Source organism: Oncorhynchus mykiss, chromosome 7, assembly GCF_013265735.2.
Source record: "Oncorhynchus mykiss isolate Arlee chromosome 7, USDA_OmykA_1.1, whole genome shotgun sequence".
NCBI lineage: Eukaryota > Metazoa > Chordata > Actinopteri > Salmoniformes > Salmonidae > Oncorhynchus > Oncorhynchus mykiss.
In genome coordinates, this window is record NC_048571.1 from 64,037,031 (window position 1) to 64,181,209 (window position 144,179).

At 41.7% G+C, this 144,179-nt stretch overlaps 5 protein-coding genes across 8 annotated transcripts; 4 read left to right on the top strand and 1 right to left on the bottom strand.

The window, feature by feature from the left end:
* Nucleotides 1-2,167: 2,167 nt before the first annotated feature.
* Nucleotides 2,168-13,482, top strand: LOC110528218 (tetraspanin-31). Its single transcript, XM_021610081.2, has 6 exons — nt 2,168-2,403; nt 4,352-4,519; nt 4,785-4,865; nt 8,071-8,211; nt 8,543-8,653; nt 10,183-13,482. Exons 1-6 carry the CDS (start codon nt 2,341-2,343, stop codon nt 10,255-10,257), a joined length of 639 nt encoding a protein of 212 aa, XP_021465756.2. The 5' UTR covers nt 2,168-2,340; the 3' UTR covers nt 10,258-13,482.
* Nucleotides 13,483-13,633: 151 nt separating this feature from the next.
* LOC110528217 (cyclin-dependent kinase 4) lies at nt 13,634-46,328 on the bottom strand. 3 transcript variants are annotated; one of them, XM_036983811.1, is made up of 8 exons: nt 46,307-46,328; nt 26,333-26,557; nt 23,825-23,960; nt 17,840-18,007; nt 16,847-16,956; nt 14,784-14,834; nt 14,474-14,609; nt 13,634-14,184 (listed from the first exon to the last, which is right to left on the bottom strand). In XM_036983811.1, exons 2-8 carry the CDS (start codon nt 26,548-26,550, stop codon nt 14,086-14,088), a joined length of 918 nt encoding a protein of 305 aa, XP_036839706.1. In that variant the 5' UTR covers nt 26,551-26,557; nt 46,307-46,328; the 3' UTR covers nt 13,634-14,085. The 3 variants fall into 3 exon arrangements, with proteins under 3 accessions (XP_036839706.1, XP_036839705.1, XP_036839704.1); XM_036983810.1 differs by lacking the exon at nt 46,307-46,328 and adding an exon at nt 28,624-28,759; XM_036983809.1 differs by lacking the exon at nt 46,307-46,328 and adding an exon at nt 28,160-28,432.
* Nucleotides 37,670-69,300, top strand: LOC110528219 (E3 ubiquitin-protein ligase MARCHF9). Its single transcript, XM_021610082.2, has 4 exons — nt 37,670-39,411; nt 66,942-67,097; nt 67,483-67,675; nt 68,377-69,300. Exons 1-4 carry the CDS (start codon nt 39,067-39,069, stop codon nt 68,712-68,714), a joined length of 1,032 nt encoding a protein of 343 aa, XP_021465757.1. The 5' UTR covers nt 37,670-39,066; the 3' UTR covers nt 68,715-69,300.
* A 7,226-nt stretch (nt 69,301-76,526) lies between these two features.
* On the top strand, nt 76,527-91,683 carry mettl1 (methyltransferase like 1). Of its 2 annotated transcripts, XM_021610083.2 has the most exons (6): nt 76,528-76,720; nt 77,507-77,634; nt 81,215-81,399; nt 83,292-83,405; nt 88,999-89,100; nt 90,083-91,683. In XM_021610083.2, the coding sequence occupies exons 1-6, from the start codon at nt 76,587-76,589 to the stop codon at nt 90,197-90,199; spliced, it is 780 nt and encodes a 259-aa protein (XP_021465758.1). In that variant the 5' UTR covers nt 76,528-76,586; the 3' UTR covers nt 90,200-91,683. The 2 variants fall into 2 exon arrangements, with proteins under 2 accessions (XP_021465759.1, XP_021465758.1); XM_021610084.2 differs by lacking the exon at nt 83,292-83,405 and having other exon boundaries at nt 76,527-76,720.
* A 43,071-nt stretch (nt 91,684-134,754) lies between these two features.
* Nucleotides 134,755-142,938, top strand: LOC110528221 (25-hydroxyvitamin D-1 alpha hydroxylase, mitochondrial). The gene is made up of 9 exons (XM_021610085.2): nt 134,755-135,061; nt 136,002-136,192; nt 137,024-137,220; nt 137,466-137,666; nt 138,206-138,369; nt 138,673-138,839; nt 139,790-139,871; nt 140,031-140,228; nt 140,760-142,938. Exons 1-9 carry the CDS (start codon nt 134,834-134,836, stop codon nt 140,877-140,879), a joined length of 1,548 nt encoding a protein of 515 aa, XP_021465760.1. The 5' UTR covers nt 134,755-134,833; the 3' UTR covers nt 140,880-142,938.
* Nucleotides 142,939-144,179: the final 1,241 nt, after the last annotated feature.

A 144,179-nucleotide genomic window follows, 5' to 3' on the forward strand; every position in this document is an offset into this window, starting at 1 on the left:
CTCCGAATACAACAGGTGTAGTAGACCTTACGTGAAATGCTTACTTATACAAGCCCTTAACCAACAATGCAATTCAAAAAATTGAGTTAGGAAAATATTTACAAAATAAGATGAAGTAAAAAATCTAATTAAAAGTAACCCCACTCACCATCAATTCTCGTTGCTGCGACTTGCTTGCTAGTTGAGATTTCACTAGTAATGTCAAGGGCGGGTGTTCGGCAACGCCATTGCGGACCCAAGCCAAATATTTTCAGACTCCTGAGGGGGAAAATGTGTTGTCTTGGTGTGTTTGGACCATGATAGTTTGTTGGTGATGTGGACACCAAGGAACTTGAAACTCTCGACCCGCTCCATTACAGCCCTGACGATGTTAATGGGGGCCTGTTCAGCACTCTTTTTTCTATAGTTCACGATCAGCTCCTCTTGTCTTACTCACATTGAGGGAGAGGTTGTTGTCCTGGCAGTGACCTCATCTCTATAGACTGTCCCATCATTGTCGGTGATCAGGCTTACTTACCACTGTTGTGTCGTCAGCAAACTTAATGAGGGTGTTGGATTCGTGCTTGGTCACCCAGGTGTGGGTGAACAGGGAGTACAGGAGGGAACCAAGCACGCACCCCTGATGTGTTGTTGCATACCCTTACCACCTGGGGTGCCCCGTCATGAATTCCATGATCCAGTTGCAGAGGGAGGTGTTTAGTCCCAGGGTCCTTAGTGCCCACAAAGCTGATCAATAAGCTATGTTGTTGAACGCTGAGCTGTAGTCAATGAACAGCATTCTCACATAGGTGTTCGTTTTGTCCAGGTGGGAAAGGGCAGTGTGGAGTGCGATTGAGATTGCGTCATCTGTGGATCTGTTGGGGCAGTATGCGAATTGGAGTGGGTCTAGGGTTTCCAGTATGATGGTGTTGATGTGAGCCATGACCAGCCTTTCAAAGCACTTCATGGCTACCGACTTAAGTGCTACGGGGCGGTAATGATTTAGGCAGGTTACCTTTGCTTTCTTGGTCACGCGGACTATGCTTGAAACATGCAGGTATTACAGACTCGATCAGGGAGAGGTTGAAAACGTCAGTGAAGACACTTGCCAGTTGGTCCGTGCATGCTTTGAGCACACGTCCTGGTAATCCGAATGGCCCGCGACTTTGACCTATTTTAAGGTCTTGCTCACATCAGCTACGGAGAGCGTGATCACACAGTCGTCCAGGAACAGCTGGTGCTCTCGTGCATGCTTCACTGTTGCTTGCCTCGAAGCGAGCATAAAAGGCTTGTCTGGTAGGCTCTCATCACTGGGCAGCTCACGGCTGGGTTTCCCATTGTAGTCCATAATAGTTTGCAAGCCCTGCCACATCCGACGAGCGTCAGAGCCGGTGTAATAGGATTCAATCTTAGTCCTGTATTGACACTTTGCCTGTTTGATGGTTCGTCTGAGGGCAATGTGCAGGGATCCTTGAGTCAGTTATCGCATGGTTGACCTGTGTAAATCGACTCGAGCTTCGCAACAATATTAGCTGTCATAAGTGTACAGCCGGATAATAATTTACAATAATTCCAAATATGGTTAGGAAAAAAAGACGTTGCGCAGTGGTCTAAGGTAGCTGTAGCTGTGTTCGAGTCCAGACTCTGTCGCAGCCGGCCGCGACCGGAAGACACATGGGGCAGCGCACAATCCGGTTAGGGGAGGGTTTGGCCGGCAGGGATGTCCTTGTCCCATTGCGCACTAGCGACTCCTGTTGCGGGCCGGGCGCAGTGCACGCTGCCATGGTTGCCAGGTGCACAGTGTTTCCTCCAACACATTGGTGCGACTGGCTTCCGGGTTAAGTGGGCATCGTGTCAAGAAGCAGTGCGGCTTGGTTGGGTTGTGTTTCGGAGGACGCATGGCTCTCGACCATCGCCTCTCCCGAGTCTGTACGGGAGTTGCAGCAATGAGACAAGACCGTAACAACAAATTGGATACCACAAAATTGGGGTGAAAAAGGGGTAAAAGTTAAAAGAAATGTAAAATACAAACAATTATAATTATAAATCCCAAAGCATATGTGTTGACATATGCATGGATATATTTGCAATATTTGATCATTTATTTGTAGTACATGGTCTCGACCATGATGATTGGTTGAAATATATAATTGTTGATATATCTAAACCAATGACAGACAAGTGAGAGCCTCTCTCACCACGCCCACTGTTATTGACAGAGACAGGATAGAGGGTTGTATTGTTGAAAGAGTGAGCGGTGCTTCCTCAAGCTTCGGTTTCGTGAAAGTAGACAAAATAGTGAACAACGACCAGAGGGAAATATTCCTTGTAGTTGGCAAAGTTAGATAGAATATCTTCAAGATGGTTTGTGGGGGATTTACGTGTTCTAAAAATGCTCTTTGTTCTCTCAACGTGGTGTACATGGTAAGTGTCGCTAACTGGCTGTTGCTAATGTTTCCAGCTAACGTTAGCAAAAGAACGATGATGCTAACAGTGGTAGCAGCAGTACTAGCACAGAGCTAACTAGGATCAATGTCCACTATTGTTTCACTGAGATTTAGCTAGAAGCAAACAATGGACTCCAATTTACTGTCATCTGCAAATGTTGTCACTATCAACAAGTTAGCTACTAACATTTATCTATGATTTCTGTAGGAGTAACGTTAACCAGCTAACGCTAGCTATGATATGATTTCACAAGATATTGAAAATGATTACACAAGGATGTGTGGCGCTCACAACAGGCAGAACGTGACAAATCATTTCTGATGATTGACTTGATTACCCGTTAGAGGTTGAATTGTATTTGTGTCGGGTATAAACATGATGGAAGGGTAGCTAGCTACTGTACGCTAATTAACATTTGATTGTATTTGTACCCATTCAGAGGGCATCAGATATGCTCTAGCTAACTCTATACTTTACGTTTGTCAGATGACATAGCTGATTCTGTTGACAAGTGACGGGTAGCTAGCTATGTCACAGACCTCGTGATAGTAAACATAGACAACAGCATTATCTCTGTAATGTCAACCACAGCCATAACTAGAAATTATCTGTATGTACGAGTCATTTGAGGGTTGAAACTCCAGTCATCATACATAGCTAACTGTTATTGTCCCCTTTAATGACCATAGCCATAATAATACGTTTCATTGCATTGCTACTGCACAGGGAACACATTGATATAAGATTAATTATATTGCTGCACATCTTGACAAGTGTTCAATCAGATATCCTGTGTTGGAAAATCTAAATGGTTTACATAGTCAATTTACACATAGCACTGACACACTTACCTCCCCAGACATGCCACCAGGGATATTTTCAAAGGCCACAGGTCCAGAACAAATTCAAATAAACATACAATATTATACAGAGCCAAGATTGCATGGAACTTCCTTCCATCTCATATACCGCAAGTGAACAGCAAACCTGGTTTCAAAAACCAAATAAAGCAACACCTCACAATGCTTCTCCCCCATGTGACATACCTTTTGTGTGTTTGTACTGACATGTATGTGTAACTGATAGATGCACATGGACACTATATGTTAATGTTTTTAAATGTATGTAAATTGTAAAGTATTTTGTCTGTAATGTCTTTTTCATCATGCGTCAATCCTAGTAAGGCTAGCTTTCGCCATTGGTATCAGCTAATTGGGATCCTAATAACATTAACAACAAAATCTCATGTATCAAATCTGTTGCATACGACTTGACACAATTAGATCATAGACATGTGAAGGTCTTGTGGAAAAAATAAATGTTAGCCAAGCACACATTCACAATAAGGTCTTGTCTCGTACCTAGAAGGTATATACCCCCTGACTGTTTTGCGGACAACCATTTTAAAATAGCAACCAATAGTCTCTGTGTTCAAGGTGCATATTAGATTAGCTAGGCCAATTTTCTTTTTTTTCTGGTATAGCCTGGTTGTCACTAATAAAGGTTTACTTGTAGTTCATAGACACCAAGATGGACAAAAGTGTGCGTGCGTACGGGCAATAGTCAGTGTCCGTTTCTTTGCTCATGATTGTATGTATTAGGGATTCATATTTCCCCGAAAATCAACCAAATTACAATCTCCGGGAATAATTCATATTTATCCTATGGGTCCTGGGAAATACTGAAAAGATTATAAGTGCCCATTTTAAAGCGTTTGAAAGCTAGATATGGTCACTATGCCAGGGTTCTCCTCAAATAATGGGTGCTGCACTGCCTTGTCGGCTTGGCTGCACCACTATGTAAAGATTGTAAGTGTTCCCGGGACAGTCCCGGGATCCCGGTTACTCATGTTATTCTCTAGTGTGTAATGTGTCAGTGTTTGTCTCATTCTCCCCTCACTTAGTTTCTCTTTCTTTAACCCCAGTTGGTTGGTCTGTTGCTGATTGGCGTGGCAGCGTGGGGGAAAGGCTTCGGCATCGTGTCCAGCATCCACATCATCGGCGGGGTCATCGCTGTGGGCGTCTTCCTACTGCTTATCTCCATCGTGGGTCTCATTGGAGCCCTCAACCACCACCAAGTCATGCTCTTCTTTGTATCCTTTATATAAAGGGCGTTTACAATCGCAACACACTTTACAATAAAACAATACAATTAAGGAGATCTTCACTGTTGGCCCTATTTATACCAGTATGGGCAGGCAGAGTTGGTCTATAATGTTCCAACAGTCTTTGGTATGGGTCACTGTGCGAGTTTCGTTTTACTTGACTGAATATGGGTCAGTAGTAAAAATGTATTCTCTCAGTCTGTGTGTGCAGCCTTTGAATGTTGGTCTGGTTCCTTGACTGCTTCTCTCTCAGTACATGGTCATTCTATTCCTGGTGTTTCTTTTCCAGTTTGGTGTGTCCTGCTCCTGCCTGGCTATTAACAAGGGACAGCAGGTGTGTGTGTGTGCGTGCGTGTGATCTCTTCCAGCTCCTGTTTTCTATCTTATGTCCCATCGCTCTCTGTCTTTCTTATTGCACACTGCTCTCTATATATGAACGTGTGGTTGTCCCTTGCCTACTTCCGGCGCGTTCCTAGGAAACTATGTATTTTTTATGTGTTATTTCTTACATTGTTACCCCAGGTAATCTTAGGTTTTATTACATACAGTCGGGTGGAACACTTGGATATAAGAGCAACGTCAACTCACCAACATTACGACCAGGAATACGACTTTCCCGAAGCGGATCCTCTGTTTGGCCTACCACCCAGGACAATGGATCGGATCCCAGCCAGCAACCCAAAACAACGGCGCCGTAGAAGGGGCAGACGGAGCGGTCTTCTGGTCAGGCTCCGTATACGGGCACATCGCGCTCCTGAGCATACTACTCGCCAATGTCCAGTCTCTTGACAACAAGGTAGACGAAATCCGAACCAGGGTAGCATTCCAGAGAGACATCCGAGACTAACATTCTTTGTTTCACGGAAACATGGCTCACTCGAGACACGCTATCTGAGTCGATACAGCCATCTGGTTTCTTCACGCATCGCGCATCTCTCTGGTAAGAAGAAGGGCGGGGGTGTATGCCTAATGATTAACGAGACGTGGTGTGATCATAACAACATACAGGAACTCAAGTCCTTTTGTTCACCTGACTTAGAATTACTCACAATCAAATGCAGACCGCATTATCTACCAAGAGAATTCTCTTCGATCATAATCACAGTTGTGTATATTCCACGCTTCAAGGTTGCTTCGAACACGTGGACTGGGATATGTTCCGCATTGCGGCGAACAACAACATTGACGAATACGCTGATTCGGTGTGCGAGTTTATTAACAAGTGCATCAGTGATGTTGTACCCACAGCGTCTATTAAAACATTCCCAAACTAGAAACTGTGGATTAAACTGAACGCGCAAACCACTGCTTTTAATCGGGGCAAGGTGACCGGAATCATGACCGAATACAAACAGTGTAGATATTCCCGCCGCAAGGCAATCAAACAAGCTAAGCGTCAGTACAGAGACAGTGGAGTCGCAATTCAACAGCTCAGACACGTGAGATGTGGCAGGGTCGACAATCAATCACGGACTACAAAAGAAAAACCAGCCTCGTCGCGGATCACGATGCCTTGCTCCCAGACAGACTAAACAACCTTTTTTCTCGCTTTGAGGACAACACAGTGCCCCTGACACGGCCCGCTACCAAAACCTGCGGGCTCTCTTTCACTGTAGCCAACGTGAGTAAAACATTTAAACGTGATAACCCTCGCAGGCCCAGACGGCATCCCCGGCCGCGTCCTCAGAGCATGCGCAGAACAGCTGGCTGGTGTGTTTACAGACATATTCAATCAATCCTTATCTCAGTCTGCTGTCCCCACATGCTTCAAGAGGGCCACCATTGTTCCTGTTCCCAAGAAAGCTAAGGTAACTGAGCTACATGACTACCGCCCTGTAGCACTCACTTCCGTCATCATGAAGTGCTTTGAGAGACTAGTCAAGGACCATATCACCCCCACCCTACCTGACACCCTAGACCCACTCCAATTTGCTTACCGCCCCAATAGGTCCACAGATGACGCAATCGCCATCACACTGCACAATGCCCTAACCCATCTGGTCAAGAGAAATACCTATGTAAGAATGCTGTTCATCGATTACAGCTCAGCATTTAACACCATAGTAAACTCCAAAGTCGTCATTTAGCTTGAGACCCTGTGTCTCGACCCCGCCCTGTGCAACTGGGTCCTGGACTTCCTGACGGGCCGCCCCCAGATGGTGAGGATAGGTAACATCTCCACCCCGCTGATCCTCAACACTGGGTCCCCACAATGGTGCGTTCTCAGCCCTCTCCTGTACTCCCTGTTCACCCACAACTGCGTGGCCATGCACGCCTCCAACTCAATCATCAAGGTTGCAGACGACACTACAGTGGTAGGCTTGATTACCAACAACGACGAGACGGCTTACAGGGAGGAGGTGAGGGCCCTCGGAGTGTGGTGTCAGGAAAACAACCTCTCACTCAACGTCAACAAAACAAAGGAGATGATCGTGGACTTTAGGAAACAGCAGAGGGAGCAGCCCCCTATCTACATTGATGGGACAGTAGTGGAGAGGCTGGAGAGTTTTAAGTTTCTCGGCGTACACATTACGGACAAACTGAAATGGTCCACCCACACAGACTTCAGGAGGCTGAAGAAATTTGGCTTGTCGCCAAAAACACTCACAAACTTTTACAGATGCACAATCGAGAGCATCCTGTCGGGCTATATCACCGCCTGGTACAGCAGCAGCTCCGCCCACAACCGTAAGGCTCTCTAGAGGGTAGTGAGGTCTGCACAATGCATCACTGGGAGTAAACTACCTGCCCTCCAGGACACCTACACCACCCGATGTCACAGGAAGGCCAAAAAGATAATCAAGGACAACAACCACCCGAGCCACTGCCTCTTTACCCTGCTATCATCCAGAAGGCGAGGTCTGTACAGGTGCATCAAAGCTGGGACCGAGAGACTGAAAAACAGCTTCTATCTCAAGGCCATCAGACTGTTAAACAGCCATCACTAACATTGAGTGGCTGCTGCCAACATACTGACTCAACTCCAGCCATTTTAATAATGGATGTATGTAATCAATTTATCACTAGCCACTTTATATAATGTTTACATACCCCACATTACTAATCTCATATGTATATACTGTACGCTATACCATCTACTGCATCTTGCCATCTTGATGTAATGTATCACTAGCCACTTTAAACAATGCCACTTCATATAATGTTTTCATACTCTACATTACTCATCTCATATGTTTATACTGTACTCTATACCATCTACTGCATCTTGCCTATGCTGTTCGGCCATCACTCATTTATATATTTGTATGTACATATTCGTATTCATTCCTTTACACTTGTGTGTGTGTGTGTGTGTGTGTATAAGGTAGTTGTTGTGAAATTGTTAGGTCATATTACTTGTTAAATATTACTGCATGGTCGGAACTAGAAGCACAAGCGTTTCACTACACTTGCATTAACATCTGCTAACCATGTGTATATGACAAATACATTTGATTTGCCTTGTGTGTTACAGTCTTTGCCATTCCGCAGCACTCCTGTCACTGTCCTCACCTGTGTGTGTTTGGTCTCCAACCCAGGTGAAGCTGTTGAGTGCTACCTGGGCATTGATGAGCAACGACACACGGCTGGGCGTGGAGAACAAGTTGAACTGCTGTGGGCTGCTGAACAACAACCAGAGCAAAGAGCAGTTCAACGAGGACGTGAAACTCTGCAATGCGGTGAGGGAGACACACCAGTTTGCTCTCTGCGCTCAGCCTTTAAGGCCTTTCTCTCTGGATGTGGTTCTCTGCATGTGGTTTAAGCCACTCTGGTTACTCTCTGCCCTCAACAGCTTTCCCAACCTGTCTTAACCATTACAGATCAAAAACAAAACCAGCACTGGACTGCCTATTATAGGTAGAAAGAAATAAAAAAAAAACAGGATCGCAGTAGACCGTAATCTTATGGTTGGCCTTTTACTCTTTATGCAGATGCAGTCGTATGTTTGGACTTCCTCTCTTTATGTGATTGTTGTCTCATTGAAGGCTTTCTCGCTCCCTCTCTGTGTAGCCCTGTAAACATGGCGGGGAATGTTTCAACTGTGGGGACTTGATGCTGCAGCACGCTGCAGAGGCTCTGAAAATACTGGGTGCAGTAGGACTCTTCTTCAGCTTCACAGAGGTCAGGAAACCGCTCCTGACTATACCTATAAGAGCTAAAATACACACATCACAACACTCGCACTCATCCCTAAATGCACAAAGGGGGGAATTCCGACCTGAGTTAAGCACATGTAAATGGTTTGTAATTCTCTTTTTTATGCACTTTTCTCTCCATGCGTATTCTGACCTTGAACTTAAGCACGAGAATAGCATACTATTCATTTGGGTGGAGATTTAAGAAATGACGATGTCACACCGAATTCTGACCTTGACTTAATTCCCCTCATAATTCCACCACCTTTACGCGCGATTACTAAGGTTGAGCAACACCATCTTTATTTTTTCCCGGAAGAACTAACACCATACTCCATGCACTGTAATTTACAAATTGATAAAAGCTAGGTAAATGAGTAAGCCATTTGGATAAGGGGATTGTAAATATAAATTACAATTGTTTGAGATCTATTTTATCTTATGATCACTGGAGACATGTGAAACCAGATATATGGCAGCAAACTGAATCATATCAACATATTTCCTTTTCCACAGTGAAGTTATGAAATGTTGGTTTTATACAGTAACTTGGGATGAAATTTGGAGGCTCAAGCAAAAGGCCTCTGTAGCCATGCGCAAATGACAGTATAGCGCCAAACCTATAGAGTTGATTTATGATTTCTACAATGTTTTAATTATAAGGCCAGACTTTTCAGAATTATTTTTTATGTTATTATTATTATTATAATATCTTTTTTTGTATTGTGTTAGCTGCTTTCGGTAGCCACCATCAGTTATACCCAGTCTATTTGAGTCATTATGGAACTCAGACCACACGTAGCAGGTTAAACCTGGAGCCTGGCGCACTGTTCACAATGACTGGATTTTGTCACCATAGTTGCATGATTATTAGGGTCGATATATAGGACTACTGTTCAACCCCTATTGTACACTTTTTTCACCTTCCAATATTTCATGGATCGAACGATTTGAATATGTAAACTTTCAGGATGAATCAAACCACTATTTGATTCACAAATGTATTTTGTGCGTGAAGGCTCTCTAAACCAGCTTTTTATTATTCATAAATACTATCCTAACGCTAAATTGTATACAAGATCAGAGCTTCTTTTTTTTTTGCCCAATTGGTGCTGAAAAGGAGACGCGTGTATATTTACATGGCTTTCTTTCATTGAGCCCTAATATTCTGAATTGTTCTCCATTTATTTTAGTGAATCTGTCAAATTCTAATTTAAAGGTAATCCATATTTAAAGGGATGGCTTTAGATAAATGTACTGAAAACTCCATCTGTTGGCCAGCAAGTGGGAGGGTTTTCAGCGGTTTAATTAAATATATTCAGCAGGCGCAAGGGCCCACGCCTGTAAAGCCCATTACACCGCTGCATAAGGTAAATCTGAATACAAACTACGGAGAAGTGTGTGAGAAAGGCGTACATTTCCTTGGTCTGAATCGGGGCCCATACAGTACAGGTGAACACTATCACCATATACAGACACACATACACACTTCTCATGAATGTTGTTCTGTTTCAGATCTTGGGTGTGTGGCTGGCTGCACGTTACAGGAACCAGAAGGATCCAAGAGCCAACCCCAGTGCGTTCCTATAAGAGCAGAGCGTGAAGAGGTCCACAAGTTACGCACCATGATATAGACATACACCAGGGTACCAAACATGCACACACACAAAATACAACATTGGAGATACACAGATGTGCCAATATGAAAAGAACAACACACACTCGCAGCCTGATGCCAATTGACAAGCCACTAAGTACCTTCTGGTTCTCACATGTGCATACACCCGCACTGGGGAAGAAAAGGCCATGTTGGTCTGTACAGTTTCTTCTCATGTATGATAGGATTGTTCAACAGCTTTTTTTTGTATAACTTCTGTATGTCAGTGTTTCTCAACCTCTGGTCTGTGGACCTGCACTGCTCTTTGGGATAATGGGGACCACTCCCTCAGATGCTAATACTTATTTACTTTGTTCTTAATTAGAAGTTTTAAACAACACAGTTCTCCAGAGGTATATCTGGTTCATGTTCATTAGAAACCAAACAGAAGAACATGTACAGAAACAAGGAGGGACCTGCACTTTTCCAATAAGAAAGTTTTTATTTTCCTTTCTACGTTTTGCTACGGTGTGCTCTAATGAATATGAGCCTGTGCTCACTAGTCCCTGGGACCAAACCAGTTGAACGACCCCATTCAGAGACCACTCTCCCTGTCTGTCCATGATGTGGTTAGACTACACAGACGCAGCACCCTGTGCACCAACTACCAGCATAGCACTGTGTGTGATGGCATACACAGAATTGATCTTATTTTAACCAAGAAAAATCATTTATAATTTAAGGGTTTTGTCTATGCCACAAAATGTTGCAATTGTGACAATTTTACATAGTGGGCTTCTATTCATTTTTAACAAGATGTCATTATGTGCGGTGTGGCCATCAATATTTCTTGACAAAGAGAGGTGCCATATAGATCATGTCATGTTAGTGCCTCGGGTGGGAATTAGATTTTGTGCCAAACTATTGATTAAGAGGGGTTACTGAATTGGATAGTCTATAGCTACATTTCTCTTCCTTTGGAGCTAAAACATAACACTTTAATGGAGTTAAGAATGATGAGACAGTTCAGACAAATGTGGGTGTAATTCAGTTAACCCCCCCCATCCATTCACATAACACTTTAATGGAGTTAAGAATGATGAGACAGTTCAGACAAATGTGGGTGTAATTCAGTTACCCCCCCCCATCCATTCACATAACACTTTAATGGAGTTAAGAATGATGAGACAGTTCAGACAAATGTGGGTGTAATTCAGTTAACCCCCCCCATCCATTCACATAACACTTTAATGGAGTTAAGAATGATGAGACAGTTCAGACATGTGGGTGTAATTCAGTTAACCCCCCCATCCATTCACATAACACTTTAATGGAGTTAAGAATTATGAGACAGTTCAGACAAATGTGGGTGTAATTCAGTTAACCCCCCCCATCCATTCACATAACACTTTAATGGAGTTAAGAATGATGAGACAGTTCAGACAAATGTGGGTGTAATTCAGTTAACCCCCCCCATCCATTCACATAACACTTTAATGGAGTTAAGAATGATGAGACAGTTCAGACAAATGTGGGTGTAATTCAGTTAACCCCCCCATCCATTCACATAACACTTTAATGGAGTTAAGAATGATGAGACAGTTCAGACAAATGTGGGTGTAATTCAGTTAACCCCCCCCCCATCCATTCACATAACACTTTAATGGAGTTAAGAATGATGAGACAGTTCAGACAAATGTGGGTGTAATTCAGTTAACCCCCCCCATCCATTCACATAACACTTTAATGGAGTTAAGAATGATGAGACAGTTCAGACAAATGTGGGTGTAATTCAGTTAACCCCCCCATCCATTCACATAACACTTTAATGGAGTTAAGAATGATGAGACAGTTCAGACAAATGTGGGTGTAATTCAGTTAACCCCCCCCCCATCCATTCACATAACACTTTAATGGAGTTAAGAATGATGAGACAGTTCAGACAAATGTGGGTGTAATTCAGTTAACCCCCCCCATCCATTCACATAACACTTTAATGGAGTTAAGAATGATGAGACAGTTCAGACAAATGTGGGTGTAATTCAGTTAACCCCCCCCATCCATTCACATAACACTTTAATGGAGTTAAGAATGATGAGACAGTTCAGACAAATGTGGGTGTAATTCAGTTAACACTTTATTCAACATGCATTTGCTCCTGTATAATATTACATTTGTTTTGTTTGTGGTACTATGGACACTAGAGGGCGTTTGAACCTGAGTAAAAGTTGTCATTAAACAATTCATCTGGACCACCAGAGTTAATTGTGGAGATGCTATGGGAAATGCAACATGTTTTTCTCACATCTCTCCTTGGCCTGTCCTGATATGCACCACCATCAAGTGCAGCCAGTTTCAAAAGTTGAGACAAACTGTAGTCTGGAGATTGTAACACTTTGATTAGGAATATACAATGAAGGGAAATGTAGAACTACAGCACAAAGCAATGGGCAGCACAGTTTTTGGATGATCTAGCTTAAGTGGTGTTCCACTACCAGTCTTCATATATTGACACTGAACCATTTCAACCATCTGATCCTTTTCTGTGCATATTTGTTTCCACTTGATCTATTTTCTAATTAACCTGAAAGTGTTTTCCTAGTGGCACTTTGCCTGATTTTATTTATTTGCCTGTCATTGGAGGAAATCATTTTCTATGGCCTAATTGTTGCGATCTTGGAGGAAGTTTAAAACTAGGGATGTGCCTGTAGCTTTTAACCACCTGCCTAAATACTTAGCATACCAGTGACTGTTCACAACAATTGTCAATTTACAGTGTCTTAAAACTGAGAAGAGTTGAGGAATGAGTTTTATTAAGTATTGCCCTTAATGGTAACCCTGCTAAAAGCCTTTGGTTGCACAGTGCCTCTGCACAGCAATGGGTTGTCAGAGTTAGTATGTTAGTCCCGTGGCACTTCCAAAGGCTGTGAGACTGCCACTATACGTCCTGACTCAAGGTTTTAGTTCCCCTAAAGTTTGTCCATGATTGACAGAATGACTCATGCTCAGTGATTATGACAATGACTCAGCTTCCTGTTGCTTTTCACCCAAATGGCACCCTATTCCCTATATAGTGGACTGCTTTAAAGTAGGGCACTATATACGGAACAGGATGCCATTTGGGACTCAAACGTTCCTACTGTGGACTTGATTGCCTGCTTAACCTTAAGGTTTCTTTTTTGTGCAACACGTTTTTCCTATTAAATGTCATGATTCAGGAGCCTGGCTTGTTCAGTCATTTCATTCACTTCTCTGAATTTATAAATCTGAAGTCATTTCAGATTAAAGAAGCAAACAAGACATTAATTAACACACTTTGAATTAACCTAGAAATTGAAAAGGGATATAAAATGTACAGTTAAATGCCTGTTAGTTGATTGGAGCAGCTTTATTAGTCTTTGCAACACTGATACATTGGGATGCTTGGTACAGAAAAACACATTTGGCCTGTAAACCTGTTCAACAAATGCCACTTAGCTACTGTGTTCATGTGTGAATTTACAAAAATACATTAAGCTTTAATATTAATGACAGTTATTCCGTGTTGTGTATGGGTGCACATTTCACTTGGGGAATGAACGAGTCAATCCCTCTTCAGGTTCATATCCATATGGTCCTAAAACCCCACTTCTCACCTTACATTCTCCAGGTGGTCCACTGGGTGTGACTAGCTTGTGTAGTAAGAGTTTTTTTTTTTTTTTTTTTTTTTTTAAGGACCCACAACAGGAACCTGGCCTGAAATGCACTGAATGACAATTACACAAATGGAGTCAGGGTTACCATTCCTCATGGTACCGTCCTTCCATGTCATTAACTGCATTTCAATCATTTGTCACTTCCTCCTCATTCTCCTGGAAGTAAGGATGTTCTAGAGCATTCAGGGCAGAGATTCTTCTTAGAGGGTCAAAAGTTAGCATTTTCTGTGGGAAAAACAGAACACTTGAGTTTAAAAATGTGAATCAAGTAAGACAATTACAAGTAGGGTTTGTCCTATCTTGTATAGGCCATAACTTTATTTCGTTAATCATAGCTTTTACAAGCATTGGTCTGGATAATAAAATAATACTCTTTTGGCCAGGATTCACACTAACCCAAGTGGATGCTGGACCGGTTTATACAATTCTACCATTTTGCATTTCAATGCTACCAAAAAGTTTATTTTCAAACCGAATACCTTCCACAGCTGGTTAGAAAACCAAGAAGTCTCACCAGCAGCAACTCTGTCCCCTGTTTATTGATCTCTGGTGCGTAGTCGGTGATTGGGCCGGGGCTAATAGGACTGAAGTTGTGTCGTGAGAGGGTGACATCAGCAGGCCACTCCTCCTCAGGTGGCAGGCCAATCACACTGTGGAATGGCAGACAGGAAGGTTCAAGCCAGCCAGTCAGACAAGCATTGAATTGACAGAAGACTGATCCAAAGTGACAAGATGGTTACGTCCCAAATGGCACTTGTCAAAAGAAGTGCACTATATAGGGTGCCATTTGGGATACAAACAAAGAGATTCCAGCCCATACTCACTTGAATATCTTTCCCAGTTGGTCCACTTCAGAGTCTCCACAGAACAATGGTCTACATGAGAGAGTTTGGATTTGGGTTAAAGTGCTGTTGGCCAATTTCCCCAGCTGTGAAACGAGCAGTACCGTCTGTCTATTATATGCCCCCAAATGTCCCCATTTTATTGTACCGACCTATGGCCATGTCTGTGGGAGATTACAGTGGCCTGGCTGACCATTCTGTGTAGATTGGTGTGGCCTGGTCGTTAGTGTGGGACCATAATGATAAGAGAAGAATCCCTGAGTGCCACAGCAGTAGTCTGCTATACTGCCATTTGACTACATGGTGGCAGCATAATCACAGAAATGAGTGCTCGGTCACACTACAGCCAGAAACAAATTGGGTTTGTCTTGCTCCATATGTGACTCGTTCCAGGAAACTAGGCATATGTCGCTACTTCACAGGAGAGCCATTTGAACAAACATTTATTTTTTTAAATCAAAATGTGTTTTTTGGCAGAAATGCCTTCTGAAACACGTGAACTTTCATGTGCCTTAATAACAAATGTGTATGCCATCTGTAAATACGAATACAATTGTTAAATTACAAGCCTATCTGGTAAAGCCACAAAAAAAGTGAACAACCTTCTCACTAACCATGATTGGCTGGGATTATGAGTGGGCTGGACATGCCGAGAGGAGTTCAGATTGGTCTGCCATACAGAAGGTTTCTGTCTAATTGAGCTGATAAGTCTGTTGGTAATCCTGTCCTTCTACACATTTCTGCCATCATATGCTATCTGGGGGCCCCGGGGCATGTACCCTGGGTGCCTGTTTGATAATCTGGCCATGAGTGTTAACTTTGCCGTGTGGAATATTATCGATAAATCCAATGGGAATCATGTTAGAATGTCAGATTAAGGGCCTCCCGAGTGGCGAGGTGGTCAAAGGCACTGCATCGCACCTTGCACCTTTATTCCACACACAGAGACGTGTACAAAGTTCTCCCCCCATTTGGCAAATCTGACCATAATTCTATCCTCTGGATTTCTGCTGTCAAGCAAAAACTAAACAGTGACTCGGTCAATAAGAAAGTGGTCAGATGAAGCAGATTCTAAACTACAGGACTGTTTTGCTAGCACAGACTGGAATATGTTCTGGAATTCTTCTGATGGATTTGAGGAGTACACCACAACAGTCACTGGCTTCATCAATAAGTGCATCTGACGTCATCCTCACAGTGACCCTAAATTCATACCCCAACCAGAAGCCATGGATTACAGGCAACATCCGCACTGAGCTAAAGGCTAGAGCTGCCGCTTTCAGTGAGCGGGACTCTAACCCGGAAGCCTATAAGAAATCACGCTATGACCTCCGACGAACAACAAAAAACAGGCAAAGCGCCAATACAGGACTAAGATCGAATCGTATTACACCGGCTCTAGTTCTCGTGCCCAAGAAAGCGAAGGTAACCTGCCTAAATGACTACCGACCCGTAGCACTCACGTCTGTAGCCATGAAGTGCTTTGAAAGACTGGTCATGCTCACATCAACACCATTATCTCAGAAACTCTAGACCCACTCCAATTTGTATACCGCCCCAACGGATCCACAGATGATGTAATCCCTATTGAACTCAACACTGCCCTTTCCCACCTGGACAAAAGGGCGGCAGGGGTGGTGGGTACCCTAGTGGTTAGAGCGTTGGGACAGTAACCGTACATTGACTCTGTATCGGTACCCTCTTTATATAGCCTCGCTTGTTATAATTAAACAGCAGCAGTAAAATGTTACTTGTATTTTCTATTTTTTACTTAACCAAGCATTGTTGGACATCCAGCCAATTTTATATAATTGGGACGCATTGGAGTCAACATGGGCCAGCATCCCTGTGGAACGCTTTCGACACGCTCCATGCTCTGACCAATTGAGGCTGTTCTGAGGTCAGGGGGGTGGGGGGGATGCAACTCAATATTGGGAAGGTGTTCTTAATGTTTTGAACACTCATTGTACATTACGAGTCTCAAAAGATAAATACAGGTATTTCCCAGTACATCAAATAAGCCTTCACAAGCCCTGACCACTCACTTGCGTCGGAACATCTCAGCAAAGATGCAGCCCGTGCTCCAGATGTCCACAGGTGTTGCGTAGGTGGACTGGAGCAGGACCTCAGGAGGCCTGTACCACAGAGTCACCACCTGAGAGTCATGGAGGAGAGAGTTGGTAGTATTATGAATGCATATTAATTTTAATGCATGAAAACTGAAATCTGCCATACCGAATTTATACCAGCATGTCACCTGTGCAATTAGACGCAAAAATAAAAAACACTCTAGATCACCTTTACTCCACACAGAGACACATACAAAGCCCTCCCACATCATCCATTTGGCAAATCTGACCAGAAGTCTATCCTCCTGATTCCTGCTTAAAAGCAAAAACTCAAACAGGAAGTACCTTTGACGAGCTCAATACGGAAGTGGTGCTATGAAACGGATGCTAAGCTACAGGACTGTTTCTCTAGCAAAGACTGGAATTTGTTCAGGGATTCATCCTGTTTGTCTATGCTGATTGCCTAGTCACTTTTACCCCTACCTACATGTACAGATTACCACAACTACCACCCCTGCACATTGAATCAGTACTTATACTCTTTGTATATAGCCTCGTAATTTTTTTGTGCTACTATATCCTTTTATTTTTTGCACACACAAAAATACTGTCTGCATTGTTGGGAAAGGGCTCATAAGTAAGCATTTCACCATAAAGTCTACCCTGTTGTATTCGGCACATGACAAATAATTTTTTTTCATTGAATATTTAAAACATACAATATACTTGCAGTGAAGCCGCTCAACAACTACATCACATTAGTGATGCAACCAGGGTCAACGTCCTGCTCAAGAGCACGTCGACAGATCTCCCACAAGGTCAAAAACGGGGACCTGAACCAGCGATCCCTCAACCCAAGCTCCCAAACGCCAGCCCTCCAAGACCCCCCCAAGTGTAAAGCATAAGTAAGCATTATGGTGAATGCACAGAGACCCCTTCAATGCTCAACCATAGTGTGTGTCTTCCTACCACAGGAGTGAGGGCCATGTGGTAGCTGTAGATCCTTGCCAGTCCAAAGTCGGCCAGCTTCACCTGACCACGGCTGGTGACCAGGATGTTCTCTGGCTTCAGGTCCCGGTGCACCACGCGGTTCGAGTGGAGGAATGCCAGGCCACACAGCAACTGACGCATCAGGTCCTAACACACACAGGGGGACACATTTAACCTGCGTACCATGCTCAACCCACTCAACAGTCTTCCATCACAACCAGCCAGGTAGAATGAGAGGGAAACCTATACTGACTGTACAGCTGGTCCTGTGTGTAAACAGGCCTGGATAGGGCTGTGGTGGTCATGAAATTCTGTCAGCCGGTGATTGTCAACTGCCGGTCTCACGGTAACTGACAGTTAAATAACAAACACATTTAGCAACTCCTAGCTTCCACGCATAGCGTACCAGCCATTGATGCAGACCTTTGGAACATATACATTTTAAAAAGTCTAATAAATCCATGTAATATAACCTACACTATCACAATAAATCCATTACATATTTTAGACGGGTCTAAAGAAACATGATATGAAGAAAATGTCATCTACTTCAGAAGAACAGAATAGCATACTCTGAGTTGTCCTTATGTTAGGCCCTGATCTGGCTATGCCATTTTTTTTTATTTAACTAGGCAAGCCAGTTAAGAACAAATTCTTATTTACAATGACGGCCTAAACCGGCCAAACCCTGAAGACGCTGGGCCAATTGTGCGCCACCCTATACTCCCAATCATGGAGTATAGGGTGAAACAGGTCCCTCTATATGCTTAATTTAAGTTATTTATGCAACTTTTGTTGGCTGCATGATGCGACTAATGTTCTGCTTTGTTTCCTGCACAGGCTGTGCACACTTCATCAGTCTCTCATTCACAATTTGAAAAGCACTTGACAATGCCTCGAATTTCCTGGCGGCATCCCCCTAGTGTGGCCGTAATGACCCCTAAAAAAATCCATGCTTTTTGCGACCAGTGGCTGTTGTGCCCTTGGGCTGAATATAATCATTTTTATTCCCTTCTCCCGGCTGAGTGTTTCGAAGCACCTCTCACTCAAAAAAATGGCTCTCTCAGATATCGCAATTCTAATTAGCCAATGCCCGTCACGTGATCGGGTTCTTCTCACAGGCATCTATCTCAGCTCCGAAGTAGGCAAGTGAAGACATACATCTGGGTTGCAAGTGCACGCTTCCTTCTTATCAAATTCTGAGATGTTAGAAGAACTGTCCACATTTCCCTTGTCGTCAGCCAACAAGACGAGTCGGCCTAACGAACAACAAAACCACTAGCCTATGTCAATCTACTAACCCCCATAGTACAAAAGTTGACCTATTCTATTCATCAGTGGATTAATGTGCTTAATTTTAAAAGTAGTTATTTGGCCACTTTAGTTGTCAAATCAAAATCAAATCAAATTGTGATACAGTTGTGATACAAACCTTATTAAAACATACAGGCCGATGGGCTAGGCTACATGAAGTGTGGGACTATGATTTGAAAAGGTCGCAAAAAAAGGCATGCCCCATTTTCTGCCTTACTGCACACAAGCTGGGCATCATTCACAAGTGATAGGCTAATATTGTCACTCAACAGACTATTGTTGATTAAATATTGTCTTTACAAATACTAAATAATATATGTGTGAAATTTGTTTTGATTTAGAATGGACCATTATCATGCACCTGTCTCGGAACAGGGGCCCAAAAAAAACAACATGTAATCTATACACTTAAATAGTGAATGGAGGACGCTTTTCCTGTGGTTAATTTTCATGCCAGTCAGGTAGGCTATACTCATGTTGTAAAGCGAAGCAATGTGCTTAATATTAGGAAAGTTGAGAAATAAATATAGTAGGCCGAGCCTATAGAGAGCTGATGGGATCCTCCTAATTTTAATTAAGGCCATCAAAACTCGTTTCACACGCATTTCCATAGCCTATAGAAACGTTGCGCAATATGAGCTCATGGGCTCTCAAAGAGTTTGATTAGATTTTTGATTACATTGATGTCAGAGTGATTAGAGGGACAATAGAGTGCTGAGTACCAGGCAGTTAGCAAGTTTGGTAGGCTACTAATGACCATCAGCAGCATTAGAGCTTGGAGAAGCCTAGTTAACGTGACTAAACGGTCACGTGGAATTTGACTGCGGTCATGACTCGTGACTGTCGGTAAAATGGTCACTGTAACAGCCCTAGGCCTGGTTCCATTTCAGTCCCTGGCCCCTAGACCTTACCGCTTCGTTAGCAATGTGGCAGAAGTTCTACTTCAACTATTGGAGGTATAGTACTGCTATCCAAACGCTTCTGATTACCAAACAATGCAGGTGTGTGGAGCCAAAGAGCAGGGACAGTCTTGGTCAACTGACAACAGCCAAAGTAGGTGGAAGATCATGCAAGTGTATAGTGTTGGGTGGACTACCTCTTTAACATGGTTTACATGCAGACGACACCATTCTGTATACTACTGGCCCTTCCTTGGACACTGTGCTATCTAACCTCCAAACGAGCTTCAATGCCATACAACACTCCTTCCGTGGCCTCCAACTGCTCTTAAACGATAGTAAAACCAAATGCATGCTTTTCAACCGTTCACTGCCTGCACCCGCACGCCCGACTAGCATCACCACCCTGGATGGTTCCAACCTAGAATATGTGGACATCTATAAGTACCTAGGTGTCTGGCTAATCAAATCTAGAGTCGGCTTTCTATTCCGCAACAAAGCCTCCTTCACTCACGCCGCCAAACTTACCCTAGTAAAACTGACTATCCTACCGATCCTCGACTTCGGCGATGTCATCTGCAAAATAGCTTCCAATACTCTACTCAGCAAACTGGATGCAGTTTATCACAGTGCCATCCGTTTTGTTACTAAAGCACCTTATACCACCCACCACTGCGACCTGTATGCTCTAGTCGGCTGATCCTCGGTACATATTCGTCGCCAGACCCACTGGCTCCAGGTCATCTACAAGTCCATGCTAGGTAAAGCTCCGCCTTATCTCAGTTCACTGGTCACGATTGCAACACCCACCCGTAGCACGTGCTCCAGCAGGTGTATCTCACTGATCATCCCTAAAGCCAACACCTCATTTGGCCGCAATTCCTTCCAGTTCTCTGCGGCCTGTGACTGGAACGAATTGCAAAAATCGCTGAAGTTGGAGACTTTTATCTCCCTCACCAACTTTAAACATCTGCTATCTGAGCAGCTAACCGATCGCTGCAGCAGTACATAGTCCATCTGTAAATAGCCCACCCAATCTACCTACCTCATCCCCATACTTTTTTTATTACTTTTCTGCTCTTTTGCACACCAGTATCTCTACCTGCACATGACCATCTGATAATTTATCACTCCGGTGTTAATCTGCTAAATTGTAATTATTCGCCTACCTCCTCATGCCTTTTGCACACAATGTACAGTGCCTTGCGAAAGTATTCGGCCCCCTTGAACTTTGCGACCTTTTGCCACATTTCAGGCTTCAAACATAAAGATATAAAACTGTATTTTTTTGTGAAGAATCAACAACAAGTGGGACACAATCATGAAGTGGAATGACATTTATTGGATATTTCAAACTTTTTTAACAAATCAAAAACTGAAAAATTGGGCGTGCAAAATTATTCAGCCCCTTTACTTTCAGTGCAGCAAACTCTCTCCAGAAGTTCAGTGAGGATCTCTGAATGATCCAATGTTGACCTAAATGACTAATGATGATAAATACAATCCACCTGTGTGTAATCAAGTCTCCGTATAAATGCACCTGCACTGTGATAGTCTCAGAGGTCCGTTAAAGCGCAGAGAGCATCATGAAGAACAAGGAACACACCAGGCAGGTCCGAGATACTGTTCTGAAGAAGTTTAAAGCCGGATTTGGATACAAAAAGATTTCCCAAGCTTTAAACATCCCAAGGAGCACTGTGCAAGCGATAATATTGAAATGGAAGGAGTATCAGACCACTGCAAATATACCAAGACCTGGCCGTCCCTCTAAACTTTCAGCTCATACAAGGAGAAGACTGATCAGAGATGCAGCCAAGAGGCCCATGATCACTCTGGATGAACTGCAGAGATCTACAGCTGAGGTGGGAGACTCTGTCCATAGGACAACATATATTGCACAAATCTGGCCTTTATGGAAGAGTGGCAAGAAGAAAGCCATTTCTTAAAGATATCCATAAAAAGTGTTGTTTAAAGTTTGCCACAAGCCACCTGGGAGACACACCAAACATGTGGAAGAAGGTGCTCTGGTCAGATGAAACCAAAATTGAACTTTTTGGCAACAATGCAAAACGTTATGTTTGGCGTAAAAGCAACACAGCTGAACACACCATCCCCACTGTCAAACATGGTGGTGGCAGCATCATGGTTTGGGCCTGCTTTTCTTCAGCAGGGACAGGGAAGATGGTTAAAATTGATGGGAAGATGGATGGAGCCAAATACAGGACCATTCTGGAAGAAAACCTGATGGAGTCTGCAAAAGACCTGAGCCTGGGACAGAGATTTGTCTTCCAACAAGACAATGATCCAAAACATAAAGCAAAATATACAATGGAATGGTTCAAAAATAAACATATCCAGGTGTTAGAATGGCCAAGTCAAAGTCCAGACCTGAATCCAATCGAGAATCTGTGGAAAGAACTGAAAACTGCTGTTCAAATGCTCTCCATCCAACCTCACTGAGCTCGAGCTGTTTTGCAAGGAGGAATGGGAAAAAAATGCAGTCTCTCAATGTGCAAAACTGATAGACATACCCCAAGCGACTTACAGCTGTAATCGCAGCAAAAGGTGGCGCTACAAAGTATTAACTTAAGGGGGCTGAATAATTTTGCACGCCCAATTTTTCAGTTTTTGATTTGTTAAAAAAGTTTGAAATATCCAATAAATGTCGTTCCACTTTATGATTGTGTCCCACTTGTTGTTGATTCTTCACATAAAAATACAGTTTTATATCTTTATGTTTGAAGCCTGAAATGTGGCAAAAGGTCGCAAAGTTCAAGGGGGCCGAATACTTTCGCAAGGCACTGTATAAACATTGGCAGTACAATGGCCTTACTGAAAAGCTCAGTGACTTTCAACTTGGCGTCATCATAGAATGCCACCTTTCCAACAAGTCAGTTCGTCAAATTTCTGCCCAGGTCAACTGTAAGTGCTGTTATTGTAAAGTGGAAACGTTTAGGAGCAACAACGGCTCAGCCGCAAAGTGGAAGGCCACACAAGCTCACCGAACGGGACCGGTGAGTGATTAAGTGCGTAGCGCGTAAAAAAAACATATCCTTGGTTGCAACACTTCCTACCGAGTTCCAATCCAAACTGCCTCTGGAAGCAACGTCAGTACAATAAATGTTAGTCTAGAGCTGCATGAAATGGGTTTCCATGGCCAAGCAGCCGCACACAAGTCTAACATCACCATGCGCAATGCCAAGCGTTGGCTGGACTGGTGTAAAGCTCGCCGCCATTGGACTCTGGAGCAGTTGAAACGCATTCTCTGGAGTGATGAATCACGCTTAACCATCTGGCAGTCCGACGGACGAATCTGGGTTTGGCGGATGCCAGGAGAACGCTACCTGCCCGAATGCATAGAGCCAAATGTAAAGTTTGTTGGAGGAGGAATAATGTTCTGGGGCTGTTTTTCATGGGTCGGGCCCCTTAGTTCCAGTAAAGGTAAATCTTAACGCTACAGCATACAATGACATTCTAGACGATTCTGTGCTTCCAACTTTCTAGTTTGGGGAAGGCCCTTTCCTTTTGGTCATGTAGTGTATTTATTAACATGGTTTACGGGGACCTAATAGGTTATATTTAACATGGTTTACGGGGACCTAATAGGTTATATTTAACATGGTTTACGGGGACCTAATAGGTTATATTTAACATGGTTTACGGGGACCTAATAGGTTATATTTAACATGGTTTACGGGGACCTAATAGGTTATATTTTACATGGCTAACGGGGAACTGGGGGGCTTCTTACTTGGATGCGGCTGGGAGGCAGTCCTGGGGCGGGGGCCTTCTCTAGGTAGGTCTTAAGGTCCTGGTCCACGTGCTCAAACACCAGGGTGACTTTAGTCTCCTGATCCGTCCTCAGGGTAGCACACACGTCCATGAGCCTGACGTACACACAAACACAGAACACACACGCCCATGAGCCTGATGTACACACAAACACAGAACACACACGCCCATGAGCCTGATGTACACACAAACACAGAACACACACGCCCATGAGCCTGATGTACACACAAACACAGAACACACACGCCCATGAGCCTGATGTACACACAAACACAGAACACACACGCCCATGAGCCTGATGTACACACAAACACAGAACACACACGCCCATGAGCCTGATGTACACACAAACACAGAACACACACGCCCATGAGCCTGATGTACACACAAACACAGAACACACACGCCCATGAGCCTGATGTACACACAAACACAGAACACACACGCCCATGAGCCTGAAGTACACACAAACACAGAACACACACGCCCATGAGCCTGATGTACACACAAACACAGAATACACACGCCCATGAGCCTGACGTACACACAAACACAGAACACACACACCCATGAGCCTGACGTACACACAAACACAGAACACACACGCCCATGAGCCTGACGTACACATACAGAGTGTGTGAGTGATATGCACACATCCCTAACTTTCACACTAGTGCTGGGCCATCCACAACCCTAGATAGAGAGCAAGCCCATTGTGTGTGCTGCTCTCAAGGGATTTAATTTAACCTGCACTACAGTTCAGGTAACATTTCAGCTGCCATGCCTTCTCAGAGATTAGTCATTATTGTGGTGCAGGTTAAAATCCAATCACCTGACAGCAGCACACATACCATGTGTGGGATCGCTCTTAATACACAGTCAAACAGACAAGTTTATGGTAATTCATCATTATCTGAATGAGAGGCATGCCATGGTGAGTCCGTCGCTAGCTAATAACCTTTATAGAACCTACTTATCAAAACATACCAGTCAGTCTTTAAGCATTACCCAGTTCTGTGGCTATGTGGGCGGAGGGTTGTAGAGATACAGGTGATCAGGTCAAAACTGAAGTCTCAGGCTACAAGTCACAACAAAACCAACACCGACTGTGTGATTGAGAGCGTTTGTGACTGTGTTAATGTGTTTGTGCATGTTTATGCAGCTCAAAGGCGCTATTGGTAGAGAGGAACAATTTACGTGTATGGGTGTGTTGATTACTTTATGGCATTCATTCCTTTTTTAAAGTACTTTTTTTTCTTTCCCTTTTTCATGATATCCAATTTGTAGTTACAGTATTGTCCCATGGCTGCAACTCCCGTACAGACTCTGGAGAGGCAAAGGTTGAGAGCCATGCGTCCTCCGGAAAATGACCCTGCCAAGCAACACTGCTTCTTGACACACTGCTCGCTTAACCCAGAAGCCAGTTGCACCAATGTGTCGGAGGAAACACCGTAACGCTTGCAACCGTGTCAGCGTGCATACGCCCGGCCCCCCATGAGTCGCTGGAGCGTGATGGGACAAGGACATCCTGGCCGGTCATACAAGCAAACCACACAGTCCAAATGTGCACTTCACATTTCCATATCTGAAAACTCATGTAATTTACAGCATCAACATTTATGATCGCTTTACAGTATCAACAATTCCAAGAATGACTTGTCATACCCTGGGTCGTTCTGACATTAATTAACCTGTTTGTCGTATTGTGAAGAAAATTTGCCTCGGGAACCCACACTTGAATGCACTCATGACTCCATTCCATACGCACCAAATTACAATTTGTTTGTCTGGAGTGCCTTGTGAAACACTATGATCGTATTTTATTACTTAGCTAGTCATTTTGGCAAGAAGTTTTCAAATGATGCCCAGCTGACCCAGATTGCAAATTATAATAAAACGATTTTGGATTGCGTAAACAGTAATTGTGTGATGGTGGGGATGCAGGACTGTGTTCCAAACAAATATTGTGCTTGCCTCAGTTCCTTCATGGCAGAGCTAGGAGAGCTAAAAAAAAAACACCTTATAGTTGAAGGCTCTTTCCTTGAGTCATAAAAGTGCATTGAAATGACTTAGGAACTGTGCACAGTTTGGAGAGGTGTGGCCACTTGGAGACACCAGTTAGACCTTTTTTCCCTCAAACCCTTGAATTGTTCTTTCTTATGTTGCACCTACCCCAAAATGTACATGAATCTACTGGCATTTGAAAGCAAGAGTATGTAACCAGTATGTGTGTTTATCGGTCATCAAAGGCCTAGGTGTAGGTGTGTTGGTTTTCAGACCTCGAAAGAAGTCTCTTTACATTCCAAATGGGGTTGAGGCTTATACCGAGATCTACATACAAGTTGCATGGAACGTGAACTCATCTGAAAACTAGACCCCTTTCCTGGCCTGAAAACATTTGACAATCTTTGATTTTGGTGTGAACTATCACTTTAAATAAAGGTTCAATGAATGAATGTGTTCTAACTTGACCACGTTGGGATGGTCAAACTGCTCCAGTCTCTTCAGCAGGGCCACCTCTCTGACTGTGGAGATAGGGAGGCCATCTTGGTCCGTCTGGACGCGAACGCTCTTCAGAGCTACAAACTGGCCGCTCTCCAGGTCCCGAGCTTTGTACACCGTCCCGTATGCACCGCCTCCGATCTCTGCCACCGGCTCGTACTGGACCTCACTGCCCTGGGCCATGGCCTGGCTGGCAGACAGAAAGAGAAAAATAGGTACGGTGTGACTACAATGTCCTTCTACAGTAAGACACTGTCCCCTCCCTGCCACGTGCTTTCCAAAATAGAGGTCCACCTGTCTTAGGTCCAGCTCATTACCCCTCCAACAACCTTTCACCTTCTAGAGCACTGGACCTCATTAGCTGGGGTAACCTCTGCATTCCAGAGTGGAAGAAGCTGTCAGAAAGATTGTGTATGTGTTAGTGATGCGCGGGTTGACTCATAACTCATGGACGGTTTAGGGTCACTACTGTGTGGCTGAAGGGCGGGTGGGTGGTGAGTTGTATAAAGAGAAACAATACCTTAAACCCACAAATGTATAATTCTTGTGCAATTCATATAGGCTACATTGAAGTTTTTCTGTCATTATTTTAGGCTATCTGGTATTAGTGCATAAGCCTAAACGTTATGGCTTAATTGTAAACACACCAAATTGCCTACACCAAATAATGCTTTTGGGAACGGGCAGAAAAAGTTAATATAATTCCACAGAGGCAAAAAGGTCATTTTCGAAGTTTAACTCAATGAGACAAAAGCTGCAAAAGGAGAGTTGAAAATAAAGAAAAGGGAGAGCCAGAAAAGTAATGTTTGGAAAATATTTGGTGAAGTGGTTAAAGAGGATGATAGCAGTGCTGGCTGGCTATGTTATGTTTGATGATTGTGAGGCGCTATACAAATTCGACAGTCACAAGACGGGACTTGAAATAGGCCTATGGCATGTCAAAGGAACTGTAGCCTACTGTTTAGATGGGTTAAATGGAAACTGAAATCTAAAACACTATTTCAATAGAGATTCACCATATATAATGTCTAGGCTTAATCTGGGTCTGGGAAACCAGTCCTTAATGTTTTTACCAAATTGCCATCCTTAGCTACTCCTAGAGCCAGCAAGTATACAATGGGTAGTCAGTCTCCTGGTTGACAACCAGGCCAGGAAGGGACATATAACAAATTGGTATTTTTTCTATATTTAAAATGGTCCAAACAATGGTACATCAAATACATCTGAAATATTTCCTAATTCCTAATATTCTACCCAAGAAAACAAAAGGTTGGACAACTTTCATTGTTAATTTACCTATGTCCATATACAATGGTAATAACCATCATGTAATATGTAGTTGTCCTAGTATTTTATCACCAGAATAAACTTCTAAGCAAGCAAAATTAGGTAACGCTAGCAAAATATTGGACAGAACTTGTGGCATAAGGCAGGAAAACGAAAGCCCCCGCCCCCCCGAAACGTGTGATTCCTCCATAACTCTTTTTTTGTTAATTAAATCAGTAAACACAGAATCGATATGCCACAATAACTCTAAAACGCAGTTTAAGACGTGCCAAAAAATATTTAATCATGGTTCCACACTTCTCTTTGGCATGGCAAACATTTGTAGAGGCAATAGGAAATCCATGCACCAAGTTGTGCAGAACTTGTGTGGTCAGGCCTATGATCTGACACTAGTGCCCCCAAACTAGCAGAAATACATTGCAACTAGCGACATCTGGTTTTTAAACATATTTACAAGATGATGTGAACAGTGTTTTAACTAAATTGGATCTAATAAGCTACTTACCACGTTTCTTGATGTTTTCGTTAACGTTAACTGGCTATACTGCTACATTTAGTGCATGAACGAAAACATGTTTTTCACTTGGTTCTTTAGTATCAAACTACATTCGAGATAGGTCGCACATAGATTTCACACTAAACTTGCGGATGTCTTCGATCAAATCCTTCGATTTAACTTCGGCCTTACTTCACTTTTCTTAAAACAGGCAAATCACTTGGTAGTGGAGGCGCTTCCTGTCGCCTTACAAGGCGGAGCCAAACATCTATTTACCCCCCCCCCCAAAATAATCATGACAGCTTTAACATATAACTTAGCCACCCACTAAGTAGTTCTGTTGTATGATACATCTGCCAATTAGCCTACATGTTCAAATGTTTATAAACGTTATGAGTGAGTGAATCTTTAATAAATAATTAATTCTATGACATGCTAATTATTGAACTTTTTTTTCTCATGTAAAACATTACCTGGTTTATTTCCTTTATAGACAATTTACACTAGAAACATTGAAGAAGAGTTTGTGACTCAGGTCTGCCCCGGCGCGCGCAGAGCTCCGCGAGTGATGAATGAGGACCGCGCACCAAACCCCTCCCAGCTCTTCATCGCGCTGCTATTGGCGGATAACTGCTGTTGCTAGGCTCATCTACTACTCTGGTTTGCTGTGAGAGCCCAAACCCCCATGCATTCCAAAGGAAGTATTCAGAATGAGTTATTCAACTGAAATGATTCTGTATATTCATTTGGTTAGTGCTCTCCGTGATCTTGGGATGTCCATACCCTAACCCTATCTGTTTATTTTATTTTATTTGGATAACCATTAGCTTTTGCAGAAGCATCCGCTACTCTTCCTAGGGTCCACAAAAAAACACAAAACATGACAAGTAACAGAACACGGATAGACAAGGACAGTCATTTAAATGTAAAATACGATATACAAACAATACAACAACAAAAAAGAATACAAACAATACAACAACAACAAAAAATACAAACAATACAACAACAAAAATGATGTGTGTGTTAGACTGTGTGTGCCTGTGTTTGTGTGTCCTGCCGTTCCATGAGGTGTTATTTAATCCGTTTTTAAAGGTAATTTTGCTGTTTGCTTGAGTAATTGGAGATGGAAGGGAGTTCCATGCAATTATGGCTCTGTATAATACTGTGCGTTGCCGTGAATTTGTTTGGACTTGGGGACTGTGAAGAGAGACCCCTGGTGGCATGTCTTGTGGGGTATGTATGGGTGTCTGAGTTGAATGTTATTTGATTATGCAGACAATCTGGAATTGTCATCACAATAATATTTCTAATAAAAACTAGAAGAGAAGCAGTTAATCTCTCGTCGACCTGACTGGTATGCATGTTGTTGATTTCAGTTCTTTATGTGCAGTTAAGGGCAAGGCATGCTGCTCTGTTTTGAGCCAGCTGCAGCTTTGGTAGGTCTTTCTTTGCTGCACTTGACCATATTACAGGGCAGTAATCAAGATGGGAGAAGACCAGAGCCGGAACAACTAGTACAGGTGATTTCTGTCGAAATCACAGAACATATTTTTATAACAGACATACCCCTCTCCATCTTCACAACAACTGTGTCAATATAACTTGCCCATGATAATTGATCATCCAATGTTATACCTAGGAGTTTATCTTCCTCAACTTGCTCAATGGTCACACACTTTATTCACAGCTCCAGTTGAGGTTTAGGTCTTAGAGAATGTTTTGAACCAAATACAATGCTTTTAGTTTTAGATCTGTACATAAGACCAGTTTATTACCATTCTGATACTGATTGTAACCAGTAGTGGAAAAAATACTCAATTTTTTTTAAATACTTTTGATACCTAAGTACATTTTAGCAACTATACCTAGACAAGATCCCACAAAGCACAAAGGGGAAATGGCTGCCTAAATATGATCCCCAATCAGAGACAACGATAAACAGCTGCCTCTGATTGGGAACCATACCAGGCCAACATAGAAATATAATCACCTAGATGACCCACCCTAATCACACCCCGACCTAACCAACATTAGAGAATAAAAAACTCTCTATGGTCAGGGCGTGACATTCCAACTGGTTTGAAATTGGGAATGTCCTCAAATTGTTCAGAGAACATTAAGAAACAACGTTCTTCTTTGAGAATTTCAGTACTTCAGCATAATGTTTCCTTCAGGTTTCCTTATGGTTCTATTTAAAGTCATGTTCTCACATTGTTCCAAGAACATTAAGAAAATATCCCATAAAAACCACAAGAAAACTTTAGTAACGGTCAGAAAACGTTATACGAATTTTATTTAAAAACATATACAGTGCTTTCAGAAAGTATTCATACCCCTTGACTTATTTCAGATTTGTTGTGTTACAGCCTGAATTAAAAATGGATTAAATATACTGAACAAAAGTACAAGCACTACATGTAAAGTGTTCAGTCATATGTTTCATGAGCTGAAATAAAAGATCACAGAAATGTTCCATACGCACCAAAAGCTAATTTCTCTCTAATTTTGTACACAAATTTGTTTACATCCCTGTTACTGAGCATTTCTCCTTTGCCATGATAATCCCTCCATCTGACAGGTGTGGCATATCAAGAAGCTGATTAAACAGCATGATCATTACACAGGTGCACCTTGTGCTGGGGACAATAAAATGGCACTCTAAAATGTGCAGTTTTGTCACACAACACAATGCCACAGATGTCTCAAGTTTTGAGGGAGTGTACAATTGGCATGCTGATTGCAGGAATGTCCACCAGACATGTTGCGAGATAATGCAATGTTAATTTCTCTACCAACGTCGTTTTAGAGAATTTGGCAGTACGTCCAACCAGCCTCACAACCGCAGATCATGTGTAACCACGCCAGTCTAGTATGGCATCGTGTGGGCGAGCGGTTTGCTGTTGTCAATGTTGTGAACAGAGTGCAGTGGTGGTGGGGTTATGGTATGACCAGACATAAGCTACGGACAATGAACACAATTGCATTTTATCGATGGCAATTTGAATGCACAGAGATACCGTGACAAGATCCTGAGGCCCATTGTCGTGCCATTCATCCGCCGCCATCACCTAATGTTTCAGCATGGTAATGCACGGTCCCATGTCGCAAGGATCAGTACACAATTCCTGAAAGCAGAACATGTCCCAGTTCTTCCATGGCCTGCATACTCACCAGACATGTCACCCATTGAGCATGTTTGGGATGCTCTGAATCAACAGCGTATTTCAGTTCTCACCAATATCCAGCAGCTTCGCACAGCCATTGAAGAGGAGTGGGACAACATTCCACAGGCCAGAAACAACAGCCTGATCAACTCTATGCGAAGGAAATGTGTCGCACTGCATGAGGCAAATGGTGGTCACACCAGATACTGACTGATTGTCTGATCCAGACGCCCCTAATTTTTTTAAAGGTTTCTGTGACCAACAGATGCCTATCTGTAATATATTTCAATTGACTGATTTCCTTATATGAACTATAACTCAGTAAAATCTTTGAAATTGTTGCACATTGCGTTTTATATTTTTGTTCACTGTATATTTTTTCTCTCGCCCATCTACACACAATACCCCATAATGACAAAGTGAAAACATGCTTTTATGAAAATTAAATACAGAAATGTGTCATTAACATCCGGATCCACACCCTTGAGCCAATACATGTTAGAATCACCTTTGGCACCGATTACAGCTGGAAGTATTTCTAGGTGAGTCTCGAAGAGCTTTGCACACCTGGATTATACAATATTTCAACATTATTATTTTGAAATTCTTCAATCTCTGTCAAGTTGGTTGTTGATCATTGCTAGACAGCCATTTTCGTCTGGTGAAGGAGAAGAGGACCAAGGTGCAGCGTGGTAAATGTTCATTTTAATAAACTGAACACTGAAATGAAAAAATTAATAAAGAGTGAGAATGAAAACGAAACAGTTCTGTAAGGAATACGCACAAAACAGAAAACAATCACCCACAACCAAAATGGGGAAAACAGGCTACCTAAGTATGATTCTCAGAGAGACGGAGAGACAGCCTGGTGCATGGGACTGCCACCGGAGGCCTGGTGCGTGGAGGAGGCACGGGATGGACCGGACCGTGGAGGCGCACTGGAGGTCTCGAGCACCGAGCCTGCTCAACCTGTCCTGGCTGGATACTCCCCGTAGCCCGGCAAGTTCGGCGGGGTGGAACAGACCGAACTGGGCTGTGCTGGCAAACCGGGGACACCGTGCGTAGGGCTGGTGCCATATACCCCGGGCCGGTGCCATATACCCCGGGCCGAGGAGACGCACTGGAGACCAGATGCGCTGAGCCGGCCTCATTTCTCCTGGCTCGATGCCCACTCTAGCCCGGCCGATACGAGGCGCTGCGATGTAGCGCACCGGGCTATGCCTGTGCACTGGGGACACTGTGCGCCTCGCAGCATAACACGGTGCCTTCCCGGTCCACCTCTCTCCACGGTAAGCACGGGGAGTTGGCTCAGGTCTCCTGCCTGACTTAGCCACACCCAAGGTCAGGACGTGACACAGTGTCTGTTCAAAAGCAGACTGAACCAGGTTTTCCTCTAGGATTTGACCTGTGCTTAGCTCTATTCCATGTATTTTTTTCCTAAAAAACTCCCTAGTCCTTGCCGATGACAAGCATACCGATAACATGATGCAGCCACCACCATACACATACTCAGTGATGTGTTGTGTTGGATTTGCCCCAAACATAACACTTTGTAGTCAGGACAGTTAATTTCTTAGCCACATTTTTTGCAGTTCTACTACTAGTGCCTTATTGCAAACAGGATGCATGTTTTGGAATATTTTATTCTGAACAGTCTTCCTTTTTTCACTATGTAATTTAGATTAGTATTATGGAGTAACTACAATGTTGTTGATCCATCCTCAAAGTTCTCCTATCACAGTCATTATACTTTGTAACTGTTTTAAAGTCACCATTTGCCTCATGGTGAAATCCCTGAGCTGTTTCCTTCCTCTTCATCAACTGAGTTAGGAAGGACGCATCTATCTTTGTAGTGACTGGGTGTATTGATACACCATACAAATTGTCATTAATAACTTCACCATGCTCAAGGGGATACTCTATGTCTCTTTGTTTGTTTTTGCCCGTCTACCAATAGGTGCCCTTCTTTGCGAGGCATTGGAAAACATCCCTAATCTTTGTGGTTGAATCTGTGTTGAAATGACCTTACAGGTAATTGTATGTGTGGGGTATAGAGATGAGGAAGTCATTCAAAAATAATGTTAAACACCTATTATTGCACACGAAGTGAGTCCATGCAACTTACTATGTGACTTGTTAAGCAAAGGGGTTGAATACTTCTTAACTCAAGACATTTCAGCTTTTCATTTTTTATTAATTTGTAAAAATGTCCAAAACCATAATTCAACTTTAACATTATGTGGTATTGTGTGTAGGCCAGTGACACAAAATCTCAATTTAATCCATTTTAAATTCAGGCTGTAACACAACAACATTTGGAAAAAGTCAAGGGGTGTGATTCACCGTGTGAATACTTTGTGAAGACACTGTACGTTCCGTTCTCTGCATCAACAAAACTCTCTCTATCCTCTATATTGTTAAGAGTGTTCAGGTGTGTTGGCCATGGCCACTAATTAACTACACCGGATCTTAATGAGTGCTCGTTTCCTTTTAAATGGGGTATGTTTGAGTAGACTGAAATGAACAGCTTTGTTTGAGTTTTAAAAAAACATGGCATACTAGATCCTTCCTGGTGGCTCAGTGGACTAATTCCATGGATTGAGAACAGAAGATCATAGGTTTACCTCTCACTGATGCCGTGCCACAATAAAAAATAAATGTGTTTGCATGATTAATGCTTAGGGAAATAAATGTCTTTCTGTGCTTGGAGTTCAAAACAGTTAAGCTAGCAGTGTTGTTAAAAGTCTTATTGAAACATGTTCTCAGAACGTTATTTAATTATCTTCAAATAAACTAGAATTTCCACTCTCAAAACATTATTAAAACCCCAGGAAAACATTCAGGGAACCATAGTAAAACATTCTGAGAACCTCATTAGCAACTTAAAAATGTATGTTCCCAGAACAGGAAAAATATTCACTTCCATTCTCAGAACGTTTAAAAAACGTTTGCGTTTTAACATTTAGGAAACATATGGCTTTGTTCCCAGAACCAATGGGAAACCAAAAGCCTACGTTCCCACAACTCCCAAGGAACTAAATGTGCTAGCTTGGCACAAAAACATTTCTCTAATACCTTCAATGCTGTTCTATTTGTACTTAAGTTAACCGGGCTTCTTAATGATCCTATTATATACTTCATCATGACCCAGTTGGGTCTGAACACCTATAACGATAACATTCTGAAGGAGGGAAGCTCTTGTCTTAGTAAGTTGCCAACACCATGGTGAAGTTGGATGCTCTCAGGCAAACGAGCACAGGGCCCTATCCTGTCTGCTGGGCCTCCAGTGGGCCCTCTGCCAGGACCCTCCCCACCATGCTGTCCCATATGCCAGGGTATATTTCACTCAGAGTGGCTGGCTGCAATAACAGTTGCGGTAGCACCACTGAGTTGGGATGACCATCTGTCCACCAGAGAGCTAACAGGGCCTGGGCAGCCTGCAGCCTGTAAACTACTAGACCAGAGAGTAGAACGATCTCCAGTCAGTTTGTTTGAGGGACCAAGATTATCCAGTAATGCCTACTTTTAAGTACTCTTCTAAGTCATTCTGTATCCTATTTTGTATCATTTTCACTTTTAGAGTTTATTATTCCACTCTATTTGTTTGTTTCTGATGGTAATATATCTAAACCACAGCAAATGACAAAGAGTAGTCAGGCTGATCATTGATTTATAAGGACCCACAATAATGGGAAGAGGATAATTGGGTGAGAAGTTCAGGGCCAGGGAAGATAAGTCTTGGTGAATGTAGTATTTCTGGTAAACAAGCTAGACAGCTGAACTGAGAGAGTTTTCTTTGTACTTTGAACACGCTGCCTTGCCAGTACAATCTGTGTGCATTTCGTGTGGGTGACGTGGCTGAGTGTAGACAGACTGTACTCAGCCAGGGCGGTGTGTGTGTGTGTGTGTGTGTGTGTGTGTGTGTGTGTGTCTGTCTGTGTCTGAGTCTGTGTGTGTCTGTGTGTGTTGGTTTGAGTGTCTAAGTGTCTGTTTTGTGTACCTGTGTCTGTATCTTGTCAGTGTTTTTTTGTGAGTGTCTGTAGTCTTCTAGTGTGCTGGTGTGTGTTATTATTCAGACTGATGGTCACAAAGCTGCTCAGCCCTTTGCAGATAACCTATGAGACATAATGGTGTTGCTTTGTTCTTGACCAATAGCCAATATTACTAATGTCTCTATGACATAACCACCACCCTCTTTCACCCTCTCTCTTTGTCCATCTGTTCCTTTAAATTTTACACTATCTTTGTTAATCTCTTCCTTTGAATTTTACACTATCATCTTTCTTCCTTTTGTTGTTTCTGCTTTCTCCCACGGTAGTTATCTCCCAATTACTTAGCTAACATTGTGTGCTGTAGTGGTGTCTCTCCCACTGACAGAATCTCAGAGTTAGCCTGCCTGGACAATCCACTGGCCTTTTCAAAGGACATTACATTTGACATTTATATTTAGCAGACGCTCTTATCCACAGTCAGTGCATTGATGTTGTAGTCAACAGTTAGCCTGTTGATGTCAACTGACTGAGCTTATTTAAACTTCATGTTCTTAAATAGATAGTATGAAATGTGATGTAGGCCTACCTATCGGTTGTTGATTTTTTTTAACACTCATACAGACAGTGGTTGTCAATTTTCCATTGTAGACTCTAAACCTAAATCTATTTTTCTCTCTACTTCTGGGTCTCCCTGTCCTCTCTTGGCTCTTGTCCTCCACACAAATGATCTAATTTCAGCACTAATATGTCTGCATATAATGAACTGTACTGGTTACAATTATCTTTAACACTCTTGTTTCATCTGTTTAATTGATTAATACATTTAGTGGATGGGAGAGTGTGAAAATACTTGAAGTCACTGAAAAGTTTGTGTTATATTGTAACGCTGAGTATAAAGCTGAGTTATTGAAGTTTAAAAAGTAGGCACATTAGTGATCATGACACACAATGTTTTGAAGCTGGGTGCATCCATATACTGGAGAGATCCATTTTAATGTTGGCCTCCACACAGTTTGCCCTTTATCATGAGTTTGATTAAGAACCCATTCTGTTTTACAACAATGACGACCTGTCGACTGTTGCAGTGGGAAGATGAGGATTAAAAATGACGTAGTTTAAAACTGCCAGCAGGTTGATTTGATAGCAATCAAAACCAGTATCAGAGGCCAGGTAAGACATTGGGTCAGGACACAGGGGTAGCCTACTCCTCTATCCAATTGGTTTTAGTATTACATGTTTTGTTTATTTTGGTTGCGTTTTCCTATTGGTAAAGGGGAATGTTTTTTGTACAGTTTTGTCAACTTTGGTCCCTCAGGCCCAGGAGGGACCTTGCTACCGAATGTTAGAATTTAATGGTCTTCATTTCAGAACCAAGGACAGCGTCCGTTAACCGGATGCCCCCAGGTGGACTAGGAGCTTCTAAAAGCACTGGGTGAATAAATGGAAGAGGAAATACACAAAATGGCCTAACAAAAATCTCTGATGGATAATTGTTTGATTCCCTAAACATATCTTTTGCTAAGCAAAATTGTTTTTCTTGTCACGTGACCATGGAAATGCTTGCATATTTTATATGAATTATTATTTTAATTTTCTTAAAATAAAATAATGTGCTTAAATACTTGTTTGTTTTTTTCCTGTTTCCGTAGGCGAGTTTGGTAGTTTTGTGCCTTACAGAGGAATCACTAAACTGCTTTATTTTTCTGCTAATTTATTATTGAGTTTAAATCTGTGTACACGTGGGTTCGGTTCCATATAGGCTGCTGCATGTGGAGCCGACAGAGAGCATCCGCCCCCTTGAGAGTTCGATCCGGGGTGCCTCTCGGCGGGGGTCCGGCCCCGAATGAGAGCGCTCACAATACACAGAGGCTTTACCCTCCTCACATCCTTGCTTTCATATCTCTGTGACTAATGTTTTCATATCCCTGTGATTCAACTCTAATCTAGTTATGGCATGGTTAATCTATTCAGTCGTTGGATGCTGCTTGGCCAAGTTCTTTGAAATTCGTTCATCATTTTCTTTGTGTCATTAAATAACACATGGCTGAACTTCATGAAAGAACACAACAGTGGTTGGGTAGCCAGTGAAGCAATGTGTATTATTACAACATTCATGTAAGCCAAGAGCCTAGTATCTGTTTAGATGATAGGCCTAGACTTGTTTGAGAGAACGTTGAATAAACTATGCACAGGCATATGTAACAAGAGAGAGACATTTGAGAGAAGGTTCACCCCATGGAAGTGGCAGACTACTAATATCAGTCCCTGTCCTTTGACATTACATACACCGTTTAGATTTCCCGGGATACACTGACTAGCACGTGGCCGCAACGTCACATGAAAATCAGAACCTCGGATAGCGGCTTCTGCCAATGCGCAGCCATACGGCAGATATTTTTTTCCTTCGCGGATAGACTGAGGAAGGAATAATCATAGGAAAACGAGGTGACAACAACGATACAAAAAAACACATATGTGTTTCAATTAGGCTAGCATGCATTTTTATGGCAGGATCCTCTGTTTGTCCGCCCACCAAATCAATTTCGATGGAGGCACTGCTGACAGAAGCGAGTATGTATACAATGCCACGTAAAATAGCGTTTTATTGTTGTTGAATGAACGTAATTAGTTATTGGTAGTAAACGAACCCGTTATTTGGTGGCAAAGTTGATCTGGCATGGCGATGTAATCGGTTTGCTTCGTTCCCATACTCTGGGGAGTTATTCCCTGGCATCTCTGTTCTTCCTGGTGTGTGTTTTGCAGGAGTCGCTGCAGGAAGAACAAAAAACAGCATGGAATTTCAATGGCAAAGGGATGTGTGTTCTTCTACAGGTTTTTGGTGTCTCGTCCTATCCTGTTTAAAATGCGAACACGTTGGATAGTGAAGTGGCTCTCGGACTTATGTGGAGAGGGAACCGTGTGGGACATATTCTCTATCTATCAGCCAGAAAAAAAACAGTGAGGAAACAGGGGAAGAGAAAAATACGGTGTTCTGAAGTCTAGCATGCCATTGAGGGACAAACAAAAGAGATGGTTGTCAACTGGCCTTTTTTGTACGGACTAAACAGATGAAAGCAACACCCAAAAATGACTCAGTGGAATTACTGATGACATAGCGACATCTGTTTTTTAATAACATTGTATATTATCCCTGAGCCTTCAACGCTACCCGCTCCACTCTATCTTGCTCCCTCTCAGCTTGCGATATAATTTTCTTTCAGAACCTTGGACAGCTCCCGTTAAACGCAAGCTTTGCCATTGTGCCGTAAGTGACTGGATCGAAAATGTTCATGAGGGGATTCAGTTTGATCCTATTGCTGTTTGGTTGTGCTCATCGCTCACACTGAAAGCTATCGGGAATTGTTGTATCGGCATCCGTTGAATCCCAAAAGAAACTGCCCATCCATGAAAAACTTCCGCATTGTCTATCGGCTACACATGGTAACAGAGAAAATGTAACAAGGAGTGATACAATCTATTTACATTGTAATATTTTGATTTCCGTTGACCAATATATTTTGGTCGGCAGTCATGCTTTTTATAGAAACCTCTGATATTTTTGTTTTGATAGTATAGCCCATAGCTAGAGAAGGCGATTTGAACCAAATAGGTTTGCACTTTGTAATAATAATAGGCTACTTACAAAGCCCATTTTGGCTCTCAAATCGTGCATAAGAAATGCCTGATTTATACAACTCAATTTATTGATACCTTCTATTTCACCCTACAGCCCCATTTTGCCTATGTGGGCTAGTTCATGATGTTAAAGTACCGGATCCGTATGTTTTTCAATGAACTGAAAGTGCTGGTTTTGATGCGGTCTGGCTTAAGACGGGGGACCGATTCTGACACAAACCCAGACAGGCGAACAAGCAGCATGCGAGGGCTCGGGGTAGGAGGCTGCGGGTGGCCACCCTTCGACTGCTCTACCCGGGACGACGAAGAAGAATACTATGGCACCAATCCCCGGCCGCGGAGCCTGGCATTCGAGGAGAAGAATGCGAAGCTCCAAGCGAGCCTGGACACTGTATCGCTCACAAGCAGCTTGGACAGTGGCATGCGCTCACCGCAGTGCCGAATCTGCTTCCAGGGCCCCGAACAGGTAGGCTTTCCTGTCCTTCACCTATCTATCCACGTCTAGGCTACAGTTCCCTAGGCCCCTGTTGGTTACCTATCGTCTCCCCATTGTTTCCAGGGATATGCCTGTAAGTCCCTTCAAGGCTTCAAAGTTGGTTCTTCACATGTATTTCAGGTCTATACATAAGCCCATACTGCAGGGAAGCTCAGGTATCACCGTATGGGCTAAGGAAAACAAGCATGTCTTTGATCAGGGCAAATACCAAACTTTTCTACAATAGATAAAGTCAACCTTTGTCTCCAAAGACCCCATAAGAGATACATTGGCTCCATGCAGACTGTTACGTTCTCCTGGAATCCAGAATAACCAATGCTGATACAAAGCTTTTAACTAAAATTTTGTTGACATGTTTCTGCATCCTCATGTTCCCGCTGCAGCCCAAACAGACAGTGATACAGCTTCCTCCCATTGAGGAGCATAAGCAGGGTTTTCCTTCAGTGACTAACAGCTCCAGTTAAATTTAAGCTCTGCAATTGTGACCCCATTAGGGTGCCACAAGTTTGGTTTCATGAAGCAACTCATGAAACATCAAATCTGGAAATGTCTCCAATGGGTCAAACTTTCACAAAGTGTTATAGAGAATTTACATCATGGATGGCTATCAGTGCTGTGCCAATATTAAACATTATTGTATTGTTATCCTGTTTGAGGGACAGTTTTCAATAGACAGCACATTTTTTTTCAAAATAGTTGTTCGTATTTGGTTCCATACATTGTTCCATACACATATTGTTCCATACATGCAGTACATGCAGTACCTGTCAAAGGTTTGTACACACTTACTCTTTCCAGGGTTCTTATTTATTTTTATTATTTTCTACATTGTAGAATAATGTTGAAGACATCACAACTATGAAATAACACATATAAAATCATGTAGTAACCAAAAAAGTGTTAACCAAATCTAAATATATTTTATATTTTAAATTCTTCAAAGTAGCCACCCTTTGCCTTGATGGCAGATTTGCACACTCTTGGCATTCTCTCAACTAGCTTAATGAGGTAGTCACCTGGAATGCATTTAAATTAACAGCTGTGCCTTGTTAAAAGATCATTTGTGGAATTTATTTGCTTCTTAATACATTTCAGACAATAATTTGTGTTGTGACAAGGTAAGGGTGGTATACAGAAGATAGCCCTATTTGGTAAACAACAAAGTCCATATTATGGCAAGAACAGATCAAATAAGCAAAGAGAAATGACAGTCCATCATTACCTTAAGATTTGAAACTCACTCAATCCGGAAAATGTCAAGACCTTTGAAAGTTTCTTCAAGTGCAGTCTCAAAAACCATCAAGCTCTATGATGAAACTGGCTCTCATGAGGACCGCCACAGGAAAGGAAGACCCAGAGTTACCTCTGTTGCAGAGGATAAATTCATCAGAGTTACCAGCCTCAGAAATTGCAGCCCAAATAAATGCTTCACAGTGTTCAACTAACAGACACATCTCAATATTAACTGTTCAGAGGAGACTGCGTGAATCAGGCCTTCATGGTCGAAATGCTGAAAAGAAACCACTACTAAAGGACACCAATACGAAGAAAATACTTGCTTGGGCCAAGAAACATGAGCAATGGACATTAGATTAGTGGAAATCTGTCCTTTGGTCTAATGAGTCCAAATTTGAGATTTTTGGTTCCAACCGTTGTGTCTTTGTGAGACGGATGATCTCCGCATGCGTAATTCCCACCATGAAGCATGGAGGAGGAGGTGTGATGGTGTGGGGGTGCTTTGCTGGTGACACTGTCAGTGATTTATTTATAATTCAAGGCCCACTTTACCAGCATGGCTACCACAGCATTCTACAGCGGTATGCCATCCCATCTGGTTTGGGCTTAGTGGGACTATCATTTGTTTTTCAACAGGACAATGACCCAACACACCTCCAGGCTGTGTAAGGGCTATTTAACCAAGAAAGAGAGTGATGGAGTGCTGCATCAGATGACCTGGCCTCCACAATCACCTGACCTCAACCCAATTGAGATGGTTTGGGATGAGTTGGAACGCATGAAGTGAAGGAAAATCAGCCACCAAGTGCTCAGCATATGTGGAAACTCCTTCAGGACTGTTGGGAAAGCATTCCAGGTGAAGCTGGTTGAGAGAATACCAAGAGTGTGCAAAGCTGTCATCACGACAAAGAGTGGCTACTTTGAAGAATCTCAAAAATAAAATATATTTTGATTTGTTTAACACTTTTTTGGTTAGTACATGATTCCATATGTGTTATTTCATAATGTTGATGTCTTCACTATTATTCTACAATTTAGAAAATAGTTTTAAAAATTTAAAAAACCCTTGAATGAGTCCAAACTTTTGACTGGTACTGTAAATACATACATACTGTACATAAATACATACATGTTGTTTTATATATTGTGCCAATGCAGATCTTTTCAGGTTAAAACAGGCAGTGGTTCCACCACCAAGAAGCAGATAAAGATTAATACTGTAGCTATATAACAAGTAGTGTAAGACACTATGAAGAAAACAATTGCTTTAATATTTATTGCTCAGAATTTTAAACAAGGAACAATAACCTGTAGGCCTAAGTGTACAAACATAGATTTTTTTTACATAGTTTGCATAAATAGCACAGGAGGTTGTTGGCACCTTAATTGGTGAGGACGGGCTCGTTGTAATGGCTGGAGCGGAATTAGTGGAATGGTATCAAATACATCAAACACATGGTCCTCCTCTCAGCAGCCTCCACTGATAAATAGAGATGGATAATGCTAGCTAACTCCTGTGCATACCTCCTGTGCATACCCGGATATCTCAGAGGCCTTTTCGTGTGTCATGTTGCAGATAACATGGGTAGAGCAGAAGTGCTTTCAATAATAATCTGATTGTTATGATTTGATTCACTGTCAGTCTGAACCTGACACTACTGTGTGTCAGCTAACCCACTGGGCACAGACATCATTTCATTGTCTAGTTTTGTGTTACATTTGGTTTAGTTATCAACAAACATGAATTTACATGAAATCAACAAAAAATGTCACCATGTCATTGGATTTAGGTTAAAAGTTAGTTGATTTTTTAAAAACTTCTCTTACCCAGTGGGAAGATCCTGTGACTTCATCACAGGCAGAAAGGAAAACACAAATAACGTCAAAAGAAGTGTGAAGGACCAACGATGACAATAGGACATCCATCAGATTGAATACAGTAGGACATACAGTAGATACATTGAAATACAGTAGTAAAGTGCATCATGGGGTAATGCATTTAATGACATTTGCCCATTTATCATGACATCGAATCACAACTAATCAACAAAGATTCTTGTCTGTGCAAAATATTTGAAACATTGGCAAGAAACACATGCAAAAACAACCCTTAAAAGTCTATTAGTGATTGTGGAAAATGTATTTTTCTCAACCAAATACTTTTCTTGTATACTTGAGTGAATGAAATTAAAATATGTTTTGTTAGAATTATTTGACTATTTGTTTGTTTAAAAGCAACAAAAAAAAAAGCCTGAGCTACGTCTCCCAGTAAGCGAGCCTTGGGCTGTAATATTATAGATAGAAACAGTCTCTGTTGCAGCACCATGTCCCATGATATAAGCATCCACTGAGGGAATCAAATGAGACAGAACCCCTGAATACTTTTAATTAGCCTTGGTGGTGTCCTTTGAAAGGAGGCACGTGGATCCATTGATAGAACGGAAATGACAACATTGTGTGGAGTTGATTTATAGGAGTGTCGTGATGGGGACTTACTGTGCAGGAGAATAAGAGAGATGAAGAGAGGACTGTGGAGTCTGCAGAAACCCTGTAGCTAGGGGTATAGTGCCCTAACCTTATCACAAATCTACATACAGTGTATTATTCCACCGCTGCACTGGGGAATGATAATCCTTTCAAACTTCTAACTGTACATGTATATTAAATGGGTAAAATGTTCTCATTAGTTGAAAGACTGCAGATAAAGAAAAGCTTAGGAAGGGGGTTTCAAATGGGAGGTCGAGGAGTCTCTTATCCTAGATGAGAACATGTTTTGAAAGTGTAGCAAGTATAGTTGTAAGAACATCCTTGAAACAGCTGGCTATAGCTCTATGTTATTTGCAGTGAAGTGGTGGTGGTGGTGCACGTGTATGGACCCAGGCTCTGCTGGTTGGAAAGGGCTGATGTGTAAGGCATTGGACTGCAGGCAGAGTCTGACATTCATCCAACATCACTGGAGAGACATGCTCATGGAACCTATAGTGCCCACAGTGGATTGTCAAGATGGACAACTCCCACATGCAATCCCATGGTTTTAGCTGAAGCTCATACCATGAAGATTGTACTCACTCCACCCTTTGTCTTCCTACACATTATTCTATATACCTGTGTATTAGTTCTCTAAATAGAAACGATACAGAAAGTGGTCATTATCATATGGGTGGAAGAATCTGATCACCTTGTGCATGAATAAATATATGCTGTTTTTTTTCACACTGGTCTAGTCAGAGAGGAATGGTGTAAATCATGTCCCCGTCTGGTGTTTCTGGAGCAGTAGTAACTCTGGAATTATGCACATGTCAAAATATGTGTGTGTACGTGTGTGTTTGTGTGCGAGTGTGTGCCAGTGTGTGAATGCATGCGTGAGAGTGTGTGTGTGTGCGTCTCATTTATATGGTACATCCCAAATTATATGGACCAGGGCGAGAGCAAGATCATAAAGTAGAGATGATAAGAGATGGAGAAAGAGAATGGGGGAGGGGAGGGGAAATATACAAAAGGGCTTCAGAGAAAAGGGGGGAGAGAGATGGACAGTAAGGTAGAAGAATAGTACCGTGGGGAAAGAACAATAGAATGGGGAAAAAGGTGATGAAAATAAAATGAATATTTTAGGCATTCTCTTATCTCTTTAAACCACATGGTTAATTGAGAACCTACATTTTTTACATTTGCCTTTGCAGCTTTTGTCATGATGATTCTGTGTAAGCTATTCACAAAGACTACTCTTTGGCTTTGATATTGTTACAGTATGACATTTCCATGCATCAGCCCATTCTATAGCTAGGTTATATTCAACTTGATAAACACTTGAATGCCAGTTATTTTTTCAATTCAGGAAGTAAACTAGAATTCCAATTCCATTTCCAAATGTTTCTCATTGAAAGCCATTGAGGGAACAAGCAGAGTATTTGGAAGCGCACAACATTAATCACATACAATACCACTACAACAACTATATCACTCCTCTATAAGAGTTTCTCTAGTACAGTCCCAGAAAAAAAGAGTGATATGTAGCACCATTTGTCCCTGCAGGAGAACCCTGTGAAAATAGGCTCCAGATAGAACCCTTTTCAGGTCAGATAGAAGCCTTTTGAGTTCCAAATTGAACCTGGGTTCCAAATACAGATGTAGGATCTTATTTTGAGGCAGTTGGCCACAGCAGGGAAACACCCTGCAGCAACAGGAAATGTAGTATATGGATTATAATTAATGGATATTTTTGTAGTGTTTGATACATTTTTTTGTTAGGGCAAATCAAGTGTGACATTTCAAAAGTGGAAATTGCAAACTTTAGAAGCCTAAACCAAAAGTTTGCATTTCTCAGCAACACAAGAGTGACATCTGTAGAGCCTGTTAAAGGGTGCTATTTAGAACCATAAATAGTTCTATCTGATCTTAAATTATTCTGTAGGGGAATCTTTTTGTAAAGGGCTCCTCTATAGCAGGGGTGGGCAGCTCCAGTCCTCGAGGGCCTGATTGATGTCACACTTTTTCTCCATCCCTAGCAAACACAGCTGATTAATGAAATTACATTCTGAACTGAAGATCATGATTAGGTGATTATTGGAGTCAGGTGTGTTAGCTGGGGCAAAACTGTGACACCAATCAGGCCCTCGAGGACTGGAATTGCCCACCCGTGCCTTATAGGGACAAATGGTGCCATATAGAACTATTTTTTTTCTGAGAATGTAGTCTATTCTCTCCTCTGTCTCCTCATCGATTTCTCAGGTTAAGTGTCTCAACAGATGATGGCCCAGCCTCTCTGGCGTTTGCCATTTACCTTCGACAAACACAACTAGCCACCTCATCAGGTGGTATCAAATATTCATGCTCATTAGCAGGCCACCCTCCAGTGATGGGGGTGACTCCCTGTTGACACTGTCAACCTGAGACGGAGAGATGGACATGCTGTGTCACTGTGCATCAACCTGGCCTGGGCCTGTATTCACAAAGTGTCTCAGAGTAGGATTGCTGATCTAGGATCAGGTCTACCCTGTCCACATAATCTTATTCATTATGATCATAAAGGAAAACTCCCTCCCGCTGTTGTGTGCTATTATACCTGGCCTATAAGTACATTTCCTTGGTTACTAAAAATATGTTGTTGGCATGAAGGGTATGTCATGCCTTGGTCCATCAATAACCTTTGATTAATGATAATATTATCACCTAGGGCCATATGTATCAAGCGTCTCAGAGTAGGAGTGCTGATTCAGGTAAATGTTTTCCTTTTTTATCACAATGAATAGGATTACATGGACAGCGAGAACCTGATCCTAGATGAGCACTCCTACTCTGAGACACTATATAGACATGGCCCCTTATCTGCCTATCTATAGCTTCCAAATTATAAAGACATCCTCCGCATTTCATAGTCATGAGATTATCACTCCAGCTCACAACATTGCATCAGGCTTATATCAATATCAACAGGCGACACCATTGAATTCATGAAGACATCACTGTTACACCGATCTCCTGGTATCTTTCAATCATAATGTCATCATTGGTCCACCTGTCTCTCCATAACATCACATTAACAAAGACCATTGGTTCACCTAGCTGTCCACTTTATTTGATTCATTAAGGCATTATGCCCAAGGAGCAGATTCACGTACCCTTGACTTACCCCGTTTAATGTTGCTGGTGCTTTTTTGCCCCAGTCCCTTCCGTCCTTGCCAGCTGAACCATCAACTCGCGTGGATATTTACATGCCCTGAAACAAATCATATTTATATAACGTTGTTGTGATGGGCACTCTGTGCGTGATTTGAGATGGGAATCAAGTTTGGTCCCAGCCATGCCCCACACCCTCCCATCCCCCACACGCACCCAAGCCCCACACGGCCACTCCCTTCCCTAAACCCATATTCTTTATCCGCCAAAACATCATAGGGACAGAAAGGCAAAGATACATACTGTCACGTTCTGACCTTAGTTCTTTTGTTATGTCTTTGTTTTAGTATGGTCAGGGCGTGAGTTGGGTGGGTTGTCTATGTTCTTTTTTCTTTGATTTGGGATTTCTGTGTTTGGCCTGGTATGGTTCTCAATTAGAGGCAGCTGTCAATCGTTGTCCCTGATTGAGAACCATACTTAGGTAGCCTGGTTTGACCTTTGAGTTGTGGGTGCTTATTTCCTGTTTAGTGTGTTTGTCTTTCATGTAACGGTTCATTTGTTATTATTGTTTTGTTCAGTGCTCTAGTACGTCATTAAAAGCTATGAACATTTACCACGCTGCGCATTGGTCCTCCTCTCTTTCTCCCAATGATGAACGTTACACATACAGTACAATCCAGCTAACAATTGTTGGTTCTCAGAATGTTCATAGGTATTTCTATAATAGATTTGTATCTGCGTATTCAAGGAATGATCATGCCAGATACATTCCATGAATAGGTCAGAAACGTTTTCATAACTCTGTGGAGACATTCTTTGAAAATGTCATTAGCATATGAAGAGAATGTTTTCTATTGACCATGTCTGTGAGCATCAGATGCTTGCTGAGACTATTCCTTGATTGACGATGAATTCACTGTTGCTCAATTACTACACCCAGACATCTTACTTTATTCTTACTGAACCCCAAGACTGCGATACACTTGCTTTCAGGTTTGAAATACAATAACATTTTCACAGAATGAACAACAAGGAGACCAATAACACTATTCAATGCAGAGAACAAAATATGTGAAATAGGGGTGAGAGAAATTAGTCATACTATTTTGGATTACTTAGAGGATTGATCACAGTGGAAAAAACTCCCTCTGTGATGTCACTACTATTGAATGAAGGCGCTGACCAGCACTGACAGACTGATTACTCCACATAAAATACGGCCATGAAAAATTTACCATATTAAAGCTCAAGTGTGTTTTGCAAGTGTGCGTGATGGTAGGGTTTTCATGGCACAAGCCATTGGCTTTCAGGATGGCCATGCCACGCTGACAAACAGGCAGTGAGCTGACTCACCGTCCACCCCTTCCTCCATCCCCCTCCCTCCCTTCATCCTTCCTCCCCTCCGCCTCTCTCTCCTCTCTTCTCCTCTCCCTCTCTACAGCAGCCCTGTGGCTATCTGGAACACACAGAGAGAGAGTGAGAGAGCGAGTGAGAGAGAGAGAGAGAGAGAGAGAGAGAAAGAGACTGCAAAGACAGAGCTTTAACTAAACTCACAATAACATGGGCTTGCCAGAGAGAGGAGAGGAGACATAAGAAGTGAGAGATGGAGAGAGGGGGAGAACAAGAGAGAGAGAGAGAAAGGTAGCGGGAGAAAGGGAAACAATGAGAGAGGGAAACAGGAAAGCGAAAGGAGAGAAAGAGAGTGAGGGGGGAGAAGGAAAGGGGGATGGGAAGATAAAGCTGTTTGCACTTTAGGCATTTAGAAAAGAGCAGGAAAACGAATGGGAATCATTATCGCTGTGGTAATGAGAGCATTTACAAAAACATACAGGCTTATTCCAACACACTCCTCTGGTAGCCACTGTCTTTTCATTCATTATGCCTGTTACATTTAGCTGTAATCCTCACAGCCAGCCCTTACCATTACACTCCATCTCCGTTTTTCTTTATCCCTCTCCTGCCCCATGTCTGCTTTCTCAAACCCAGACAAATGACAACAGCAACAACAACAACAACGATTGTACACAGTATGATGATCAGAATTGTGCTCCAAACCTATCTAGACTTTCACTGCTACTAATACTGATTTTATTTTTGAAGATATATTCTGTGAGTCTGTTTTTAGGAATGGTGTCAATGATTTTCATTTAATATAACGTTAGGGTAGTTCGGCGGGAATCTGGATTAGCAGCAATGCCATTCTCTCTCAAATCATGTTCCACGAGTACACATTCTTTAAATCAATACATTCTTGGCATTCTTATTTACATTTTTGAAAATATTTTCTGGAATGGTGCCAATCATTTCCAATTAATGTGGGGGCTATATCTGGATTAGCAATGTCATCCTCTCCCAAATCATGTAAAACTATACATTCTCTCCCATGAACATCCTTGATTATCAATCATGAGCTAAGATCATTCTCAGCATTTAACAATTTCCTTTCATGTTCTGTGCTTGTGTACAGTAACCATAATGCAAACTTCAATGCCCCCGTCACTTATCCACTGACATTTATATGCCTCTTACTGTATACACCTGCTTCCATCACACAACATGGCACTTAACCTTTATGTACAATTACTGTACTCAATTTTGTAATGTGTTGTAGTGGGCTATCCTGGCGAATGTATACCATCTTATTACCATGGAAATGCTTGTCCTCTTCCATCCTCCATCCTTCCTCTACCACAGTGAATAATGTCCGGCACTTGATGGCAGGACATAATGGAATGGAATCAATTATCTGACCCTGACCTCTCACCTCAGCCAGTTGCTATATGACATCACAATTTTAGAAAGCGATCCAGGGATATTGCTAGATATCAAGTTGTAGGTGTACTCATGTGTGTCTCAGATGACAGATGGATTGGCAGAGGCTGTACAAACAACACCCTTATTCAGTGGGACAAATAAAGAGAAAACCCTGTGTACAGCAGTGCGTCTAGAAGTCCAGGTGCTGGTTTTGGCAGGAACAACTAGTATTCCAAAACAAGTGTAAAAATCCCACATGTTTTAGAACATCCGTGTCAGCTTCACCAACCATTCAGTGCTTACCCAGCTAAAAACGAACATTCCCACAACTTTAGAGAACGTTCCCTTTAGGTTTCATTAGGTCATTAACTAACGTTTTCAGAGGAATGTTCCTGTGATGTGCAAGGAATGTTTCCAAGAGACCATTCCCTTAATGTCAAATAGAACTTACCCAAAACGTGGTTACAATTTCTCAGAACTTAAGATATTAATGTTATAAACACGTTTCATAGGAAGATTGTAAGAACATTCATGTGTCCAGTTTTCTGTGGGTTAGGAGAATATTCCCCTAACGTCCCACCTGTCACGTTCTGACCTGTATTTCCTTTGTTTTGTATTTATTTAGTATGGTCAGGGCGTGAGTTGGGTGGGCAGTCTATGTTTGTTTTTCTATGTTTTGGGGTATTTCTATGTTTCGGCCTAGTATGGTTCTCAATCAGAGGCAGGTGTCATTAGTTGTCTCTGATTGAGAATCATACTTAGGTAGCCAGGGTTTCACTGTGTGTTTGTGGGTGATTGTTCCTGTCTCTGTGTTTTGCACCAGACAGGGCTGTTTTTGGTTTTCCACGTTTGTTGTTTTTGTAGTGTTCGTGTTTATCCTTTTTGTTATTAAACATGAATCAATATGATCACGCTGCTTTTTGGTCCGCCTCTACTTCACCACAAGAAAACCCTTACACCACCAAATATACACAGAACATGGTTGGCATGTTATCAGAATATAAAATAAGGTTTTAGAAACATTTCAAATCAAATGTTATTGGTCACATACACATGGTTAGCAGATGTTAATGCGAGTGTAGCGAAATGCTTGTGCTTCTAGTTCCGACCATGCAGTAATATCTAACAAGTAATTTAACAATTCCCCAACAACTACCTAATACACACAAATCTAAAGGGATGGACAAAGAATATGCACATATAAATATATGGATGAGCGATGCCCGAGTGGCATAGGCAAAGTGCAATAGATGGTATATGGTACAGTATATACATACAGTGGGGCAAAAAAGTATTTAGTCAGCCACCAATTGTGCAAGTTCTCCCACTTAAGATGAGAGAGGCCTGTAATTTTCATCATAGGTACACTTCAACTTGCTATGCACATAAATAACACGCTGTACTCAACTACCTAGTGTTATTTTTTATGGCTGCAGACCACAGACATTTCTTGTAAATGCCTACAGACAGCTGTCAGCGGGGCTTTCCATGGTACCGTTACGCGCTCGCTCTAGTCTTCTCATTAAACTAGTGAATGGTCTTCTCTCTATAAGACTGTGGGTACCTTTTTATGCATTCCTCACCTTGATTTTCTTTTTACACAGATTCATTTAAATTGATTTACTGAAATCAGTTGCCGTCCCTCAATTGTTCGTGGATGATGTGACTCCTCCTGGGCAGATCACAGTAAGAGTCTGGTCTGGACGGGTCCTCGTCCTCTTTTGGTCAGACAGGAATTTCCTCCATGCTTCATAAAATGTGCCACCAGTTTTCCTCGCAGACCCCCACTGGAAAGCTCCGCAGGCAGAATCAATCATGCTGTTCGTTGACGCCAAATTGTTGTGGAAAAATTACACAGGGACACTCAATGTCAATTTTTCTCTTTATATTTATTTCTTAGCTTGAAAAAGTGGTAGAATTTGCTAAATAATTTACCCTACAATGACTCTTGATGGCTATTTCTCAAAAGTTTCCGACAGCATGCCAAGCAGAACTACTAAGAACTAGACCAAAACCATTGCTGATCCAGGCACAATGGATCTAGTGATCCAAAAGATGACTGATAACATTACTAAAGTGATCGATGTCAAGATAGGAATGGGCTTAGAAGCAATAACAGGCCATTCAGCCAAACTACAGAAGGTTGATGAAGGAAGAATTGCTACTGTGGAAACTTCAACTACACCAATGGACACTAAGATAAAGACACTTGAGAAACAGGTGCATGAAATGGCGGAGCACATTGATGACCTGGATAATTGAGGATATCCGTGTGGTGGGTTTCCTGGAAGCTCAGTTAAATTCTTTGAGGAAAGGATTCCTTGGTGCTGAATCTGATGATATTCAGCACACCAGCACATTCTTCAAAGACTACTCCACGGCGGTTGTACGAAGGCGTCAGATTATGGTCAACAAGCTGAATTTGACCACTTTTTTTCTCCCCAATTTCCGTGGTATCCAATTGTTGTAGTAGCTACTATCTTGTCTCATTGCTACAACTCCCGTACGGGCTCGGGAGAGACGAAGGCTGAATGTCATGCGTCCTCCGATACACAACCCAACCAGCCTCTGCTTCTTAACACAGCCATCCAATGTCCAATGTGTCGGAGGCTACACCGTGCACCTGGCAACCTTGGCTAGCGCGCACTGCGCCCGGCCCGCCACAGGAGTCGCTGGTGCGCGATGAGACAAGGAGATCCCTACCGACCAATCCCTCCCTAACCCGGACGACGCTAAACGACGACCTCCCGGTCGCGGCCGTTTACGACAGAGCCTGGGCGCGAACCCAGGGACTCTGAAGCCACAGCTGGCGCTGCAGTACAGCGCCCTTAACCACTGCGCCACCCGGGAGGCCCCTAGAAGCTTTACACACCGGAAAAGGCTGCTGCGTTTATTGACTCTCTCGGGTAAATAACTTTACGCTGCGGCTTTGCAGCATTGGATAACTTCACTCAAGTCTGGTCATGAAGCAGTGATGTGAGTTCTCAAGTGCTCTTGTTCAGTAACATTATTTGTATTATTTTTATTGCTACAGTAACTGCCATCATAGCTCAGACTGAGATCTGTGAGATCTGTGCCTTCAGAAAGTATTCCGACCCCTTGACTTTTTCTACATTTTGTTACGTTACAGCCTTATTCTAAAATGGATTAAATAAATCTTCAGCAATCTACACAGAATAACCCATAATGACAAAGGGAAAACACGTTTTTAGAAATGTTTACAAATTCATAAAATAAAAAAATGAAATGCCTTATTTACATAAGTATTCAGACCCTTTGCTAGGAGACTTGAAATTGACCTTAGGGGCATCCTGTTTCCCATTGATCATCCTTGAGATGTTTCTACAACTTGATTGGAGTCCACCCGTGGTAAATTCAATTGATTGGACATGATTTGGAAAGGCACACACCTGTCTATATAAAGTCCCACAGTTGACAGTGCATGTCAGAGCAAAATCCAAGCCATGAGGTCGAAGGAATTATACGAAGAGCTCAGAGACAGGATTGTGTCGAGGCACCGATCTGGGGAAGGGCAACAAAAATTGTCTGCAGCATTGAAGATCCCCAAGAACACAGTGGTCTCCATCATTCTTAAATTAAAGAAGTTTGGAACCACCAAGACTCTTCCTAGAGCTGGCCACCCAGGCAAACTGAGCAATCGGGGGAGAAAGGCCTTGGTCAGGGAGGTGACTAAGAACCTGATCGTCACTCTGACAGAGCTCCAGAGTTCCTCTGTGGAGATGGGAGAACCTTCATAAAGGACAACCATCTCTGACGCACTCCACCAATCAGGTCTTTATGGTAGAGTGGCCAGACGGAAGCCACTCCTCAGTAAATTAAAACCTGCTCCAGAGTGCTAAGGACCTCAGACTGGGGCTTAGATTCACCTTCCAATAGGACAACGACCCTAAGCACACGGCCAAGACAACACAGGAGTGCTTTGGGAATAAGTCTCTGAATGTCCTTGAGTGGGCCAGCCAGAGCCTGGACTTGAACCCAGTCGAACATCTTTGAAGAGACCTGAAATAACTGTGCAGCAACGCTCCCCATCCAACCTGACAGAGCTTGATGATGGAACAAAAAAAAAGAGACAAAAACACGTTTTTTTATTTGTATTATCTTTTGCCAGATCTAATTCGTCTCCAACATTAATTTCACATTTCCACAAACTTCAAAGTGTTTCCTTCAAATGGTATCAATAATATGCATATCCTTGCTTAAGGTCCTGAGCTACAGGCAGTTAGATTTGGGTATGTCATTTTAGGCGAAAATTGAATAAAATGGTCAGATCCTTAAGTTAAGAAATTATTTTTTGAAATATGAGTTTGGTAAGTCTGTGGCCCCAGACTCATGCGATGGTGCCTGGAGAGCAGGCCAGCAGCGGAGAATATCCTCTCCACACTTGCAGAGCCACTGGGGATGCTTAACACCCGTTTGGCCCTCTTGCTAGGCTGGGCAGAGATGCATAGTTCTTTAAAAAAAAAATCTATAGGTAGGCCTAAATGTTTTTAGGCAAAATAACCCAATCAAAATGGAAAGCTCCTTGAACGTAGGAATATCAATCAATCAAATTTATTTTATATAGCCCTTCGTACATCAGCTGATATCTCAAAGTGCTGTACAGAAACCCAGCATAAAACCCCAAACAGCAAGCAATGCAGGTGTAGAAGCACGGTGGCTAGGAAAAACTCCCTAGAAAGGCCAAAACCTAGGAAGAAACCTAGAGAGGAACCAGGCTATGTGGGGTGGCCAGTCCTCTTCTGGCTGTGCCGGGTGGAGATTATAACAAAACATGGTCAAGATGTTCAAATGTTCATAAATGACCAGCATGGTCGAATAATAATAAGGCAGAATAGTTGAAACTGGAGCAGCAGCACAGTCAGGTGGACTGGGGACAGCAAGGAGTCATCATGTCAGGTATTCCTGGGGCATGGTCCTAGGGCTCAGGTCCTCCGAGAGAGAGAAAGAAAGAGAGAATTAGAGAGAGCATATGTGGGATGGCCAGTCCTCTTCTGGCTGTGCCGGGTGGAGATTATAACAGAACATGGCCAAGATGTTCAAATGTTCATAAATGATCAGCATGGTCGAATAATAATAAGGCAGAACAGTTGAAACTGGAGCAGCAGCACAGCCAGGTGGACTGGGGACAGCAAGGAGTCATCATGTCAGGTAGTCCTGGGGCATGGTCCTAGGGCTCAGGTCCTCCGAGAGAGAGAAAGAGAGAAGGAGAGAATTAGAGAACGCACACTTAGATTCACACAGGACACCGAATAGGACAGGAGAAGTACTCCAGATATAACAAACTGACCCTAGCCCCCCGACACATAACTACTGCAGCATAAATACTGGAGGCTGAGACAGGAGGGGTCAGGAGACACATGTCTGGCCTACTGGGCTATAATCAATTATGGCCCATTGAGCAGCGCTCAACGTTGGACTCTCTCCTAACACAGGATGCTGACAAGAAAATAAGATTTGTCAAAAGCTTTATGAACATGGCGATAAACCAGGAAGATATTTGGCATGCCTAGCTAAAAAGAAAGTAGACTCCCATTCAATTGTTACTATTACTGATTCTGATGGCAACCATTTATATTAAAATAAATGGATAAATTAGTAATTTAAGAAATGTTTTGCAAATCTTTGTGCCTCAGAACTGACAAATGATGCACCCAAACTAATGCAGGACTTATTTTCTAAGATTGAGCTCCCTACTATTTCCGAAGAACAGAGCTCTCTCCTCAATGCCCTTATTTCCAAGGTAGAATTCATGTTTGCAATTGAGAATCTGCAAAAAATATATATTTTTTAAATGTATCCTTCTTTAACTAAGTCAGTTAGTTAGTTGAGGACAAATTCTTATTTTCAGTAAGATTATTTTCAATAACAGCCTAGGAACAGTGGTTTAACTGCCTCTTTCAGGGGCAGAACAACAGATTTTTACCTTGGGGATTTGATCATGCAACCTTTCAGTTACTAGGTTACCAACGCTCTAACCACCTGCTGCCCCAAAATGGCAGGGCACCAGGACCAGACAGGTTTTGTAGTGAGTTCTATAAGGAGTTCCATGGCCTGATCCTTGATCCAACTCTGAGGGAAACTAACATATCACTTATTCTCAAAAGTTGTTCCTCGTACAGACCTATTGCCCTTCTGAACGTGGATAGAAAATTGCTATCTAAAATCCTTGCTGCATGACGAGAGGACTTATTGCCACTAATTGTGAAAGGGGACCAAAGAGGCTTCGTTAAGGGAAATAACGTCAGGCGGCTTCTTAATGTTATTCAAGTTCTTAATGTTATTCAAACCTATCAACGAAGTGTTGTGGATGGTCTTGTGCTCTCCGTAGATGCTGAAAAATCATTTGACCGTGTGGAATGGTCTTACCTATTCTTTGCACTGACTAAATTTAGTCTAGGTGACAACTTTATAGAATGTGTTAAGGTTTTATATGATGACCCTCAGGCTGATGTCCTTACTAATGGGCTAAGGTCAAATAGCTTCTCCACACACAGAGGTACTAGACAGGGCTGTCTTTTGTCCCCTCTCCTATTTGCGCTCGCTGGCCGAGGCCATCAGAGTAACGCACGCTATATAGGGTCTGCTCATTGGTGACGGTCATCATAAAATAAGCTTGTATGCTGATGATGTTTTGATATTCATCTCTAGCCCTGAGACTTCAATTACATCTCTTGTTAATATTATTGAATTATTCAGTGTATTCCCAGGCTACAAGATTAACTAAATCAGAGGCTATGCCACTTGGTAGTTTTAGCTTTGTACCTACTACCGCTCCCCCCTTTCCTTTTAAAATGGTCTCCCTCAGGTTTAATGTATCTGGGTATTTTCGTAACTCCCAAATTCTAGCAAATGTACAAAGCCAATTTTGTTCCATTATTTGACACAATAAGACAGGATCTGGAGTGCTGGAACTCTCTTCCGATTTCATTATTGGGTAGAATATCCCTCTTGAAAATGAATATTTTACCTAGACTACTTTACCCAATCCAAATGATGCCTGTCTTACTTTCCAATAAGGTAATAAGATATTTAAAAGGCTGGTTAAGTTCTAGGGGACTTGGATCTGCCCAATATGAGCTTTTATCAATGGTATGCCCACTTAAGTTATATTTCTGACTGGATATTAAGACTTATTTTTCAACAAAAAAAAACTTGCATAATCTTTTATTTTTCAGAAGCTTCAAATCTGTAAAAGATTTCTGCAATAATCCCATCACACTTAATACACTCAAAGCATGGAGGTCAGTTCAACATTTTTTGGGAAGGTCCAAACTAACCTCTGCTCTTACCCTGATTCTTAACAACCCAGATTTTGGACCAGGATTGCTGGATGCTGGCTTTAACATTTGGTTTAATAAGGGTTTAGGCAGACAAAATAATTTATTCACTGATAAGATGTTATTGTAATTTGAGCAGATGAGAAACAGTGACTCCCAAAACAGGACTTTTTCTGCTTTCTACAAGTCGGACATTATATTTTGAAGAGCACCACCTTGATTGGCAACCCTGATGTATCTGTCATTGAAATAATGTTTTTTTTCTTAAAAAGGAAAATGTCTGTGAGTGTATTTTATGATGTTTTAAGGTCATTTTCTACTGTTAACACACAGGGGGTCAAGCAAGTGTGGGAGAAAGAATTGTCTGCTACTATTGACGAGGTGACGTGGGAGGACATTTGGCGATATGCAAAAACAAGATCTGTAATCGTACTAGAGCAATCCAATTAAGAATAATACACAGATTGCATAGATCCCTGAATCACAGACATGCTTTTAGCATGCTCTTCCTCTTCTCCTCAGTGTCTCAAATGTAAAACTGATACAGGCACCCTAACACATTGTTTATGGTCATGTTCCAAAGTACAAAGGTACTGGTCTAATGTTCTTCAAGAAATCCTAGGGCCGACCTAGAATTGGACCCAGTTTCTTTACTGTTAGGTCTCCCTAGTAGGCATGTTACTTCTGTGGGTAAGAGGAGGCTTTATAACATCCTTACCTTCGCAGCGAGGAAAACATCCTCTTACAGTTGATTAGTGACAAGGTCTCTTCTATTAAAATTGGAGTAAGATAATATTTGAATGGGTTCCATTTGAATATTTGACTTGTACATTACATTCTAAAATAGACAAGTTCTACAAAGTTTGGGGACATTCTTTTATTTACCTAGAACCTGATTTATCAGCTATTATGCTGCAAGGATTTTCTAAGAATGTCTCAGGATTACACTGTATGTTCCATGTATTTCACATAATTCCTTTATTTAAAAATGTGTGTTTAATTTCTGTCTGTCTGTTAATTTAATTTTAGTTTTTTGTTATTCTTATTTTATCTTTATCTGTATCTCTTAATGTGGGAGAAAATTGTGAAATTCCAATAAAAATACTATTCCAATAATTACTGTAAAAAATGAACATGCACAATGTAATCATGTATGTCAAAATGTGTCAAAAATGTACGTTGAAAACACTGTATGTTAAAAACACTGTGTGTGTGTGTGTGTGTGTGTGTGTGTGTGTGTGTGTGTGTGTGTGTGTGTGTGTGTGTGTGTGTGTGTGTGTGTGTGTGTGTGTGTGTGTGTGTGTGTGTGTGTGTGTGCGAGTATCCCCAGTGCTTAATTTGTAAATCGGGAGGTGCCGGAACAAAAAGTGAACGTGAGAGGGCGGTGACCTCGGGAGTGCTGAGGTACCGGAACGCATGAGAAAACAAAATCACCTTTATAATAAAGCATTGCATGCATATCATCACATTTGAGTAGTTGCATAGAACATAGAGTAGAGGCACTTACAGAAGTTGCAAACATGGGGAACATTTTTATTAGCCTACGGTCCGGGAAAATGTTGGCCTTTTATAAACGCATTTCATGCAATTATACGTCATTTTACATGTCTGGAGACAATGGCAGAATCTTTTTTAATACCGCAAAAATGATTGAATTGCCAGGCTACATTGACTGACAAACTGAGAATTTGAGAACAATAAAAACGACCTTGTCTTGAATCCATCAATAGCCTAGGCCTAGCTGTGTGAAGACACACATTGTAGGACAAAATCTGTCGCCAAGAACACAGTGGCCTCCATCATTCTTAAATGGAAGAAATTTGGAACCACTAAGACTCTTCATAGAGCTGGCTGCCCGGCCAAACTGAGCAATTGGGGGTGAAGGGCCTTGGTCAGGGAGGTGACCAAGAACCCGATGGTCACTCTGACAGAGCTCCAGAGTTCCTCTGTGGAGATGGGAGAATCTTCGAGATGGACAACCATCTCTGCAGTGCTCCACCAAACAGGTTGAGCACTGGTCTGATGAAACTAAGATTGAACTCTTTGGCCTGAATGTCAAGCTTCACGTCTGGAGGAAACCTGTCACCATCCCTACGGTGGAGCGTGGGGGTGGCAGCATCATGCTGTGGGGATGTTTTTCAGTGGCAGGGACTAGGAGACTAGTCAGGATCAAGGGAAAGATGAATGGAGCAAAGTACAGAGAGATCCTTGATGAAAACCTGTTCCAGAGAGCTCAGGACCTCAGACTGGGGTGAAGGTTCACCATCCAATAGTACAACGACCCTAAGCACACAGCCAAGACAATGCAGGAGTGGCTTCGGGACAAGTCTCTGAATGTTCTTGAGTGGGCCAGCCAGAGCCCAGACTTGAACCCGATCTAACATCTCTGGAGAGACCTGAAAATGGCTGTGCAGCGACGCTCCACATCCAACCTGACAGAGCTTGAGAGGATCTGCAGAGAAGAATGGGAGAAACTCCCCCAATACAAGAAGACTTGAGGCTGTAATCGCTGCCAAAGGTGCTTCAACAAAGTACTCAGTGAAGGGTCTGAATACTTATGTAAATGGGATATTTCAGTTTTGTGTTTTTTTTATTAGTCATTAAGGGGCATTGTGTGTAGATTAATGAAGGAAAATAACGATTTAATACATTTTAGAATAAGGCTGTAATGTAACAAAATATGGAAAAATCTTGGTGGGGCAAACTCCCATAATTTTTTTTATACATGCCAGCAAAGTCACTGCACAACACAACACAACACTAAACAATACATTAATTAGACTATAACAGTGAAAAACGGTGCCCGCAAGCTGTTAGGGCCTACATAAAGCTGTCCCAACAGCAGAGTCCCAACAGCCGTTCCAATGCCTTACCACTATTATAGCTGCCTTGTCTTGCAACGAAACAGTTAATTCAGCCTTATTAATTGCCTTTAAAAAAAGGCTGACTTGCTTAAACAAATGTGGTTTCTACTGAGAATTCAGATGCACAAACTATGGCATAAGGGGACGACGAGTGGATAAAAGGCAATCCGTAATTTCCATTAAGACATTAATTAGCGAGCTAGGACGGACGTAGTCAATATAACTATTTGTTCAGCACTTTTGAAATGTACAGTGACAGACTTCAGAGTATGAGCGGTTCTTACAGTGTTCTCTGTACACCAAGTCAGAACCGTAGGATAAATAAAGGGGGCATATATGCAAACAATGAAAGCTATTACAGAATTCGATGATGATATTTCTCTAAAACAGGCTATAGGCTACATGTGCTCCACCAAGTCAGAAGAACAGTAGGCTAAATTATGAGGGGAAACGGGACCAAATTATTAGGAACAGGCACATAGGCTACGAACAGTTTACTACACAACATACACTTAGTATTACTTTCTTTGCTACAGTATATCATTTACATTATTTATGCCACATCATACAATACATTTATGGACTCACCTTGTTGTGCTCACTTGAACAGGAAGGTGGTGCTGCAGTCCTTCGTGTGGGGCAAATTTTGTCATTAAACTTTGTCATCAAAGTCTGGCATTCTCTGGATTTATGGTGTTTTCAAGACAACTGGGATCTTGGAAAAACAAGATTGAATCATGATGTTAGTGATCCTGTACACCTGCACATTAACTCGGTACCGGTACCCCCTGTGTATAGCCTTGTAATTGTTATTTCATTGTTGCTCTTTTATTTTTTACTTTAGTTTATTTAGTAACGACTTTTTTCTTAACTCTTATTTTTCGAAAAAATGCATTGTTGGTTATGGGCTTGTAAGTAAGCATTTCCCGGTAAGGTCTACTACACCTGTTGTATTTGGCGCATGTGACAAATACAATTTGATTTGATTTGAAGTCAGAGCTCTAGAAAGAGGCCCACGGATGAGTTGGATGACCATTCAAAATGTATTTTCCCAGTCGGAGCTCGTTTTTTTCCAATTTCATAGCTGTCATGAACTCAACTGAAGTCAGATTCCCCAGAGTTTCCAGTTGTTTTGAAAGCGGCTGGAATGACAGCACGGCCAATGTTGAATGTTTATCCTTTTAAGCTTGGAAAAGAGACCCTTGAGGGCTCCCGAGTGGCGCAGTGGTCTCAGTGCAAGATGCGTCACTACAGTTCCTGGTTGAAATCCAGGCTGTATCACACCTGGCCGTGATTGGGAGTCCCATAGTGCAGCGCCCAATTGGCCCAGCATCGTCCGGGTTTGGCCGGGTTAGGCCGTCATTATAAATAAGAATTTGTTCTTAATTGACTTGCCTAGTTAAATAAAGGTTCAATAAAAATTAAATAATAACAATAATTCAACCCGGACCTGGACCAAACATCCAATCCACTGAATAGCAGGCTAGTGGTTGCTTTGCAATGCTTGCAGTTAGCCATAGATTCCTTCCAAACCACTCATTGTTGAATTTGCGATTTCTAACTTGTTGTGTAATGTTTATGTCCAATGGCCAATGAGCACCGATGCATTTTATCTATAACTTCTCTTCATAATTTCTCTTCATATGACAAGGGTTGAAAAGGATTTGCCAGTAGATTGTCGACATGATTCTTGATGATGCCTTCAAGCTTGCAAGCTAAAATTTTGGAAGTATGATGTTGACATGATGAGTCCAATCAAAGCTACTGTACATATTAGAAGATTGGACATAACTTTATCTGTGGTCAATGACATTGAGCCTTCTTCGATGGCCACTTCTAATGTAACTCTATGGCAGCACCCAAGAGGCTTACATTTTCGAGCTCTCCCTGTTGATTTTGCGGTGACATAGTGTCCCCATGAGTGACAGAACACTGAGCCAATCATGGTGCAACTAGAGAACATAGCCAACCCCTATGCTCCGTATTTCCCTTCCAACCCCACCATCACAGACAGCACTGAGCGAGGCTGAAACGCCTGCATTTTCGAGCTGCCTTACTCAAGAAAGCAAACATTAGACCATGTTTGTATGTGGCTTTATTAACTCAATTATGTTTATTTTTATTTTGTACATTGTTTGCAAACTGGTATGTGACACGCATTAATGGGAAATTAATGTGCTTTTATTTATTTTTTTTATGAATGATTGGTCGCCACTGATTGTATTAGAAATATTGCAAAAAAACTTTTTTGTTGTTGTTTTTTTACTGACAGATATCCACCGCGTTCCCGACTGTAGGCTATTCCTTGTTATTGGGCTACAGTCAACAGCTAGGCAATATTTTTTTTTTTAAAAGCTATTGATCCCCTGTGACTAAATTATAGGCCTTCTCATGGTGTAGTAGGCTATTTTGAATGATTTAATTTATTTCTGAACAAAGCAGTACTTCTATAATTTTGGAAAATGTATATAAATTCATCGGGGGTGCTGAATATTAGGCCTTGGCTGAAAATCTGAAAATCTACTTTATCACATTATGTTTTTTGTGGGGGCAGGAGAATTAACGAAGAGGCAACTCAAATTCACTTTGATCACTTTTATTAGAATTTTTACATTGCAAAATGTGAAAATAAATGTTCATGCCACAAGAGGTACGGGATATAGCCAAATACACTACTGGTCAACACCTACTCATTCAAGGGTTTATATTTATTTTTTTACTATTTTCTACATTGTAGAATAATAGTAAAGACATCAAAACTATGAAATAACACATCATGTAGTAACCAAAAAAGTGTTAAACAAATGTAAAAAAATATTTTACCCACCCTTTGCCTTGATGGCAACTTTGCACCCGCTTGGCATTCTCTCAACCAGCTTCATGAGGTAGTCACCTGGAATGCATTTCAATTAACAGCTGTGCCTTGTTAAAAGTTAAATAGTGGAATTTCTTTCCATTGTAATGCGTTTGAGCCAATCAGTTGTGTTGTGACAAGGTAGGGGGGGTATACAGAAGATAGCCCTATTTGGTAAAAGACCAAGTCCATATTATGGCAAGAACAGCTCAAATAAATAGAGAGAAACGACAGACCATCATTCTTTAAGACTTGAAGGTCAGTCAATCTGGAAAATTTCAAGAACTTTGAAAGTTTCTTCAAGTGCTGTCGCAAAAACCATCAAGAGCTATGATGAAACTGGCTCTCATGAGCACCGCCACAGGAAAGGAAGACCCAGAGTTACCTCTGTTGCAGAGGATAAATTCATCAGAGTTCAGTAGAGTTACCAGCCTCAGAAATTGCAGCCCAAATAAATGCTTCACAGAGTTCAAGTAACAGACACATCTCAATATCAACTGTTCAGAGGAGACAATGTGAATCAGGCCTTCATGGTCGAAATGCTGCAAAGAAACCACTACTGAAGGACACCTATAATAAGAAGAGACTTGCTTGGGCCAAGAAACATGAGCAATGGACATTAGATCAATGGAAATTTGTCCTTTGGTCTCGAGTCCAAATGGGAGATTTTTGGTTCCAACCGTTGTGTCTTTGTGAGATGCTGTGTGGGTGAATGGAGGATCTCGGCATGTGTGGTTCCCACCGTGAAGCATGGAGGAGGGGGTGTTATGGTGTGGGTGTGCTTTGCTGCTGGAACTGTCTGATTTGTATAGAATTCAAGGCACACTTAACCAGCATGGCTACCTCATTCTGCAGCGATATGACATCCCATCTGGTTTGGGCTTAGTGGGACTATCATTTGTTTTTCGACAGGACAATGACCCAGCACACCTCCAGGCTGTGTAAGGGCTATTTGACCAAGAAGGATGATGAGTGATGGAGCGCTGTATCAGATGACCTGGCCTCCACAATTTCTGACCTCAACCCAATTGAGATGTTTTGGGATGAGTTAGGGTGCAGAGTGAAGGAAAAGCAGCCAACAAGTGCACAGCATATGTGGGAACTCCCTCAAGACTGTTGAAAAAACATTCCAAGTGAAGCTGGTTGAGAGAATGCAGAGTGTGCAAAGCTGTCATCAAGGCAAAGGGTGGCTATTTGAAGAATCTCAAATATAACACTTTTTTGGTTACTACATGATTCCATATGTGTTATTTCATAGTTTTGATGTCTCCACTATTATTCTACAATGTAGAAAATCAGGGGATGTCCTGACAACTGACAACTGATGCACAAATGTACAAACGTTCCCATGAAACGTGTCTAGAACTTTAATATTTTGCGTTCTGAGAACATGGCAACCATGTTCTTTGTACACTGTCTATACAAAAGTATGTGGACATCCCTTCAAATTAGTGGATTCGGCTATTTCAGCCACACCCATTTCTGACAGATATATAAAATTGGGCACACTGCTATGCAATCTCCAAGCTCCGTGACTTTCAAAGTGGCACCTTCATAGGATGACACCTTTCCAACAAGTCTGTTCGTCCAATTGCTGCCCTGCTAAAGCTGCCCCGGTCAACTGTAAGTGCTGTTATTGTGAAGTGGAAAAAACTAGGAGCAACAACGGCTCAGCAACAAAGTGGTAGGCCACACAAGCTCACAGAACGGGACCGGCGAATGCTGAAGTGCGTAGTGCGTCTCTCCTTAGATGCAACACTCACTACCAAGTTCCAAACTGCTTCTGGAAGCAACGTCAGCACAAGAACTGTTCGTTGGGAGCTTCATGAATTGGGTTTCCATGACCGAGCAGCCGCACACAAGTCTAAGATCACCATGCGCAATGCCAAGTGTCGGCCGGAGTGGTGTAAAGCTCGTGGAAATGCGTTCTCTGGAGTGATGAATCACGCTTCACTAACTGGCAGTTGGGTGAATCTGGGTTTGGCGGAATCTGGGTTTGGCGGATGCCAGGAGAACACTACCTGCCCCAATTTGCCACCTGTAAAGTTTGGTGGAGTAGGAATAATGGTTTGGGGCTGATTTTCATGGTTCGGGCTAGGCCCCGTAGTCCCAGTGAATGAAAATCTTAACTCTACAACATACAATTACATTCTAGACGATTCTGTGCTTCCAACTTTGTGGCAACAGTTTGGGGAAGGCTCTTTCCTGTTCCAGGATGACAATGCCCCCGTGCACAAAGCGAGGTCCATATAGAAATAGTTTGTCGAGATCGACGTGGAAGAACTTGACTGGCCTGCACAGATCCCTGACTTCAACCCCATCAAACACCTTTGGGATGAATTGGAACGCTGACTGTGAGCCAGGCCTAATCGCCCAACATCAGTGTCCGACCTCACTAATGCTCTTTTGGCTTAATGGAAGCAAGTCCCCGCAGCAATGTTCCAACATCTAGTGGAAAGCCTTCCCAAAAAAGAGGAGGCTGTTTATAGCAGCAAAGGGTGGACCAACTGCATATTAATGCCCGTGATTTTGTAATGAGATGATCGACGAGAAGGTGTCCACATACTTTAGTAGTATACGTTTGTGACATTGATGGAATATTCTCCTAACACTTAGAAAACTACACACAGGAATGTTCTTGCAACGTCCCATAAAATGTCTACGACATTAATGCTGTTTATTCTGAGAACATTGTAACCACATTCTAGATAAGTTATATAGAAATGTTCTCAGAAGGTTTTTGCTAACATAGATAGAATGTTCCCTTAACAATTGCTAAACTGGACACTCAAACATTAGGGGAGCATTATGGGTAACATTACAAAAATGTTCTCTCTCCCTAGAATTCACAGGAAGTTGGTGGCACCTTGGGGAGGACAGGGTCATAGTAATGGCTGGAATGGAATTAATGGAATGGTATCGAGCTCATAAAACACATGGTTTCCATGTGTTTGATACCATTCCATTCACTCCATTCCAGCCATTATTATGAGGCGTCCTCCCTTCAGCAGTCTCCTGTGCTAGAATTGTTAGCTGGGTAGTGCCTGGTCCCATGGTTTGCAGGCTTATAGCAACCATTTACTAACAGACTGGATTCAACAAATCTAGTAATTATCCACACCATGCTTAGCTGAATCAGGTATTCTAGCGCTGGTATGGATCAAAAGTCTAGGATCAAAATATTGGAGTTGTTGTCCATGCCTTCAGGAGATACAGTGCCTTGCGAAAGTATTCGGCCCCCTTGAACTTTGCGACCTTTTGCCACATTTCAGGCTTCAAAAATAAAGTTATAAAACTGTATTTTTTTTGTGAAGAATCAACAACAACACAATCATGAAGTGGAACGACATTTATTGGATATTTCAAACTTTTTTAACAAATCAAAAACTGAAAAATTGGGCGTGCAAAATTATTCAGCCCCCTTAAGTTAATACTTTGTAGCGCCACCTTTTGCTGCGATTACAGCTGTAAGTCGCTTGGGGTATGTCTCTATCAGTTTTGCACATCGAGAGACTGAAATTTTTTCCCATTCCTCCTTGCAAAACAGCTCGAGCTCAGTGAGGTTGGATGGAGAGCATTTGTGAACAGTAGTTTTCAGTTCTTTCCACAGATTCTCGATTGGATTCAGGTCTGGACTTTGACTTGGCCATTCTAACACCTGGATATGTTTATTTTTGAACCATTCCATTGTATATTTTGCTTTATGTTTTGGATCATTGTCTTGTTGGAAGACAAATCTCCGTCCCAGTCTCAGGTCTTTTGCAGACTCCATCAGGTTTTCTTCCAGAATGGTCCTGTATTTGGCTCCATCCATCTTCCCATCAATTTTAACCATCTTCCCTGTCCCTGCTGAAGAAAAGCAGGCCCAAACCATGATGCTGCCACCACCATGTTTGACAGTGGGGATGGTGTGTTCAGGGTGATGAGCTGTGTTGCTTTTACGCCAAACATAACGTTTTGCATTGTTGCCAAAAAGTTCAATTTTGGTTTCATCTGACCAGAGCACCTTCTTCCACATGTTTGGTGTGTCTCCCAGGTGGCTTGTGGCAAACTTTAAATGACACTTTTTATGGATATCTTTAAGAAATGGCTTTCTTCTTGCCACTCTTCCATAAAGGCCAGATTTGTGCAATATACGACTGATTGTTGTCCTATGGACAGAGTCTCCCACCTCAGCTGTAGATCTCTGCAGTTCATACAGAGTGATCATGGGCCTCTTGGCTGCATCTCTGATCAGTCTTCTCCTTGTATGAGCTGAAAGTTTAGAGGGACGGCCAGGTCTTGGTAGATTTGCAGTGGTCTGATACTCCTTCCATTTCAATATTATCGCTTGCACAGTGCTCCTTGGGATGTTTAAAGCTTGGGAAATCTTTTTGTATCCAAATCCGGCTTTAAACTTCTTCACAACAGTATCTCGGACCTGCCTGGTGTGTTCCTTGTTCTTCATGATGCTCTCTGCGCTTTTAACGAACCTCTGAGACTATCACAGTGCAGGTGCATTTATACGGAGACTTGATTACACACAGGTGGATTGTATTTATCATCATTAGTCATTTAGGTCAACATTGGATCATTCAGAGATCCTCACTGAACTTCTGAAAAGAGTTTGCTGCACTGAAAGTAAAGGGGCTGAATAATTTTGCACGCCCAATTTTTCAAAAAGTTTGAAATATCCAATAAATGTCGTTCCACTTCATGATTGTGTCCCACTTGTTGTTGATTCTTCACAAAAAAATACAGTTTTATATCTTTATGTTTGAAGCCTGAAATGTGGCAAAAGGTCGCAAAGTTCAAGGGGGCCGAATACTTTCGCAAGGCACTGTATATAGAGAGATTTAACAGAATACTGTCTCTGTTTTCCTTCTCTGTCTCCTGCAGGGGGAGTTGCTGAGCCCGTGTCGCTGTGACGGATCTGTGCGCTGTACCCACCAGCCATGCCTCATCCGTTGGATCAGCGAGAGAGGCTCCTGGAGCTGTGAGCTCTGCTACTTCAAGTACCAGGTCCTTGCCATCAGCACCAAGAACCCACTGCAGGTACAGTGTGTGTCTGTGTGTGTATGCGTGTGTGCTTGCGTGTTTTTGTGTGTCTACAAGCACTGTCCCCTCCTCAGGAGTTCCATATCAAATCTAATGTTTTGTGTGGATGCTAAGCATATCGTCCCACTCGAATGCTCCCAAAATACTTACAGATATAACAAAACAAATCTTCTTGCCTGTGGCTGCATGACATCAGTGCACAGATAATTATCTCCACCAAAAAGACACACATTGATCCACCGACTCCCCTCTCTCTTTGTCTCTATACTTCTCTCTCTCTCTCTCTCTCTCTCTCTCTCTCTCTCTCTCTCTCTCTCTCTCTCTCTCTCTCTCCCCCTCCACCCCATCCCCTCTCCCTCAACCTCCCCCTCACTCTCTCCAGTGGCAAGCCATCTCTCTGACTGTGATAGAGAAGGTGCAGATAGCAGCCATTATGCTGGGTTCTCTGTTCCTCATCGCCAGCATCTCCTGGCTGGTGTGGTCGTCCTTCAGCCCCTCGGCCAAGTGGCAGCGCCAGGACCTGCTCTTCCAGATCTGCTATGGCATGTACGGCTTCATGGATATCGTTTGCATAGGTGAGCTAGACGGTTCTATGACGTAGACCTCACTGACATACTGTCAAAGATAAACATACGGTTTTGTGATTGCAATTGCAGGTATGATGTGTAGAGTTGCGTATGAAAAGAAAGGAGAATACTTACATGCTCCCAGAGTTTGAATGTAGGAATGGTGGTTGAAACGTTCCAGTGTTCCAGTAAGACTTGAGGTGTGTGTGTTAGAGAATGTAAGTGAGTGAGAGCAATTTGTTTGTTTTGGTCTTTGTTTCTCAGAGAGGTCGTAGCCTGTGTGATATGTCTCAGGTGAAAATGTACAACCACTTCTGAAGTGCCTTGAACATCCAGACTGTTTAAATATTTACAGCACACTTGTGCAAAGGTAGCCTATGATACTTTCTGCTTGAAAGAGTTTTTTTCTTACTTTCTCTCCCGTCTCTGCGTCCTTTCATCTGTTTCCCTCTTTGTCTGGCCATTCACATTCTGCAATCTTTCACCTCTCTCTGTCTGCTTGCCTCCCTCCATCTCTCTTCTATTCACCGTCTCTCTGTCTGCTTGCCTCCTTCCATCTCTCTTCTATTTACCGTCTCTCTTTCTCCTACCACTTGTATCACTCATGCTTGTCTCACTTTCATACCTGTGCTCTCTCTCTTCTCCCTCTTTCTCTTCCTCTCTCTCTTACTCCTTCCTAATTTTCATGTCTGTCTGGATTCTCTCTCCAGGCCTTATAATCCACGAGGGATCGTCAGTATACCGGATCTTCAAGCGCTGGCAGGCAGTGAACCAGCAGTGGAAAGTACTGAACTATGAGAAAGCCAAGGACCTGGGCGACCCCATCAGCTCCAGCGGCAAGTGTGGGGGGCGTGGGGGTCGAAACCCTCCCCACGAAACCCTCCCCACGGCTGACAGGATGGGCCGGACAGGCCAGCGTGTTAGGACTATTCTCAACCACCACTGTGGCTACACCATCCTGCACATCCTCAGCCAGCTGAGGCCCAGCAACCCTCGCATCAGACCCACATCCAACCGCGAGGTGGTCATGAGGGTCACCACCGTATGAGACCGGACCCAGAGGGGGTGGTGACGACAAACATAAGGGCGTGGATGCAGACATCCTGCTCCTGATAAACCCACCCTACGGACACGAGGGGAGGGAGAGCAGCACAGTTAAAGTTACAGTCACAGACAGTAGGACAAAATCATTAAGAAATAATTAAGAAAGAAAAAAGAAATAGCTCTGATTAAAAAAAAGCTGGAGGACTTTCTTTCACCAGCTGAATTACATAAAGCATTGTCATTATTCCTGTTCGTCTGTTTTCTAAGAAAAAATTGCAAGTGTTATTATTGATTTAGATTTTATAATCGAGAGCAGGTTAAGGAGGAAAAATGGAAAGGGACAATTTTTTACATCTGCCCCCACCAAACGCATACCACCAATGATGACTTACATCTCCTCCCCCTCCTCAACCCCCTCTCTCACTCTTCAAGGTGTCTGTGACAGACATTCTCTGTCCACCTGTAACACCTGAACTGTCCCTGTGGCGCAAAGCATACCGGGAACCACCTAAAGAATGAGCAAAAACGTGCAATAAAACAGTATAAAGAGATATGATTGACATGGCAAAATAAATGAGATTCCAACATTACAATGCATCTTCTGCAATAAAGAAACCTGTACATGTCATGGTGAACCCCTATGTGATGTCACAGCTTTATTGAACCCCTATGTGATGTCACAGCTTTATTGTACACAATGTTTGATATCAATATTGTATGTTCTGTTTTCTTCATTTACTGTGTGAAGTTGTGTGATTGGTACCTGGGAATATTTGAGTATTTGTTGAGGTTAACAATACAAGCTAGGTAAATATTAATAATTAGAGTTGATCAACTGGAACAGATTCGTTTTGTTTTTCATGGTTTGAAATATAGGCCTGGCAATGCTGAGAAAATGTTCTTGACAGCGCTACAAACGGCTATATCAAACCACTAATACAGGACTTTTACAGGCCTAGTGCACTCATCATTCTTTTTATTCTTATTTTTTGATTTCCGATTTTTCAGGGGGTTCTGCAGCACCTTTAGCACCCTTACTTCCCGGGGCTAGGTGCTTACCTCCATCAACTGGAATTGACATGGAATCAGAGCCCCATCTGCAAATGGGTATGGTAAGTATTCAAGTGAAGAATGGTGTGTATGATATTATGGCCTTTCACAACAGAAATGTTGATGCTTTGTTAACCCTCTATCACCACATTGTCTGTAGTCTGACTGTTGTTTACAGAATGCTGGACCATGCTATGCCAGGCCTACGCGTTAGAGAGGACCACTTATACCCTCTGTGTTTTTGAAAAACTATTATTTTGAAAGCGTTTCCAATTCAGTAAATGTGGAGTAGGCCAACAGATGGCGACAAAATGACCAATATAAAACATTGATGGTCTGTTGAAGTTCTCTGTAGGCAGCAATACGTATTTTGATTCCGTTAATATAATGAATGGTGAAAAATGCAGAAATCGCAGACCTGGTTGCTAAAATGTTTATGGTTCGCCTAATTTCAGCTTAAATGACAAACAAGTCATGTGTAGAGAATCGCTGTACCATCTAAACCGCTGTGGATTATCTTTTCAATAATATTGCATTTTCAGCTGTTTGAAGCTGGGGGCGGCAGGGAGCCTAGCTGTTAAGTGCGTTGGTCCAGTAAGTGACAAGTCACTGGGTCGATTCTCTGAGCCAACTAGGTGAAAAATCTGTTGATGTGCCTTTGAGCAAGGCACTTAACTCTAATTGCTCTTGTATTTCGCTCTGGATAAGAGTGTCTGCTAAATGAATCAAATGTTTGTGTTTGTATTTATTATGGATCCCCATTAGCTGCTGCCAAAGCAGAAGATAACATTCCTGGAGTCCAGCAACATTAAGGCAGTTATAAACAATTCAAAACATTTTGCAACAAATTAAGTGTGTTCCCTCAGGCCACTACTCTACTACCACATATCTAGAAAACAAAATCTATGTATCCGTGTGTGTATAGTGTGTATGTTATCATGTGTGTGTCTGTGCCTGTGTTTGTGTGTCTATTCACAGCTGTTTCATAAGCTATATTTTTATCAGTTGTTTTATCTGATTGTAATGTTTGCATGAGTTACTTGATGTGGAGTTTCATGTAGTCATTGCTCTATATAGTACTGTGTGCCTCCTATAGTCTGTTCTGGACTTGGGGACTGCGAAGAGACCTCTGCTGGCATGTCTTGTGGGGTATGCATGAGTGTCTGAGCTTTGTGCTAGTAGTTTAAACAGACAGCTCGGTGCATTCAACATGTCAATTCTTATCACGAACACAAGTAGTGATGAAGTCAATCTCTCCTCTACTTTGAGCGAGGAGAGATTGACATGCTAATTATTAATGTTAGCTCTCCGTGTACATTTAAGCAGTAGCATGTAAATCTTGGTGGGGCAAAGAAAGAAAGTGGGATGCATGCCAGCAAAGCCAGTACACAACACAACACTAAAGAATACATTAATTCCACTATAACAGTGACAAACGGTGGCCATAAACGGCCTACATAAACTGTCCCAACAGCAGTCCCAACATCTTACCACTGCTACACTTGGCTTTCAGTGGAGCCAGTTCATTCAGCCTCATTTACTGCCTTTAACAGAAAGCTGATATGGCTGACTTGCTTTAACAAATGTGGTTTCTAATAACAATTGAGATGTACAAACTATGGCATAAGGGGACGACAAGCGGATAAGAGGCAATCCGTAATTTCGATTAAGACATTAATGAGCGAGCTAGGACGGACGTAGTCAATATAACTATTTGTTTAGCACCTTTGAAATGTACAGCGACAGAATTCAGAACATGGGCCGTTCTTACAGTGCTTTCCTTGTACACCAAGTCAGAACCATAGGATAAATAAAGGGGGCATATAAGCAGACAATGAAAGCTCTTACAATATTCGATATTTCTCTAAAATAGGTTATAGGCTACATGTGCACCACCAAGTCAGAACAGTAGGCGAAATTAAGAGGGGTAAAGAGACCAAATTATTAGGGTGAGGCACATGGGCTACTAACATCTTACTACACAACATACACTTAGTATTACTTTCTTAGCTACAGTATACATATCTGCCTGGCATATTACATCATTTATGCAGCAGCATACAATACATCTTTGGACTCACATTGTTGTGCTGTGCTCACTTGAACAGGAAGGTGGTGCGGTGGTCCTTTGTGGGCAAATTTTGTCATCAAAGTCTGGCATTCTCTGGATTTATGCTGCTTTCAAAACAACTGGGAACTCAGAAAAAAACAAGATTGAATCATGATGACGTCATTGATCTTCAGGTCATAGCTCTAGAAAGAGGCCGGATTTACAATTCCGAGTTGGATGACCGTTCAAAACTTATTTTCCCAGTCAGAGCTCCTATATTCCCGACGTTCCAGTTGTCTTGAACTCACTGAAGACAAGTTTTCGCTGTTCCAAGTTAACAGTTGTATTGAGCACGGCACAAATCATGCTTCATTGACAGCATGGTCAAAGTTGAATGTTTATCATTTTAAAGTTGGAAAAGAGCCCCTTAATCCCAGATTTGGGACCACACACCCACTTCACTGACAAACAGGCTAGTGATTGCTTTGTAATGCTTGCAGTTAACGTTAGCCACGATCACTGATTCCTTCCAAACCACTCATTGTTGAATTTGCGATTTCCAACTTGTTGTGTAATGTTTATGTCCAATGGCTGATGAGCACCGATACATTTTATCTATAATTTCTCTTCATATGACAAGGATTTTAAAGGATTTTCCACTGGATTGTCGACTTGATTCATGATGATGACTGCCAGCTAAGATTTTCAAAGTATAATATTGACTTGATCAGTCCAATCAAAGCTACTGTACATATTACGTGATTTGATGTCATTTTATCTGTGGCCAATGACCTTGAGCCTTCTTGGATGGGAACTTCTAATGTAACTCTATGGCAGCACCCAAGGGACTAGAATTTTCTAGCTCTCCCCTTTGACTTGGCGGTGATGCAGTGTCCCCATGAGTGACAGAACACTGAGCCAATCACGGCGCAACGCTCCGTATTCTCTGCTGGCTGCCCCACTACCACAGAAAGCACTGAGCTAGGCTGAAACACCTGCATTTTGGAGCTGCCTTACTCAAGAAAACAAAAAAGAGACCATGTTTGTATGCAGCTTTATTAACTTAGTGATATATATATATATATTTTTACACTGTTTGCAAACTGATATGTGACACGTATTAATGCCAAAATAACATGCAAAACAGGCAAGCCTGTGCAAAATAATTCCCTGAATGACGGGTTGCCACTGCATTTGAGGTCCAATTGTAATTTTTCTAAGTCCCTCTTTGTGGCACCTGACCACACGACTGAACAGTAGTCAAGGTGCGACAAAACTATGGCCTGTAGGACCTGCCTTGTTGATAGCAATGTTAAGAAAGCAGAGCTGCTCTTTATTATGGACAGAGCTCTCCCCATCTTAGCTACTGTTGTATCAATATGTTTTAATCATGACAGTTTACAATCCAGGGTGATTCAATTTCCACATCATTCATTACAAGATTTACACTGAACAAAAATATAAACGCAACATGCAACAAATTCAAAGATTGTCTGATGATTAGCTGAGAGAAATCGATAATAAAAAGATTGTGGATTAGGGCCTAATTCATTTATTTCAATTTGAATGATTTCCTTATATGAACTGTAACTGTAATTTGTGTAAGTGCCCCCTACACATTGAACGCACTTGCTGAAAGTCTGTTGTTAATTTGTTAATTTGTTTACTGTGAAATAGCATTGTATCTGGTCGAACACTATTTTATCCAAAAGTTTTCTAAGGGTTGGTAGCAGGCTGATTGGTCATCTGTTTGTGCCAGTAAAGGGTGCTTTGCTATTCTTGGGTAGCGGAATGACTTTTTCTTCCCTCCGGGTCTGAGGGCACACACTTTCCTATAGGTTTAGATTAAAGAAATGGCAAATAGGAGTGGCGATGTCATCCGCTATCATCCTCAGTAATTTTCCATCCAAGTTGTCAGACCCAGGTGGCTTGTCATTGCTGATAGACAACAACAATGTTTTCACCTCTTCCACACTCACTTTACGGAATTCAAAATTACAATGCTTGTCTTTCATTATTTGGTCAGTTATGCATGGAAGTGTCAGTTCAGTATGTTGTTGGTATGTCATGTCTAAATTGGCAATATTAGTGGGTTTTGTGATGAATGAGCCATCTGATTTAATGAATGGAGCTGAGTTCGCCTTTCTCCCGAAAATTTCATTTGCTGTTTACTATTGTTCTTTATCTTTGTTTCATAGTAAAGTTTCTTCTTCATTTTGTTAAGTTTAGTCACATTATTTCTCAATTTACAGTACGTTTCCCAATCGGTTGTGCAGCCAGACTTATTTGCCATTTATTTTCCCTCATCACTCTCAACCATACAATTGTTAAATTCTTCATCAATCCACAGGGATTTAACAATTTTTACAGTCATTTTCTTAAATGGGTGCATGCTTATTATGCTGAACAAAAATATAAATGCAACTTGCAACAATTTCAAATATTTTACTGCGTTACAGTTCATATAAGGAAGTCAGTCAATTTAAATACATTCTTTAGGCCCTAATCTATTGATTTCACATGACTAGGAATTCACATATGCATTTGTTGGTCACAGATATCTTTAAAAAAGGTAGGGATGTAGATCAGAAAACCAGTCAGTATCTGGTGTGACCACCATTTGCCTCATGCAGCGTGAAAACATCTCCTTCGCAAAGAGTTGATCAGGCTGTTGATTGTGGCCTTTGAATGTTGTCCCACTCCTCTTCAATGGCTGTGAGAACTTGCTGGATATTGCCGGGCATTGGAACATTGTCGTACACGTTGATCCAGAGCATCCCAAACATGATCAATGGGTAACATGTCTGGTGAGTATGCAGGGCATGGAAGAATTGGGACATATTCAGCTTCCAGGAATTGTGTACAGATCCTTGCGATATGGGGCTGTGCATTATCATGCTGAAACATGAGGTGATGGCGGCGCATGAATGGCACGACAATGGGCCTCAGGATCTCGTCACGGTATCTCTGTGCATTCAAATTGCCATCGATAAAATGCAGTTTTGTTCATTGTCCATAGCTTATACCTTCCCATACCATAACCCCACCACCCCAATGGGGCACTCTGTTCACAATGTTGACATCAGCAAACCGCTCACCCACATGACTCCATACACGTGGTTTGCGGTTGTGAGGCCGGTTGGACATACTGCAAAATTCTCTAAAATGACGTTGGAGGCGGCTTATTGAACAATTAACATTATTGATTCAATTAACATTGAATTCTCTGGTGGGAAAAGCTCTGGTGGACATTCCTGTATTCAGCATGCCAATTGCACACTCCCTCAAAACTTGAGACATCTGTGGCCTTGGGTTGTGTGACAAAACTGCACATTTTAAAGTGGCTTTTTATTGTCCCCAGCGCAAGGTGCACCTGTGTAATGATCATGCTGTTTAATCAGCTTCTTGATATGCCACAGCTGTCAGGTGGATGGATTATGTTGGCAAAGGAGAAATGCTCACTAACAGCGATATAAACAAGTTTGTGCACAAAATTAGAGAGAAATGAGCTTTTTGTGCGAATGGACAATTTCTGTGTTATTTTATTTCAGCTCATGAAACATGGGACCAACACTTTACATGTTGCGTTTATGTTTTTGTTCAGTGTAGTAACTGGAATAAGCAATTTCCTAAATGTGTCAAGTGCAGCGTCTGGTTGGTCCTCCTTACACATCACAGACCAGCAAATATGCTTTACATCTTCAACATAGGAATCACTACAAAACGTATTGTATGACTTCTTATTCACTATATTAAGCCCATCCTTTGGAACTTAGTTTTTTCTAGATATGGCTGATATATTATCACTACATCCGGTGGATTTGGATACTGCTTTAGAGTAGATATCTGTAGCATTAGTAATGATGTGATCAATACATGTGGATGATTTCATACCTGTGCTGTTTGTAAATACCCTGGTAGATTGACTGATAACCTGAACCAGGTGGGCATCTTGATGAAAGCCAGTCAGTATTTAGGTCACCCAGAAAATATACCTCTCTTTTGATATCACATATATTATCAAGCATTTCACACATATTATCCAGATACTGACTTTTAGCACTTGGGGGTCTATAGCAGCTTCCCACAATAATAGGCTTTAAGTGAGGCAGGTGAACTTGTAGCCATGTTACTTCAACAGCATTTAACATCAGATCCTCTCTAAGCTTTACAGGAATATGACTCTGAACATAAATGGAGACACCTCCACCATTGGCATCCATTTCTCTTCTGAAGATGTTGAAACTATGTATTGCTACTACTGTATCATGAAAGGTATTATCTAAGTGAGTTTCAGAGATAGTCAGTACATGTACAAAAGTAAAATATGCCAAAATGAAACTTAAGAACGGAAAGCATAGAAATAGCACACAAAACAAATGTGAATTTGGTTGGGTCACCCAAAAGTTAGATATTGCAGCTTATAAGGAAGTGCATTGGAGATGTTGTACCCACTGTGACTATTAAGACAGATCGAAAACAGAAACAGCATATCCTTAAGGAATCCTTAATATTGAACAGGTAAAATAGAATAATGTCCAAATAGATGTGTCCCGGTGCAAATAAACTGGTATGCAACAGTTCTCTTTCATTGAAGTGAGAAACATAATGTAAACATTTGAATTTATACAATTCAGCAGTGGATCCATATTTATTAGCTATAGACGCGTTGGATGGTTTGTAGCACCACAACCAATTAGAATCCAGAACTTGTGATCGTCATCTGGTGACGTAAAAAGGAAGCGACCGAAAACGAACACCGTTAGAGCGAAGTACATGCGTCGTTGGTACATTTCAATCTTATCACTAAATACTTCAATTAAAAACAAAATGAGCGTGTCGATGCCCCAGAAGCGATATTACAGGCAGCGAGCCCACTCGAATCCAATGGCAGACCACACGTTTGAATAGTGAGTCACTCGTCATTCCGTTTGGTAAAAGGTTTAGCAAGCTAACTGTTAGCTAACGCATGTTGCCCAAGCTTCTAGTCGATGTACTACTTACTGTATGCTTTAATTCATTTCACCCCACAGCTTTATATAGCAATACATTGTCAAACGCAAAACGTTCTCTAAACTAGGTTGCTTTTACGCCTCTATGCTTCCGTGTGGAGTTTGCGTCGCTTGTTTAGATGCCAGACGACGGAACAGTAATTTTACAAGTCACAATGTTGAATAAACTCATTTGAACCTTTTCAAAATATCCATAGGAAAGTAAGTATCATTAAAACGACTTTACAAAACGCGTGGCTTATGGTTTGTTTATCACTTAACACAAGCTCACACATTACTAAGCGAAAAGTCTGTTTAATAAAATCTTTCTGTGGTTATTTTTTCCAAAGTTTCCAACGGCATAAAGACCAACCAAGTGGACAACCAGCAGATTAAGTTCAAATGACAGTTTATACAACATTCTGGCTACACAAGTCCAATTGTGTATATATAAATCATTGCAAAAGACACATTACGAACATGTAAATGGAATAAAGGCTTTTCCTAATCTGCAAGCTAGCTTGCTTTTATGTCAGGAAGCTGGTATTAAAGGCTACTTTTTGTAAACATAAAGAAAGTACTGCATTGGATTAGAAGTCAATGTTGCTGATGTCATTTACATCTGTTTCACCTCGTGCTGGTCAACATTTGCTGAGGTATGTTGATTTCATACACACTTTTACCTATTTCACCATGACCTCTCAGCCCTGTCTGTCCAGAGGACATGGACTGGTCCCAGCTGTACCCGGAGTTCTTCAGCGACCACCAGTCGACCCAAAAGGCTGCACAAGTGGAGTTTGCAGACATCGGCTGTGGATATGGGGGACTTCTAGGTATGGGATGATCTTCTAATCCATGATATTTCCTCACCCTTGTTACCCTAACTCCAGTCTTTATCATTCTCATGCTTACTAACAAAAATACTCAACCATCAATTGTTGACGGGGGACTGTCTGCCCTACACTGAAATTATGTGAGTGAGATGGTCCTTTTTAGGTGTTGTTTTTGGTTGTTCCATCTGAGGGTGCTGTTGACTTAGAACATGGTCAAGAGATTTGGCTTGGAAGGTTCTTTCATTGTACACTCAGTAACCAGTTCACGAAAATGGCTGGATCCTATAGACAGTGAGTCACATGGCCTTGGCTTGTTATATAAAACAGGCATTGGGGCATTCAGTTACTGTTCGCTTGAACATTAGAAAGGCAAAAAGACTGACCTAAGCGACTTTGAGGGTGGTATGATCGTCGATGCCAGGCGCGCCGGTTCCAGTATCTCAGAAATGGCTGGCCTCATGGGCCTTTCACGCACAACAGTGTCTAGGGTTTACCAAGAATGGTGTGACAAACAAATAAAATCCAGTCAGCGGACGTCCTGTGGGTCGAAGGAGAATGGCAAGAATCGTGCACACTAACAGGCGGGCCACAAACATGGTGCAGTACAACAGTGGTGTGCAGAATGGCATCTCGGAAATCACAACTTGTTGGTCTTTGTCACGGATGGGCTATTGCAGCAGACGACCACACCGAAATCCACTCCTATCACCTAAAAACAAGAAGAAGCAACCTCAGTGGGCACGTGATCACCAACAATGGACAATTAAGGGCTTGTAAGTAAGTATTTCATGGTAAAGTCTACACTTGTTGTATTCGGCGCATGTGACAAATTAAGTTTGATTTGAATTGAGGAGTGAAAAAACATTGCCTAGTCTGACGAATCCCGGTTCCTGTTGTGTCATGCTGATAGCAGAGTCAGGATTTGGAGTAAGCAGCATGAGTCCATGGCCCCATCCTGCCTGGTGTCAACGGTACGGGCTGGTGACTGTGGTGTAATAGTGCGGGAATGTTTTTGCCTGGCACACGTAAGGTCCCTTGATACCAATTGAGCAACATATCCATTTCCCCGAAAGAATTCAGTCTGTTCTGGAGGAAAAGGGTAGTCCGACATGGTACTAGATGGTTGTACCTAATAAATTGGCCACTGAGTGTACAGTATATGTCTATATTCCTGGATTAGCTGAAAATATCATATTGTATAGTATTTTCTCTGTGAATTTTTATTAGGATCCCTATTAGCTAACGCCGTAACATTAGCTAATCTTCCTGGGGTCCAACACCAATTAATAAGACATTAGGAACAATTACAAATGAAGACTTTACAAACTATCGCCAATTTATTGCCTTACCTCCTTACTTCATTTGCACACACTGTATACAGATTTTTCTGTTGTGTTATTGGCTGTATGTTTGTTTATTCTATGTGTAACTCTGTTGTTTTTGTCACACTGCTTTGCTTTATCTTGGCCAGGTCACAGTTGTAAATGAGAACTTGTTCTCAACTTGCTTACCTGGTTAAATAAAGGTGAAATTAAAAAAAAATACTTTACAAACATTTAACAAGTAGACAATACAGACAATTAAAATACCTGACAGGAAACACATTTAACATTCAGTTGATGCTTTCTATTTCCTGTCCAGTCATATGGTCTATCACATTAGATGTTCTTTCTATTTCCTGTCCAGTCATATGGTGTATCACATTAGATGTTCTTTCTGTTTCCTGTCCAGTCATAGGGTGTATCACATTAGATGTTCTTTCTATTTCCTGTCCAGTCATAGGGTGTATCACATTAGATGTTCTTTCTATTTCCTGTCCAGTCATATGGTCTATCACATTAGATGTTCTTTCTATTTCCTGTCCAGTCATATGGTCTATCACATTAGATGTTCTTTCTATTTCCTGTCCAGTCATATGGTCTATCACATTAGATGTTCTTTCTATTTCCTGTCCAGTCATATGGTCTATCACATTAGATGTTCTTTCTATTTCCTGTCCAGTCATATGGTCTATCACATTAGATGTTCTTTCTATTTCCTGTCCAGTCATATGGTCTATCACATTAATGTTTAGATTTTTTCCTGAAGGTGGATTTACTTTTTCCCTGAGAAATATGGATTGGTAAAGAGTTCCATTCAGCTATGACTTTATATAAAACTGTAGATTTAAGGTGATTTGTCCCTGGGTTGTTTTAGATGCCCTGAATTTACCTGTGGTTTAGTGGTTATGCATGTTGCTAGTATGTACTACCTGGCCTGAAAATATAACATTCCTGAAGAAAATCATAAGACTGGATAGTAATTTGTTTTCAACGTGAAGCCATGAGAGATTCTGATGCATTTGGATAATATACGGTTAGAGCAATGAAGAGCTAATCTGGCAGCCCTGTTTAGAGCAATGAAGAGCTAATCTGGCAGCCCCGTTTAGAGCAATGAAGAGCTAATCTGGCAGCCCCGTTTAGAGCAATGAAGAGCTAATCTGGCAGCCCCGTTTAGAGCAATGAAGAGCTAATCTGGCAGCCCTGTTTAGAGCAATGAAGAGCTAATCTGGCAGCCCCGTTTAGAGCAATGAAGAGCTAATCTGGCAGCCCCGTTTAGAGCAATGAAGAGCTAATCTGGCAGCCCCGTTTAGAGCAATGAAGAGCTAATCTGGCAGCCCCGTTTAGAGCAATGAAGAGCTAATCTGGCAGCCCCGTTTAGAGCAATGAAGAGCTAATCTGGCAGCCCCGTTTAGAGCAATGAAGAGCTAATCTGGCAGCCCCGTTTAGAGCAATGAAGAGCTAATCTGGCAGCCCCGTTTAGAGCAATGAAGAGCTAATCTGGCAGCCCCGTTTAGAGCCATTTGGAGCTTTTTTATGTCTTTCTTTGCTGCAGATATAAAAAAGTTCAAATGATTATGCCTTTGTATTGAATATACAGAGAAAATAACCTATAGAGATTAATGCAGGGAAAGCAATCTAATCGTATGTGTCACATGCACCAAATACAGCAGGTGTAGACATTACTGTGAAATGCTTACTTATGAGAACTTTCCCCAACAATGCAGAGTTAAAAAATATGAATAATGTGCAAAAAAGGAAACGGTAACACAATAAATAACGAGACTATATACAAGGAGTACTGGTACGAGTCAATGTGAAGGGGTACTAGGTAATTGAGGTAATATGTACATGTAAGTTGGAGTAAAAGTAACTAGGCAATCGGGATAGATAATAAACAGTAGTAGCAGCGTGTGAATGTGTATGGTGTTAATTTGCTTGTGTGTGTTGGAATGTCAATGTAGTATGTGTGAGTGCATAGAGCCGGTGCAAGAGAGTCATTGCAAATGGTAAGGGTAGCCATTTTATCAACTGTCAAGCAGTCTTGTGGCTTGGGGGTAGAAGTTGTTCAGGAGCCTTTTGGTCTCAGGCCTGGCGATACTGCATGCTGTGCGAATCGGAGTATGACTTTTCAACATTCAGTATCCTCTCTTTTTCCACAGCCATCATTATCATAATAGACTGTTTTAGTGGTTCTTGCAACTCTTTTTTGTCCACCTGTTCCCAGGTCAGATTAATAACCTACCTCCTCTCTGTCTCAGTGGAGTTATCCCCGCTCTTTCCAAAGCAACTGATTCTGGGCCTGGAGATCCGTGTCAAAGTGTCTGATTATGTCCAGGACCGTATCCGCTCCCTGCGTGCAGCAGAGACGGGCAGCTACCAGAACATCGCCTGCTTACGGAGCAACGCCATGAAGTACCTGCCCAACTTCTTCTCCAAGGGACAGGTACTTAACCGTTCCCTCCCCTTTTCTGTCATATTTTTCCCTTTTTTTTCTCTGTGAAGTGTACTGTGACAAATTTGTTTGTAAAATACACTTTAAATAAATGACGTAGCCAGAGACCATCTGGGGTTGTCAGCCACATAACACAAATAATATTTATTTGTAGACACATCTGTCAAACACCTCACCTCTAAATAGTACTGCACTTAATCCCTTTAGCAAGTTTTCAAAATGTTTTGATGCCTGGCAAAGATGCTCAAATTCAAATGGTGTTTGCTACACTTTTGTACAGCTTTCTGACCATTGGGCATTGAGGGTTTGTGAAGCTATCCAGCATAGTAATTTTTAAATAAAGTGTCCTTCCTATCAACCACAATATAAATATTTCTAAACTTGAAATGCCCATGTCTGTTTTAGGTAGTTTACAGCCCTCTAGTGGCAACAATAGGAAGTGTTTGATCAGCAGCAGTAGGTATCAATCAATATGACAAGTTCAGAAACGTAGTTCTCATGTCTGTACCAGAGAGTAACAATGGCTAATGATTTCCAAACCTTATGTCACAACTCAGAGATTTTAGTCTCTAATGAATTTCTCAACAAAGGTGAAGCCGTGCCAGTGACCACATGCCAGGCGTCACATCAGCTGAGCATACACTAATCAGTATTTTACAGCCTAATAGTGGAGGGTTTATCCTTTCAATTCAACCCAATTAATCAGAATGACTTTGATAAAACAAGCACTAGCTTAGCCTACATAGTGGAACCTCCAGTACCAGGACTGAGTAACCTAAATCAAACTTTGTAAAGCACATTTAAAATCGCAGCACCGATTAGTGAAAAAATAAAAGTGAAAATATTACATGTAAAAGTAAATAAGAAATGATAAAATGTCACATTTTCCTTCAACTTCTTGTGTTGGAGTATAGCTCCTTGGCTGGGTTTGAATAGACACATTGACACGATGTGAGACATAGCAGACAGTAGTACATCAGGTAGGAGACAGTAAATGTGTTGATCCCGGAGGCTGACAACTGAAAGGAACGCGAAAACTGTGCAGATTTTATCTATGGAAGAAATAGCCCCACGGTACTATTTTTACCGTCTTGGCTGTAATGACATCATTGAGACCTGCCCATTCTGTGTAGAGGATTAAGTGCTTTGGAAAAACACAGACCGACCGACACACACACACTCTCTGTCATATGTACACACATAAACGGGAGCCCCTGAGCGATATTTGCACACCCACATGCATGATGTCGTGTGGGTAGAAATGGAGCTATACTCCCCAATATGTCTTCTCTCTTTGTTTCCCCTCAGTTTTTTTTACACTGTGCCAGAGCACTAATTAAAGTGTAGTTTTTTTTCCATTTTGTGTAGAGCGGGGCCGTCTCAACCCCCCTGGGGCGACGGCAGTCCTCTGTGATTATCCCCCCGTTTTTCTGTCTTTACATTATTTATTTGAATGAGTAAAAAATATTGACCTGGAACAGTTTGTAATATTGCAACCAGACTAATAGTTGTGTACATCTTGTGAAGGGAGGGGGACTTTATCTTAGTAAAAATCCCTTAGAGGGAATTTCCACCTTTACAATCCGGGCTGCCTGACAACTGATACAAACATATTATGAGAACTACAGAGAGCTGACTCTATAATAACTTGATAGACTGGTTTGAATAATAGCCACATTGATACATTGGTTTGATACAAGAGAATATTTAGCACCATAGTCCTCGTTTTCACAAACAGAGAGTAGTACCAGAGAAAGTAAAAGCTGGAGGACTTAATTTATCTTTGCTTCTTCACTGAGGTCAGTTGAACTTGAGATGCCTGGTCTGTCTGTCTGGTCTTATTTGCATTGTGACCATTTTGTTTTGTTGATTTCTCTGTTCAGCTCAGTAAGATGTTCTTCCTGTTTCCTGACCCGCACTTCAAGAAGACCAAGCACAAGTGGAGGATCATCAGTCCCACTCTGTTGGCCGAGTACGCCTACACACTGAGAGTAGGGGTAAGGACAGCGCATAGTACCCCTACACAGAGAGTAGGGGTAAGGACAGCGCATAGTACCCCTACACACTGAGAGTAGGGGTAAGGACAGAGCATAGTACCCCTACACACTGAGAGTAGGTGTAAGGACAGAGCATAGTACCCCTGCACACAGAGTAGGTGTAAGGACAAAGCATAGTACCCCTACACACAGAGTAGGTGTAAGGACAGAGCATAGTACCCATACACACCAGAGTAGGGGTAAGGACAGAGCATAGTACCCATACACACCAGAGTAGGGGTAAGGACAGAGCATAGTACCCATACACACAGAGTAGGGGTAAGGACAGAGCATAGTACCCATACACACCAGAGTAGGGGTAAGGACAGAGCATAGTACCCCTACACACCAGAGTAGGGGTAAGGACAGAGCATAGTACCCCTACACACTGAGAGTAGGGGTAAGGACAGAGCATAGGACCCCTACATTTAAATGTGTCATTTAGCAGATGCTCTTATCCAAAGCAACTTACAGTTAGTGCATACATATTAAGATAGCTGGGACAACCACATATACACAGGCATAGCAAGTACACTTTTCCTCAAAGTAGTCGAGGTGAGGAGGGGGATTATTTAAGATACTGTTTGAAGAGGTAGGGTTTCAGGTGCTTTCAGAAGATGGGTAGGGACTCTGTTGTCCTAGCTTCAGTGGGAAACTGGTTCCACCATTGGGGTGGCAGGATAGAGAACAGCTTGGACTGGGCTGAGCGGGAGTTCCCTCCCCTAGGGGTGAGGGCCGAGAGACCAGAGGTGGCAGAATGGAGTTCTCTGGTTGGGGTGTAGGGGCAGTTCCTCTTGCTGCTCTGTAGGCACACACCATGGTCTTGTAGTGGATGCGAGCTTCGTGTGGAAGCCACTGGAGTGTGTGGAGGAGCAGATAAGTTGCAGGGGTTTGATGGCGCAAGCGGGAAGCCCAGCCAACCGCGAGTTGCAGTAGTCCAGACGGGAGATGACAAGTGCCTGGATTTTCCTGTGTGAGGGAGGGTCGTACTCTACGGATGGTGTAGAGCTTGAACCTGCAGGAGTGAGTCACTGCTTTGATGTTTGCATAGAACAACAGGGTGTTGTCCAGTGTCACGCCAAGGTTCTTTGCACTCTGGGAGGGTGACACTGGAGTTGTCAACTGTGGTGGAGAGATCTTTGAGCGGGCAGGCCTTCCCCGGAAGAGAGGCTCCGTCTTGTTGAGCTTGAGGTGGTGGGCCGACATCCAGGCTGAAATATCTGCTAGGCACGCAGAGATGTCAGAAGGGGGAAGGAGAAAAGTAGTTAAGTGTCATCCACATAGCAATGATAGGAGAAAGACCATGTGAGGATATGAAAGAGCCGAGTGACTTGGTGTAGAGAGAGAAGAGGAGACGGCCTAGGACTGAGCCCTGGGGGACACCAGTAGGGAGAGTATGTGATGCAGACACAGATCCTCTCCACGGCACCTGAAAGGAACGGCCTGCCAGGTAAGATGCAATCCAAGTGTGTACAGAGCCTGAGACGCCCAGCCCTGAGAGGGTGGAGAGGAGGACCTGACAGAGCCTGAGACGCTGGAGAGGAGGATATGATAGTTCACGGTTTTGAAGGCAGTGGATGGATTTAGGAGGAGGAGAACAGAGGAGAGAGCGTCAGCTTTGGCAGTGCGAAGAGCCTGAGAGAAGAGCAGTCTTGGTTGGAGAAAGAGGTCAAGACGTAGCCTATACACTGAGAGTAGGGGTAAGGACAGAGCACAGCGTATGGGAGGGGGGTTCATCAGGGGCACCCAAAGTCAACATTTGATTTAGGTAGGTGGTTGAGCAATGGCTCTTCAGTTCCCTTTTCCAACAGCAAGACATATGATACATATGAGAGGACAGTACTAGCTACATTGCATACATGGCCTGGAATTGACTTAACCCTCACTTTCTCTCTATCCTGCTCATTTGTCTATCCCCCCCCCCCATGTTTCATACCTGTCAGATTTGTGTGGGGCTCCTGGTGTCGGTTCACTGTGGCAGCGAGGAGAGACTGAGGATTGGGAGAACAATGGGAGTCTTGTGTGTGTGCATGTGGGATTTTAATGTGCTCACGTGCGTCCGTCTGTAGGCTCTACCATTACACTCAGCAGCACTGACACAGGGCCCATGCCAGACACTGATCTCCTCTGGGGGGGTGGAGAGGAGAGCTGTCTAGAGAATTTCCTCTACGGCAATTTAGACTACAACATCGATCCGCCCCGAACACACTCACACACCTCCATCACACCCTCCCCCGCCTCCATGGCTCCCTACCTCCTGGCCTCAACTTGAACGCTACATCACTGAACTAACATGAGGGCTCTGTGCAAATCTATGCCATCGCTTAGTTTTCCAAGAAAGCCCTGTTCTAATTATACTATCTGTCCATGCTCCAATGTAAACTACAATGACACAGGTTATAAACCTTGATGTTGGCGTTGGGTTATTTCTGTCCTTTTGAGGAAAAAAAGAAACCTTTGCTCTTCAAAGTATTTAAGGTCACCACACTAAGGCATGTTTCAAAGAAAATGTTATTGGTTAAATGCTTACTTATGAGCCCGTTCCCAAAAATGCAGAGTTAGAAAGTGAGACAAATAGTAGCACAATAAAATAACAATAACGAGGCTATATACAACAAGTATCAGTACCGAGTCAATGTGCAGTGGTACGAGGTAGTTGAGGTAATACAGTATGTACTGTACATGTCGGTAGGGGCAAAAGTGACTAGGCAATCAGGATATATAATAGAGTAGCAGCAGCATATGTGAAAAGTGTGTGTGTGGGGTCAATATGCATGTGTGTGTGTGTGAGCTTATGTAGTGTGTGTGTTGGTGTGTCAGTGTAGTATGTGTGTTCATGGGTAGCGTGAAGTGAGTGTGCATAGTCAGTGTAGTATGTGTGTGCTCATGGGTAGCGTGAAGTGAGTGTGCATCGAGTCAGTGTAGTATGTGTGTGTTCATGGGTAGCGTGAAGTGAGTGTGCATCGAGTCAGTGTAGTATGTGTGTGTTCATGGGTAGCGTGAAGTGAGTGTGCATCGAGTCAGTGTAGTATGTGTGTGTTCATGGGTAGCGTGAAGTGAGTGTGCATAGAGTCAGTGTAGAAAAAAATTGCAATAAATAATAAAGGGGGTCAATGTAAATAGTCCAGGAAGCCATTTGATTAACTGTTCAGCAGTCTTATGGTTTGGGAGTAGAAGCTGTTCAGGAGCCTTTTGGTCGCAGACTTGGTCCTCCGGTACCGCTTGCCATGCAGTAGCAGAGAGAACAGTCCATGACTTGGGTGGCTGAAGTCTTTGACAGTTTTTGGGGCCTTCTTCTGACACCGCCTGGTATAGAGGTCCTGGATGGCAGGGAGTTCGACTGCAGTGATATACTGGGCCGTACGCCTACCCTCTGTAGCACCTTGTGGTTGGATGCCGAACAGTTGCCATACCCAAGTGGTGATGAAGCCATTCAAGATGCTCTCAATGGTGCAGCTGTATAACATTTTGAAGATCTGACAAATCTTTTCAGCCTCCTGAGGGGGAAGGGATGTTGTCGTGTCGTATTCACGACTGTGCTGGTGTGTTTGGATCATGTTAGGTTCTTACTGATGTGGACACAGAGGAACTTGAAGCTCTCGACCCGCTCCACTTTTCATGTAAAATGTTGAAAGTTAATGGGGAACCAAGGTCATATTCATTAGTACACACTGTTTTGCAACGGAAATGAGTTTATTGGACAAGTTCAGGTACTCCCTCCCCGTTTCGGTTAACTTTTTTCCGTTCGTTTGCTATCTAGTGAATACAACCCAGTATTTGTTCTCTGTCTCAAACTAGATTGATACTTAGAGTAAAGCTAAGTCAGTTTGTATGATGATTGTGTGTGTCAGTCACAGGCTGCACTGTAAAGGAGCTTAAAGTGACCGTTCACTCTAAAATCAAAATTTGTCAGATTTTTGCAGACCTCGTGGTTTAATTTTGATGATCCCGCTGTATGCCTCAACCCCAAATGAATATAAAGATTTGACGCGGATTAAAATGAGTACCTTCAGAGACTAAATTTTGTTGTTTTAAGCTAATTCCTGGCAGTTTTACACATTTAGCATGACTGTTCTTGTGCTATCTGAGTGACTCAAACTTTCAAACAAAATCAATGGGGACCCAATACTACGAGAATTACTTCTGAATGCATCAAATAGGGAATTTTAGATTCTCCCTGACTGTCTAGCTTTTACTTAGGTGATTGTTAGTTCTTATTTAACAATATATTCGGTACATTATATTTTCTACATACTTTATATCTGGTTGTAGTCTTAAGTTTACACTAAACTTTTACCATTAAAAAAAGTATTTATTTTTTGTACTTAGGCAGCCCGAAAAAACTAAACAAATAGCGGCCCGCCCTTGACTTTTCTATGCAGAAAAAAACCCTGGCCTTATATGGTGCTTGTTTTTCCCATTAATTGGGAATTGAGTAACAGATTGTGGGACGTGGACTCATCTAAACATTAGTTTGAGGGCCGGCAAACCGTGCCAATCTATCCTCCAAACGCTGGCTTTGAGGGTATTATCACTTTTATATGACGGGTTACCAACATATTCAAATAATGATTTACATATTTTCATAAATGTTGTTTTGATGAATTTATTCCTACTATTTAATCCGTCCACAAGATGTAGTCCCGACACAAATCTAGGGTTGTTACCCAAGCCGGCTGGTCGTTCGTTCTATCGGTTTGGTTGCTAGAGATGCGACCCAGTCGTTCAGTCTTTTTGTTCTGTATCAATGGACGCGACCGAGTCGTTCGTTCTAAATGTCCCATTGCCATACTGGCTGGCAACGTTCTTATCCCTTACTTGCTAGCTAGCCAACTATGGCTAACTTACAGTCACGTCAAAAAGTGCAGCCTGAATAACAGCAAAGTAGCTGCATTTGAATTTGTTTAAGCTTTTTTCTATTGATATTTATTTGGATACATCCATAACAATGAGCTAATGAGGCATGGATTTCAGCTGGAATAGAATATTTGCTCACTCGTCGGGACACTTGTTCAGGGGAGCTAGCCAACAACACAGCTAACACAATCACTTAAAACTCAAGTTGGAAAGACTGCAAACTAGCTGCACTTGATGCAGTTTATTCAAAATGGTGTAGCTTATTCATGATTTCAACTGGCTGAGAAACGCTGCCTGACTGTCTCGTCCCGACACGTTCATTACTATAGGATAGCTGGAGATTGAATTTGAATATTGTAACAATGTTGCAAATGTCAGAGACAGACAGCAAGGTTTATACAAATCGGAGCTGTTAAAAAACGAAATGTTTGTCTAAAAGAAATGTGAGAATGTGTAGATGCTTTTTAAGGTGGAGATCAAGTATAAATTGCCAAGTTGGGCTGATGAGGCAGCGGATTGCGCAGTCAGATGGAGCAGAGTAAATAGGCATTTTAACATCATCGATTTAGCCGCTGGTAACTTGTGGAATAGACACCAGCTAGAATGCGGTTTTAACTGCATTCAGGATTAGTCCCACCCACTGTATAAACTTTAATTATGAGGACATTGTGTTTAACTCTTGTTTTGTGTTTCCCAGGGTCTGGTGTACACCAACACAGACGTGGAGGAGGTGCATCTCTGGATGGTAAAACACTTCAGTGAGCATCTGCTGTTCACACGGGTCCCCGATGCAGAACTGGTACGATGACCGACATTTTAGACAGTCCTTCTCAACAATTAATATCGATTCTGTTTTTACTTATGTAATACTTTGTCATAATATTTGTCATAGAGAAGCCAACCTTGAACCCCATATAAGCAAGTGAGAAATTGATTGTAACAAAGAAGTGAAACTCCTTGGGCCGGAGTTACACAAAGCAATTTTCATGCAAATCTGGTTGCTTGTAACTGAATTGCTTCTTGATTGCTTTGTGAAACACCCCCCCAGCAACTCATTTGCAACTTGTTTGTATCCAGTTGCAACTTTTCCACTTTGTGCAACTAGTTGTGTACAACAACAAATCAAAGCAAATGCTTTTGTAACACGATCCATTCGAAGGTTCAGAAACTCTGACCCAGTTGTCATGTCAACAACACAGCTGTCAGTGCTACAGTAAACCCGCGATCAAGGTGGACACGACATTAGGTAGCTAGTTTGATAAAACAGTGCTGGCATTTAAGTTGTACACCCAGTATTTTGTCTAAATCAATCATACAATAATTAAACGGTTGGAGAAACAAATGATTTGTGAAATCATGACGTAATGCAGCAGATGACAATGGGTGAGTTTAGAATTCTCAAACCATATGGAGGAATGATATGACAAAAGCAGCTTCAATTTGATTGGCTGTTGCATTTATTCTTGTATCAGCAAATTTTCTTGTAATTGTCACTTGCAACTAAAATTGTGTGAAAGTTGCTAAGCTTAACTCCAGCCTTACGTTCAGAACTAGATTTTTGTGATGTCCAGCAATCTTCCTACCTTCCAATTTGGAAAACATTGTCAACATACTTACCAGTATCATACCATTTTTAAGCCGTCACAAATATTATGATTAGGAAACCTGGTAAATGAGACAATCGACAAATAGTAATTTTACTATTAAAGCCCGCAAAATAGTCATGGTAATTTTGGGGTGGCACTCTTCAGACCCTTCAAAATTGTCCCTTTGTTTGGCAGGTTGATGATGTCATCATCAGTCGCTTGGGAACATGCACAGAGGAGGGGAAGAAGGTGCAGAGGAATGGAGGGAAGAACTACCTGGCAGTTTTCCGGAGGGTAGAAGACCAAAACTGAAACCCCAGTATTAGACATCTCAGATGGTTAAACTGAAAATGTTTCCTTGCTGATAGGAGTACCAGCTCTTCCCATGCAAGGACAGAAAAATGGATGACCAAAATGACTGCTAGCAAAGATTGTCTATAATATTGGCAAGATAGTCAAGTGACCCCTCTAACAATGGAAATACATGTCCTCAAAGATGGAAGGCAGGCCGGAGGAGGCGAGATGAGGTGGGACCATTCGAGGCAATGAGAGAGCAGATATGAGAGAGCAGATATGTGTGTGAACAACATGCCATAGAGATATAAGACTTGTCTTTGTATCTATGCCATAATAGCGTCTGTGACAGCTTGGGCATCTCCATCTTTAAAGTAGTCCATTTTTATCTTCTTCATTGGCTGATTGCTCCCAACTAATAGGAATCCCCACCCAGTTGACTACTACTTTAAAATGGTGTAAGCCCTCAATTGCAATTTCCATGCTAAAAATGGTTATATCCATGATGAGTCCTCTATCACTGACAACAGGCTGAAATGTTGCCGAAATGCCATGTCCACTTGTATCCGTTTATTCGTAACAACCAAAACAATTACGAAACTTCTATTAGATAAAATAAGCCATACGTAGCAAATAATCAATAAAAAAAAGTGTTTACCAAATTCGACACTCATTGACCTTCATACAAAGATTCCTAACTTGGTGGGCTTATTTTCATGGCTGGATTTTGGGCTGAATAAAACCTCTCACTTTGCCTCTTCCTCTCTACTGCTAGGTTTTCTCCAGGGGTAAAACTGGGCTTGTTCATCCCGATTGGTGGACAGTAATATGAATGTGTGGTCATTGGTCAAGGGTTTAAATGGCCAAACTGAAGCATCCACCATGACCTTTTGATTCTCCATTTTATGTATTGTTTTTTTGACTTATGCAAGAAGATCAACACTTTAGCCATTATTTATACTCAAACCCTGTTACTAATTAGACTGCTCACAAAGGTGTGCTAAATTGGAGATTCATCTGCAATGAAGCTTTGTATTGATTCATTATACTTTTATGACAGGCATGAATAAATATTTATTTTTCTCATGCCACTTTTTTCCCCCACCTTTTTAATTGTGGGATGCAATCACTTGTTCCGACCATCTGCCAAACGTTGACTGCTATTTTGGGGTTTTGGTTGAGCCTCCAAGGCTTTTTCTGTTCCAACTTGACAAGGGAAGTGTTGGTTTTGGCTTAGAGCCACTAGTGTTGGAGACTTCACCCTAAATAAAATGAGAGAAACATTGAAGTGTAACAGTCATAGTTTGAGGGACACCAGGAAAGGCTTCAGCTAAAACGTAGAGGCTTCTTCATTATCTGAAAAATCTGGAAGCTTTGCCAAATAATGTTAATTGCAATTATTTAATGCAAAAGTGCATTGACTTCTTTCTGCATGTTACAATGGATGACACAGCTAATGGTATCCCAAATGTTTTGCAGACAGTAAAGTTTATTGAATGATGTGTATTGTCTGTAAATGTACTTAAGAATGCACTTGCTGTCTGAGACCTACAAGAATCATCCCATAACATATTCAGTTGGCTCTGTCCTGAGCAGGGAGAGAGGAGATTGGAGGCATCTGCTTCGAGCAGCATCTGTGTTCTAAATGTCACCCTATTCCCTACATAATGCTCTACTTTTAACCAGTGCCTTATGGGCCCTGGTCAAAATTAGTGCACTATTTAGGGATTAGGGTGCCATTTGGGTCACAGCCAATGGGCCCGTTTAAACTTGAAGTTGGACTTTGCCAGGACTTTGGTCCTTTCAATCCACACTGGTATATTATTCCTGAATCAGGATCAAATGTGTTCATTCAGCACACCTTGGACCATATGGTTTGAAGCATGTCTGTAGAAAAGCCAGAAACGGGATGGTGCAGGTTTGAAATGAGCCTGTTCTACCGCTGCAGGGGGTGTTGGCTAGGAACAGGACAGCACATGCCTCAATAGAGGAACTCCACAGTCAGGAAACCAGGGATGGATACAGTCTGAAATCTCAGGTTCCCTTTCAGTACTTTGGTACAACACAACTATGGGCAGTCTCACTATACCAACTTTGATTGAAGAAAAAAAATCCCACCTGACAAGGCCAATGAAATCGGTGCCTTGTGGAAGCCCCGCCTTCCACAGGTAATAAGCGTGAGGCTCAGATTAATTCCTTAAATTCTTCTGCTCTTCACCTCATTGTGAGCAGGAACGATTCAAATCTAATTTTATTTGTCAAATGCCCCGAATACAAATACCGTGAAATGGGATGCCCTTAACCAACAATGCATAGTTTTAAAAAAGTAAGAACAATTTGCTAAATAAACTCAAGGAGAAATAGTAACACAATAAAATAATAATGAGGCTATATACAAGGGTACCGAGTCAATGTTCGGGGTACAGGTTAGTCAAGGTAATTCAGGTAATATGTACATGTAGGTAGGAGTAAAGTGACTATGCATAGATAAGAATAGCAGCAGTGAATGTGGGTTTGAGTGTCAGTGTAGTATGTCTGATTGTTTGGTTAGTGTCCACTGTGTGTACATGGAGCCTGTGCTCCATGAGAGTCGGTGCAATAAATATGAATAAAATAAGGGTAGTCATTTGCTTAACTGTTCAGCAGTCTTCTGGCTTGGGGGTAGAAGCTGTTAAGGAGCCTTTTGGTCCCAGACTTGGCCCTCTGGTACTGCTTGCCGTGTGGTGGCAAAGAGAACAGTCTATGACTTGGGTGGTTGGAGTCTTTTGACAATTTTTAGGGCTGTCCTCTGACACTGACTAGTATATAGGTCCTGGATGGCAGGAAGCTCCGCTCCAGTGATGTCCTGGGCCGTAAGCACTACCCTCCGTAGTGCCTTGTGATTGGATGCCGAGCAGTTGCCATATCAAGTGGTGATGCAACCAGTCAGGATGATCTCGATGGTGCAAATGTAGAACTTATTCAGGATCTGAGGTCCCATGACAAATCTTTTCAGCCTCCTGAGGGGGAATAGGCATTGTCTTACCCTCTTCACAACTGTCTTGGTGAGTTTGAACCATGATAGACCCTTAGTGATGTGGACACCAAGGAACTTGAAGCTCCACTACAGCTCCATTGATGTGAATGGAGGTGTGCTTGACCCTCCTTTTCCTGTAGTCCACGATCAGCTCCTTTGTCTAGCTCACATTGAAGGAGAGGTTGTCGTCCTGGCACCACACTGCCAGGTCTCTGACCACATCCCTGTTGGCTGTCTCGTCGTCTTGTGATCAGGCCTACCACAGTCGTGTCGTCTGCAAATATAATGATGGTGTTGGTGTCGTGGGTGAACAGGGAGTACAGGAAGGAACTAAGCATGGACCTCTGAGACGCCCCCGTGTTGAGGGTCAGCGTGGCGGATGTATTGTTGCCTACCCTCACCACCTGGGGGTGGCCCGTCAGGAAGTCCAGGATCCAGTTTCAAAGGGAGATCTTCAGTCCCAGGGTCCTTAGCTTAATGAGTTGAGGTGTGAGGACTATGGGTCGGTAGTCATTTAGGCAGGTTGCCTTGGTGGTCTGCTTGAAACATGTAGGTATTACAGACTCGGTCAGGGAGAGGTTGAAAATGTCAGTTTAGACACTTGCCAGTTAGTCAGCGCATGCTCTGAGTACGCGTCCTGTTAATCTGTCTGGCCCTGCGGCCTTGTGAATGCACACATTCTTCTGGAGCAACTGGTGCTCTCGTGCATGGTTCAGTGATGCTTGCCTCGAAGGAGCATAAAAGGCATATATCTTGGCTGGGCAGCTCCCGGCTGGGTTTCCCTTTGTAATCCGTAATAGTTTGCAAGCCCTGCCACATCCGACGGTGTCCAATTTAATGTCCAATTTGCCAAATATTGTCCCGAGAGTAATGACTGAAAGGGAACATAACGTTATGACTAACTACTGTTCCCTGAAGGAGGGAAACAAAGTACAACACCAGTTTGGCCCCGCACCGCCTGTTCCTGGGCTTGATGAAGAGCGGTACTGAATTGAAGGAATGAATCCGAGCCTCCCGCTTATTACCTGTGAAGACGAGGCTTCCAGCAATGCGCAGATTTCATTGGCCTTGTCCAACTTGATTTTAGGTCTTTAATCAGACACAAAAGTGCGACTCCCCAAAGTTGTTGTTTCCCTCCATCAGGGAACAGTAGCGATTAACCAACGTTTGTTATTTTTTGTTTTTTAAACAACTAATTGACCAATGTTGGTTCAATTATTTGAATTCCTTTTCGGGAATTCCTTTTTTTTCTTTGTGAGCTCAATGCGTACATCGTACAGTTTCTCTAGTGATAAATCAGATCCAGCCTGAACTGTTCTAATATTCTATATAGTTTAGTGCATAAAATGTGGTAATTAACTAGAATGAGCATAATCCATTGCGCATCTACTTGTCCGGTCTTTCTTTTACGACTGCTACTGAAGAGAGAAGAATGCGTGATCATGAGGTGATTGAGGGCAGCCGTTGCTTCGCAACCTGAAAATACATGCTCTATAAGTCACAGGTGTCAAACTCCATTCCACGAAGGGCTGAGTGTTGGCAGGTTTTCAGTCCTCCCTTGTACTTGATTGATGAATTAATGTAAGTAATTGGTAAGAAACTTGCCACACCTGGCTGCCTTGTCCTTAATTGAAAGGAAAAAACTCAAACCTGCAGACAGTAGGCACCTCGTGGAATGAGTTTGACACCCCCGATCTAAGTGATTGATAGTTGGTATTCAGCAGTCATAAAAGTATGCTTTATTTACTTTGATCACAAAATTGTGATTTTGTCAGAAATCATAGGCAGCAGCTTTATAGAGATGACTTGGAATTAAATAGTAATCAAATAAAACAAATGTAATACCTTTTTAAAGTAATGTAAATAAATGATGGTTAATAAGTAATGCGCCGTAATGGACAGTCACTACCATCAAGGGACTTTTAAATGTTTTATTCTTTGTTGTTACATCATTCAACCCACATGAAATTACCTCAAAAAGCACTAATCCCTCAGCACTAGTCATAACGGTATGATCTTTCCTACACACGCATACAGAGTAAAACAATTCCCCCAAATCTCAAAAGGAACCATTGACAACCTGAGACAATCTGTTCATTGTGTATATTCATATTCATATTATTTTTAGTGATTTATTACTTTCAAATGATAATTTATCCCGCTGCTGGCATTGTGCCAATCATAAGGATTCCCACCCCCCTACCCAAGTTTATATTCTGACTTGAAATGCATGTGCCCTACTCAGACTTTCACGCTAAGCTCCCATTGATGCATGATCTACTCGTACGTTTGACTTACATGCAGGTATCTAAAGTTATGATTCTGCTTTATATAACCAACAACTGAGCTGTATCAATGGAAAGCTATGGCTTGGCAAATGCACACTCTTAGAAGAGTCAGATGCCCCATCCCCACTTCTAGTCTTCCACTTGTATGAATATCAGTTTTACCCTCTGCTATTTCTGTTTAGGCTATATGCATGGACTTTACATACCAGGTTCCATATACTGGTTTTAGCCCGCACTAAGAGCACTACTTCTCACACCTGTTCCAGTGCCTCAACCTCTTTTCCACTTTTCTAACTATGTGATATCGCTTTTAGTCCCAAACATTCTGCATTACATGTTTGTGGGACCTAAGTATGTGACACAGACTGTACAGTGACATTGGGATGGACACATTTTTGCTGGTTTTAGCTCTGTACTCCAGCACTGTGCAGACTGTCAGCTATAATTTGAGGGTATTTTCATCCATTTAGAAATTACAGCAATGTTTGTACCTAATCCCCACATTTTAGGGGATCGAAAGTATTAGTACAAATTCACTTATCTGTATTAAAGTAGTAAAGTTCAGTTTTTGGTCCCTTATTCATAGCACACAATGACTACATCAAACATTTGACTGGAGTTACTTTTATTGTAAATAAGAATACTGTTTTTAAACATCTACATTAATGTGGATGCTACCATGATTATGGATAATCCTGAATGAATCATGAATAATGAGCGCGAAAAGTACAGAGACAAAATATCATACCCGCCAAAAATGATAACCTCGCTTGTTATTGTAATGGTGAGAGGTTAGCATGTCTTCGGGGTATGATATTTGTGCGCCTGTGACTTTCACTCATCATTATTCATGATTAATTCAGGATTATCTGTAATCATGGTAGCATCCACATTAATGTAGAATAGTTTAGAAACATATTCTTATTTACAATAAAAGTGACTGCAATATGACACAATACATTATGTATCATTCATTTCTGTTGTGCACAAAATCATCTGAAACACAACCAAAACAAACAGCAAATGCATCCAACAGATTTGTTGATGTCATTAGCCAGTCCCAATGTATGGTCAAACCTCGTCTGGGTCTCTCGCTCTGCGTTGAGAAGTGAAGAGACCAGGCTGTCCACAATACACTTGGGCACGGTCCTCAGCAGACCTTTACCCTGGTCAACATTACCAAGGCATGCAGAATCTCATACATGTGTGTGTGTGTCTCACAGGAGATATTCCAAGCCAATTGTGCCTGAAATCCACAGCCATTCCTAAAACCCAATCAGCATTTCTCTGAATATGCAGTCAGCCAGCAATGTTTTAACACTCCTTCCTGTCAGTTCTGTGTATATTCAATTATTCCCTATGCATATGGTTAACTTCCAGCTGGGGAACCACAAAATAACCAGCAACACACACACACACACACACACACAGCCAACCGTATTTGCAAACACATAGCCACACACAAACACAGCCAATGTGTTTGCTCTGACATGTCCCCCTTCTATTCCCATGCAGTTGCAACAGGAAAACTGTTCAAAAGTGCCACAATTTTCTTAACTAGTCACCAATAAGTGCTTTTGCCCTGTCTGTCAATATTGTAAGATTGATTTTGCATGTTTTCATGCAGAATATATTATTTTGTGATTGTCAATGATATTAACATTAGTTTTTTTAAATTGCTGTTGTCCATAACTGTCATCTACCTATTTCTTTCATTAGTTGTTTTCTCACTTACACCTGACTGCGTGACATTTTTCAAAATTTCTTTAGAGCTTTTGAAGTATCCCAGGACTTGACAAAGAGTTGATTTGGGTGTGGCTCTAGTTCTGGTATTGACCCTGTGCTCTTGGCAAATCAGGCTGATGGGTGATCTGATTTTCCTCTGCCAAAGCTAAGTAAGTAGAGGAGGTTGTTTTCCTCTGTGTAGGGTCAGTATGAGCAGAGGACACATTTCTTCGAATGGGTAAACATATGACAGGGACAGTAATGAATCGGTATGTCATGGCAGAGGTGCATGATGATCTACTGCCAAATGGTTCATGGAGTTCTTGGCTTTCAGAAAACTGAGTCACTGACCAATAAAGCCAGGAACTTTGTGGAACGCCAAGCCAACCATTACTCATCGAAACAAAGTACTTTGTACATCCAACTATTTTACTTTGGTATTGACATTTGAGCCCTGAAGAAATGGATGGACAGTTGTTTAGCTATATTTTATTCTTATTTTTTGTTACCTTTATTTAAGAAAATGTTTTTTTTTTTCAATGACGGCCTAGAAACAGCCCTTTTCAGGGGCAGAACGGCAGATTTTTACCATGTCAGCTTGGGGATTCGATCTTGCAACCTTTTGGTTACTAGTCCAACGTTCTAATCACTAGGCTACCTGCCGCCCCAATAGATATACAGTTGAAGTCGGGAAGTTTACATACACCTTAGCCAAATACATTTCAACTCAGTTTTTCCACAATTCCTGACATTTAATCCTAGTAAAAATTCCCTGTCTTAGGTCAGTTAGGATCACCACTTTATTTTAAGAATGTGAAATGTCAGAATAATAGTAGAGTGATTTATTTCAGTTTTTATTTCTTTCACCACATTCCCAGTGGGTCAGAAGTTTACATACACTCAATTAGTATTTGGTAGCATTGTCTTTAAATTGTTTAACTTGGGTCAAACATTTCGGGTAGCCTTCCACAAGCTTCCCACAATAAGTTAGGTGAATTTTGGCCCATTCCTCCTGACAGAGCTGGTGTAACTGAGTCAGGTTTGTATGCCTCCTTCCTCACACACGCTTTTTCAATTCTGCCCACAAATTTTCTATAGGATTGAGGTCAAGGCTTTGTGATGGCCACTCCAATACCTTGACTTTGTTTTCTTTAAGCCATTTTGCCACAACTTTGGAAGTATGCTTGGGGTAATTGTCCATTTGGAAGACCCATTTGCGACCAAGCTTTAACTTCCTGACTGATGTCTTGAGATGTTGCTTCAATATATCCACACCATTTTCCTACCTCATGATGCCATCTATTTTGGGAAGTGCACCAGTCCCTCCTGCAGCAAAGCACCCCCACAACATGATGCTGCCACCCTGTGCTTCACGGTTGGGATGATGTTCTTCGGCTTGCAAGCATTCCCCTTTTTCCTCCAAACATAATGATGGTCATTATGGCCAAACAGTTCTATTTTTGTTTCATCAGACAACAGGACATTTCTCCAAAAAGTATGATCTTTGTCCCCATGTGCAGTTGCAAACCGTAGTCTGGCTTTTTTATGGAGGTTTTGGAGCAGTGGCTTCTTCCTTGCTGAGCGGCCTTTCAGGTTATGTCGATATAGGACTAATTTTACTGTGGATATAGATACTTTTGTACCCGTTTCCTCCAGCATCTTCACAAGGTCCTTTGCTGTTGTTCTGGGATTGATTTGCACTTTTCACACCAGTGCGCGTTGATCTCTAGGAGACAGAACACGTCTCCTTCCTGAGCGGTATGACGGCTGTGTGGTCCCATGGTGTTTATACTTACGTACTATTGTTTGTACAGATGAATGTGGTACCTTCAGGCGTTTGGAAATTGCTCCCAAGGATGAACCAGACTTGTGGAGGTCTAAAAAAATACAAATCTGAGGTTTTGGCTGATTTCTTTTGATTTTCCCATGATGTCAAGCAAAGAGGCACTGAGTTTGAAGGTAGGCCTTGAAATACATCCACAGGTACACCTTCAATCGACTCAAATGATGTCAATTAGCCTATTAGAAGCTTCTAAAGCCATGACATCTTTTTCTGGAATTTTCCAAGCTGTTTAAAGGCACAGTCAACTTGGTGTATGTACATTTCTGACCCACTGGAATTGTGATACAGTGAATTATAAGTGAAATAATCTGTCTGTAAACAATTGTTAAGAAAATTACTTGTGTTATTCACAAAGTAGATGTCCTAACCGACTTACCAAAACTGTAGTTTGTTAACAAGACATTTGTGGAGTGGTTGAAAACAAGTTTTAGTGACTCCAATCTAAGTGTATGTAAACTTCTGACTTCAACTGTAAATATGTAGTTTTTTCTCTCTCTAAAGTAAAAATGGAAATTACTTTTCTATATTGTTTTTTTTTGGATCAGCCAAGCCTTTCCTTCAAAATGGCTCTCCATGTTTTGACCTAAGACTTAGAAACTCAGACTTTTGCTACTATGTACAGTTTCCCCAAAAAGCTTGTCCATTTCATGTAACATCCATAACATTCTTATTTGCTTCATTTCTCTAACATAACATTTAGAGGTCTGTTTTTGGGGGATATACAGTACCAGTCAAAAGTTTGTACACACCTACTCTTTCCAGGGTTTCTCTTTATTTTTTTACTATTTTCTACATTGCAGAAAAATTGTGAAAACATCAATGAAATAACACATGGAATCATGTAGTAACCAAAAAAGTGCTAAACATATGAGATTCTTCAAATTAGCCACCCTTTGCCTTGATCGCAGCTTTGCACACTCTTGGCATTCTCTCAACCAGCCTCACCTGGAATGCATTTCAATTAACAGGTGTGCCTGGTTAAAATGTAATTTGTGTTATTTCTTTCCTCAATGCGTTTGAGCCAATCAGTTGTGTTGTGACAAGGTAGCAGTGGTATACAGAAGATAGCCCTATTTGGTAAAAGACCAAGTCTATATTATGGCAAGAACAGCTCAAATAAGCAAAGAGAAATGACAGTCCATCATTACTTTAAGACATGAAGGTCAATCAATCCGGAACATTTCAAGAACTTTGGAAGTTTCTTCAAGTGCAGTCATAATAAACCATCAAGCTATGATGAAACTGGCTCTCATGAGGACCGCCACAGGAAAGGAAGACCCAGAGTTACCTCTGCAGCAAAAGGATAAGTTTATTAGAGTGACCAGCCTCAGATTACAGCTCAAATAAATGCTTTATAAATAAATCACAGAGTTCAAGTAACGGACACATCTCAACATCAACTGTTCAGATGAGACTGTGAATCAGGCCTTCAAGGTCGAATTGCTGCAAAGAAACCACTACTAAAAGGACACCAATAAGAGGAGACTTGCTTGGGCCAAGAAACACGAGCAATGGACATTAGATCGGTGGAAATCTGTCTTTTTGGTTTGATGAGTCCAAATTTGCGATTTTTGGTTCCAACCGCCGTGTCTTTGTGAGATGCAGAGTAGGTGAATGGATGATCTCGGCATGTGTGGTTCCCACCGTGAAGCATGGAGGAGGTGTGATGGTGCTTTGCTAGTGACACTGTCAGTGATTTATTTAGAATTCAAAACACACTTAACCAGCATGGCTACCACAGCATTCTGCAGCGATACGCCATCCCATCTAGTTTGGGCTTAGTGGGACAATAATTTGTTTTTCAACGGGACAATGACCCAACACACCTCCAGGCTGTGTAAGGGCTATTTGACCAAGGAGAGTGATGTAGTGCTGCATCCGGTGGCCTGGCCTCCACAGTCACCTGACAACCCAATTGAGATAATTTGGGATGAGTTGGACTGCAGAGTGAAGGAAAAGTAGCCAGCAAGTGCTCAGCATATGTGGGAACTCCCAAGACTGTTGGAAAAGCATTCCATGTGAAGCTGGTTGAGAGAATGCCAAGAGTGTGCAAAGCTGTCAAGGCAAGGGGTGACTACTTTAAAGAATCTAAAATATAGTTTGACTTGTTTAACACTTTTGGTTACTACATGATTCCATATGTTATTTCATAGTTTGTCTTCACTATTATTCTACAATGTAGAAAACTAAAAAAAAGAAAATTAAAACCTTGAGTAGGCGTGTCAACTTTTGACCGGTACTGTGCACAAATATTAATTTCAATTTTGTGCAACTGGTGCTCTCGTGCATGGTTCAGTGATGCTTGCCTCGAAGGAGCATAAAAGGCATATATCTTGGCTGGGCAGCTCCCGGCTGGGTTTCCCTTTGTAATCCGTAATAGTTTGCAAGCCCTGCCACATCCGACGGTGTCCAATTTAATGTCCAATTTGCCAAATATTGTCCCGAGAGTAATGACTGAAAGGGAACATAACGTTATGACTAACTACTGTTCCCTGAAGGAGGGAAACAAAGTACAACACCAGTTTGGCCCCGCACCGCCTGTTCCTGGGCTTGATGAAGAGCGGTACTGAATTGAAGGAATGAATCCGAGCCTCCCGCTTATTACCTGTGAAGACGAGGCTTCCAGCAATGCGCAGATTTCATTGGCCTTGTCCAACTTGATTTTAGGTCTTTAATCAGACACAAAAGTGCGACTCCCCAAAGTTGTTGTTTCCCTCCATCAGGGAACAGTAGCGATTAACCAACGTTTGTTATTTTTTGTTTTTTAAACAACTAATTGACCAATGTTGGTTCAATTATTTGAATTCCTTTTCGGGAATTCCTTTTTTTTCTTTGTGAGCTCAATGCGTACATCGTACAGTTTCTCTAGTGATAAATCAGATCCAGCCTGAACTGTTCTAATATTCTATATAGTTTAGTGCATAAAATGTGGTAATTAACTAGAATGAGCATAATCCATTGCGCATCTACTTGTCCGGTCTTTCTTTTACGACTGCTACTGAAGAGAGAAGAATGCGTGATCATGAGGTGATTGAGGGCAGCCGTTGCTTCGCAACCTGAAAATACATGCTCTATAAGTCACAGGTGTCAAACTCCATTCCACGAAGGGCTGAGTGTTGGCAGGTTTTCAGTCCTCCCTTGTACTTGATTGATGAATTAATGTAAGTAATTGGTAAGAAACTTGCCACACCTGGCTGCCTTGTCCTTAATTGAAAGGAAAAAACTCAAACCTGCAGACAGTAGGCACCTCGTGGAATGAGTTTGACACCCCCGATCTAAGTGATTGATAGTTGGTATTCAGCAGTCATAAAAGTATGCTTTATTTACTTTGATCACAAAATTGTGATTTTGTCAGAAATCATAGGCAGCAGCTTTATAGAGATGACTTGGAATTAAATAGTAATCAAATAAAACAAATGTAATACCTTTTTAAAGTAATGTAAATAAATGATGGTTAATAAGTAATGCGCCGTAATGGACAGTCACTACCATCAAGGGACTTTTAAATGTTTTATTCTTTGTTGTTACATCATTCAACCCACATGAAATTACCTCAAAAAGCACTAATCCCTCAGCACTAGTCATAACGGTATGATCTTTCCTACACACGCATACAGAGTAAAACAATTCCCCCAAATCTCAAAAGGAACCATTGACAACCTGAGACAATCTGTTCATTGTGTATATTCATATTCATATTATTTTTAGTGATTTATTACTTTCAAATGATAATTTATCCCGCTGCTGGCATTGTGCCAATCATAAGGATTCCCACCCCCCTACCCAAGTTTATATTCTGACTTGAAATGCATGTGCCCTACTCAGACTTTCACGCTAAGCTCCCATTGATGCATGATCTACTCGTACGTTTGACTTACATGCAGGTATCTAAAGTTATGATTCTGCTTTATATAACCAACAACTGAGCTGTATCAATGGAAAGCTATGGCTTGGCAAATGCACACTCTTAGAAGAGTCAGATGCCCCATCCCCACTTCTAGTCTTCCACTTGTATGAATATCAGTTTTACCCTCTGCTATTTCTGTTTAGGCTATATGCATGGACTTTACATACCAGGTTCCATATACTGGTTTTAGCCCGCACTAAGAGCACTACTTCTCACACCTGTTCCAGTGCCTCAACCTCTTTTCCACTTTTCTAACTATGTGATATCGCTTTTAGTCCCAAACATTCTGCATTACATGTTTGTGGGACCTAAGTATGTGACACAGACTGTACAGTGACATTGGGATGGACACATTTTTGCTGGTTTTAGCTCTGTACTCCAGCACTGTGCAGACTGTCAGCTATAATTTGAGGGTATTTTCATCCATTTAGAAATTACAGCAATGTTTGTACCTAATCCCCACATTTTAGGGGATCGAAAGTATTAGTACAAATTCACATCTGTATTAAAGTAGTAAAGTTCAGTTTTTGGTCCCTTATTCATAGCACACAATGACTACATCAAACATTTGACTGGAGTTACTTTTATTGTAAATAAGAATACTGTTTTTAAACATCTACATTAATGTGGATGCTACCATGATTATGGATAATCCTGAATGAATCATGAATAATGAGCGCGAAAAGTACAGAGACAAAATATCATACCCGCCAAAAATGATAACCTCGCTTGTTATTGTAATGGTGAGAGGTTAGCATGTCTTCGGGGTATGATATTTGTGCGCCTGTGACTTTCACTCATCATTATTCATGATTAATTCAGGATTATCTGTAATCATGGTAGCATCCACATTAATGTAGAATAGTTTAGAAACATATTCTTATTTACAATAAAAGTGACTGCAATATGACACAATACATTATGTATCATTCATTTCTGTTGTGCACAAAATCATCTGAAACACAACCAAAACAAACAGCAAATGCATCCAACAGATTTGTTGATGTCATTAGCCAGTCCCAATGTATGGTCAAACCTCGTCTGGGTCTCTCGCTCTGCGTTGAGAAGTGAAGAGACCAGGCTGTCCACAATACACTTGGGCACGGTCCTCAGCAGACCTTTACCCTGGTCAACATTACCAAGGCATGCAGAATCTCATACATGTGTGTGTGTCTCACAGGAGATATTCCAAGCCAATTGTGCCTGAAATCCACAGCCATTCCTAAAACCCAATCAGCATTTCTCTGAATATGCAGTCAGCCAGCAATGTTTTAACACTCCTTCCTGTCAGTTCTGTGTATATTCAATTATTCCCTATGCATATGGTTAACTTCCAGCTGGGGAACCACAAAATAGCCAGCAACACACACACACACACACACACACAGCCAACCGTATTTGCAAACACATAGCCACACACAAACACAGCCAATGTGTTTGCTCTGACATGTCCCCCTTCTATTCCCATGCAGTTGCAACAGGAAAACTGTTCAAAAGTGCCACAATTTTCTTAACTAGTCACCAATAAGTGCTTTTGCCCTGTCTGTCAATATTGTAAGATTGATTTTGCATGTTTTCATGCAGAATATATTATTTTGTGATTGTCAATGATATTAACATTAGTTTTTTTAAATTGCTGTTGTCCATAACTGTCATCTACCTATTTCTTTCATTAGTTGTTTTCTCACTTACACCTGACTGCGTGACATTTTTCAAAATTTCTTTAGAGCTTTTGAAGTATCCCAGGACTTGACAAAGAGTTGATTTGGGTGTGGCTCTAGTTCTGGTATTGACCCTGTGCTCTTGGCAAATCAGGCTGATGGGTGATCTGATTTTCCTCTGCCAAAGCTAAGTAAGTAGAGGAGGTTGTTTTCCTCTGTGTAGGGTCAGTATGAGCAGAGGACACATTTCTTCGAATGGGTAAACATATGACAGGGACAGTAATGAATCGGTATGTCATGGCAGAGGTGCATGATGATCTACTGCCAAATGGTTCATGGAGTTCTTGGCTTTCAGAAAACTGAGTCACTGACCAATAAAGCCAGGAACTTTGTGGAACGCCAAGCCAACCATTACTCATCGAAACAAAGTACTTTGTACATCCAACTATTTTACTTTGGTATTGACATTTGAGCCCTGAAGAAATGGATGGACAGTTGTTTAGCTATATTTTATTCTTATTTTTTGTTACCTTTATTTAAGAAAATGTTTTTTTTTTTCAATGACGGCCTAGAAACAGCCCTTTTCAGGGGCAGAACGGCAGATTTTTACCATGTCAGCTTGGGGATTCGATCTTGCAACCTTTTGGTTACTAGTCCAACGTTCTAATCACTAGGCTACCTGCCGCCCCAATAGATATACAGTTGAAGTCGGGAAGTTTAAATACATTTCAACTCAGTTTTTCCACAATTCCTGACATTTAATCCTAGTAAAAATTCCCTGTCTTAGGTCAGTTAGGATCACCACTTTATTTTAAGAATGTGAAATGTCAGAATAATAGTAGAGTGATTTATTTCAGTTTTTATTTCTTTCACCACATTCCCAGTGGGTCAGAAGTTTACATACACTCAATTAGTATTTGGTAGCATTGTCTTTAAATTGTTTAACTTGGGTCAAACATTTCGGGTAGCCTTCCACAAGCTTCCCACAATAAGTTAGGTGAATTTTGGCCCATTCCTCCTGACAGAGCTGGTGTAACTGAGTCAGGTTTGTATGCCTCCTTCCTCACACACGCTTTTTCAATTCTGCCCACAAATTTTCTATAGGATTGAGGTCAAGGCTTTGTGATGGCCACTCCAATACCTTGACTTTGTTTTCTTTAAGCCATTTTGCCACAACTTTGGAAGTATGCTTGGGGTAATTGTCCATTTGGAAGACCCATTTGCGACCAAGCTTTAACTTCCTGACTGATGTCTTGAGATGTTGCTTCAATATATCCACACCATTTTCCTACCTCATGATGCCATCTATTTTGGGAAGTGCACCAGTCCCTCCTGCAGCAAAGCACCCCCACAACATGATGCTGCCACCCTGTGCTTCACGGTTGGGATGATGTTCTTCGGCTTGCAAGCATTCCCCTTTTTCCTCCAAACATAATGATGGTCATTATGGCCAAACAGTTCTATTTTTGTTTCATCAGACAACAGGACATTTCTCCAAAAAGTATGATCTTTGTCCCCATGTGCAGTTGCAAACCGTAGTCTGGCTTTTTTATGGAGGTTTTGGAGCAGTGGCTTCTTCCTTGCTGAGCGGCCTTTCAGGTTATGTCGATATAGGACTAATTTTACTGTGGATATAGATACTTTTGTACCCGTTTCCTCCAGCATCTTCACAAGGTCCTTTGCTGTTGTTCTGGGATTGATTTGCACTTTTCACACCAGTGCGCGTTGATCTCTAGGAGACAGAACACGTCTCCTTCCTGAGCGGTATGACGGCTGTGTGGTCCCATGGTGTTTATACTTACGTACTATTGTTTGTACAGATGAATGTGGTACCTTCAGGCGTTTGGAAATTGCTCCCAAGGATGAACCAGACTTGTGGAGGTCTAAAAAAATACAAATCTGAGGTTTTGGCTGATTTCTTTTGATTTTCCCATGATGTCAAGCAAAGAGGCACTGAGTTTGAAGGTAGGCCTTGAAATACATCCACAGGTACACCTTCAATCGACTCAAATGATGTCAATTAGCCTATTAGAAGCTTCTAAAGCCATGACATCTTTTTCTGGAATTTTCCAAGCTGTTTAAAGGCACAGTCAACTTGGTGTATGTACATTTCTGACCCACTGGAATTGTGATACAGTGAATTATAAGTGAAATAATCTGTCTGTAAACAATTGTTAAGAAAATTACTTGTGTTATTCACAAAGTAGATGTCCTAACCGACTTACCAAAACTGTAGTTTGTTAACAAGACATTTGTGGAGTGGTTGAAAACAAGTTTTAGTGACTCCAATCTAAGTGTATGTAAACTTCTGACTTCAACTGTAAATATGTAGTTTTTTCTCTCTCTAAAGTAAAAATGGAAATTACTTTTCTATATTGTTTTTTTTTGGATCAGCCAAGCCTTTCCTTCAAAATGGCTCTCCATGTTTTGACCTAAGACTTAGAAACTCAGACTTTTGCTACTATGTACAGTTTCCCCAAAAAGCTTGTCCATTTCATGTAACATCCATAACATTCTTATTTGCTTCATTTCTCTAACATAACATTTAGAGGTCTGTTTTTGGGGGATATACAGTACCAGTCAAAAGTTTGTACACACCTACTCTTTCCAGGGTTTCTCTTTATTTTTTTACTATTTTCTACATTGCAGAAAAATTGTGAAAACATCAATGAAATAACACATGGAATCATGTAGTAACCAAAAAAGTGCTAAACATATGAGATTCTTCAAATTAGCCACCCTTTGCCTTGATCGCAGCTTTGCACACTCTTGGCATTCTCTCAACCAGCCTCACCTGGAATGCATTTCAATTAACAGGTGTGCCTGGTTAAAATGTAATTTGTGTTATTTCTTTCCTCAATGCGTTTGAGCCAATCAGTTGTGTTGTGACAAGGTAGCAGTGGTATACAGAAGATAGCCCTATTTGGTAAAAGACCAAGTCTATATTATGGCAAGAACAGCTCAAATAAGCAAAGAGAAATGACAGTCCATCATTACTTTAAGACATGAAGGTCAATCAATCCGGAACATTTCAAGAACTTTGGAAGTTTCTTCAAGTGCAGTCATAATAAACCATCAAGCTATGATGAAACTGGCTCTCATGAGGACCGCCACAGGAAAGGAAGACCCAGAGTTACCTCTGCAGCAAAAGGATAAGTTTATTAGAGTGACCAGCCTCAGATTACAGCTCAAATAAATGCTTTATAAATAAATCACAGAGTTCAAGTAACGGACACATCTCAACATCAACTGTTCAGATGAGACTGTGAATCAGGCCTTCAAGGTCGAATTGCTGCAAAGAAACCACTACTAAAAGGACACCAATAAGAGGAGACTTGCTTGGGCCAAGAAACACGAGCAATGGACATTAGATCGGTGGAAATCTGTCTTTTTGGTTTGATGAGTCCAAATTTGCGATTTTTGGTTCCAACCGCCGTGTCTTTGTGAGATGCAGAGTAGGTGAATGGATGATCTCGGCATGTGTGGTTCCCACCGTGAAGCATGGAGGAGGTGTGATGGTGCTTTGCTAGTGACACTGTCAGTGATTTATTTAGAATTCAAAACACACTTAACCAGCATGGCTACCACAGCATTCTGCAGCGATACGCCATCCCATCTAGTTTGGGCTTAGTGGGACAATAATTTGTTTTTCAACGGGACAATGACCCAACACACCTCCAGGCTGTGTAAGGGCTATTTGACCAAGGAGAGTGATGTAGTGCTGCATCCGGTGGCCTGGCCTCCACAGTCACCTGACAACCCAATTGAGATAATTTGGGATGAGTTGGACTGCAGAGTGAAGGAAAAGTAGCCAGCAAGTGCTCAGCATATGTGGGAACTCCCAAGACTGTTGGAAAAGCATTCCATGTGAAGCTGGTTGAGAGAATGCCAAGAGTGTGCAAAGCTGTCAAGGCAAGGGGTGACTACTTTAAAGAATCTAAAATATAGTTTGACTTGTTTAACACTTTTGGTTACTACATGATTCCATATGTTATTTCATAGTTTGTCTTCACTATTATTCTACAATGTAGAAAACTAAAAAAAAGAAAATTAAAACCTTGAGTAGGCGTGTCAACTTTTGACCGGTACTGTGCACAAATATTAATTTCAATTTTGTTTTTACATTGTGAGACATTAAAGTTCTGATTTTGCGTATATACAGTGCCTTGCGAAATTATTCAGCCCCCTTAAGTTAATACTTTGTAGCGCCACCTTTTGCTGCGATTACAGCTGTAAGTCGCTTGGGGTATGCCTCTATCAGTTTTGCACATCGAGAGACTGACATTCTTTCCCATTCCTCCTTGCAAAACAGCTCGAGCTCAGTGAGGTTGGATGGAGAGCATTTGTGAACAGCAGTTTTCAGTTCTTTCCACAGATTCGATTGGATTCAGGTCTGGACTTTGACTTGGCCATTCTAACACCTGGATATGTTTATTTTTGAACCATTCCATTGTAGATTTTGCTTTATGTTTTGGATCATTGTCTTGTTGGAAGACAAATCTCCGTCCCAGTCTCAGGTCTTTTGCAGACTCCATCAGGTTTTCTTCCAGAATGGTCCTGTATTTGGCTCCATCCATCTTCCCATCAATTTTAACCATCTTCCCTGTCCCTGCTGAAGAAAAGCAGGCCCAAACCATGATGCTGCCACCACCATGTTTGACAGTGGGGATGGTGTGTTCAGCTGTGTTGCTTTTACGCCAAACATAACGTTTTGCATTGTTGCCAAAAAGTTCAATTTTGGTTTCATCTGACCAGAGCACCTTCTTCCACATGTTTGGTGTGTCTCCCAGGTGGCTTGTGGCAAACTTTAAACGACACTTTTTATGGATATCTTTAAGAAATGGCTTTCTTCTTGCCACTCTTCCATAAAGGCCAGATGTGTGCAATATACGACTGATTGTTGTCCTATGGACAGAGTCTCCCACCTCAGCTGTAGATCTCTGCAGTTCATCCAGAGTGATCATGGGCCTCTTGGCTGCATCTCTGATCAGTCTTCTCCTTGTATGAGCTGAAAGTTTATAGGGACGGCCAGGTCTTGGTAGATTTGCAGTGGTCTGATACTCCGTCCATTTCAATATTATCGCTTGCACAGTGCTCCTTGGGATGTTTAAAGCTTGGGAAATCTTTTTGTATCCAAATCCGGCTTTAAACTTCTTCACAACAGTATCTCGGACCTGCCTGGTGTGTTCCTTGTTCTTCATGATGCTCTCTGCGCTTTTAACGGACCTCTGAGACTATCACAGTGCAGGTGCATTTATACGGAGACTTGATTACACACAGGTGGATTGTATTTATCATCATTAGTCATTTAGGTCAACATTGGATCATTCAGAGATCCTCACTGAACTTCTGGAGAGAGTTTGCTGCACTGAAAGTAAAGGGGCTGAATAATTTTGCACGCCCAATTTTTCAGTTTTTGATTTGTTAAAAAAGTTTGAAATATCCAATAAATGTTGTTCCACTTCATGATTGTGTCCCACTTGTTGTTGATTCTTCACAAAAAAATACAGTTTTATATCTTTATGTTTGAAGCCTGAAATGTGGCAAAAGGTCGCAAAGTTCAAGGGGGCCGAATACTTTCGCAAGGCACTGTATGTAATGTCCATAATGCTGGAATCACCCCAAGTGTTATATCCTATTGAGAAAAGATTTGTCAAATTAATGAGACTTTCATGTGAATTGATTTGAATGAAATTCTACTTAATTTAAAAAAAAATATCACTTCAGTTCAATTTAGATTCTGCTTCCTGTGTGGTGTGGCCAATTTAAATGTGGTGTTTAAATTAATTCAGAATTGGCTCCAACGCTAAGGTGCGCACACACACACACACACACACGTGTATTCACACACACGTGTCTCATTCCCATAGGTTTGAACACATACAGACACACTCCTGCCAGCGCCCAGACAGGCATGCAGCAGCCATGAACTTTCACACACTAGTCTGGGCACTGAGCCAACACGGTACAGGGAAACACCCCCACCGTGCTCCGCTCCGCTGCGCTGCATAGCAAACAAGCTCTCCAACTGGGCCAAACCAATGCTCAGCACTCCACTGCACAATGAGCCCTATTCTTCCACAGGATTTTTTATTTTTTTATAATCAATATTAATCTCCTCGTTCAGGCCCGGAATTTATTAAAATGTCTGGTGAAAGAAAGGAAATGTGTGTGGTCCAGCTGCCACCAGTGTACTTAGTTACCAATAGTCAGTTATCTTGCATGAAGAATTGGACAGGACCTAAGATGCCTATCCTAACATAAGCTGTGAAACCATGGTACATTGATGCCTATATCTGAGATGACAAGAAGTGCACCGGCGGGAATGGAAACTTGGCTCCTGCTTGTACAGAGGTCCACGCAGCCATCAATATGCAACAGGAGAGCAGACAGACAGAATTTGATGACCTATCATAATGTCAAACAATTATGAAACTCTGAATTGCATAACCCCGAAATGGAAATATTATTAAAAGGAGGGAGACCTTTCCAATTTTTTTTCTCTCCCCAATTTTGGTCTTTAATGTAGGGCCTACAGACAAGTTCCTTCCACTTGCCTCCTCCATTTTTGCAGTAATGCTGCAATCAGTTGATTGTAATTTTGGATAGAGCAGAGCAGGCATTTCCATATATTTTTGTTATCTCAATGTATGACATTCCACCAGTCCTATTTACAAAATCATTAACAAAAATGAAACCTTTTTATTTTTTCTATTATTATTATTATTATTTTTTTTTTTTTATCAATTATATATTGAGTTTAACCATAATATTTGTTGTAATATTTGTTCTGTCATTTCTGGTGGATAACACTGAAATTGCAACCAGCTTTCTATAGATCATTTAAAAAAATATAAATATTTTCAAGATGATTTCATTTTCAAATAACGGAAAGTGCGAGCTTGTAAATAAGGCAAGTTTAAAAAAAACATTTTTTACACGGGCTGAGCCATTCTAAATAATCTGCTGGAGAACCAGTTCGGATGTAAGTATACATTTTCTATGACTAAAGCCTTTGAGAGGTTCATTGCTTTAATATTTAATCATTTTAATCCTACGAATTTATATTCATTATATAAATAGGCCCATTTCATTTTGTTGGGCTTGCCGTTCCATTTAAAGTAGAATATGTTTTGCTCATATAATTTTTAAAAAACAAGTGGTTCGGTGTAAGCAAGGCCATAAGTAAATAGGTCAACTGGGATATGACTAAATCATTGATAGACAGGTATTTACAGTTGAAGTCGGAAGTTTACATACTTAGGTTGGAGTCATTAAAACTTGTTTTTCAACCACTCCACACGTTTCTTGTTAACAAACTATACAAACAAACTATAGTTTTGTCAAGTCTTCTTTGTGCATGACAAGTAATTTTTCCAACAATTGTTTACAGACAGATTATTAAACTTATAATTCACTGTACCACAATTCCAGTGGGTCAGAAGTGTACATACACTAAGTTGACTGTGCCTTGAAACAGTTTGGAAAATTTTAGAAAATTATGTCATGGCTTTAGAAGCTTCTGATAGGCTTATTGACATCATTTGAGTCAATTGGAGGTGTACCTGTGGATGTTTTTCAAGGTCTACTTTGGGGAAAATCTAAATAAATCAGCCAAGACCTCAGAAAAAAAAATGGTAGACCTCCACAACTCTGGTTCATCCTTGGGAGCAAATTCCAAATGCCTGAAGGTACCACAGTCATCTGTGCAAACAATAGTACACAAGTATAAACACCATGGGACCACACAACCGCTCAGGAAGGAGATGCATTCTGTCTCCTAGAGATGAACGTACTTTGGTGCGAAAAGTGCAAATCAATCCCAGAACAACAACAAAGGACCTTGTGAAGATGCTGGAGGAAACAGGTACAAAAGTATCTATATCCACAGTAAAACGAGTCCTATATCGACATGACCTGAAAGGCCGCTCAGCAAGGAAGAAGCCACTGCTCCAAAAGCGCCATAGAAAAGACAGACTACGGTTTGCAACTGCACATGGGGACAAAGATCATACTTTTTGGAGAAATGTCCTCTGGTCTGATGAAACAAAAATAGAACTGTTTGGCCATAATGACCATCATTATGTTTAGAGGAAAAAGGGGGAGGCTTGCAAGCCAAAGAACACCATCCCAACCGTGAGGCACCGGGGGTGGCAGCATCATGTTGTGGGGGTGCTTTCCTGCAGGAGGGACTGGTACACTCCACAAAATAGATGGCATAATGAGGTAGGAAAATGGTGTGGATATATTGAAGCAACATCTCAAGACATCAGTCAGGAAGTTAAAACTTGATCGCAAATGTGTCTTCCAAATGGACAATGACCCAAAGCATACTTCCAAAGTTGTGGCAAAATGGCTTAAGGACAACTAAGGTATTGGAGTGGCCATCACAAAGCCCTGACCTCAAACCTATAGAAAATTTGTGGGCAGAACTGAAAAGGCGTGTGCGAGCAAGGAGGCCTACAAACCTGACTCAGTTACACCAGCTCTGTCAGGAGGAATGGACCAAACTTCACCTAACTTATTGTGGGAAGCTTGTGGAAGGCTACCCGAAACGCTTGACCCAAGTTAAACAATATAAAGGCAATGCTACCAAATACTAATTGAGTGTATGTAAACTTCTGACCCACTGGGAATGTGATGAAAGAAATAAAAGCTGAAATAAAGTGGTGATCTTAACTGACCTAAGACAGGGAATTTAACTAGAATTAAATGTCAGGAATTGTGAAAAACTGAGTTTAAATGTATTTGGCTAAGGTGTATGTAAACCACCGACTTCAACTGTAGATTTCCATGGTAGCAAGATCTTATCTATTTTTACTAACTTTATATTAACATTTATTGTAGTGAGAATTTATTTACTTCGAGATATGAATACCGAATATGTCTACTTCACCGTCAGAACATTTTATTGGTAAACTACACGGTAATGTAAAAGTTGTATTTTTTTGCGATCCAATATGGTACACTTATCATAGTTTGGTGGAATCCAGAGGTTAGAGAAATGATCTAGATCCTCTGAGTCTGTGCAAGGATCCAGATTGCGGATTTAAAAGAAAACATGAGTCGTCTGTGTACAATGATACCTTTGATTTCAAGCCTTAGATTTCTAGCCCCTTGGTATTATTGTTGGATCTGACTTTAATAGCCAACATTTCGATGGCCATAATAAATAGATATGCCGATACAGTACATAACTTTAACCCATTGTATAAGAGATTCTCCAAAATGTAAATATTCAAGGCATTTATATATAAATTGAAGTTGTACTTTATCAAATCAAATTGTATTTGTCACATGCACCAAATACAAGAGGTGTAGACCTTACAGTGAAATGCTTACTTACTTAACACTTTTTTTTCTCTTAAATCATTGGTGGTTAAGTAAAAAATAGAAAGTAAAACTAACAAATAATTCAACAGCAGCAGTAAAATAACAATAACGAGGCAATATACAGAGGGTACCGTTACAGTCAATGTGCGGGGGCACCGGTTAGTCAAGGTAATTGAGGAAATATGTACATGTAGGCAGAGTTAAAGTGACTATGCATAGATAATAAACAAAGAGTAGCAGCAACGTAAAAGAGGGGTCTGGGTAGCCCTTTGATTAGCTCTTCAGGAGTCTTATGGCTTGGGGGTAGAAGCTGTTAAGAAGCCACTTGCCGTGCGGTAGCAGAGAGAACAGTCCATGACTAGGGTGGCAGGAGTCTTTGACAATGTTTAGGGCCTTCCTCTGACGCCACCTGGTATAGAGGTCCTGGATGACAGGGAGCTTGGCCCCAGTGATGTACTGGGCCGTATGCACTACCCTCTGTACTGCCTAGCGGTCAGAGGGTGAGCAGTTGCCATACCAGGCAGTGATGCAACCAGTCAGGATGGTGCAGCTGAAGAACCTTTTGAGGATCTGAGGACCCATGCCAAATCTTTTCAGTCTCCTGAGGGGGAATAGGCTTTGTCATGCCCTCTTCACGACTGTCTTGGTGTGTTTGGACCATGATAGTTTTTTGGTGATGTGGACACCAAGGAACGAGACACTTTCAACCTGCTCCACTGCAGCCCTGTCGATGAGAATGGGGGCGTGCTCAGTCCTCCTTTTCCTGTAGTCCACAATCATCTCCTTTGTCTTGATCACGTTGAGCGAGAGGTTGTTGTCCTTGCACCACACGGCCAGGTCTCTGACCTCCTCCCCATGGGCTGTTTCATTGTTGTTGGTGATCAGGCCTACCACTGTTGTGTCATTCGGAAACTTGATGATGGTGTTGGAGTCGTGGCTGACCATGCAGTCATGAGTGAACAGGGAGTACAGGAGGGGACTGAGCAAGCACCCCTAATGGGCCCCCATATTGAGGATCAGCGCGGCAGTTGTATCAGTGCGGCAGTTACATACCCTTACCACCTGGGGGAGGCCCGTCAGGAAGTCCAGGATCCAGTTGCAGAGGGAAGTGTTTAGTCCCACGGTCCTTATCTTAGTGATCAGCTTTGAGGGCACTATGGTGTTGCACGCTGAGCTGTAGTCAATGAATAGCATTCTCACATAGGTGTTCCTTTTGTCCAGGTGGGAAAGGGCTGTGTTGAGTGCAATAGAGATTGCATCATCTGTGGATCTGTTGGGGCGGTATGTGAATTGGAGTGGGTCTAGGGTTTCTGGGATAATGGTGTTGATGTGAGCCATGACCAGCCTTTCAAAGCACTTCATGGCTACAGACGTGAGTGCTACGGGTCGGTAGTCATTTAGGCAGATTACCTTAAGAGTTCTTGGCCACATGGACTATGGTAATCTGTTTAAAACATGTTGGCATTACAGACTCAGTCAGCGACAGGTTGAAAATGTCAGTGAAGACACTTGCCAGTTGGTCAGCGCATGCTCGGAGTACACGTCCTGGTAATTTGTCTGGCCCTGCGGCCTTGTGAATGTTGACCTGTTTAAAAGGTCTTACTCACATCGGCTAATGAGAGCATGATCACACAGTTGTCCGGAACAGCTGATGCTCTCATGCATACTTCAGTGTTACTTGCCTCGAAGCAAGCGCTTCCCTTTGTAGTCTGTAATATTTTGCAAGCCCTGCCACATCCGACGAGTGTCTGAGCTGGTGTAGTACGATTCAATCTTAGTCCTGTATTGACGCTTTGCCCGTTTGATGGTACGTCGGATGGTATACTGGAATTTTATATAAGCTTCCGGGTTAGAGTCCCGCGTTGCCTGTAATCCATGGATTCTGATTGGAATATGTACGTACAGTCACCGTGGGGACGACATCTTGCCTATGCTGCTCTGTACCATCACTCATTCATATATCCTTATGTACATATTCTTTATCCCCTTACACTGTGTACTAGACAGTAGTTTTGGAATTGTTAGTTAGATTACTTGTTATTACTGCATTGTCGGAACTAGAAGCACAAGCATTTCGCTACACTCGCATTAACATCTGCTAACCATGTGTATGTGACAAATAAAATTTGATTTGATTTGATTTGATCATCGATGCACTTATTGATGAAGCCAGTGACTGATGTGGTGTACTCCTCAATGCCATCAGAAGAATCCCGGAACATATTCCAGTCTGTGCTAGCAAAACAGTCCTGTAGCTTAGCATCTGCTTCATCTTACAACTTTCTTATTGACCAAGTCACTGGTGCTTCCTGCTTTAGTTTATGCTTGTAAGCAGGAATCAGTAGGATATAATTATGGTCAGATTTGCCAAATGGAGGGAGAGCTTTGTACGCGTCTCGGTGCGTGGAGTAAAGGTGGTCTTGAGTTTTTTTCCCTCTGGTTGCACATTTAACATTCTGGTAGAAATTAGGTAAAACAGATTTGAGTTTCCCTGCATTCAAGTCCCCGGCCACTAGGAGCGCCTCCTCTGGATGAGCGTTTTCCTGTTTGCTTATGGCCTTATACAATTCCTTGAGTGCGGTTTGTGGTGGTAAATAGACGGCTACGAAAAATATACAGTTGAAATCGGAAGTTTTCATACACCTTGGCCAAATCCATTTAAACTCCATTTTTCACAATTCCTGACATTTAATCCTAGTAAAAAGTAAAATAGTAAAAATTCCCTGTTTTGGGTCTGTTAGGATCACCACTTTATTTTAAGAATGTGAAATGTCAGAATAATAGTAGAGAGATTGATTTATTTCAGTTTTTATTTCTTTATTCACATTCCCAGTGGGCCAGAAGTTTACATGCTACCAAATAATAATTGAGAGTATTTCCTTTGCATTGCTTAACTTGGGTCAAACGTTTCGGGCAGCCTTCCACAAGCTTCCCACAATAAGTTACAATCCTTTTATAAGTTTGTTTCTTTTTTTATTGTTAACATTTTTTTGTGGAAGCCTGGCTTCCCTTGGAAGCCATTAATACATGACACTTTTTAGGCTGAATGTCATTACATGTATGGTGTTTGTAATAGATGTCCTTTTCCATTCAAATGGCGTGTGCACAGTGCACTGTTCAGATGCTGGACTTATTTTGAAGTGTGCAAGTAACCTACTTTTTAAAGGGATTTGTTTGACAATCAGACGACATCAAGACTGTTTGTGTTCATGACTCATTAAAAGGTAATACAATATTAGTTAAATTACATATTTACTATAAAGCTCAAGCTCTGTCTGTTGTTCCCATTTTGCCTTTAGTTCTACCTCTCGCAGTTGCACATCTATGAGGTGTACTCTACCACCTGTGGGACCCATTTCATTAACTTCCCTCTCCTGAAGGATTTCCTCCTCTACCAAAGTAATACCAATCAACTCTGACTACCGCTGTTGGATTGCCAGATGCCATTTTGATGTCATAATGTTTTGCAATGACGAGCAGATTTGCATTTGTACATTTATCTAGCATCTCCAATGTAGGGTTTTCCAACTTAAAGTCCATGGCTTTATTTTAATTTTATTATCTTGTGTTCATGCAACTTTCAAAATTATTCCACCAATCTTATAACCTCTCAAGGTGGAGGTCAGTAACAGAAACTCTACCACAAAAGTGTATTTTGAACACTCAAATATCTGGGCACAGAGCTTCAGAGTCCCGGACGAGCCCCCATTTTGTTACGTTCCACAGCAAGAAAACCAAAAATGTAGCTCAAATAGAAGAAGGAACTAACAGTCACTGACCAACAACCAAAGCAAAACAAATGGGGTTTTAGGAAGGGTTCTGAAAGACACTCATTGGGGTGTCCACTGAAAGCTGACTAGCAATAACAATTGGAACCTAAGACACCAAACATGAGTGGCCACTAAATTTGCCCGAAAAGAAGCAAACTAAAGAAAAACCCACACCACACTTAAAGACAGGAAGCAAACAAAAAAGGTAGAGAAAAACAAAATCAGGGATAGCAGATGGTTTGCTTTTCAAAAAATCTAAACCCTCCACATCTATCAAGACATCTGGAGCATTGGGCCAGCCACTCTTAACCTGTTAGATCTCTAGGGGCGCTATTTCATTTTTGGATAAAAAACGTTCCCGTTTTAAGCGCGATATTTTGTCACGAAAAGATGCTCGACTATGCATATTCTTGACAGTTTTGGAAAGAAAACACTCTGAAGTTTCAGAATCTGCAAAGATTTTGTCTGTAAGTGCCCCAGAACTCATTCTACAGGCGAAACCAAGATGATGCATCAACCAGGAATTAGCAGAATTTCTGAAGCTCTGTTTTCCATTGTCTCCTTATATGGCTGTGATTGCGCAAGGAATGAGCCTGCACTTTCTGTCGTTCGCCCAAGGTCTTAGCAGCATTGTGACGTATTTGTAGGCATATCATTGGAAGATTGACCATAAGAGACTACATTTTCCAAGTGTCCGCCTGGTGTCCTGCGTGGAATTCGGTGCGCAATTGCCAGCTGCTCGTACTTTTCCATTTGATATAGGGGAGAAACCATGTGTCCAAGAACGATGTATCAATGAAGAGATATGTGAAAAACACCTTGATGATTGATTCTAAACAACGTTTGCCATGTTTTCAGTCGATATTATGGAGTTAATTTGGAAAAAGTTCGCGTTTTGGAAAAACTGAGCATCTGCTATCTAACTGAGAGTATCCTCATTGAAAACATCAGAAGTTCTTCAAAGGTAAATGATTTTATTTGAAGGCTTTTATGTTTTTGTTGAAATGTTGCGTGCTGGATGCTAACGCTAATGCTAACGCTAAATGCTAACGCTAAATGCTAACGCTAGCTAGCTACTTTTACACAAATGATTGTTTTCCTATGGTTGAGAAGCATATTTTGAAAATCTGAGATGACAGTGTTGTTTACAAAAGGCTAAGCTTGAGAGATGGCATATTTATTTCATTTCATTTGCGATTTTCATGAATAGTTAACGTTGTGTTATGCTAATGAGCTTGCTGATAGATTTACACAATCCTGGATACAGGGGTTTTTTCATAGCTAAACGTGACGCAGAAAACGGAGCGATTTGTCCTAAACAAATAATCTTTCAGGAAAAACTGAACATTTGCTATCTGAGAGTCTCCTCATTGAAAACATCTGAAGTTCTTCAAAGGTAAATGATTTTATTTTAATGCTTTTCTGTTTTTTTGTGTAAATGTTGCCAGCTGAATGCTAATGCTAAATGCTACGTTAGCCATCAATACTGTTACACAAATGCTTGTTTTGCAATGGTTGAGAAGCATATTTTGAAAATCTGAGATGACAGTGTTGTTAACAAAAGGGTAAGCTTGAGAGCTAGCATATTTATTTCATTTCATTTGCGATTTTCATGAATAGTTAACGTTGCGTTATGGTAATGAGCTTGAGTCTGTATTCACGATCCCGGATCCGGGATGGGGAGACCAGAAAGGTTAAATAGCACCTTGGCCAGCACAGGTTAAAACCTGTTGGATCTATAGGGGCGCTATTTCATTTTTGGATAAAAAACGTTCCCGTTTTAAGCGCAATATTTTGTCACGAAAAGATGCTCGACTATGCATATTATTGACAGTTTTGGAAAGAAAACACTCTGAAGTTTCAGAATCTGCAAAGATATTGTCTGTAAGTGCCCCAGAACTCATTCTACAGGCGAAACCAAGATGAAACGTCAAACAGGAAATGAGCAGAATTTCTGAAGCTCTGTTTTCTAATGTCTCCTTATATGGCTGTGAATGCGACAGGAATAAGCTTAGACCTTCTGCCGTTTCCCCAAGATGTCGGCAGCATTGTGACGTATTTGTAGGCATATCATTGGAAGATTGACCATAAGAGACTACATTTTCCAAGTGTCCGCCTGGTGTCCTGCGTCGAAATTGGTGCACAAAGCCAGGTGCAAGTATTTTTCCATTTGATTGAGAGGAGAAACCATGCTTCCACGAACGATATATCATCGAAGAGATATGTGAAAAACACCTTGAGGATTGATTCTAAACAACGTTTGCCATGTTTTCAGTCGATATTATGGAGTTAATTTGGAAAAAAGTTTGCGTTTTGAGGACTGAATTTTCTTTTTTTTTTGGTAGCCAAATGTGATGTATAAAAGGGAGCTATTTCTAATACACAAATAATCTTTTTGGAAAAACTGAGCATTTGCTATCTGAGAGTCTCCTCATTGAAAACATCCGAAGTTCTTCAAAGGTCAATGATTTTATTTGAAGGCTTTTATGTTTTTGTTGAAATGTTGCGTGCTGGATGCTAACGCTAATGCTAACGCTAAATGCTACGCTAGCTAGCTACTTTTACACAAATGATTGTTTTCCTATGGTTGAGAAGCATATTTTGAAAATCTGAGATGACAGTGTTGTTTACAAAAGGCTAAGCTTGAGAGATGGCATATTTATTTCATTTCATTTGCGATTTTCATGAATAGTTAACGTTGCGTTATGGTAATGAGCTTGAGTCTATTCACGATCCCGGATCCGGGATGGGGAGATCAGAGAGGTTTTAAACACCTTCCCACTAATGAGGTGGCAACCAGCACAGGTGTAACACACACTGACTAACAAGGTGACACCAATCGGTGCGCCCTACTTGCTAACGAGCTATACGTGCTAAAGTCCAACTCCTTAGGCGCTGGGCTCCCTATCGATACTATTTGAAGAAGTAATACTCTACTCATATAAGGAGTGAAGAAGCCCTATGCACCATAAACCTGTCTACTGGAGTAACTTCCTGTCAGAGACTGTGATTAGAAGGTTAGACAGGAGGCCCTGTGCCATTGTTCCATGTGGGTGTAGTTTGTGCATTGGTCTTTATGTAAAAATGTCCACCCATCTGGGGCACCAGCCATGCAAAACGAACTTGCCCAGTAAGGGGGGAAGTTACAGACATGAAGATACAACTTGAACCACAGAGTAAGACTGCCTTCAAATCAAAATGCATGTAACGCATGTCCGACACAGCAGTGTGGTTAGGAGAAACACTTCTCTACATTTTCAATGGATATGCCTTTCAACACAATGCTAGGGCCTCCCAACACACTCTTCCCATTAAACCATTGAGTTGCTGCGTCTTTTACGCATCCATTTGTCTGATTTGAAGGCACCCTTAGTCCTCAATAAACAATGTAATAATTGTTACTTGTTAACTCTCTTGCTTTCAATCATTCTCTGTACTTCTCTCTCTCCAGGTGATACAGAGACAGAATATTCCAAAGACCTCCAGAGCCTTCTGACCAACTACCTGCAATCTTTCCAGAGCACAGAGAAGCAGGTTACGCTCGTAACAGTATACTTATGGCACCTTCACTATTGCTGTCTGATTTACAGCATATAATCAAGGGTCACTGGTTGGATTTACTGTACTCACTTTAAAACTCATGTACTCTCTTAAAGTCTCCCAGACTTTAATAAAAAACTAACATGAATCTTTCCCCCTGTCCCCAGGTGAGTCTGCTGGGCCATGGAACTCTAGAGCAGCACATCAAAACATGCCACCATGTTGTCAGCAGGTCGTTCCCTGAGGAAGGACACAACGATCAAGGCTTTCAATGGCCGAATTTGGGGGATGACTAAATGCCATGTAGCTGTGTATAAACTATGCATGTTCATTTTTCTATTAAATAGTTAGGTTACAAAATAATAACTTTTTCATAGTAAAAATGTGAAGACCAGTAGACTAACTATGGTAATTTAAACAATATGCAGACATTATCAATCAAGACACCTACTGCACCCAATGTCACAGGAAGGCCAAAAAGATCAAGGACATCAACTACCTGAACCACGGCCTGTTCACCCCGCTATCATCCAGAAGGCGAAGTCAGTGCAGGTGCAACAAAGCTGGGACCGAGAGACTGAAAAACATCTTCCATCTTAAGGCCATCAGACTGATAAATAGCCATGACTAGCCAGCTTCCACCCTGTTACGCAACCCTACATCTTAGAGGCTGCTGACTTGGAATCACTAGCCACTTTAATAATGGAACACTAGTCACTTTAATGTTTACATACTTCTTTACTCATCTCATATGTATATACTGTATTCTATTCTACTTTATGCCACGCCGACATTGCTCAATCTAATATTTACACATTTCTTAATTCCGTTATTTTACTTTTAGATTTGTGTGTATTGTTGTAAATCCTTTTTAGATACTACTGCGCTGTTGGAGCTACTGTAGGAACACAAACATTTCGCTACACCCTCAATAACATCTGCTAAATGTGTATGTGACCAATAACATTTGAAGACAACACTTAGTTAATGATTCAAAAGTTATAAAGTCTCATGTCCAGGGTGAATACATTTGTATTCATGTATATTAGACACCTCACACAGGTGTATCAACTAAAATATATATCAAAGACTAGATTGAAGAATGGAACAATGGACAAGTTAATATAAGTCAGTTATTGCATTTGTATGAATGATTGGTTAAGATATGTAGACCTTCCAAACACACACCAGACACATAAGGGTGTTCTACACTATTTATTGAACAAAGCTAAGTCCGAAGTGGACAAGTCCAAAAATATCAAATGTAAAAGTCCTATTTTAATAGCCCTTAGTGTTCTGTGGTCCCACCACGGCAGGGACACTGAGGGATCCAAGCCAGTGTTCCAAGCCTCCTCTCTGGTTCACAGTGTATGCACTGGCATTAACAAGTGCGTAGCACACAAAGCAGTAGAGAACGTCGGCAGGCACTGCTAGCTGGTGAAATGTTGGAAATGGAATATGAAGAGGTACTTAGCTTTGGGCAGGGTGAAGCGTTCACCCACCCAATTTCCCAAAGGCCTCCTCTCCGTTTCTTCTCGCTCACCAGCAGCCGTCAATCTGATCCACAGTTGATTCGTAGTTCCTCCTCCGGTCAGGTCACACTGCAGCTATAGTCTCAATCCACAGGCACACTGGCATTAATGAGTGCGTAGCACGCAACACAGTAGAGAATGTTGAAATACAGCTCTATCTGGCACTAAGTAAAAATTGGATATAAAGAGGTACTTAGCTTTGAGAAGGGTTAGTGTTCACCCTCCCAATTCCCATAAAGGCATTTTCTCTCCATTTCAACACTGGTCCCGGTCTGCTCCAACAACAGCCCTCGTTCTCGCCTCATCTCCGGCTCTACGGCCTTGCTTCTCCCAGCTCACATCGACGGTGTGCTGCTTCTGGCGTTCACCTTAAATAAAGAACAGCCGTGGGAAGTAGTCCTGATACATCAAAATTAAATATATAATCATTGAACTAGGCCTTTATTACTCCTGTATGAACGGAAAAAATACTAATTGGCACTAAAGTTAGTGAAAATGCTTTGTTACTCCAGGTAAATACCCCCCCTATAGATAATATAAATATTTGTTTTCCCCTCGCATCTAGAGCTGCCTAATATAGCAAGCCAGTTGATATTACAGTAGCTAGGATGACTGAAATGTGTGACATTACTTGCTCTGAGGCATGCATCAAAATCGCTAAGCAGCTATCATGCTGACCACACAGCTTGCGTTGCGTGTAAGTCCTGCCTCTTCCATCTCCTCATTGGTTTTTAGCAGCATATATGTGCTGTCTCCTCATTGGTTTTTAGGAGCATAAACCCACGTGGCTGATTGAAAGATGGACTGAGGTCCACACTCCAGTCGAGTTGGTTGTGGTAATGCACCTTAAAGATGGTTGCCAACCACCATATAAAGTCCAAAGAAAAAGAAGCCTGAAGGAAGGATTACTAGAAACAAACTCAGTTTACCGTTTTAGCTGTGGATGAATTGTCGTAGTAGAAGATGTTGTGCATTTCAGGTAAAATAACAACCCAATGTTTATATCCCAGGACAAATTAGCTAGCAACAGCAAACTAGCTAGTTCAATTGCCATACATGTTTAATGCTTTTCGACCTGTCCCCAAATAAATATAATTGGTTGAGAGTTTGTTTTGATATTTCAACCAGCGTGTCCTGATCACGTCTGGTGTGGGTGGACAAAATCAACTTGCGCGTGATGGTGGACGCATGCACGCGTGCGGTCTGGTCAGCATGTAACTTCAAAGCAGTGTACAGATGCGTGTATCACTTTATCAGAAGTACGTCATCAATGTCCAAAGCTTTGTTTGATCAGATGCTTTTTCAAACCGTGTGTTGCAAAATGCGAGACCCCACTGATTTTGGTGCTCTCTTTGATTCCAAGTGGCTTTCAAACACCGACCTCTACTAGACACCATAATTACAAATAGTTAGAATTTTGTACAAAACATTTCACCTGACTGGTATCTTAGCAAGTAGAGCAGGGAACTATGGAAGAAAACTTAACATGTGTAAATATTTGTATGAACATAAGATTCAACAACTGAGACATAAACTGAATAAGTTCCACAGACATGTGACTAACAGAAATTGAATAATGTGTCCCTGAACAAAGGGGGGGGGGGGGTCTCAAAAGTAACAGTCAGTCTCTGGTGTGGCCACCAGCTTCATTAAGTACTGCAGTGCATCTCCTCCTCATGGACTGCACCAGATTTGCCAGTTCTTGCTGTGAGATGTTACCCCACTCTTTCACCAAGGCACCTGCAAGTTCCCAGACATTTCTGGGGGGGGAATGGCCCTAGCCCTCCGATCCAACAGGTCCCAGACGTGCTCAATGAGATTGAAATCCGTGCTCTTCGTTAGTCATGGCAGAACACTGACATTCCTGTCTTGCAGGAAATCCCGCACAGAATGAGCAGTATGGCTGGTGGCATTGTCATGCTGGAGGGTCATGTCAGGATGAGCCTGCAGGAAGGGTACCACATGAGGGAGGATGATGTCTTCCCTGTAACACACAGCGTTGAGATTGCCTGCAATGACAACAAGCTCAGTCCGATGATGCTGTGACACACCGCCCAAGACCATGACGGACCCTCCACCTCCAAATCGATCCCGCTCCAGAGTACAGGCCACGGTGTAACACTCATTCCTTCGATGATAAACGCGAATCCGACAATCACCCCTGGCGAGACAAACCCGCGACTCGTCAGTGAAGAGCACTTTTTGCCAGTCCTGTCTGGTCCAGCGATGTGGGTTTGTGCCCATAGGCGACGTTGTTGCAGGTGATGTCTGGTGAGGACCTGCCTTTCAACAGGCCTATAAGCCCTCTGTCCAGCCTCTCTCAGCCTATTGCGGACAGTCTGAGCACTGTTGGAGGGATTGTGCGTTCCTGATGTAACTCGGGCAGTTGTTGTTGCCATCCTGTACCTGTCCCGCAGGTGTGATGTTCAGATGTATCGGTCATGTGCAGGTGTAGTTCCACGTGGTCTGCCACTGCGAGGATGATCAGCTGTCTGTCCTGTCTCGCTGTAGCGCTGTCTAAGGGCGTCTCACAGTACGGACATTGCAATTTATTGCCCTGGCCACATCTGTAGTCCTCATGCCTCCTCGCAGCATGCCTAAGGCACGTCACACAGGTTAGCAGGGACATCTTTTTTGGGACACCACCATTTGCCTCATGCAACACGACACATCTCCTTTGAATATACAGTTGAAGTCGGAAGTCAATTAGTTTTTGGTCGCGTTGCCTTTAAATTGTTTAACTTGGTTCAAACGTTTCGGGTAGCCTTCCACAAGCTTCGCACAATAACTTGGGTGAATTTTGACCCATTCCTCCTGACAGAGCTGGTGTAACCAAGTCAGGTTTGTAGGCCTCCTTGCTCGCACATGCTTTTTCAGTTCTGCTCACAAATTTTCGCTAGGATTGAGGTCAGGGCTTTGTGATGGCCACTCCAATACCTTGACCTTGTTGTCCTTAAGCCATTTTGAACACAACTTTGGAAGTATGCTTGGGGTCATTGTCCATTTGGAAGACCCATTTGCGATCAAGCTTTAACTTCCTGACTGATGTCTTGAGATGTTGCTTCAATATATCCACATAATTTTCCTACCTCATGATGCCATCCATTTTGTGAAGTGCACCAATCCCTCCTGCAGCAAAGCACCCCCACAACATGATGCTGCCACCCCCGGTGCTTCACGGTTGGGATGGTTTTCTTCGGCTTGCAAGCCTCCCCCTTTTTCCTCCAAACATAACGATGGTCATTATGGCCAAACAGTTTTATTTTTCTTTCATCAGACCAGAGGACATTTCTCCAAAAAGTATGATCTTTGTCCCCATGTGCAGTTGCAAACCGTAATCTGGCTTTTTTATGCCGGTTTTAGAGCAGTGGCTTCTTCCTTGCAGGTTATGTCGATATAGGACTCGTTTTTACTGTGGATATAGATACTTTTGTACCTGTTTCCTCAAGCATCTTCACAAGGTCCTTTGCTGTTGTTCTGGGATTGATTTACCCTTTTCGAACCAAAGTACGTTCATCTCTAGGAAACAGAATGCGTCTCCTTCCTGAGCGGTATGAAGGCTGCGTGATCCCATGGTGTTTATACTTGCGTACTATTGTTTGTACCGATGAACGTGGTACCTTCAGGCGATTCCTCCCAAGGATGAACCAGACATGTGGAGGTCTACAATTTATTTTCTGAGGTCTTGGATGATTTATTTTGATTTTCCCATGATGTCAAGCAAAGAGGCACTGAGTTTGAAGGTAGGCCTTGAAATATATCCACACGTGCACCTCCAATTGACTCAAATGATGTCAAAGCCATGACATCATTGTCTGGAATTTTCCAAGCTGTTTAAAGGCACAGTCAATTTAGTGGATGTAAACTTCTGACCCACTGGAATTGTGATACAGTGAAATAATGTGTCTGTAAACAATTGTTGGAAAAATGATGTGTCATGCACAAAGTAGATGTCCTAACCGACTTGCCAAAACTATAGTTTGTTAACAAGAAATGTGTGGAGTGGTTGAAAAACAAGTTTTAATGACTCCGACCTAAGTATATGTAAACTTCCGACTTCAAATGTAGTTGATCAGGCTGTTTATTTTGGCCTGTGGAATGTTGTCCCACTCCTCTTCAATGGCTGTGTGAATTTTCTGGATATTGGCGGGAACTGGAACACGCTATCGTACACGTCAATCCAGAGCATCCCAAACATGCTCAATGGGTGACATTGACAATGGACCTCAGGATCTCGTTACAGTATCTCTGTGCATTTAAATTGCGATCAATAAAATGCATTTTTGTTCATTGTCCATAGCTTATGCCTGCCCATACCATCTCCCCACCACCATCACGGGGCACTCTGATCAGTGTTTACGTCAGTCTGCCATCTGCCTGGTACAGTTGAAACCGGGATTTATCCGTGATTAGTACACTTTTCCAGTATGCCAGTGGCCATCGAATTTGAGTATTTTCCCACCGAAGTCGGTTACGATGCCGATGCTGCATTCAAGTCAAGACCCTGGTGAAGAAGACAAACACAGAGATTAGTTTATCTGAGACGGTTTCTGACAGTTTGTGCAGAACTTCTTCAGTTGTGCAAACCCATAGTTCCATCAGCTGTCCGGGTGGTTGGTTTCAGACGATCCCGCAGGTGAAGAAGCCGGATGTGGAGGTCCTGGGCTGGCGTGGTGACATGTGGTCTGCTGTTGTGAGGCCGGTTGGACGTGCTGCCAAATTCTCTAAAACAACGTTGTAGGCAGCTTATGGTAGAGAAATTAAAATAAAATGATCTGACAACAGCTCTGGTGGACATTCTGTAAGTCGGCATGCCAATTGCACCTCCCTCAAAACTTGAGACATCTGTGGCATTGTGTTGTGACCAAACTGCACATGTTAGAGTGGCCTTTTATTGTCACTGCATCAGGGATAGCATACACAGGCAAAAAATTGAATAATTATGTAAAATGCGAACCTGATATTCCAAGGCTAATAAAGCCAACACATTACCGCTGCGCTACAGAGTTTTAATGAGAACAGTGGAGAAAAAAAAACATGCCAACAGTCCAAACACTGATGCACCCATCCCGTTAGCAGGATCATTTTCGTCAACATCCGCTGAATTGCAGAGCGCCAAATTAAATTACTAAAAATATAAAATTTTCATGAAATCACAAGTGCAATATAGCAAAACACAGCTTAGCTTGTTGTTAATCCACCTGGCGTGTCAGATTTCAATAAAGCTTTTCGGCGAAAGTATACCAAGCGTTTATGTAAGGACATCTCTCTCAGTAGACAAAATATTACAAACAGCTAGCAGCCAAGTAGATAGGTCACGAAAGTCAGAAAAGCAATAAAATGAATCGCTTACCTTTGATGATATTCGGATGTTTGCACTCACGAGACTCCCAGTTACACAATAAATGTTCCTTTTGTTCCATAAAGATTATTTTATATTCAAAAAAACTCCATTTGGTTGGCGCGTTATGTTCAGAAATCCAAAGGCTCGAGTGGTCACGACATCGCAGACGAAAATTCCAAATAGTATCCATAATGTTCGTAGAAACATGTAAAACGTTTTTTTTAATCAATCCTCAGGTTGTTTTTACAATATATAATCGATAATATTTCAACCGGGACTGTAGCTTCGTCAATAGGAGAGAGAGAGTAATGTCTGCTCCGCTCGTTTGGCGCATGCAAAACGCTGCTGGCACCCAGCCATACAATGAAGCGATGTGATCTTTCTCGCTCATTTTTCAAAATAAAAGCCTGGAACTATGTCTAAAGACTGTTCACACCATGGGGAAGCGATAGGAAAAGGAATCTGATTGATATCCCTTTAAATGGAGCGAAGGCAGGCTATGGAACAGAGAGCTTTCAGGAAAAACAACACTTCCGGGTTGGATTTTCCTCAGGTTTTCGCCTGCAATATCAGTTCTGTTATACTCACAGATAATATTTTGACCGTTTTGGAAACTTTAGAGTTTTATATGCATATTCTAGATTCTGGGCCTGAGAAATAGGCAGTTTAATTTGGGTACGTTTGTCATCCAAACATCAAAATACTGCCCCTTACACGCAAGAGGTTATTAAGACACACCCTATCCCCTCATACCTCAAATTAAGTGGGCACTTCTGATGACGTATCTTTACGTCTGATGAGTATACACTTGCAGGGCAAGGGGCTAGGGTTGTACTTCTACGGGTACAACACCAAACATGAGAATGATGAGTTGCTTGAGTCTGTAGAGTTGCTTGAGTCTGTAGAGAAACATATACTTCATTGGTTATCTACATTTCCCAATTTGTTATTATTTATAGAAGGGGGCTATAACATTACTATAGATAATTAATCTGATAGATGGCCACCAGGTAGAATAACCAGTCAGAATTTGGGTTTAATACTTTTTATGGAAAAGTTTGATCTTACTGATATATGGAGAGAGAGGTTTCCGGCCGACAGATCATTCACTTAGAGTAACAAAACAGGTTCCAGACAGTCCAGAATATATTTTTGGCTAATATCCAAATGTATTGATAGTGAGTGTGTTACTACAGATATTTGTATTCTCCCCTCAGAGACCATAGGGCCATTTACATTGACATCAAAATATTTACCGCCTAATATTTACCTTGGTAGAGCATCCTACTGGAAGCTAAATAGCTCATTATTAAATAATGATACAGTTACGTTTGAGGTTAAAAATCTGCTCTCACACTTTTGGGAAAGGGCTTGTGAAGAAAAATCTTATTGCAAGAACTGGGAGCTCTTTAAATTTGAGTGTCCAAATACCTATGGTATTTGAAAATATGGTAGTAACCTTGCTAAGACCAGAATAGCTGAGGATGAAAAGGTGATCATTAAGATACCTTCCCTTTCTCAGAGGTACCCAGCCGGCCTCTCGGGGGAGGAGAAGGATGGAACTGATTGAGTTACAAAATAAACTGGATAATATATATAGATTAAAAGCAGAAGGAGCCTTTATTAGATCTAGAAAAATGTATTGAGGAGGGAGAACAGAATTCATCCAATTTCTTTAGACTTGAGAAATTTCACTCTACAAATAACACTATCCATAAATTAAACATTGATGGTGTTATTACACATGACCAAAAATGAATGGCTAAATACTGAAGCAACTTTTACAGGAATTTGTATTGCTCTATGTACTGTCAGGAATACACAGATGTTTTTTTACTCACTGAATAATGTTCACTCTATCAGTGATACAGAATCTAAACAGTGTGATGAACCCATCAAAGTTGAAGAGATTATAGAGTCTATCAAACATCTAAACAACAATAAATCACCAGGTGTTGATGGAATTCCTTCAGAATTTTACAAATTATTTTCTGAACAAGTAGCTCCCTTCCTATTTGAAGTCTTTTTTAGAGAGTATTAAAAACAGTGTTCCCCCTTCTACAATGAGTCAGGGGTTAATAACACTGATGCCTAAAAACAAAGTGCTGCTCATCGATAACTGGCGTCCAATATGTCTTCTTAATAATGACTATAAGATATTGCCCTTATTACTTGCAAAAATAATTAAAGAAGTCCTGGGTGAAATTGATGAAACACAGTATGGCTTTATGGGGAACAGACATATTTCTAACAATATCAGACTAGTATTAGACATACTTGACTACTCAGACCTAATAACCGATTATAGCTTCATTTTTTTATATAAAGCATTTGACACAGTAGAGCATCAGTTCCTCTTCACTCCCTTGAGAAATTTGGCTTTGGGGATTTTTTCTGTAAGGCTATTAAGTCTCTAAATACAATTGGTAAAAGCTCTATCAAATGTAAATATGGCACCTCACCTAGATTTGAGTTAAAGAGAGGAATTAGGCAAGGTTGTCCTATCTCTCCGTATCTGTTTTTATTAAATCACCTAACTCCTTACAAATTCTTTAAATAATAGTCCTGTACAAGGTATTTCCATAGCTGGTAAAGAAATTATTATAAGCCAGCTGGCTGACGATACTACACTTTTTTTGAAAGACGCTAACCAAATTCCCATATTGATCAATGTGATACAATCCTTTTCCAATGCGTCTGGTCTATATCTTAATATTAATAAATGTGAACTCATAGCTGTCAAAGATTGTATGACACCTTCATATTATGGTATTCCAGTTAAAGAAGAACTTACATATTTAGGCATAACCATTACTAAAGGCTTACTAAATTTTAACCTTCTTATTAAAGGAAACCCTGAAGAAGCTAAATCAATGGCGACAGAGGGACTTCTTTAAAAGGAAGAGACCTTCAGCCTTGGTTATTAGGAATCTTTAGGCTTACATATGGTGCTCTCTTTATATCTTGACGGTAAAATAAGCAAGGAGATAGACCAGATGCTTTTCAACTTTCTGTGGACAAACCATACCCATTATATTAGGAAAACTGTTATAATGAACACTTATGAGTGTGGCGGGCTGAATTTTCTGGACTTTACTACCTTAAATAATACTTTTATGATAAATTGGATAATACAATTCCTAAGAAGACCCATTTCTACGTGGAATTTTATTCCTCATCATGTCTTCTGTACTTTTGGTAGCCTTAACTTCATGTTGGTTTTCAATTATAATATTGACAAAGTTCCAGTGAAACTTTCTGCTTTTCATCGGCAGGTTTTCTTGTCATGGTCCTTAATTTATAAGCATAATTTTTCTCCACTGATATTATATGGAGTAATCGGGATATATTGTATAAAAATAATTTTGTTTTTAGAATATTGGTTCCGAAATAATATCCTATTGGTGAGCCAACATGTAAATGCAGAGGGTTTTTGACTTAAGATTTCCTTAAAACTATTACTTTACAAGGTCCCTGTAACACCTAAAGATTTTGCAATTGTTTTAGATGCCATTCCCTCCGGTGTTGCTTTATTATTAATTCGTGTGAAGACCTGATCCTCAGAGCCGACCTTCCATTAACCCTGTTGACTCATCAGTAGGAAAGAATTGTTTCTCTTTTGGCCCATTCAACAACAGAGCGATACGAACCTAGTTTCAGCACGATGTTGTAATTGTTCATAAATATTATCCTGCCAACCACTATATGAAGAAGTTTAAGGAAAACAAACTCAAATTGTACCTTTTGTAATGACCACCCAGAAACGGTGTTGCGTCTTTTTTGGCATTGTATTCATGTAAGGTAACTGTGGCAAGACATCAGTAGATTTATAATTGAACACATTTATGAAGATTTTACACTATTGTGGAGAGATGTACTGCTTGGATTCTTTACCTATGATAGAAATAAACTGAAACAATTTTATGTAATTTAATGATTCTTTTGGCCAAATTTCATATTCACAAATGTACATTTACAAACAAAACACCACACTTTCATACCGTACAAAAATAAATTGAACTATATTTTAAGACAAATACTCTACGAACAAAAAAGCTGTTATACATACACAATTCTATCCCTTAAGGTCATTGTGTAATGTGATATTGTACCCCCGAGCTCAATTGTCCTTTGTATATTATTTATATATACTTGTGTTCCCACATGTACTTCCTGTATTGATTTGTTTTTAATTTTAAAATGTTTTTTTTTTTATTAAAAAGGGGCTAGGGAGGAAGGAATGATTTTTAAATGGGCCAACCTTGCCCGGAAATTGGTCACTCGTTCATCCCGCGATGACTGTTTTCAGCCACCGGTAGCTTGTGGGTGCTTTATTTGCGCTACAGTCAATTGAGTGCATGTCTACTTATATGAAATATATAATTATTAATATACCCCTACTGTATGATAGCTAGCAAATGAATTTGCTAACTAACGTTAGCCTGGCTAGCTGGAACTTCTGAAGGAAAATGTTTTATTTATACAATTTCCAAAACAAAAACATATTTACTGTTTACGAGATGTGTTTGTGCATTAGTAGCACAATTTCTAACTTATTTGCATTCGTTTTTACTTACACTTGTATGTTGACTTCTCCATTGATGTTAGGTTTTCTCTGACTTTTCTTAGCGGATGTACAATCGTCGCGAATTGAATTATGGGGAGTTTCAGGTCCCCGGAGCGAACCTAATTTTACACTCGCAAAGTCGACTAAAATAAATTGAACTGTATTTTAAGACAGCAAAATACTCTACTAACAAAAAAGCTGTTAGAATTCTGTAACTTTCTGTATTGATTTGTTGTAAGTGTATGTATGTCCCTTAAGGTCCTTGTGTAATTGTAATGTGATATTGTACCCCCTAGCTCGATTGTCCATTGTATATAATCTATATATACGTGTGTTCCCTCATGTACTTTCTGTATTGATTTGTTGTTAATAAAAACAATTAATTAAAAAAATAAAAACGAGGGCTGATGGGCTTACGTTGCAAACGTCACTTGCTTGGCTCATCATTTGGACCGCCCACCCAACATGGCGACGGGGATTCCCCCGAGGGTAAGTGGTCGAGGGTGTGTCTTTAAAGTGTTTGGACCGAAACCCGTGTTGCAATGTGGCTACTGGTTAGCTACCTGGGTATCTAAACATCACGTTGGTCCCGCCTTCCATTTAGCTAGTTAATCACTGGCATTGTAACAAAAGCAGTGCTATGATTGGTCAATAAGGCTGGCAAAAATATGAGTCAGAGATCAAATCGTACATGCAAGTATATTGTGAGCAGGTAGATGCTGTGCTCCACACTTAATTTATTGTGCTCAATTCCACTTTCTGGGCTTGCAACATTTTTGTCTGAGCTCTTAACTCTCTCTCAGCTCCTCAACATAATCCTTTGCGCCCTCAATATTTGTTTTATCTGAACTCACAACTCTCCACCGACGCTCAACATTATTTTCCATGTTCTCGACATGCATTTTAATTGTGAGACGGAAATGACGCCATACATCCCATTCAAAATGTTCTGGACAAGCCACTGGTGGACATGCAAATTACCCACAAAAATTGTCTGAAGAAGATTAACCAAATCTGTGCCTGTATTTGGCGCTGTTGCAGTCAATCGTGGGTATTTCAGTGTTTGCTAATTCTCTGAAAATGACATCCGAGGAAAGAGGCTGTATGGGTTGAACGATAGAATAGGACCAAACGTCAAAGCAGTTTCCGAGTAGAACCCCTATTATTTAATTGCGCAAGGCGCACACATAGCGTTTTGGCAAGCTTCCACGTTTAATGAAAAGCGGGTCAGGATTTTCTCTCGTGCTCACACAGAGGCCAGCACCCAACAGGAAAACCCTTAGTCAGCAAACAATCCATGTAGCCTATTGCAATAAATTCTCAGTAGACCCTTTATGAGCAGATAATTCGCAGTATTAACGAATTCTTGAATTGAGACGCCTTTGCCTATAATTGGATCACGCATAGACCTATTGCTCAACATCTACAGGACTGGAAAATGCATTCTAAAATCTCAGTCAATCAATTTATGACGTGGAAAAAGTGAACACTAATTTAACATGGGTTATTCTGCAGTCACTGAAATAAAATATATTAACCCCACTGTGACTGAAACAAAGCATCCCTTATATAATACCCGAATATTATAGGCTAAACAGCACTGAAATGATTTTGCATGTTTGTTTCATATTCATGTTTAGAATTGATTACCCACATCAGATAAATGTCATATAATAGGAGTAGGCTAAACTACACTCTTTTCAATATGTGATTTGGGGTAACGCATCTTATTCTTATCATATATCAGTTTGCTATTAATTTCCTCCTAAGAAAAGCCTAGACTGAGAAATGCAGTGCAGGAAAATTGTTTCTCAGCAACCTACACCGGTGTCTGAGAAAAATCGTGCTACATAAAAATTGATTCGGTTATTTACCCTCCACGTGTGCGCTTCTTTGGGTTGGTCTGACTTCTGCCATCTGATTGGACACACCTTCCAAACAGTTCACGCCTACTGCGTCCCAGCCTTGCCACTGGGCGGGGTCGACCCCAGCATTCGCTTTCATTGGCCCACACTGAGAAACTTAATAACTCTAGTCCGGCATGGGTCGAGCGGTATAAATACAGTATCTTGGTGCAAGATGAGCACCGACACCCGATATACTTTCCTTCGTTCATCTTCCATCGTATGAACATAGCCATAAGGATGCTGCAGCAAGCCCTCAAAGTGTCCGGTCGCAGTGCGTCCCCGCTGATCAAGTGGATGGAGAAGTGGGCTGAGAGCGCAGCTGGCCTGAAGAAGACCGAGGCGGCGCACGGGATGAAAACCCTAAAGGAGATGCCGGGACCCACCGTCGCCAAATTTGCCTGGGACCTCTTCGCCAAACGGGGACTGTCCCGCCTCCACGAGCTGCAGGTAAATTATGTTGTTGACTTGTTGATCTTTTCTTTTTAATCATGACTTTTTAGCCAGACACTGATGTAAATGTATGACATTTGTGTTTTATAATTTATTATACTTAGTGCTTATGGGTTTGTCTTTTTAACGGCAAAACCATAGTAATTCATGTTTCATTAGGATATGTATATGGTCTTCACATTGTTTCTTGGAATAGATAGGTTATTACATTGATGTTGGGTTTGGCATAGCCTATGCAGAGTCGCCAGAAAACGCTAACATCCGGTTTTCAGGGGTACAGTATTTTCAACCTAACTTCTGTTTCCCCTGAAAAACGGAAGTGGGAACTCAGCTCAGGCATCTTTCTACACCTGCTCCATTAGGTTAGATATGGCATGGTGCTATAGAGAAGGGCAGGCTTGAGGCTTGCCCCCCTCAGTCAGCCAAGGCCATAAACAGTGTCAGACTGGCAGACCCTGTCACTGGCTCTTACATGTACTGTATAACCTAACCATCAGTGTGTAATGTAATTGTCCAGCAATTAAAAAGCTATGAAGGGGCCAACAAAAGCTACCTAAATGTACCAGACATGCAGTTGCGAATGTATAGGCTATGTAAGACACGTGGTTCATTGAGCAGGAAAGTGCCTTGGGCAACTCAGGCACGTTCCTTTGCTTTGGGGGTGTCTGCTGGCTCATAGGGGTAGATGGGAGCATAAGGAGCAAGAAGGCAAGCTTTTTTATCACATATTGACCATAGGGCGGCTGCTAAAACTTTGAACATTGTACAGATTTTGGCCATTAACTTTACATTAAGCAGCTTTAGAACTGTAGCTAGGTCTGCTCACAACATATTGATGTTCCATCCATAGAAATATAATAATTCTATAGACGGTTCTATCTCTAACTGAATCATGCCATCCATATGCGTTGTGTGCTAATGTGTTGTCCTCTCCCAGCTTGAGGGTGTGAAGCGCTACGGGCCAATGTGGAAGGCCAGCTTCGGTCCCATTCTGACAGTGCACGTGGCCGAACCAGCCCTGATAGAGCAGGTGCTGAGGCAGGAGGGCCAGACCCCCATCCGCTCTGACCTCTCCTCTTGGAAGGACTATAGGAAACAACGAGGCCACGGCTACGGACTGCTCACAGCGTGAGTACCATTCTTCTCCTCTGCTGTTTTCCTCCCGTGCTGTCCCCCTCCCCTCTACTCTGTTGACCTTGCCTCCCCTATCCTATCCCTTTCCCTCCCCTATCGCCATATTCCTTTCTCTCATCACCACACCTCTCCTCTTCCCCCCTCCCCTCTTCTCCTCCCTCTGTCTTTACCACACCCTTTGACAGCCACAGTCATCACCATTGGACACTGTTAAACTTGACACATAGCATCTGTTTTTATGGGTGTCCCATATTTCATAATATCACTATAGCTGCCTAATTATCTTTGTGACAGTGTCTGACTGTGTGATCTTACTCAATGACTTGTCAAGCTGATTTAAGCTGTTCTGACGACAGGGTGAGGTGCTGTTCACAGGAAACAGGAAAGATTAACAGAGACGAAACAAAGACTTTAGACAAAGGAATAGTTGGCTAGTGGCCATACAGACAGTGAGTCATCCCTCGATCTATGATGGGTTATTATTACCTATGGGTTATTACCTAATCACCAGGAATATGAAAATACTATCTCAAATTAATTCAAGCTTTATTTATACAGCACATTTCAGTCATGGAATGCAACACAATGTGCTTTACAGGAAAAAAAACTCAAATAAAACCATGAAAATTAAAGCTGAAATATTTACTACACAACAAACACAAGATAAAAAAAACAAAAGAATGACACAAACTGAACAATTACAGTTCCATAATGTAGCCTACAGTACAGTTGGCCCAGCCTGTATAAAACATGTACATTATTGATGTTTGTTGGTGTGCAAACTCATTTGATGGCATTATTTTCTGTTTACCTTACTTTCTTCAGTGAGGGGGAGGAGTGGCAGGCGGTGCGGAGTCTCCTGGGGAAGCACATGCTACGTCCGAAGGCGGTGGAGGCCTACGATGCGACTCTAAACGGCGTGGTAGATGACCTCATCACTAAGCTCCGCCTCCGCAGGCGCCAGGACCCCCGCGGCCTCGTCTTGGACATCGGCAGCGAGTTCTACCGCTTCGGCCTCGAAGGTAAGGCCTATTTACATTCACTGTGGTTTGCCCCTGAGGCCTGCTTTTACTCAACTCTCTTTGTTGATGTTTTAGGTTACTAGTTTAGTCTATTAACATAACATACTTGTGTATGGTACGAGTATGTTACTCTGACAAGTCTATAATAGTCTTGATTGGATCTGTATTACAGAGGGAAAACGCAAAGCCCTTCTGGAAGCCTTTCAAACCCTTCTCCCCTTACCCTCTGCCTGTCTTTTCTGCAGGGATCTCCTCAATCTTGTTCGATTCCAGGATTGGTTGTCTAGACCCTGTGGTTCCCATGGAGACAGAACGTTTCATTCAGTCCATTAACACCATGTTTGTCATGACGCTCCTCACCATGGCTATGCCTGCCTGGTTACACCAGTTGTTCCCCAAGCCCTGGGACACTTTCTGCCAGTGCTGGGACTACATGTTCCAATTCGGTGAGCTGCCATCTTGGATAGCCTCATACTTGCTCCACCTTGGTTTAATTCCATGGACTTCTTCAATCCATGCTACCTGACTGACCTACTGATTTATTATTAGTTGTCCCCAGTGTTAGTTTTTCCCAACGGATAGATTTCTAGTAACTTATAGTAACTATAAATAGTTCCCATTGAACAGAACCCATAGTGTGTGGTCTCCTTCCATTCATTACATGTAATCCCTGTAGTAAGCGTTCCCAGAGGTCTATTTTTTCCTCTTCAAGCTGTACGGATCCCTTAAGTCTGACTAGAGCTCCTTCAGACATGGGTTCAAATACTATTTGAAATCATTTCAAATACTAGCTAGAATTAATTGAGCTAGCCTGGTGCTATGGAACCAATATAATTGTCGCAATACTGCACACCTAGCCCATCTGGTACTCCAGGCAGGCTAAAGAAAACGCTGAAAGTATTTGAAAAATTTCAAATAGTATTTGAACCCAGGTCTGACTGAGCTCCTTCATTCTGATCTTGACCCCTGATCTATCTCATTGCAGCTAAAGGTCACATTGACCAGCGTCTGATGGAGGAAGCGGAGAAGGTGGCGCGGGGAGAGGAGGTGGAGGGGCGATATCTGACTTACTTTCTGACCCGCACGGGGCTACCCATGAAGACGGTGTACAGCAACGTCACTGAGCTGCTCCTGGCTGGGGTGGACACGGTGAGGAACATCTCTAATCTCTCATTCCTCTCTCATCTCTCTCACCTCTGTCGTCATCGCTCTTTGACCTAGTGCTTTAATATTCGTTTTTAACATATCCAATAGCCAAACGTCTCCATTCCCCCTCACTCCTAGTCACAGTGTACTTCCTCTTCTTATCTCCCTCTCTGTATGTTAAGTCTGATCCCATACAGTCAGGCTTAGTTGTAGAGAGCTCACTATCCTCTCCATCCACTGCTGCGGTGTTCTTATGGTGAATGATTTTACAGTCGTACTGATCTGCTGTGTCCTGTGTGTGTTCAGATTTCCAGCACCATGTCCTGGTCCCTTTACGAGCTGTCTCGGCACACTGAGGTCCAGGCCTCGCTGCGGGAGGAGGTATTGACTGTGATGGGGGGTCGGAGGGTGCCTGGGGCTGCAGACGTGGCTCGCATGCCCCTCATGAAGGCTGTGGTCAAGGAAGTTCTCAGGTAAAAATCAAATCAAATTAATTTATAAAGCCCTTCTTACATCAGCTGATATATCAAAGTGCTGTACAGAAACCCAGCCTAAATCCTCAAACAGCAAGCAATGCAGGTGGCTAGGAAAAACTCCCTAGAAACGCCAAAACCTAGAGAGGAACCAGGCTATGAGGGGTGGCCAGTCCTCTTCTGGCTGTGTCGGGTGGAGATTATAACAGAACATGGCCAAGATGTTCAAATGCTCATAAATGACCAGCATGGTCAAATAATAGTAATCAGAGTGAACAGGTCAGTGTTCCATAGCTGCAGGCAGAACAGTTGAAACTGGAGCAGCAGCACGGCCCAGTGGACTGGGGACAACAAGGAGTCATCATGCCAGGTAGTCCTGAGGCATGGTCCTAGGGCTCAGGTCCTCCGAGAGAGAGAGAGCGAGAGCGAAAGAAAGAAAGAGAGAATTAGAGAGAGCATACTTAAATTCACACAGGGCACCGAATAAAACAGGAGAAATACTCCAGACTGACCCTAGCCCCCCGACACAAACTACTGCAGCATAAATATGATGAATGATCATTTTTGTATTGAACTAGGCAAGTCAGTTAAGAACAAATTCTTATTTACAATGACAGCCTACCGGGGAACAGTGGGTTAACTGCCTTGTTCAGGGGCAGAACGACTGATTTTTACCTTGTCAGCTCAGGGATTCGATCCAGCCCAACGCTCTAACCACTACGCTACCTGCCGCCCCAAAATAATAATAGTAATGATATAGGTTTGGATTTATACAGCACTATTCCAACCACTCATAGGTCCTCGTTATATAATTAATTAAGGGAAGTTAATTTCATCCACTACCAATTGGGGTGAACTATGTACCCTTGATTCAATCAACTACTACAACCAATCGATCAGTCATTAGACTGATCAGTCACACTGACATTGTTGTGTTTTGGCTTCTTCAGACTTTATCCTGTTATTCCGGCCAATGCCAGGGTCATCGCAGACAAAGACATCCAGGTCGGAGGCTACCTCCTCCCCAAAAACGTAAGTGTTGACGTGATGTTGAGTGCTTATTTTTATGCACTTTTACAGCAATCTGGTGTAATATGGTGTAATATTCATGTGTAAAGGCAAATGTGTGTAATGGAAAGTAAAAAAAAAAAAAAAAAAAGATTCTTAACAGCAGGATTCTATCCTATCCAGACTCTGATCACCCTCTGCCACTTTGCCACATCCCGGAATGCATCATTTTTCCCGAACCCGAATGCCTTCCAGCCCCATCGCTGGCTGAACCGGGACGAAGGCCACCACCCCTATGCCTCGGTGCCCTTTGGTGTGGGCAAACGCAGCTGCATCGGCCGTCGCATCGCAGAACTGGAGGTCTACCTGGCACTTGCACGAGTGAGTTGATTCTTGGTCACTTTTACATCAAGGCTTTGGCAGAAAGTGTCTCATAAAATGACATTCGTTTTCATAGCATTTTGAGTCCCAGTACTTTCAGTCGTGACTGAAATAATTGGCACCCTTGATAAAGATGAGAAACTATAAAATAACACAAATATTGAGCTATTTAGTACACTACATTTTTTGGGAACATTTTATTATTTAATGAGATTTTGTTTAACAAGTAATACATTTTCCCCTCTAGTGTAAGATCCCTCCCAATGTGTTCTCCAATCTCATATAACATTTTACAAAAAGGCTCAGTGCTGTTATCTTCGCAAGGGGAGGGTGCCAGAGCATACGATATAGCTCAGTATTTGTATGTTTTATTTTATACAGTCCTTTTCTCATCTTTATCAAGGGTGCCAATCATTTCGGTTGTGACTGTATACTGTGTTTTTATCCTTGTAGTAGACCTCCGTTCTTCTAAGTACTGTTCATGTGAGGGATGCCCTCTAATTTTCTCAACCCCTCTCCTGGTCCCCTCAGATTCTGATGCAGTTTGATATAAAGCCCGATCCAGAAGGCAGTGGTGCAGCAGTCAAACCCATGACCCGGACACTGCTGGTGCCAGAGAGTGATATCAATCTGCAGTTTATTGAAAGATGAGTCGATGACCTGCTGAACACTAGCTATGTGTATTTGACTGTGACTGACAATCCATGTCTCTCAGAGTGAGACAGTTGGGAGCACTGGGAAAAGCATTGCGAAAGAGGGCCCGACTGAATTTGCAGCCATGCAGGCCTAAACCCATAGACCAGGCCCTCAGCCCCTCAGATCTCAAGCCCAGTTGGTTTGGGCTGGCCTGGGTCTGAGTTGATACAGCAGCTGAATGAGGGGCTGATAGAGGTCTTTGTTAATTGAAAACCTTTCTCTCTGTAAATGAACAGTAGTAGTTGCATTTCCAGTGAACTGAAACTCACTTCCCACACATTTTTTTGCACAAGGAAGCTTGGAGATGGTGAAGGGAGGGTACGGCAATATTTCAAGTGCATTAGAGCCTATCTTGAAACTTCTCTCCATGCAGAGTGAAATGCATAGAACTTGAAACTTGAAAAGTGCATCAGGAGATATTATGTGACATAGTTTCTACTGCTGATTGCAGCTTTATAGTACTATAACAAACTGTGCCCCTCCCCTATTTTGGTAAAAAGCGGATGGGTCTGGAGAAATGTAACCACTTAAAAATTCATAGACAAAGCTATGGATGATAGGACTGACCATCCATGATATCAAAATTATAGTTTTAACCATGTTTTGAGGCCATGTAGTGTTTATTTACATTTACTTTGTTTCCAAACATTGGAGTAAAACAAGCTTGTATTTTGCGTTCTGATGGGGTACGACAGTTGAACTAAGATCATGAAGCATTTATAAGTTGCATTATTCAAGAATCAATGGGTACATAACATTAATTGATAAGTAAAAAACTGCTGATTTTCCCCTTTAATGACAAGTGATTTTCCTTCTCAATATCAGGTTGATCCCTATTTTCACCTCTTAAAGATGCATTATAAAGGTTTTGTATAATTTCAGCCAGTCGTTTTGAAAGTAGCATTTAAAGCCACAACGGGCCCTGAAAATGGTCATCCATTTCGTATGAAATGTTACGTCCTGCAGTATATATATATATTTTTTTACAAATCTGCAATTCGTATGATATATTACGAATTTGTAAGTGCTTAAGATCCAGTTCAATCTCTTTAAACGTTCTGATTTATTCAATAATGCTCATGAATACAATCACTTATACTTACTTGTGATTTAGATTGTAGCAAATGATATTGCCAGTTGCCAATGGTATTATCAAAGGAATCTGATTAACTACATATGTTCCTCTCACCTAACTAGACATCAATTGCTATTTGACTGTAAGAATCCTGACCATAGCATGTAATGCAAAATGAATATGGACTGCGATGTTGTAACTCATTCCTTAGCTAACACAAATGGAAAGTACGGTGGCAGGTAGCCTAGCAGTTGGGCCAGTAACCCAAAGAGTGCTGGTTCGATTCCCGAGACGACTAGGTGAACCATCTGCCAATGTGCCATTGAGTAAGGCACTTAACCCTAATTCCTCCTGTAAGGCGCTCTGGATAAGAGTGTCTGCTATGCTTTCATTTGACATTTTAGTAATTTAGCAATCATAGATTGGCAGATGCTAATTGCATTGACATCTCAGTTGCATGTAATAATGTTAAGGCATTGCTGATGAAGGTTCCTTAAAATGCCTAGAAATGTGTCATGTACTACCTTTTAGAAGAGTGTTGTTGAATAATAATTATTTTGGTCAAAACTATGATGCTCCTATCAGGATGGTGCTTATATGGTGCTCATATGGTGCTCGTTAATATCTTAATAAAAAATGGCAGCTGGTGGGACTAGCATGGTGCACCATATCCTCCCACCTGGGTTACTCTGTTTAAAGACACTGTCTTTTTAAACTATTTTCAACTTTTATGAAGTCCCAAACTATTTAGCTAATGTGTGGTGTCTGTATCTCTTACGTCTAAAAAATTGTTACCAGTTTTTCTACATCTAGAACCTTACGTGACTTGTATGATGTGGTGCTTCTTTCTCTGTTGTAATAACACATTGTGGAAAACTGTTACAACAATATGGAACTATTTTACTTTTCTATTTGTTTTCTAATAAAATTAAAATCACATTCATGGTTTTCTTTTTCTGTTCTAGAAATGTCAATATTATACTACCTTGCGGCATCGTTTGTTTACCTGTAAGGCATTAGTGATGGGGGGGGGGATCAATACAGTTACATATTGCTATATTATTTTTGGGCGATATTATAAAATTTGAAGTATTGAGTTGTATAAGAATATATACAGTTGTATATAGCTTGTTTTTCAATCACTCCACACATTTCTTGTTAACAAACTATAGTTTTGGCAAGTCGGTTAGGACATCTACTTTGTGCATGACACAAGTAATTTTTCCAACAATTGTTTACAGACAGATTATTTCACTGTATCACAATTCCAGTGGGTCAGAAGTTTACAGACACTAAATTGACTGTGCCTTTGAACAGCTTGAAAAATTCCAGAAAATGATGTCATGGCTTTAGAAGCTTCTAATAGCCTAATTTACATAATTTGAGTCAATTGGAGGTGTACCTGTGGATGTATTTCAAGGCCTACCTTCAAACTCAGTGCTTCTTTGCTTGACATCATGGGAAAATCTAAAGAAATCAACCAAGACCAAGTCTGGTTCATCCTTGGGAGCAATTTCCAAACGCCTGAAGGTACCACGTTCATCTGTACAAACAATAGTACGCAAGCATAAACACCATGGGACCACGCAGCCGTCATACCGCTCAGGAAGGAGATGTGTTCTGTCTCCTAGAGATGAACGTACTTTGGTGTGAAAAGTGCAAATCAATCCCAGAACAACAGCAAAGGACCCTGTGAAGATGCTGGAGGAAACAGGTAGAAAAGTATCTAAATCCACAGTAAAATGAGTCCATAATGACCATCGTTATGTTGGGAGGAAAAAGGGGGAGGCTTGCAAGCTGAAGAACACCACCCCAACCGTGAAGTACTGGGATGGCAGCATCATGTTGTGGGGGTGCTTTGCTGCAGGAGGGACTGGTGCACTCCACAAAATAGATGGCATCATAAGGAAGGTCAATTATGTGGATATATTGAAGCAACATCTCAAGACATCAGTCAGGAAGTGTAACGGTTTTCTTCTTCCTCTGACGAGGAGCATGACATTTTGGACCAATGCGCAGCGTGATAAGTGTACATAATGTATTGAATAAACTGAACACAAAATACAAAAGAACAAGAGAATAAATGAAAACCGAAACAAACACTGAAACGGAAAATAATCACCCACAACTCAAAATGGGAAAACAGGCTACCTAAGTATGGCTCTCAATCAGAGACAACA

Coding starts and splice junctions, on each gene's coding strand:
- LOC110528218 (XM_021610081.2), top strand. CDS start 2,341: ATGGTTTGTGGGGGATTTACGTGTTCTAAAAATGCTCTTTGTTCTCTC. Junction 2,404..4,351: donor CTCTCAACGTGGTGTACATG/GTAAGTGTCGCT, acceptor CTTTAACCCCAG/TTGGTTGGTCTGTTGCTGAT. Junction 4,520..4,784: donor ACCAAGTCATGCTCTTCTTT/GTATCCTTTATA, acceptor CTTCTCTCTCAG/TACATGGTCATTCTATTCCT.
- LOC110528217 (XM_036983811.1), bottom strand. CDS start 26,550: ATGGCCCAGGGCAGTGAGGTCCAGTACGAGCCGGTGGCAGAGATCGGA. Junction 18,008..23,824: donor TGCCTCCCAGCCGCATCCAA/GTAAGAAGCCCC, acceptor TGTGTGTGTTAG/GACCTGATGCGTCAGTTGCT. Junction 14,610..14,783: donor CAACTGGGAAAGATATTCAA/GTGAGTATGGGC, acceptor GCCATTCCACAG/TGTGATTGGCCTGCCACCTG.
- LOC110528219 (XM_021610082.2), top strand. CDS start 39,067: ATGATGTTAAAGTACCGGATCCGTATGTTTTTCAATGAACTGAAAGTG. Junction 39,412..66,941: donor GCTTCCAGGGCCCCGAACAG/GTAGGCTTTCCT, acceptor TGTCTCCTGCAG/GGGGAGTTGCTGAGCCCGTG. Junction 67,676..68,376: donor CATGGATATCGTTTGCATAG/GTGAGCTAGACG, acceptor TTCTCTCTCCAG/GCCTTATAATCCACGAGGGA.
- mettl1 (XM_021610083.2), top strand. CDS start 76,587: ATGCGTCGTTGGTACATTTCAATCTTATCACTAAATACTTCAATTAAA. Junction 76,721..77,506: donor GCAGACCACACGTTTGAATA/GTGAGTCACTCG, acceptor ATGACCTCTCAG/CCCTGTCTGTCCAGAGGACA. Junction 77,635..81,214: donor TGGATATGGGGGACTTCTAG/GTATGGGATGAT, acceptor TCTCTGTCTCAG/TGGAGTTATCCCCGCTCTTT.
- LOC110528221 (XM_021610085.2), top strand. CDS start 134,834: ATGAACATAGCCATAAGGATGCTGCAGCAAGCCCTCAAAGTGTCCGGT. Junction 137,667..138,205: donor GGACTACATGTTCCAATTCG/GTGAGCTGCCAT, acceptor ATCTCATTGCAG/CTAAAGGTCACATTGACCAG. Junction 140,229..140,759: donor TCTACCTGGCACTTGCACGA/GTGAGTTGATTC, acceptor TGGTCCCCTCAG/ATTCTGATGCAGTTTGATAT.